Source organism: Leuciscus leuciscus, assembly GCF_965113295.1.
Source record: "Leuciscus leuciscus genome assembly, chromosome: 21".
NCBI lineage: Eukaryota > Metazoa > Chordata > Actinopteri > Cypriniformes > Leuciscidae > Leuciscus > Leuciscus leuciscus.
In genome coordinates, this window is record NC_138745.1 from 32,765,643 (window position 1) to 32,905,642 (window position 140,000).

At 39.5% G+C, this 140,000-nt stretch overlaps 3 protein-coding genes and 5 long non-coding RNA genes across 23 annotated transcripts in view; 2 read left to right on the forward strand and 6 right to left on the reverse strand.

Moving 5' to 3' along the window:
* Positions 1-31,854: 31,854 nt before the first annotated feature.
* On the reverse strand, positions 31,855-32,548 carry LOC309484698. Its single transcript, XR_014200945.1, has 3 exons — positions 32,469-32,548; positions 32,324-32,379; positions 31,855-32,227 (listed from the first exon to the last, which is right to left on the reverse strand). It is a non-coding gene; the product is annotated as an uncharacterized lncRNA (long non-coding RNA).
* Positions 32,549-36,705: 4,157 nt separating this feature from the next.
* On the reverse strand, positions 36,706-38,253 carry LOC309484793. The gene is made up of 3 exons (XR_014200971.1): positions 37,591-38,253; positions 37,204-37,259; positions 36,706-37,122 (listed from the first exon to the last, which is right to left on the reverse strand). It is a non-coding gene; the product is annotated as an uncharacterized lncRNA (long non-coding RNA).
* An 8,523-nt stretch (positions 38,254-46,776) lies between these two features.
* LOC309485913 lies at positions 46,777-48,276 on the reverse strand. The gene is made up of 3 exons (XR_014201333.1): positions 47,786-48,276; positions 47,399-47,454; positions 46,777-47,317 (listed from the first exon to the last, which is right to left on the reverse strand). It is a non-coding gene; the product is annotated as an uncharacterized lncRNA (long non-coding RNA).
* A 3,594-nt stretch (positions 48,277-51,870) lies between these two features.
* Positions 51,871-53,371, reverse strand: LOC309484705. The gene is made up of 3 exons (XR_014200951.1): positions 52,881-53,371; positions 52,494-52,549; positions 51,871-52,411 (listed from the first exon to the last, which is right to left on the reverse strand). It is a non-coding gene; the product is annotated as an uncharacterized lncRNA (long non-coding RNA).
* Positions 53,372-57,421: 4,050 nt separating this feature from the next.
* On the reverse strand, positions 57,422-58,454 carry LOC309485283. The gene is made up of 3 exons (XR_014201132.1): positions 57,976-58,454; positions 57,589-57,644; positions 57,422-57,507 (listed from the first exon to the last, which is right to left on the reverse strand). It is a non-coding gene; the product is annotated as an uncharacterized lncRNA (long non-coding RNA).
* A 5,438-nt stretch (positions 58,455-63,892) lies between these two features.
* glrx3 (glutaredoxin 3) lies at positions 63,893-80,155 on the reverse strand. Its single transcript, XM_082151979.1, has 11 exons — positions 80,048-80,155; positions 76,934-77,042; positions 74,805-74,879; positions 72,703-72,904; positions 69,417-69,589; positions 67,119-67,180; positions 66,984-67,041; positions 65,888-65,940; positions 65,711-65,750; positions 65,386-65,478; positions 63,893-64,451 (listed from the first exon to the last, which is right to left on the reverse strand). Exons 1-11 carry the CDS (start codon positions 80,110-80,112, stop codon positions 64,401-64,403), a joined length of 981 nt encoding a protein of 326 aa, XP_082008105.1. The 5' UTR covers positions 80,113-80,155; the 3' UTR covers positions 63,893-64,400.
* Positions 80,156-80,891: 736 nt separating this feature from the next.
* LOC309485500 (uncharacterized protein) lies at positions 80,892-83,763 on the forward strand. 2 transcript variants are annotated; one of them, XM_082152361.1, is made up of 4 exons: positions 80,892-81,271; positions 81,601-81,729; positions 82,497-82,559; positions 83,025-83,763. In XM_082152361.1, exons 1-4 carry the CDS (start codon positions 81,200-81,202, stop codon positions 83,052-83,054), a joined length of 294 nt encoding a protein of 97 aa, XP_082008487.1. In that variant the 5' UTR covers positions 80,892-81,199; the 3' UTR covers positions 83,055-83,763. The 2 variants fall into 2 exon arrangements, with proteins under 2 accessions (XP_082008487.1, XP_082008486.1); XM_082152360.1 differs by having other exon boundaries at positions 82,494-82,559; positions 83,025-83,761.
* Positions 83,764-99,007: 15,244 nt separating this feature from the next.
* The window catches only part of ebf3a (EBF transcription factor 3a), a 95,813-nt gene continuing 54,820 nt past the window's right edge, over positions 99,008-140,000 (forward strand). For 6 of the 15 annotated variants that reach the window (XM_082151917.1, XM_082151920.1, XM_082151913.1 and 3 more), the window contains exons 1-6: positions 99,009-101,805; positions 102,053-102,209; positions 102,534-102,597; positions 102,881-102,936; positions 105,407-105,480; positions 107,034-107,102. In XM_082151917.1, the coding sequence (XP_082008043.1) occupies positions 101,672-101,805; positions 102,053-102,209; positions 102,534-102,597; positions 102,881-102,936; positions 105,407-105,480; positions 107,034-107,102 (554 nt within the window). In that variant the 5' untranslated portion in view covers positions 99,009-101,671. Of the gene's footprint in view, positions 101,806-102,052; positions 102,210-102,533; positions 102,598-102,880; positions 102,937-105,406; positions 105,481-107,033; positions 107,103-140,000 lie in introns of all 15 variants that reach the window. The other 9 variants (XM_082151912.1, XM_082151926.1, XM_082151919.1 and 6 more) reach the window with 4 other exon arrangements.

A 140,000-nucleotide genomic window follows, 5' to 3' on the forward strand; every position in this document is an offset into this window, starting at 1 on the left:
AAGGGGACTGGGTAGCATAGGCCACTTCACCCCTGCTGGTAGATACCGTAACTACACCATCAAACAAGAAAAGAAAAGAAAAAAAACAATATAAAAAAAATACACAGAAATAAATTATAAATGAAAAGCTTGACTAAAAAAGATATGTCTAAAGAAGTTTCTTAAAATAATCCACAGAAGCAGCATTCCTAATAGATGAAAAAGCCTATTTACAACGAGGCTGACACAGAGAGAGAGCCAGCAGAGCAGAGAGAGCGACCGGGTATGGATGGAATAACCAAATCACAGATGTAATCTGGAGCCAACCCATGTATTGCTTTATAAGTTAAAATCAGAATTTTAAAATCAATACGTGATTGAACTGGAAGCCAATGCAGTTGCTGGAGCACGGGGGTAATGTGATGGCATGAAGATTTATAAGTCAAAACACGTGCGGCAGAGTTTTGTATATATTGCAACCTCTTAATCGAACTTTCTGGTAAACCCACAAAGAGAGAATAACAATAATCAAGCCTCGATGTGATGAGGGCATGGATAAGCCTCTCTGCATAAGGCCTAGAGAGAAAAGGTCTAATGCGAGCAATGTTCTGAAGATGGAAAGAAAAACAACCTTGGTTATGTTTTTAAAATGTGAATTAAATGTCAGCTGAGCATCAAAAATCACGCCCAAATTACACACCTGGCCAGAAGGGGAAATTAGGCTATTGTCTACTGAAAGTTTAAGATCATTACACTTATTGACATTACTGTAGATGGAGTGCCAATTAATAAAATGTCAGTTTTTGGAACAATTTAGGAAAATTGTTTCATTCACGCCTTGATTTCCAGCAAAGACAAAGAGGAAAAAGTGAGATCAGGCTGAGAGCTAATATAAATCTGGGTGTCATCCACATAAACAATGATAGTTCCAGGCCATACTTCTGAATAATCTGCCAAGAGGCAGCATATAAACACTAAATAAAAAAGGACCCAAAACTGATCCCTGAGGGACACCCTGACACAAAGGCACATTCTGAGATCTGTTAGTACCCAGGTAAACAAGTTGGGAGCGATCTGAGGGAGATTTAAACCAGTTCAACACAGTTCCAGACAGACCAGTCCACCTACGCAATATGTCCAATAATATGCTGTGACATATGGTATTGAATGCAGCATTAAGATATAACAAAACCAAAATGCCATAAGCCCCAGAATCAGCTATAAAAAGGAGGTCTATACTGTGTCCACTCCAGATCTAAACCCAATTCGAGAAGTTTCTAGTAGGCTATTCGTATAGAGATGAGTTTGGAGTTGGCCAGCAACCACACACTCAAGGACTTCTGCAATTTGAAATAGGTCTACAGTGTTATTGGACAGATCAGAAATATCCCTCCCAGGATTTTTTAGAACTGGCATAACTGCTGCCATTCGTAGAGCAGGAGAGATAACCCGTGTATTGAGTGAAGGATTGACAATAGCAGTGATGTGGGGTACAATAACTGGCAGACAGTTTTTCAAAATAGTAGTAGGGAGGGAATCAAGTATGCAAGTACTTGAATTCATTGACAAAACAAGTTCAGAACAGCATTGAAACTTAAAAAATCAAGTCTGATGCTGATCAAACATTGATCTATGAACTGTTAGGCCAGATTTTTTTGTATTTCCGCTCAAACTGCCTGCCTATAGGCTATAGCCTTCGTTTGGCGTAACTCAGATGTATACCAAGGAGAAAATCTCTTTAAAGAAACACGTTTTTTCAGAGGGGCAAACTCATCCAGAATAGATGTAAAAGCAGCATTATGTTGGTCGATAGAGGCCGCAACCGGTAAGTCACCAATAGTTTGACTAAGAAGGTCAAGATCAATATCACTGATTTTCCTAAAACAGATAACACGTTTTTTCACAGTCTGTTTGTACAGAGATCAAACAGATAATTAGGTTATTTTGATCACAACGTCAAGGCAATTGTATAGACAAGCTTGAAAACCATTTAACTGACTCTCTCTCTCTTACGGAGCCCTTAAAGGGGACATGGTGGTAGAAAAAAATATGAGATTGGAGGGGGAAAAAATATTTTAATGGGGACATATTACGAAATTCAGACTTTTTGGGTCCCCGTTGCATCTACCAACCCAGAAAACGTGAAAAGTGACAACCCAGTAACTTTGTTTTAAGCATGTCAAAAAATAAGCCAATCCTATTTTGCTCCCCTTCTGAGAATATAAGGATATAAGAATATAAGAATATAAGGCATTCTTATAATCCTACAGTTCAAACTACAATCCGGCCTCTAGCTCATAAATGCCAGAGGAGAACTGGCCCCCGACTGAGCCTGGGTTCTCCCAAGGTTTTTTTTTTTTCTCTCCATTAGGTCACCTGATGGAGTTTTAGGACACCATTAGGTCACTTGATGGAGTTTTTCGGTTCCTTGCCACTGTTGCCTTTGGCTTGCTCAGTTGGGGATATTTTGGGGATATTTTATTTAATTTTATCAATCAATAAATTCCTCTTGAAAAAAACTTTGTTGTATTATTTTAATTTAATACTGTGAAGCTGCTTTGATACAATCTGTATTGTGAAAAGCGCTATACAAATAAACTTGACTTGACTTGACTTGACTTGAGTAGAAAAGGGATCTTATTATAATATTAACACCCCTTAATCTGCATAGTTCCACCCATGGACCCCTCATTTGGTTTTCACAAACAACAATAGTGTAACAGGTTCTAACGCAATGGCAAAAGATTGAGCAAAGCATGCAAACTGTTCTGTCGTTGGCTGCACAGATGAGCACAGAACACTGTTTGACCAAAAAATGTCACAGCTGTCTTATAAAGACCTCAGGGAACTGTGTCAACTTGTGTAAAAGTTAAACATGACCGTGCATGCAAGTCGATGAGATGAATCAATGTAACTCCACAACAACTACATAAATGTATCTATCCACTAACCATTCAGAAACGTCCAGGTGCATCTAAATTGAACCTCTTCCTGAGTCTCTCCATAAGGCTGCACTCCACAATTAGGTGTTTCTGAGATTTTAGATGAGAGAGATTTGCGTGTTTTCTTATTGCTGGAGTATCCGAAGCTCGTGTAATGGATCGGCCATCTTCTGAACGGGGCGGGGAGCAGTAGCTCATTTACATTTAAAGGAACACACACAAAAATGGCGCGTTTTTGCTCACACCCAAAAAGGGGCAAATTTGACAAGCTATAATAAATGATTTGGGGGGTATTTTGAGCTGAAATTTCAGAGACACATTCTGGGGACACCATAGATTTATATTACATCTTGTGAAAAGGGGCATACAATGTCAACTTTAATGCTTTTTCCGTTCTCTCGCAAATGTTTTGCATTCCCCTGAGAAACACAAAATCATTGACATTTAATATTTCCTCCCATCTCATATATATATTTTTTTTTGTTATCCCCATGTCCCATGCTTTCTCTCTCACACACATACAAATAAAAAAAAAGATTAAGCAGCACAACGGTTCTAAACTGATAATAATAAGAAATGTTACTTGAGCACCAAATCGAAGATAATTTTTTATGTATCACAATATTACTGTCTTTACTGTATGTTTGATCAAATAAATTCAGCCTTGGAGACTAATAAAAATAAATAAAAATAAAATATTTAAAAAAAAAAAAACATTTGAATGGTAGCAATGCAGGGGGATATAATTTTAAGGGAAGCCAGACTCTCCATGCAGTGTCCAGACTCTCCCAACGGTGTGCATACAACTTTGTTCTGCAAAATGTCACACTGAAAAACATTTGGGCTCTGACCCATGAATCTTGATGCCCACCTGAGTATCCTTGTGTTCAGGAGGGTCCTTGTGTTCACCTAAGCAAAAAATTCTGACGTAGGTCAATATTGCTTATATAAAGCAGACATAGAGATGTAAAGACGTGTCCCCTTTTCACCTACTGATGATTGAGGTCAGTTTGAAGTGATGTAAAACACACAAGTCAAATTAATACTCACAAACACCTTCTTTAATCTTAGTGAAGCAGAGACATTTTTGATCTGGCAGTCAAAAGTTTGGAATAAGAAAATAAAATAAATTAATACTTTTATTCAACAAGGATACCTTTAATTGATCTAAAGTGACAGTTAAGACATTTATAATGTTGTAAAAGATAATTTTTTTCAAATGAATGCTGGTCTTTTGAACTTTAGCAGAAAATACTGAAATAAAATGTATCACGGCTACAAAAATATTAATCAGCTGCAAAAACTATTTTAAACAAAGATGACAATAAGAACCATTATTAATAATTAAGCACCAATAATATCTGAGCACCAAATCAGCATATTAGTATGATTTATAAAGGATCATGTGACACTGAAGACTGGAGTAATGATGCTGAAAAGTCAGCTTTGATCAAAGGATTTAATTTTTTTTTTTATAAACAGCTATTTTAAATAGAAAAAAATAAAATAAGAAGAAGAAGAAGAAGAAAAGTTTTAGAAAATACTCATCAATGTACATTATTTTATATAACATTTACATTTAGTCATTTAGCAGACGCTTTTGTCCAAAGCGACTTACAAATTGGGACTAAATTAAGCAAGTCATCGTGAAGAGGCAAAAACAACGCAAGAAGTGCTCAAAATACGAAGTTCAGGCATTATTCAGAGTAGCATAAGCCCGATAAGTGAGAATTTACAGGAATATATATATATATATATATATATATATATATATATATTTTTTTTTTTTTTTTTTTATGAGGTAAAGTGCTCACGGAAGAGAAGAGTTTTCAGCTCTTTTTTGAATGTTGTTAAGGATTCTGCATTCCGGATGAGGGTGGGGAGATCATTCCACCAGCATGGAACTGTGAATGAGAATGTTCTGGAAAGTGATTTTTTGGCTCTCTGTGATGGGACCACGAGACGTCGCTCGTTGACCGATCGAAGGCTTCTGGTCGGGATGTAGACTTGTAGGAGTGAGTGAAAGTAGGACGGAGCTGAGCCTTTGACAGATCTGTAAGCAAGCGTCAGTGCCTTGAACTTGATGCGAGCAGCGAGAGGTAGCCAGTGCAGTGAGATGAACAAAGGAGTGACGTGGGGCCTCTTGGGCTCGTTGAAGACAAGACGGGCTGCGGCGTTCTGAATCATTTGTAGAGGTTTAGTTGCACATGATGGAAGTCCGGCCAGAAGAGCAAAAATCTTTTAAACTGAACAATTACATTTTAAATGACAAAATTGTTGCACAAACCTATAGTACAACAAACGTCAAGCTGTCTCGGTTATCAGGGTGTTTTTGAAGGGTAAAAACATGTGCAATGCTCAGAGATGCTGATGACTGAAAAGGTAAAAATTAGTGTTCTTCCCATTTCTTTCCTGCTGCCAAATAGCCAATAATGTCCCTCTTAAGCACAGGTTGCCAGGACAAAAAGGCCTATTTTATCGTTCCCTTTCATGCTGGAACAATTGCAGCACAGCTTGTCATGTACCAAGTCATTCGTCCACACTTTTAAACTTTTATTAAACTTACATGAACTTTAACACGGAGGTGTACACTTCTGAAAGCTGGAGGATTCATTTTACTTGATGATTTTCTCGCAAGATCAGATTTGGATGCAGGAATGGGTGTGTGGATAGAGGGATAGAATCCCGATGCAATGTAGAGAAGAAAAGAAGAGCACAGTTCCCTCTTCGTTCCGGCTCATGGGTCAGTAACCAAGCTACTATGGAAATCTCTGTGACTATATCTGTTTATACAACTGCATAGGGCCAGATCTGCACACACACACACAAAATAATATTTGTATGGCTTTCAAAGGGACGGTGCAATTCTTGTGAGAAATGCATACTGTCTGGTAGCCAGAATACATTTTGTCTTCTTCCTGGAACTGCAAGAAAAACAAACATGAAAGGTTTTTTTTTCTTTTTTTTTTTTTAATAAAAGTTTTACCCCCATCTCTAAAACTCCATATTTACCCTTTTAAGGATTTTTTGCAGTTATGATGAAGTTCAAACATGTTCGCATGACGTGGGAGAACCAATGAGGTTCATTCTTGTGTTACGCAGCACGTTTGAGCTTCAGCAAGAACCAATGAGGTTCATTCTCGTGTTAGGCAGCACGTTTGAGCTTCCGCAAGAACCAATGAGGTTCATTCTCATGTTATGCAGCATGTTTGAGTTTCAGCAAGAACCAATGAGGTTCATTCTCATGTTATGCAGCACGTTTGAGCTTCTGCAAGAGCCAATGAGGTTCATTCTTGTGTTACGCAGCACGTTTGAGCTTCCGCAAGAACCAATGAGGTTCATTCTCATGTTACGCAGCACGTTTGAGCTTCTGTGAGAACCAATGAGGTTCATTCTTGTGTTACGCAGCACGTTTGAGCTTCAGCAAGAACCAATGAGGTTCATTCTTGTGTTACGCAGCACGTTTGAGCTTCAGCAAGAACCAATGAGGTTCATTCTTGTGTTACGCAGCACTTTTGAGCTTCAGCAAGAACCAATGAGGTTCATTCTCGTGTTACGCAGCACGTTTGAGCTTCAGGAAGAGGTTTGTTTGAGCATGTTCGGTTGAGCTTCTGTTTTATGTTCGCTGATCAATGTTTATATGTGAATAAAAGCCTAAATTCAATCTGTTCATCATATAAAGCGATCGAGTCTCTTCAGAAAATTTTGACTAAACCGCTCAGTTAATATGAATTAGTTTTACGATCTCTCCTTTATTAACCTTTTGAAGTGTCAAAGTTGTAGTTGAGTGGTTGTCAATGGAGGGACAGAAAGCTCTCAGATTTCATCAAAAAGATCTTCATTTGTGTTACGAAGATAAACAAAAGTCTTATGGGTTTGGATTCGGAATGACATGAGGGTGAGGAAATGATGACATCATTTTTATTTTTGGGTGAACTAACCCTTTAAAGTGTCCAAAGAGGAATCTCAGCATATTACAATAAATTGACCTGGACCCATTTACTTTATATATATATATAAATGTCCCTGTGTTTAAAGTCAACATGAAACACCCAAACACATTTTTGAAAACAATATTTAGCATCGTATGGCACATGCTTTTATTTTAATCCCCATGGATCAAGAGGGAATGGGAGGGCTTGAAAAGTAACAGGCCAAAAAGGAAAGTTATTTCACATAACAATTTGTTTTATTAAGAATAACATGCACTAATGAATAATTCACAATAAGATTAGGAACATGCATTAAGAAAGCAAAAACATTCCATTTTGATTTCATGTTGACTTTAAGAAGGTAATCATACCCTGAGACTCACCAGAGTAAAAAGTGTGACACCTATAAATGCATTCATGATGTCCTCTCAAGTCCTCTTTTCTCCAACTGTTCACGGTGAATCAAAATATACAAAACAAAACATGATTATAACAGTTATCCTTTAAAATCAAAGCAAATGCATCCTCTCAGCATGTGCAACCTCATATATTAATTTTCATATATTACAGGTAAGCCAGGAAAGATATTAAACAGAGACTACCATCGAGGGAAAAAAACCTGTTTAGACTTTAAAATCATGTCTGGTGCAGAGAGAGAACAAAAAAAAGAGAAAGAGAGAGACAGATGAAATAGAGAGAGAAAGCAAAAGATGCTGAAGATTCAGAAATGCTGTCTGGTCTCCAGTCTGAAAGAAACTCATCTGAAAGGCAGTGAATTGTGTGAGTTCATTTGTGCTGTATGAGTTACAGCAGGTGTCCCACAGGTTCCCATGGCCGGTTTTCCTTTCAAAGGGTCATATCACACAGATCTATATATAATAATTTATCAAGGTCTCTTCTCCAAAGGATTTTATTTAAATTTTTTTATTTAGTCGTACACCACCATTTTCTACCTTCTCTCTGACCGTTAGAATTAAACACGAGGCTTTTTGCTTAAACGCCTTCGTGACAGTCATGATACAAATGTGAAACGAGTAACATCGCTTAGTTTGAGTTTTTGCAGAATATTTATGCAGCTCGTTCAAAAGTTTGAGGACAGTAATATTTTTTAGAAACTTACACTGATCAAATTTGACACTTAAGACAGCATATGTCACAAATGATTTCTATTTCTATTTGATATTTCTATCTATATAAACCTGTTCTAAGTCATTCTACATCTGAGAGACTATTTTAGTGACCTATTGGAAATGAGAATGACAAGGTCTAAATGGAGATCCCTACATTGAATAGATGGTGTTTAGCCCACAGTTAGGACCTTTATTTACTATAAATAAAGAATACAATTGTTTAAAGCTGATGTGTGTCTTTTTTCAATGCAAAAATACTTTAATTTACAGCTGTGAGTATACTATCTGTAGGTCAATTCTCCAAGAAAGTGTAACACAGTGACTGTGTGATACTCTCAAAACATTATTCTGTTTGTTTAAGCATCTCGAACTACAATTGTTTGAGAAAAAGTCATTATTTTGCCACTAATGGTGCACACATAACTGGGTACATGTTCACAAGAGTGTTTGGTGCCTTGCAACTATATATATCTTAAATCTACTGGAGTTATACACAATCTATTAGTGGTTATTTCAGTAAAAAACAGTACCTTTAAAGTTATTCTTCAATGTTTTTCATTTCCCTGCTCATTAGTTGCTCTTTGTGTGTTAAATATCCTTCTCCGAATTACTTCAGGCACAAACTATATAGGCCTACTCTATGAAATATATACATATTATCTCTGGAGATAGACTAAGTACTTTAATGGATTTTGTGAGGGCTCTTTTCCACACATAACTGAGCAGCTAAATTAGTATGACTTATAAAACTCCCTCTCACTCCGTCTTTCACGCACACACATGCATCTGAAGTGTGACTAAAAACTGAAATAGGGAAAAACAGAAAATATATTACAAGTAAACATAAAATTATCTTGTCAAACAGGTGCTGAGAGCTTAAGGAACTTAAACTCTTGCTCACATTATGACTAATACAGACCTTCATTACCATTCAGATATACTTCCATCTGGAGTGAAGAAATAAATAAATCACACAAACAGTGAACATTCAGTCACTTTAGTTAAGGGTCCAATTCTCACTATTAACTAACTATTAACTACAACTTTTGCCTTAAAGGGATACTTCAGGATTTAGCATTAAGCCAGAGGCTAAAGACTACAGCCAGTAGAGTAGGGGCTGTCCCGCATGTTTTCAACCCGCCCACAGAAGGTGGGATCTCAATGTACACACAGTGTCAGCCGTCTTTCTTTGGAAGCTAAGCTAGCAGGCTCTTGTTCTGTGGAGAAAGCTGAGTAGTAGGGGTTACCATCCTCTTTTTCCCGGACATGTCCGGCCGTCGAGATCGTCCAAAATGTCCGGGATTCAGTTTTTGCTTTCTGCAGTCGCCATTCATTGTTTACATGCACACCTTTTGTTTCAATCTAACTGAATTCATTCCGATTGGTGAATCTGAATGTAGTGTTTACATGAACGCTAAACAAGTGATCGGTTGATGTACGTTTTTACATTGCTAAGAAAATTTGAGAGAGAGATACGAGACCGGTGCGTCTCATAGTCGCCCATCAGTAATCACGCCACCGGCCTCGCGCCGTTCTCCCACGCCCCTCAGTCTCGTCCTGCTCGCCACAGTAAACATAATGAATGAATGGCGACTGTAGAACGCAGAAGCCGAATCCTGTATATTTTGGGCGATCTCGAAATCCCGGGCAGAGCAGACTCGTCACGGAGACTCACTAATAGCCTAGCCTTGTTGTTTACTGCGCTCTCTTACCGGTAGGCGTGGCTTGGGAGTGGCCTCCTAGGGCAGCGAAGCAAGTGCATTCTGGGAGTTGTTGTATTTCATCCACATAAGCCAAAAATACATTTGCTGGCTTTTCTCAGACTAGAATGCTCCAAATTCAAAAATAATTTCACATTTCTTCTACATAAATGACCCATTTTAAATACACATTCATCTTTCCAGAGGTGAAGTATCCCTTTAATAAACTCCTAATTACTGCTTATTAAAAGTTAGTAAAGTAGTTGTTTAGGTATTGTGTAGGATTAATGGATGTAGAATATGGTCATGCAGAATAAGACATTAATATGTGCTTTATAAGTAGTAATAAACAGCCAATATTATAGTAATATGCATGCTAATAAGCAACAAGTTAATAGTGAGAATTGGATCCTAAACAAAAGTGTTACCAAAAAATGTGAACTCAAATTAATATTAGATCTTACGCCTTAGATCGGAACTTAGTGAGCTGCCTAGGTAGACTGCATTAAGGAATCATACAGAAGTTGTGCTCACAATGTGAAAACAGAAAGGGACATTATGCTATGAAGATGCCTATAAGGTAGCACTGCATATTCTGTATCATTCACAGAGAAGGTAACACCATAATGCATTGCAATGGGGATCATAATAATGAAAAATTTGATCTAAAAATGTAATTAAAATACATGTTTTACCAAATGTTTTTTTAGCTAAGCAACATGATATCAGTAAACACTTTTGAAACCAATTTCAAGTACAATCTAAGAAAAGTCGATAAAAATAGTGCACATTGTCTGTATGTCAATATGAATTTTTTTATGCCCACTTTAGACAGTCTACTAACTATGAATAACTTTTCAAAAATATATTCACCATTAATTTGCAACCACATGTCAACTAACTCTCCTTAGGGTACTAGTAGACTTTTAGGGTTAGTAGGATAAATTGATGTATTTGCAAAGTTACTTATAGTCAGTAGAATGTCTGTTGGGGAGCATCAACATAAATTGTTTTCAGATATTAAGCAGACAGTCTACTAATACTCTAATAAGAGTTAGTTGACATGTAGTTGCAAAGTTACTTATAGTTAGTAGAATGTCTAATGTGGACTAGAAATGAAGTGTTTCCGAAGGAATTTTCCGTATAGATTTTTTACCCGTATTTAAAATTATACATTGCATTGTGTTGTGTTGTATTTCAGGATTAAAGGAAATGTCGATAAACTTAATGTATAATGTTCTGACATAAAATATCAGAAGAATTTTATAGAGATTTTTTTTTTTTTTTTTTTTTTTTTTACAGTGTAGAATCTCTGGTTCGCTTCACTATTTTGTATAATGCACAAAGTTGCTGCCGATGTAAAACGTTTCAAATCTGTAACGCAAGGCCGAACAGAGCTCAAGTGTTCATTACCCCAGCTTTACATCCTCCTCAAACATTTATTTTGTCCTACCTCACAGAACACATGGCAACCAAGCATTGTCATGATATCCGGTTGATCTGACTCTTTCGATCCCATAATTAGCCTCCCAGGAGAGCAACGCTGGCAGACCAGTTGAGACAGATCACCTCAGCCCAGTCTCTTCCGGCATTATGAGGAGGTAAAACATCTCTAGTGAGGTGAGTGTGGTTGGCCAAGTTTCGTCCTCTGTAATAGTGATCTTTGTGCTCTCGGGAAAAAAGTATCTCTGAAAGAAAGATTAGCAGAATGGAACAAGAATGAGTGTTGTAGAAACAGCTCCACCAGGAGCTACACGTCTCAGTGCTTCAGAGCTTCATTTTGCCCAATGCTCTTGTAAACATTTCAGCTTCATGTTGGCTACAAATCTGTAGTGAAATGTTGTCACATCGCAATAAAACGCAGTAAATAAAAGAATAGTTTAAAATTCTGACATCATTTACTGACCTTCATTTCATTTCATTGGAGACAAAAGACTTATTTTCCAGAGTTTTCAAAGGCAAAAATTACCTAGACATTCAAAGACAACAGTTAATCAAGTCTAAAAGTGCAATTCGAAGTCAACTTTGTGTGTACGCAAAATGAAAGATTTTAGCATTGCTTTTCATATCCAAAAGCAAACATATTATAATTAAATCGTGTTTTAACAGAACATGCATTTGCATTTCTTTCAGATTCTATAGGCCTGCATGCAAAACTAGTTGTGCTTTTAAATATTAAATAAATACATTTTAATTAATAATAAATGAGAGATTTAGCATCTCTTTAAATTGTTAGTCAAGTCTCAAAATCTGGCCTCTGTAAACCGAAATTCTTGGTTTGAGCCAAGAATGTAAATGCTGAAGGATTTAAATATGCATGAAATTTTAATGAATTTACCAGAGTAAAAAATAAATAAAAAAACATCAAACATTCTCTCAAACCCCATGAGACGTTTTCTTTTTGAAGTCCAGTGTTTACTTTTCAGGCCAGGATTCACCTTTATACTGCTGTGAACAGCAAGTTCTACTTTGAGTTTAACAAAGAAACACATCGCTGCATGCAAGTCAACATGACCCTATTTACTTTATTAATGCATAATCCTGGTCTTATTATTACGAAGAAAAAAATGTTTGTCTTCATAATATTGTATTGAAATATAATGACGTTCTCCTCCTCTAAAACTGCTTTGTTTTTTGTTTCATGCCCAGCGTTTCCATCCCAAGTGTTCAAGAGAATAAAATTGCCACTTCCTAGGAAATTTGCGCAAAATATCTGCAATAAAATATCTGAAACTGGTCCACTGGTTAGTCCAGATATCCAATCACATCCACTGCTGAGGCAAAGCCACACAAGTTTTTTTGTTGCACATTGAAGGATGTATTTGGTAAATGACCTGCAAAATTTAATGAATAATTCTATTGATTTTTTCTGCCTTGAGTTCACGAAGTTTCCAATGTTTATTTTGCAACTTCTTCCGTTGACAGAAAAATCTAATATGGTGAATCATTTATTGGATAATATCATAAATTATTTGCGATATGGGTTAAGACATAAAATACAATCTAAAAACTTTTTGGCTAATCCCTTAAAGTTATGGAGTACTTTATACATATTTAAGTTTTTTTTTTTTTCTCAATTGCTTCATTTCCTGCTCTGCAAAAACCTTTTTGCTATCAATTTACATGTAGAGTGTTGGGACAAAATGCAATTAGAAGGCAAGATTACAAAACTGTTGACGTTTGGCTTTCGCAAAAGTTCCTGCATTAGTGCTGATCCGGGTGGAAAAGTACAAATAAATTTAGGATCATGGAGAAACACTTTGCTTTCGCTTGATTTTCTCTTTCAGTCACCAGATCTCCAGAGGAAGGCAAAAGAAAAACCTCAAGTGTCTAGAAAGCACTGATGTACCATATTTCCTAGTGTATTAGTCAAGCTAAATTTGGTTGGGCCTATACCTGACTTTTGAAATAGATGTGCTGTAATTTTGACTTCCTTGGTGTAGAAATGAACCAATGAACTCTTTTTTAAACATCTCTGAACAGAGAACAAACCAGTGCCTTTGTATAGAAGTTAGTTTCTGCCATGGAATATAAAATAAAAAAGGTAATTACTCATACTCTGGCCTGGTCGCCTTGCCATTACAATTTGGTCCTTGTAGAAATAAAGTCATTGTGAGATAAAAAGTAGCAATTACCATCCATCCATTGATTGGATGGATGGATGGATGGATGGATGGATGGATGGATGGATGGATGGAGTATTTGATTCAATGGTGGAAACAAGCTTCCTTTGCCTGGAAAACACACAAAAAATAAGTTTGGAATAACTTTATATGTTTTCTTGTTTAATTCACTATGGTTCGGGGTCATTTTTTTCTTTCTTTGTCTTCTTTACAGTATGTGTATTGTGTTTTTATGTGTTATAAATCAACTGTGGAGACCCAAAGACAAATTTCCAAGAGAATTCAAATTAATGAGAGTGATTTTGCCAGTCTTTCTGTCTCAGTGATTTATTTAACTGACCTATCACGTGTCTGTTCCTCGTATGGTTGTTTTGCAGGCTTCTTCATGAAGGGAATATATTCCACAAGCGAGTTCTGCAGAAACAAAAAATGAATGTTAGTCATCCTAGATAAACTATTTGTACATTTTCCATGTAAAAGTTCATGACAGAGTTTTCTTGAGTAGTTTTATATACTCACGTGTGTCACAATTCTGCCTGTAAACCCTCTGGAATGTCTTGCTTCATACAGTTCCACACTTAAATATATGTCAAGTTATCTCATCCATCTAATTATGAACATAAGTGTGAACATCAGCCCACTGCTGATCATATTCCTTTTCTTGACAATATGACATCATCGATTTAATGGCCTGTAAGAGAATAATAAGATTAAATCTAATGAACAGTGCCAAACAGCTATCCTAGTTTTCCAATTATTAAATCCCCCATTGATAACCATGTGGACAGAATCCCTATTACTGTGATGATAAGCTTAGTTGAAAACTATAATGAAAAATGTAATAAGGGAAATGGCCTTTGTACTTAAGAGCTGCAACTGAGCACTTTGACTATTAGTCTATTAGAGCACAGTCCGTTATTCATCTCGTTATACCAGCAGTTAACCAGGCTTGATCCCACTCAAGACACGCAAAGCCGTTCCTCAAAAACTACAAACACTTTTATGTCCCAAAAGTTGATTTTTATAAAAACTAACAGCTTTCTTGTTTTATCTTGGAACTTTTTTTTTTTTTAAATACCTGCATTTATTTTTGATACTTTCAGACTTTTATAATTGTATTCAGTATATGTTTTACCCCTGTCCCCGACTTAAAATTTTTAAATATGAAAATTCAATAGAAACATTTAAATTATTACATTTTAAAAGTATGATTGCCTGTGTGAACATCACTGTGTGTGTAGGAGTGTTATGCATATCTTTCCAATTAAGCTGTAATTTTGTCAAATGTGAAAATATTATTTAATTGTGTGTATTATTAAATGCCAACAAATTCAAATGTTATTTCCACACAAAATGAAGAACAAAATACATTTGAGGCAGTTCATACTGAAACACAATTTCATTTGAATAACCTGAGACATTCTATGGCTTTACAACAGTGCAAGACAAGGGACAAACTCCTCTAGTCTTCTGGAGACAGTCTATGCTGTATGAGTCAATTAGTTGTCCCTAGCATCCAAGAAAGCATTGTGCTCCCGTATCCCAATGTCAAAAGAAAAATCTATGGTTATGTCTTATCTCCATACTGCAGCACTGCTCTCATTTCCTATAAGCGAAGTGTTATTGTAAGACAGCTTAGAGTCAAAAAAGAAACCATTACTACACTGAGCCTGTTAAACTCAATAGGATTTATGATGTAATGTGCCTTTCGGTGGAAACCAATAGGATACAAATTACATGTATCCTACTGAATACAGTAGCTCTCAAAACCAAGCGGTCTTCCGACTTACACACCACTGAAGTCTTTATAAGCTCTCCTGACTGTGAAAATATCTTATTTATTCCATATTCTGAGGAAGCACTGCATGTACCATTCATTGAGAAGGCATTTTTAAAAATGTCCAAACTCTCCCCCCACAAACTTTTTGGGAAAAAAATCATAGTCATTTTTTATTTTGCCTTGTCACAGGGTGGAGGAAAAAATATAGCTGACTTCATAAAACAAAACAAGCAAACAAGTACTCAACATCCGTTGTTCAGCAAATCCAGCAAACGTCACAGTGTGATCAATATTCATGACCAAAGTCGTGCTTGGCACAGCTTGAGTGCTGACAGAAAGTAAACTTCCTGTGGTGAGAAGACAAGAGAAGAAACAACATATTTGACAAAAAAAAAAAAAAAAAACCCTGTATATTCAGATGTTGCAACATGTTTTAGGCCTAATACACTTTTCTGACCATTTTTATTTTAATTTTATGGTTATTAGCACACTGTATTGTTACTTTTAATATGTGTTAGTTGCATACATCCATTACCGATCAAAACTTTGGGGTCAGTATTTTTTTGTATATTCAATATTAAACTGATGAAAAGTGACAAAGAACTTTATAATGTTTCAAATTATTTCTATTGCAAATGCATGCTGTTCTTTTGAACTTTCTATTCTATTCAAAAAGTCCTGTATCACAGTTTCTGCAAAATATTAACCAGCACTGCTTTTATGATTGATAATAATAAGAAATGTTTCTTGAGCAACAATTCATGCATATTAGAATGATTTCTGAAGGATCATGTGACACTGAAGACTGGAGTAATGATGCTGAAAGTTCAGCTTTGCATCACAGGAATAAGTTAGCCTACATTTTAAAAGATATTAAAATAGAAAACGGTTATTTTAAATTGTAATACAATTTCTGCATATTACAGTTTTTACTCTATTTTTGATCGAATAAATGCAACCCTGGTGAACATAAGAGACTTCTTTATAAAACATTAAAAAAAAATTACAGACCCCAAACTTTTAAACAAAAGTCTACTTATTTCTATTCCAAATCAGCCATGATGTTTCATTTCTGTTAGGAATCTTCCTATAAGAAGTAGACATCAAGGCTGCTCGCTTGGTTCTAGAACATCGTGAGCGCCCAATTATTATTATCCTGAAATCTCTCACTGTAAAGTAACATTGATAACAAGCCCCTCAAATAATGCGAGCAGGAGAAGCAGCGGGGATCCTCAGAGATGCCACAGTTGCTTCTACTTGCAGCATACGCAGTAATTAAATCCTAATAATGATTTATGAATAAAAATCTAAAAAGGCTGAGGGCAGAAACAAAATAATGCAAAAACTGTCAGAGGGCACTGACAAAATTTTGTATGCAGAGCCAAAGGGACCGCTCGTGATTAGATTTCATTGTGTATAAAAAATTTTTTTTCAATTCCTTTTCAACTCCTCCTTTCTTTATAAAGCCACATTTTTATTCACTTTTCACCTGTAATTAGTAACAATATCAAAAATGGCTTTCCTCTCCAAATAATGATTCAAGCAGGGTTCACACTCTTGGATTTAGAAGCTACTGAAGTTCTCAGGGTTTCTCTGAGGTAAAGCAGAATGACATGAAGACGTAAAAGAAGCAGAGCTCAGCTCACTCTCTCAAAGCTCATGCCATGCCGTCTCAAGAATGTGCTGCTATTTCTCCTGCTTTCGATCACTCGGCTCATTTGAATGCAGATCTGTAGTCAGTTCTGAAAAGGAGACTGACAGCACCATAATTAAACATCTTTACAGTGGGTCCTGCAGGTAGCCCTGTATGTCACAATTACTTTGATTGGGAAATTTGCAAAGAATGAATCATACCCATGATATTAATTTGCATGAGCTGTCCGTGTATAGTTTTAGCACCGGATTCTCTTAAAGAGATAGTTGGAATGAAAAATTCTGTCATCATTTAAAGCCTGTCCACAACAAGGACAATAACTATAACGATAAAGTTAGATAGATAGAGTCCACACCTCAGGTTTAATGATAACTGCACAGATGAACAATATTGTTGGAATCACTTTCACAATGATTTTTTTTTTTTTTTTTTAGCTGATAAACAATAAAAACTTTGACAGCCAATCAGAATCCATCATACTTTAATGAGCTTGAGCATTTAAAGTGGCAGACAAGAAAACTGCAGCGTGGGCTCATAATAAACGAAGTTATTTGCTGTGGATGCTAATGCACTTTTGCTAGTTTAATGATGGAAAAATTATTTATATGAGTAATGGGTGTGTTTTGGGCATAACGTGCAATAAACCAATCAGAGTCTCATCTCCCAATCCCTTTAAAAGCCAGTTGCGCTGGAGCCATGGCGGATTCGCTATTTACATGACAGAATTTGCAAGCAGAAAGACTGAACGCTTCTCTAGCGAGGAAACGGATATGCTCGTGCGCGAGGTTAAAGCACGCAAACAGACCATCTAGCCGGATTCCACCATATCTTTATGTACACAATAATAATATTTGACATTGTAATCCTTTTATTTTTAATATTTGGCATGTTTGTGTGCTTCTGCGCGTCCCTGTGTGTGTAATAATCAAAGTGTACTCGTGTTGTGGACCCGCCTATAGGCACACATTACTAACACGCTCTTTAAATAACAAAAAAAATATTGGCCATTGACTTTAGACCAGGTTTTTGTGGGTCAATGGCACAGTTTATTTCAGTTGCCTCAAAATAGCAACGTGCCAACAATGCGCCTGATCACACCTCATTTTCAGACCAGCACGCCCATGGGCAAACAGATGGGCGCAAATGCATTTGCTATTTAAACACCGTGGCGCAGGACGTGAAAATCATAACTGCGACAGGCTGAAACTAGCACACAAAAAAAAACACTTTGCACTTGCATTGCACCACATTTTTCCAAATATCTTTTCTGTTTTGCAGAAGAAAGAAAGTCATACAAGTTTGGAATTATATGAGGGTGAGTAAATGATTAGTTTTCATTTTTAGGTGAACTGTCCCTTTATAAACTGAATAATTTGTGGTGAAAAATATATTATTATTTTTTTCCACATTTTTTCAATTACCAAATGTTAAAGTGGTGCAGCTGTTTAGTGAATTCACCTGAGTGTGAGCGTTCAAGAAGGGAAACCGCTGGGACATTCTACCAGAAACGTACATTATCTGTCCTTGAATTGTTACATTGAATAAAAAAGTATTTCATCCAAAAATTTCTAAAACTGGCTCATAGTTGATTTCTGTGAGTTGTTCTGTAAAGGAATATGTCATTCATTAGGTTCTCAGATATTTTTTTCTTTATTAAAAACACTTTTGAAAATTACAAATCCTGTCCATGCCCTTGTCCTCAGCCAAATTGGAGCTACAGCTTTCATAGTTTTGTTATGCTACAAACTGTTATTTAAAAAAAAAAAACTCATCAATAACAAGTTTAAGCTGTTATCATTCACATCAACTGATCAAAAACATAAAATTATATATAAATTCTACAAATAAATTCTATTTTACAACTGTCCCCATGTTTTGGTCAGTCCTGTCACGTTTACATAAAACTCTACATAAAATGTGTGAAATACACCTTTAAGGGTATCACTCAGAGGAAGTGACATCATTTGACCCAGGTGAAGCTTACATTGATTAAGGCTGAATTGTTTCATTGAATTGTATGATTTTAAGCTTGTTTTTGTATGTTTTTTTTAGGAAGACGAGCTAAAGGGTCAGGCCCTGTCACGGTTAAACATTCCAGAAAATAATGAAAATGTTTTAAATCCAAAACATGTCTAAAAAGGTGATTGAAATTCCTTGCTTGCATGTTAACAGTTTTTATGCTAGCATGCTAGCAGGCTGAGTAATGGCAGTTTACAATGGCCAACCGTCAGGCCCTGTCACATCAGGCCCTGTCACATTCCTGTGTGACACGGCCTTACAAATTAATGTTATTGTTCTTTTTTATTACATTTATTGCATATGTTATGTATTTAACGCATGCAATAGTAAAATGAAGGCCAAGGTGCTTGATTTTTATACAACTGTGGCCATGGAAGTGATTTAAACACCTAAATTCAATTATTTGGAGGGCTGTCCCAATACTTTTGGCAATATTATGTATGTCCTTGGCTGAATTTTACCATAGTCTAATATTACTTTAACATTAAAATTATAATAATAATTTAAAAAAGAAATGCCAATCAAAACTTAAATAAAGAACACAAAACATAACTTTTTCTGCATCATCAAAATCCATAAAGTCAGTCCTGTCACAGTACCGTCAGTCCTGTCACGCCATGGTCAGTCCTGTCACACAGGAAATTATGATAAAAGTGTACTATTTGAGGAAATATTAATTAATTAATCTCTTTAACTGTGTAGATGAAGGTGGGGGTATATATCCACTACTATGTTTTTATAAAAATCTCCTATGTAAAGGTAGTTATTTTACAACTATATGAGTGCCTGCGGGTATTCTGTGATTTTGTGTACTACAGTTGACCGAAAAGTTACTTATATTTCTTAAAGGAATTATAAAACCATGTTAGATACAATCAGGGACATGTGATCAATAAGAAAATGCTATCTGTATCAAAGAAATTCATTAGGAAACCATTCTAACATATACAAATTTGTCTGTGACAGGGCCTGACATTTTAGGGGTGAAATGCGTATAAAAATGTATTTTATTTAATCATAAAAACATGCTGAGATGGGATGATATGTGTTTCTCATAGTTTAACATGTCCTCCATATGTCTCAACGTTCAGATTTAAGAAAAATATATTTTTTTCCCCAAGATTTTTTAAAGTGGAAATGTACGTTTCTGGTAGAATGTCCCCGCTAATAAAGCCACGATTAATGAGTTCTGCTAATCAACACATTCAATACCAGACATATCTAGGACATCTTCTCTCTTGCACAAGAAATACTGTCTGGATAGAAAAGGCTCAGTCAGATTGATATGATTTTTCACCTGCACTCCTTCACTCCTCCTTCACAGCATTCCTAAGATCTTGACTCTGCATTCTGAACAACACGCTTCATTGAAGCATTTTTGCATCTCCATGGTCCATCGCACCCGTAGCCCTGTCGTCCACCCACCTTCCCCGCTTGGAGCACGTAAGTTCAAGGAGAAGACGTTTCAAAAAGACTTCTACAGGAAGTGCATGGGAGCAGAACATTAATTGATTTGTTTGTAGCTAAACATTCTTTCCAGGCCTAGTGTGAAATTCCCCAGCTCTCACGTTGACATCATTGTGCTCTCCATCACTCTTCTCCAGCCGGCCCCTCACGTCTCAAGGCGTACAGGAATCTCAAGTGTGGAGGGGACACGGACTCTCCTCTGGAAAGCTTTGAAGTCTCAGTAGGTATCTGCACACCAAAGATGTGTGGTGAAATCCCACTGGGAATGGGAGAGCACGATCTATGCTTATTTTCTATTCATTGACATACCGCTATACCGCCACAGCGTGCAACCTCAGGATCGTGGTGTGCACTGGAAAAACAAGATGAGGTAAAGCTCTCAGGAAATGCACTGAAAATGCCTGACTCATGCAGATGGGAAAATGCATTAAACAGCAAATATCAGCCTCAAAATTCATTGGGCCATCGATCAGGCAGAAATTACAATTCAGTTTTTATTTACTCACCGTTCCATGCTGTTCCAAACCCATATGTTTTTCTTTCTTCTGTGAAACATTAAAATGAGATTTTTAAAAAGAATATTCATGCCACTGATATCTGTACAACAGATCAAAATAATTGCATTATAAAAGACAAAATGTAAAAGTCTGGGTTGGCAAGATTTCTAATTATTTATTTTTTAAGTTTCTTATGTTCATCAAAGCTGCATTTCCTTGTTCAAAAATACAGTAAAAACAGTAATATAGCGAAATATTATTACAATTTAAAATAAGCTGTTTTCAGCAGCCATTCCTCCATATAAATGGACCAGGTCTTTGCACCATTCAGAAATGAATTGAGAATGACTTAAATTCAACTTTTGTTGAATTGAAGTTGAATTTAATTTCAACTGACATTCAAATTTGAATGTGAGGAGGCAGACATAAAATGCAAAGAAATGTATAAACTGTAATCTGGAACTATAAAAGGAACATTTTGCCAAGAAAATCTTTAAATGTTGGAATGACAGTCTTGTTTGAAAGTTTTGAAAAAGGTTTAAAACACATTTTCGAAGATTTATAGGCCTAACAGACAGATATAATGATGATAGATAGACAGAACGATAGATAGAAGGATAGAACGATAGATGGAATAACATAACTGGATGGATGGATGGATGTGTGTGTGTAATAAGCAAAGTGTACTTGCGTTGTGGACCCGCCTATAGGCACACATTACTAACACGCTCTTTAAATAACAAAAAAAATATTGGCCATTGACTTTAGACCAGGTTTTTGTGGGTCAATGGCACAGTTTATTTCAGTTGCCTCAAAATAGCAACGCGCCAACAATGCGCCTGAACACACCTCGTTTTCAGACCAGCACGCCCATGGGCAAACAGATGGGCGCAAATGCATTTGCTATTTAAACACCGTGGCGCAGAATGTGAAAATGATAACTGCGACAGGCTGAAACTAGCAAAAAAAACACTTGCGTCGCGCCTGGCGCCACATTGCGCCTGGTGTATGATAGGGCCCTGAGACATTTTTCCGAATATCTTTTCTGTTTTGCAGAAGAAAGAAAGTCATACAAGTTTGGAAAATTCATTGGGCCATCGATCAGGCAGAAATGACAATTCTGTCTTTATTTACTCACCGTTCCATGCTGTTCCAAACCCATATGTTTTTCTTTCTTCTGTGGAAAATTAAAATTAGATTTTTTAAAAAGAATATTCATGCTGCTGATATAATGATTATAGATAGACAGAACAATACATATAAGGATAGAACGATAGATGGAATAACATAACTGGATGGATGGATTGATTCATTATTTAGTAGTACTACCCTGCTGTTAATTACATACAGATTAAAACATTTAAATGTTCAAACAGAGAAATGAACACATTGAGAAACAAACACACCCCAGGCAGGGAAAGCCTTGCGCACAAGGCACCGTCTCACTGTTTTCACACCAACAGCTTCCAATATATGACTTTCACACCAGCTTATTAGAAGCACCAGAGAAGCAAAATGTTTTCAAATAATTATGTTCTCTGTTTTTATTAATAATAGTCTCACTAAGTTCATTGTATGTCTTTTTATTTACTGTTATACATCCTCCAATCTCCTGAAATCTACTCACTACACGTTCTGTCTAACTTTAGCCACGCCCATTTCATATTGTACCATATTACTCAGCTAAATTTACATCTCATTTTCACTATATCACCAAACATTAATGCAGTTATTAAGACTGATGTGTGCTACTGTCCAACTATGTTTTTATTTAAAGGGATAGTTCACCCAAAAATGAAAATTAGCCCATGATTTACTCACCCTCAAGTCATCCTAGGTGTATATGACATTGACATAGAATCAGAGTTATATTAGAAAATGTCCTGGCTCTTCCAAGCTTTATGATGGCAGTAAATGTTTCTGTTTTGAAGTCCATAAAAGTGCATCCATCCATTATAAAAGTCCTCCACACGGCTCCGGGGGTTAATAAAGGCCTTCTGAAGTGAAGCGATGCGTTTGTGTAAGACAAATGTCCATTGTTAAAACTTTATAAAGTAAAATAACTAGCTTACGGCCAAACGAACATACTTGCATACGTAAGGAGGACTTTTATCATGGATGGATGCACTTTTATGGACTTCAAAACTTATAAAGCTTGGAAGAGCCATGACATTTTTTTTTATATAACTCTGGTTGTATTCTTCTGTAAGAATGTCATATATGGATGAATTGAGGGTGAGTAAATCATGGGCTAATTTACATTTTTGGGTGAACTATTCCTTTAATGCCAAAGTTCCTTCAACAGAATCAGACTTAAACCAGGAGACCCTCTATATAAGAACATTTGATCCAAAAAAATTATTATGCTACGTTTTTCAGAGCACAGTACAATTTTACGTTTCTTATACTTATACATTATGAAGAGGAGTCACTCTTGAAAGCAAGGTACATTACTTTGCTTTTAACTCAATGATGTTGTCTGAGAGATTTCTGTAGAGTAGAAATCAAGTGGATTTATTTGCATTAGAACAGGGGAATGTAGCTTTGAAGACTGTGAGCGTCGTAAAGTTTCAAGGACTTACAAAGGACTTTCTTTCATGTTAGAAAGATTGTGAAGTCTTATTACATGAGACAAGGTCTCTTGCTTAAAGATCTTTAAAAGTTATGGAAAATACAGTCAAGACGGGCCAACATCATCAGACACAAATAATCAGAGAATATTGTTGTTTTTGTCCTACCTTTATGAACAGCAGTAAATGGGGTATGCAGCCGAGAAAAGATCAAACTTCTCCAACATGGAGTTTGCAGATGTTTGTTGGAGACATTTTTTGTGGTTGGTCATTATAAATGAAATCGGACTTTCTGTATGGACTGTAAATAAAAAAGACATGTTAATAGGTAAACATTCCTCTTCAAATAAAACAAAAAATAAACAGACAACTTAAAAAACACATATGCATGTAAATATGACAGAAACAGGCTTATCAAGGGAGGAGAAAACTATTATTTTATCTTTTGTTGTTGACTTCAAACGACCATGCATTCAATCAAACAATGTTTTGTATCAATTTCACTCTTTTACTTGGTAAATTTGACATGGACAGCTTGCTAAAAATCATGAACAAAACTTAAGGGGATAAAGATGATACCATAGATTACACGATACGCTTACCTATGTTTGCAAACTGGATGATGAAGCAAAACCAGTAGCATCTCTTGTGGAGAGTCTACAGGAAAACATGATTAGTGTCTCTACTGCTCTCTTCAGGTCAGCAGTGGTACTACTGTGACTTTGCAGCACAGTCTCTGGCGCCATACAGTGGGGAAAAAAATGAAACAGAGAGAATATTATTCAAAAGAAAATAGAGAAAACAAAGCTCTATTTTATTTGCTCTTTTTCTCCAGTGGATTTCTCCACTTCCAATTTGATTCCTGCTAAACGGTTGCTTTAACACTAGAAAAAATCCATCTCTCATCTGAAAAGCAATTCCAGCATCATCCACAGACAAAAATAAAAACAGCGAGAAGATTGAAATGTAAAGAGGAGAGTTTCCACTGGGGTTACTCTGTGTTTTGGGGGCCACTGATGAAACAAATTACAATAGACCTGGAGTTGAAAGCAGGAGGGTTTTAAATAAAACCTTGATTATCAGCATTAAACAAACAGATCTTATTGTGCATATAAAGTATAAGAAATAATGTACAATCATGGTCATTATTGCAAAATACACCCGACAGGGTCACCATGGCTTATATCATGCTGAAGAGATTTATAATTAGCAAAACTGTCAGGCTTACTGTAGGCTACATTACACCATCACATACGCAGCTACTTAGCAACATAAATAAATATGGCCTATTATACATAAAATATTGAAGTTTTTTTAAGAGCAGTTTTATTTTAAAGAGCAGTAAATAAGATGCCAAATATACAGTTTTAAACACACACACACAAAGACGTTTAAATAACTAATAACTATATATGATTAAGTTTATTTAAATTTTTTATTGCTCTGTTGTTATGTAAGATATTGGCAATGCTTCATGGTATTGTTACCGTTGATTTGAAGCAGAAGTGTATATGCAAATTAGACAAAAAGATAAAGTTAGCAAGAGCCTGTTGGTTTGTATTATTATTATTTTTTCTCTGGAGAAAATTAATGGGAGAAGTACTTCTGGAAACAAGACCGCTGAAAATATCATCTGTAACTACTCCATAGGTGATTTTCTATATTGTAAACATCATTCAACAATTTGCATTTTAATAGCTGTTTTTTTTGGGGGGGGGGGGGGGGGGGGACTTTTGTATATAATCCTCATATTTCACCAAAACCGAACAATCTCTTTTATTATAAAACATACAAGTAATATATCATCTCCTTTGAACATTGACATTAATCAAAACCATTATTTCAAGAGCAGATAAGCTTCAATTTGAGAAATGATGTTGGGTTCTGTCCACTTTTTCCCTTGAATATAATAAACCATGGACACGCATTCAGCAATTCACAGTGTGCTCACACACATACAACGCTATAGACCTCCAATGCTGTCTGTCATCTCACTAAATGATGCTACAAATTGAGGAACAAAACTCACAGTCGTTTCCTCTCACCTCAGTGCTGTGTCTAACACATGAAAGGATCTTCACGGAGTCAGGTATCATTATAGTCATGAAAAGACTGTGTGCAACATTGTCATATCTTCACTTCCTCTACAGATCAGTCACTGTTGCTGATGGGTTTGTGGAGCTCATTACATGTCTCACAACACAGATCCACATCTATAAATCATCTGACCGCATTCTAGTCACCCAACTCTACTCTGTCAAGTCCAGGGGCTGCCAGTCTCTCTGCGGTCATGAAGCTAAATACTGAATCGTATTGCTTCAAGGTAATCCAATCAAAATGAGACGGTACACCTTGAGTGGAATTTGTTGCCGTTATTTGAGATAATGAAAGGGGACCAAGCATCTCCGGCGAGGAGATAAAATGCATTTTAGTGCCTCCTTTAACAAGAAGAAAATGGAAGTATTGATCTGTTCTGCCCCTGTGATTTCTGCTGTTGAGTGTTTGAACAGTGATATTTATGCAGGTGCTCCCACTAGCTATGCAAGGCTAGAGAGAGAAAAGAACAGCATAAATGGTCCCAGCTGCAGTTTATTCTGGCCAACAACTGCCAAAGTAGAGACAGGAAAGGTCTGTCTGACCCCAAAAGGTCAATATTACCTGTTCACATTTAAATTAATTTCCTCCACTAAAGTATGCTTTCTTTATTTATTTTTTTATTAATAATAATAATCAAGCACTTGTAATATTTGCCATGTTGTTTTGTTTTTATGGATGCATGTTGGAGTCAGATCAACCAGCAGGGGCTAAATGGGTCAACCCAGCCAAACTTTGATCCTTTGGTCTGGCCTACATGAAACGTGACCAATCAGTTGTGTTTCCAAGTGCCATTAGGGAAGGGTTTACCTGAAAAAGTTGATAACACAATAACAGACTGGGGTGTTGTTTCACATCCAGCTGTAGGCTATAGAAAACAGAATAAACTAGTATGAAGACCCCCGATCAGACACCCCATACCCGCCCTGACCATCTCTCTACACAGCCATCAACACCTCCAGCCATCCCCCTCCCCTCCCCCCCTGCACTTCAGATCAGTGAGGATAATGTGCGTCAGATCTTCAGGAAACAGAAGAGAAGGAAAGCACCAGGCCCAGACGGTGTTTCACCAGCCTGTCTGAAAACCTGCGCTGACCAGCTGGCCTCTATCTTCTCACTGATCTTCAACAGATCACTGGAGCAGTGCAAAGTCCCTTCCTGCTTTAAACGCTCCACCATCATCCCAATCCCGAAGAAACCAAAGATCACAGGACTCAATGACTACAGACCTGTTGCCTTAACATCTGTGGCCATGAAGTCATTCGAAAGACTGGTGTTAGCATATCTGAAGGACATCACTGGACCCTTGCTGGACCCCCTGCAGTTTGCCTACAGAGCAAACCGGTCTGTGGATGATGTGGTCAATATGGGACTGCATTACACCCTACAACATCTGGACAAACCAGGGACCTATGCAAGGATTCTGTTCGTGGACTTTAGTTCTGCCTTCAACACCATCGTCCCATCACTGCTCCAGACCAAACTGACCCAGCTCTCTGTCCCTAGCTCCATCTGTCAATGGATCACCAGCTTTCTGACAGACAGACAACAGCTAGTCAGAATGGGCAAAATCACGTCCGACAGCCGCACCATCAGCACCGGTGCTCCACAGGGATGTGTTCTCTCACCACTGCTCTTCTCCCTGTACACAAATGACTGCACCTCTAAAGACACCTCTGTCAAGCTCCTGAAGTTTGCGGACGACACTACTGTTATCGGACTCATCCGGAACGGTGACGAGTCTGCGTACAGACAGGAGGTGGAGCAGCTGGCTCTTTGGTGCAGTTATAACAACCTGGAGCTGAACACGCTCAAAACAGTGGAGATGATCGTGGACTTCAGGAGAAACCCCCCTGCACTCCCTTCACTCACCATCATGGACAGCACTGTGACTGCAGTAGAGTCATTCAGGTTCCTGGGCACCACCATCTCTCAGGATCTGAAGTGGGACACTCACATAGACTCTATTGTGAAGAAAGCCCAACAGAGACTGTACTTCCTGCGTCAGCTGAGGAAATTCAACCTGCCACAGGAGCTGCTCGTACAGTTCTACTCAGCTGTCATCCAGTCCATCCTCTGCACTTCCATCACCGTCTGGTTCGGCTCTGCTACCAAAACCGACCTCCGTAGACTACAGCGGATAGTTCGGACTGCTGAGCGAATCACTGGCACTACCCTTCCCACACTCAAAGTACTGCACTCATCCAGAGTGAGTAAAAGGGCTCGCAAAATCACTCTGGACCCGTCACACCCAGCACACTTTCTGTTTGAACTGTTACCGTCTGGTCGACGCTACAGAGCACCGAGCACAAAAACAACCAGACACAGGAAAAGTTTCTTTCCCCAGGCCATCTACCTCATGAACACTTAAATGTTCCCCTACTGTGGAACAAACATGTGCAATACTTCCCTCAGACATTTCATTATAGCACCTTATAACTTTATATATATTTATAATTTATAATCTTTTATTTCTATTTTATTTTTATTTTTTTCTATTTTTTATTTATACTTATGTTACTTGTCACTTGTCTTGTCACTTTATATTGTATGTGTACTGGAAGCTACTGTCACCAAGACAAATTCCTCGTATGCGCAAGCATACTTGGCAATAAAGCTCTTTCTGATTCTGATTCTGATTCTGATTCTGAAGTGTCTGAACTTTTTTTTTTATCAGAATGTCTGTCCATCCAAACGTAATAAATAAATACAGATTATTTCACAAACATGACAAAAAAAAAAAAGTGCAATTTATAATCCTGTTTGTGGATATCTACAGTAGTTTACTTGCTACAGAGTGCCAGATAAAACTCATAATATCTATATTTTTTTTAAACTGGTGCAATTAACCTGACAATCAAGTGATTAGTTTAGTGAACAGATTGGCAGTCCGTGCATGCTGTCTGAAGCTGAGACTAGTGACCATATGACATTGCCTGCCAAAATAATAACAACACAACTATTATTTTAATATAATCCTAGATGATAAATACATTTAAAATACACAACAGTAAAAACTATAATGCAAAACATCTGTTTACTTAATCACAGCTGAAAAGGCTGCATGCACAAACAACAACAAACAACAAAACAATGTACTTTACATATTTTTGCACCATTTCTTAATGTACAAAGCTATACTGCGACACTTAGGCAATACACATATGCCAATAAAATGTTGTATGGGTGTGAGGGAGTAAAATAGAGCAAGAAGGAAAAAGGAAGGGGTTGGTTCTCATTTGCTGACTGACTGCCCTCTCCTGGCCTCTCTGTCAGAGGAATATTAAACCGCATTTCATCTTCTCTTGGCTTTAATGAGGCTCAATAAAGATGCTCAGAGCAAAGACAGGGCAAGGTCAGAGCCAGCTGACATGCCTGTTCTGTTCTTCAGAAAAATCCACCTGTCTCCCTGATCACCCTAAAGACTCCCTGTCCTAAATATTTGCCCTCCAAAGCCCTTAAACGTTCAGTTTTGAGACCTTTTATCATTGCCATGCATTCTAAAACAAGAGGGAAAAGACAGGATAAGGAAGTTATGCTGGTCTCAGCACTGCATGTCATCCAAACACTGGAGAAAGTTTGAATAGATTGACAATGTACATGAAACAAGAGAGAACACAGTACATGTTAAGCAGCAGAAATGGGCTGAACTCACACACACACACAAAAAAAAAAAAAAAAAAAAAAACTTTTGCTTTGAGCATTTTACAATGCCAGAATGAAACAAGTACTTAAAGAGGCACTGCTCCGGGTGTGCGTGTTCACTACTCACGGATCCTAATGTGTGTGCACTAACTTGGAACGGGATAAATAGAGGACAAATTATGAGTATGAGTTACCATACTTGGCCTTCATGTCACTTTAATAAATACCTCAAAGCAGAATGATTACTTGTGCAGCCTGATTTGACTTCAGGCAGGACATACAGCAAGATTAAGCAATGAACACATTTGGTTAGTGTACACCACTAGAAATATTAGTATGTTAGGCAACCATTACTAGTTAATTGCATTAATGCAATATGGAGTAAAAAAAAAACAAAAAAAAACTTGGTTTGTGCAAAATAGTTAATACAAATAGAAACACATTTGTAGATTAAAGACAGTGAACATTAAACCCACATGACAATACCACCATCATCTGCTTGAACAACTTTATGGAAAACACCTAATTATAGTTTCTCTTTGTTAACTTTGAAAGATGCACTTCACATTTGGGTTTTAAAAACAAAAAGCTACTGATACACAGCAAAAACTATCCATTATTTAGGCACGCTTTTAATATGTATAGAAAGAGAGACCCAGGGAATACAATGAAACATTTAGATGAGGCATGTAGCCTGATTTAAGGCTGCATGGCACCTGCAGCAGTGAGATTGGAGTTTAAAACAAGTGTAAGAGGGTTTAAAATACCACAGGAAACAACATTACCATTAATGCAATTTATTGATTCAAGATTCAAGTTACATTTATAAAAGCACACCAGATTTATGCGATTTAGCACTGACATTAGTCCAAGGTACAGATAAATATATAAGACAGTCCATTAGCCCTTGACAGATGAAAAGTCTCTCCAGGAAGGTTTCTGGCCATAGGTGGAGGAGTCTGTGGGGTGTTGAACAGAACCAAACAGACCAGGAGACATTTGTCTACAGAGAGCCTGAAGCAGCCTTAGAGGAGACCATAGAGGGTCTGAGTCCTACACCAGAGAGGCTTGAGGTCCTCCAAGAATTAGAGCTAGAACTCTGGCTACTCTGGGCCACAGAATCCACAGGAAGGCTCAGGGCTGCCATGGAGGAAGAACCACTGGAAAATTGAGGGGGAAGAGCTCTGATCACTGGTAGATTGTCTAGAAGAATCAAGGAGTGAAAAACCACGCTTGGCATATGCAGGAGACCCAGGGTTATACTGAATTGAGGCACTTTGAGACTGGCTGGACAAGCCACTATATCTGACAATTCCAGCCTGTGTGGAGAAAGATTTGCCAGGACTTGCTGCTGTGGTAAGGGTAGAGAACCTTCTGGGAGACTTAGAGCTAATCTGTGATGCCACTGTACCAGAGGCCTGAAAACCTTGAGACCACCTAGAGGTGGAAAGCTGCCATTGAGATGGCTGGCTCATGGACAAGGAAAATCCATTTGGAGCAGCCTGACTGTACACTGGCACTTTTGCATCCAAAGCAGCAGGGACATGCTGGCTAGAGGCACTTTGAGACTGGCTGAACAAACCACTATATCTGCCACTTCCATCCTGTGTGGAGAAAAGTTTGCCAGCTGCTGACGTAAGGGTAGACAACCTACTTAGAGTAGCTCTCCATCTCAAGGCTCCAAGTCTGAGATGCCACTGTACCAGAGGCCTGAAAACCTTGGGACCACATAGAGGTGGAAGGCTGCCATTGAGACAGTTGGCTCTGAGATGAGGATCCACTTGGAGCAGCTGGTTTATACGGAGGAACTTTGGAAACATAGGAAGCAGGGGCATACTGCCTAGAGGTACCTTGACGCTGAAGAGATGAGCCATCAGTAGAATCGATTCCTGTCTGCATGGGCACGTCACGACTAGATCCTGCCAGCTGAGCACCAGTTCTACTTAGGGAGCTGGATGTATATACATTGGAGAAAGATTGGCCAGGACTTGCTGCTGATGTAAGTGTAGAGAACCTTCTGGGAGACTTAGAGCCTTGAGATGGAGAGCTACTCGGTGATGCCACTGTGCCAGAGGCCTGAAAACCTTGGGACCACCTAGAGGTGGAAGGCTGCCATTGAGATGAATGGCTCAAAGATGAGGAAAATCCACTTGGAGCAGCTTGACTGTACACTGGCACTTTTGCATCCAAAGCAGCAAGGGCATACTGGCTAGAGGTACCTTGAAGCTGGAGAGAGGAGCCATCAGTAGATGCAGAGGACAGTGAAACAAACCTACTAGGATATTGAGAGGTGCTCAGCAATGCACCAGATGTCTGAAATCCTTGCAACACTGCTGCACTAGATGGCTAAAAAAAAAAAAAAAAGGTAGTCAGAGGTTGATGGCTGCCACTTCTGAGATGACTGGCTTAGAGATTGAGAGGATCCACTCAGAGTTGCTGGATAGTACTGACTCTACACTGGCACTTTTGCATCCAAAGCAGCAGGGACATACTGGCTAGAGGCACTTTGAGACTGGCTGAACAAGCCACTATATCTGCCACTTCCATCCTGTGTGGAGAAAGATTGGCCAGGACTTGCTGCTGATGTAAGGGTAGATAACCTACTGGTAGACTTGGAGCCTTGAGATGGAGAGTTACTCTGTGATGTCGCTGTACCAGATGCCTGGAAGCCTTGTGATGCCACTGTGCCAGAGGCCTGAAAACCTTGGGACCACCGTGAAGTGGAAGGCTTCAATTGAGATGGCTGGCTCATAGACAAGGAAAATCCACTTGGAGCAGCTTGACTGTACACGGGCACTTTTGCATCCAAAGAAGCAGGGGCATACTGGCTAGAGGTACCTTGAGGCTGGGAAGAAGAGCCAGAACTACTTTCCAGTGTAGACACATATTGATGGGAAGCTGCCAGCAGATTTTGAGGCAAGGCCAAGGAAGCAGAAACAGAGAAACTCAGTGCACTTTGGGTGTCAGACATAGATGCATGGCTGCTGGAAAGGCCACCTTTTACATACTGACGGGAAAGGGAAAAACGAGACCTGCTATTCAGGCTTTTCCCAGCAAGCACATTAGAGGCCACTTCTTCAAAAGGAACGCTACCAGTCACTGGAGCCTCCAACACTGAATACTGGGCTCCCCAAGGTGAGGCAGTCTTGTGGTCATGCCATTTCTGGTGAGGCAGAACATCATGAGAACTCCAACCTACAGAACGTGAGCACGGCAAATAAAGAGAAATTAGGTGACAAAAAAAAAAATATATAAAAAAAAAAACACACCTTTTATTAAAAGGATACCCACCTTTCTGTCCAAATGCATGTTTCAAGAAAATCAATAGGATCAATAGCATAGGGACCCTTGGGAGGAAAAAAAGATATATATAAAATAACTTTTGCACATTCAACATATGAACATCAGAAACACTTCAAATAAAGATTTAACTAACCTTTTCCACCCCAGGTCCATAGCAAAATAATACACTATCAGAACTACTTTAACACTAACAATTGAGTCTGTTACTCCAAAGCAAAACAGCAAAACATCTATGTATACTTTCTTCTTCTTCTTCTTCTTCTTCTTCTTCTTCTTCTTCTTCTTCTTCTTCTTCTTCTTCTTCTTCTTCTTCTTCTTCTTCTTCTTCTTCTTCTTCTTCTTCTTCTTCTTCTTCTTCTGTATTTTTTATTGGCAGTTATGTATACTTTCAAAATCAGGCATTTGTTTTTATAGGCCTATTTGTCCAATCAGCTCACATTTACAATTACATAAAATACTGTTCACCTGTGATCACTTAGTTGGATATTCAAATTTGTCAAAAAGTTATTAAATATAATCACCTGTCTCATCCTATACCAGCAATTACTTATCCCATCAGGCCTGCACCATAAAGCATATTTATGTGGCTACCTGTAAAATAAAATTAAAATGTGAAATTAATGGTATACATTGTAATGTTTTGAGTCATTAGTGCAGGAGATTGCACACACATTGCAGGTAAAATTGAGCTGATTCCCTCTGAAAAATGTCCACCTATTTCAGCTTAAAAAATCACGTCTGTACCCAAAAGTTTTATTGTGTGTTGCTTGGGGGAGAAAAAAGAAAAATAAATCAGTATTGTTCTCTTTAACATATTGCCCTTTATACTAAAACACTGAAAATCCATTAATTGGCAATCCAGCTGCATGGTCTTCTCAAACAGGACATTGAAAGTTTATTTTCACTTGAAGTAAAAATAATGTACTGGTTAGAATTATATTGAAGGTTAGAATTATATTGCAGGCTAGGGAATCACACAATGACAATGGTTTGTACAACCACAAGGCTAAGCTGCATTGTTTGTTCAGGGAATAGTTGAACTACTTTTTTTCTTTCTTTTTTTTTTTTACCTTGAATATGGTGGCTTGTCAATAATCCAATAAAAGAATAGACAGACATAAGGGTAATAAAGAGGGCAATGAATTTTCACATTCAAATGTCTTTCATGCAAGCAAGAGTGCAGCTAACAAATAAGGTAATTTAATTTACTGCTAAAAGCAGGTTATTCTTAAAAATACTGTAAACAAATTTGTATTTAAACTATTGTTTGTTTAAAAGTGCAATTGTTGTTTTAATTAATCTTAAATGCTATCATAGTAGACCGATATGCATTGAACTATGCATATGAAGAGATTTTTACAAGAAAAAGCATTTTTTTTTTCTAATTATGAAGTCTGATTTCATTTTAAACTCTTGAAATGACTGTAATACCGCTATAGTTCAACCATCAAAATGTAACCACCAGACCAAGAATTCTCAAATAATTTAAATAAGCCAAAATATTAATAAATGCAAATTTAAGAGACACATTTTGGAGACCTACTACTGTCATTACAGATGCCTTATTACCCACTGAAAAACAAATCAAATTTAAAGTATTTGTAGTAGTGCGCATTACATTTATAACAACCTTCTCAATGTTTGTACTTACTGTTGTCCATTTAAAAAAAACCTTGCTTGGTGGTTTGTGCAAAATAGCTAATACAATTAATAGATGGAAACATATTTGCAGATTAAATAAAGACGTAGCGAACATTAAACCCACATGAATCAGCCATTTCTGCAGATGGTTTTTATTTACTATTGGTTACTAATACCACCATCATCTGCTTGAACAACTTGATGGAAACACATCATTATAGTTTCTCTTTTTTGCTAACTTTGAAGACTCCCTTCACATTTGGGTAAAAAAAAAAAAAAAAAGATCCACAGTAAAAACCAGCCATTATGTAGGCACGCTTTTAAATTTGTATAGAAAAAAGACCCAGGGAACACAATGAAACATTTAGATGAGGCATGTAGCCTGATTTAAGACTGCATGGTACCTGCAGCAGTGAGATTGGGATTTAAAACCAGTGTAAGAGGGTTTAAAATACCACAGGAAACAACATTCCCATTAATGCAATTTATTGATTCAAGTTACATTTATAAAAAGCACACCAGATTTGTGCCATTTAACACTGACATTAGTCCAAGGTACAGATAAATATATAAGACAGTCCATTAGCCCTTGACAGATGAAAAGTCTCTCCAGGAAGGTTTCTGGCCATAGGTGGTGGAGTCTGTGGGGTGTTGAACAGAACCAAACAGACCAGGAGACATTTGTCTACGGATAGAGCCTGAAGCAGCCTTAGAGGAGACCATAGAGGGTCTGAGTCCTACACCAGAGAGGCTTGAGGTCCTCCAAGAATTAGAGCTAGAACTCTGGCTACTCTGGGCCACAGAATCCACAGGAAGGCTCAGGGCTGCCATGGAGGAAGAACCACTGGAAAACTGAGGGGAAGAGCTCTGATCACTGGTAGATTGTCTAGAAGAATCAAGGAGTGAAAAACCACGCTTGGCATATGCAGGAGACCCAGGGTTATATTGAACTGATCCACTTTGAGACTGGCTGGACAAGCCACTATATCTACCACTTCCATCCTGTGTGGAGAAAAGGTTGCCAGGACTTGCTGATGCAAGGGTAGACTTGGAGCCTTGAGTTGGAGAGCTACTCTGAGATGCCACTGTACCAGAGGCCTGAAAACCTTTGGACCACGTAGAGGTGGAAGGCTGCCATTGAGACGGTTGGCTCAGAGAGGAGGATCCACTTGGAGCAGCCGGTTTATACGGAGGAACTTTGGAAACCAAGGAAGCAGGGGCATACTGGCTAGAGGTACCTTGAAGCTGAAGAGATGAGCCATCAGTAGAATAGCTGCCTGTCTGCATGGGCACATCATGACTAGATCCTGCCAGCTGAGCACCAGCTCTACTTAGGGAGCTGGATGTATATACATTGGAGAAATGTTGGCCAGGACTTGCTGCTGATGTAAGTGTAGAGAACCTTCTGGGAGACTTGGAGCCTTGAGATGGAGAGCTACTCGGTGATGCCACTGTACCAGATGCCTGAAAACCTTGGGACCACCTAGAAGTGGAAGGCTGCCATTGAGATGGCTGGCCCGTGGACAAGGAAAATCCACTTGGAGCAGCCTGACTGAACACTGGCACTTCTGCATCCCAAGCAGCAGGGACATACTGGCTAGAGGCACTTTGAGACTGGCTGAACAAGCCACTATATCTGCCACTTCCATCCTGTGTGGAGAAAGATTGGCCAGGACTTGCTGCTGATGTAAGGGTAGACAACCTACTGGTAGACTTGGAGCCTTGAGATGGAGAGCTACTCGGTGATGCCACTGTACCAGATGCCTGAAAACCTTGGGACCACCTAGAAGTGGAAGGCTGCCATTGAGATGGCTGGCTCGTAGGCAAGGAAAAGCCACTTGGAGCAGCCTGACTGAACACTGGCACTTCTGCATCCCAAGCAGCAGGGACATACTGGCTAGAGGCACTTTGAGACTGGCTGAACAAGCCACTATATCTGCCACTTCCATCCTGTGTGGAGAAAGATTGGCCAGGACTTGCTGCTGATGTAAGGGTAGACAACCTACTGGTAGACTTGGAGCCTTGAGATGGAGAGCTACTCGGTGATGCCACTGTACCAGATGCCTGAAAACCTTGGGACCACCTAGAAGTGGAAGGCTGCCATTGAGATGGCTGGCTCGTAGGCAAGGAAAAGCCACTTGGAGCAGCCTGACTGAACACTGGCACTTCTGCATCCCAAGCAGCAGGGACATACTGGCTAGAGGCACTTTGAGACTGGCTGAACAGACCACTATATCTACCACTTCCATCCTGTGTGGAGAAAAGGTTGCCAGGACTTGCTGATGTAAGGGTAGACTTGGAGCCTTGAGATGGAGAGCTACTCGGTGATGCCACTGTACCAGAGGCCTGAAAACCTTGGGACCACCTAGAAGTGGAAGGCTGCCATTGAGATGGCTGGCCTGTGGACAAGGAAAATCCACTTGGAGCAGCCTGACTGTACACTTTTGCATCCAAAACAGCAGGGACATACTGGCTAGAGGCACTTTGAGACTGGCTGAACAAGCCACTATATCTGCCACTTCCATCCTGTGTGGAGAAAGATTGGCCAGGACTTGCTGCTGATGTAAGTGTAGAGAACCTTCTGGGAGACTTAGAGCCTTGAGATGGAGAGCTACTCAGTGATGCCACTGTACCAGAGGCCTGAAAACCATGGGACCACCTAGAAGTGGAAGGCTGCCATTGAGATGGCTGGTTCATAGACAAGGAAAATCCACTTGGAGCAGCTTGACTGTACACTGGCACTTTTGCATCCAAAGAAGCAGGGGCATACTGGCTAGAGGTACCTTGAGGCTGGGAAGAAGAGCCAGAACTACTTTCCAGTGTAGACACATATTGATGGGAAGCTGCCAGCAGATTTTGAGGCAAGGCCAAGGAAGCAGAAACAGAGGAACTCGGTGCACTTTGGGTGTCAGACATGGATGCATGGCTGCTGGAAAGGCCACCTTTTACATCTTGACGGGGACAGGAAAGGGAAAAACGAGACCTGCTATTCAGGCTTTTCCCAGCAAGCACATTAGAGCCCACTTCTTCAAAAGGAACACTACCAGTCACTGGAGCCTCCAACACTGAAGACTGGGCTCCCCAAGGTGAGGCAGTCTTGTGGTCATGCCATTTCTGGTGAGGCAGAACATCATGAGAACTCCAACCTACAGAACATGAGCACGGCAAATAAAGAGAAATTAGGTGACAATAAAAAAAAATACACCTTTTATTAAAAGGATACCCACCTTTCTGTCCAAATGCATGTTTCAAGAAAATCAATAGGATCAATAGCATAGGGACCCTTGGGAAGAAAAAAAGATATATATAAAATAACTTTTGCACATTCAACATATGAACATCAGAAACACTTCAAATAAAGATTTAACTAACCTTTTCCACCCCAGGTCCATAGCAACACAATACACTATCAGAACTACTTTAACACTAACAATTGAGTCTGTTACTCCAAAGCAAAACAGCAAAACATCTATGTATACTTTCAAAATCAGGCATTTGTTTTTATAGGCCTATTTGTCCAATCAGCTCACATTTACAATTACATAAAATACTGTTCACCTGTGAACACTTAGTTGGATATTCAAATTTGTCAAAAAGTTATTAAATATAATCACCTGTCTCATCCTATACATGCAATTACTTATCCCATCAGGCCTGCACCATAAAGCATATTTATGTGGCTACCTGTAAAATAAAATTAAAATGTGAAATTAATGGTATACATTGTAATGTTTTGAGTCATTAGTGCAGGAGATTGCACACACATTGCAGGTAACATGGAGCTGATTCCCTCTGAAAAATGTCCACCTATTTCAGCTTAAAAAATCACATCTGTACCCAAAAGTTTTATTGTGTGTTGCTTGGGGGAGAAAAAAGAAAAATAAATCAGTATTGTTCTCTTTAACATATTGCCCTTTATACTAAAACACTGAAAATCCATTAATTGGCAATCCAGCTGCATGGTCTTCTCAAACAGGACATTGAAAGTTTATTTTCACTTGAAGTAAAAATAATGTACAGGTTAGAATTATATTGCAGGCTAGGGAATCACACAATGACAATGGTTTGTACAACCACAAGGCTAAGCTGCATTGTTTGTTCAGGGAATAGTTGAACTACTTTTTTTCTTTCTTTTTTTTTTTTTTTCCTTGAATATGGTGGCTTGTCAATAATCCAATAAAAGAATAGACAGACATAAGGGTAATAAAGAGGGCAATGCATTTTCACATTCAAATGTCTTTCATGCAAGCAAGAGTGCAGCTAACAAATAAGGTAAATTTAATTTACTGCTAAAAGCAGGTTATTCTTAACAATACTGTAAACAAATTTGTATTTAAACTATTGTTTGTTTAAAAGTGCAATTTTTGTTTTAATTAATCTTAAATGCTATCATAGTAGACCGATATGCATTGAACTATGCATATGAAGAGATTTTTACAAGTAAAAGCTATTTTTTTTCCTAATTATGAAGTCGGATTTCATTTTAAACACTTGAAATGACTGTAATACCGCTATAGTTCAACCATCAAAATGTAACCACCAGACCAAGAATTCTCAAATAATTTAAATAAGCCAAAATATTAATAAATGCAAATTTAAGAGACCTACTACTGTCATTACAGATTCCTTATTACCCACTGAAAACAAATCAAATTTAAAGTATTTGTAGTAGTGCGCATTATATTTATAACAACCTTCACAATGTTTGTACTTACAATAGTGTTGTCTATTTAAAAAATAAAAATCCTTGCTTGGTGGTTTGTGCAAAATAGCTAATACAAATAATAGATAGCAACACATTTGCAGATTAAATAAAGACGTAGCGAACATTAAACCCACATGAATCAGCCATTTCTGCAGATGGTTTTTATTTACTATTGGTTACTAATACCACCATCATCTGCTTGAACAACTTGATGGAAACACATCATTATAGTTTCTCTTTTTTGCTAACGTTGAAGACTCCCTTCACATTTGGGTAAAAAAAAAAAAAAAGATCCACAGTAAAAACCAGCCATTATGTAGGCACGCTTTTAAATTTGTATAGAAAAAAGACCCAGGGAACACAATGAAACATTTAGATGAGGCATGTAGCCTGATTTAAGACTGCATGGTACCTGCAGCAGTGAGATTGGGATTTAGTGTAAGAGGGTTTAAAATACCACAGGAAACAACATTCCCATTAATGCAATTTATTGATTCAAGTTACATTTATAAAAAGCACACCAGATTTGTGCCATTTAGCACTGACATTAGTCCAAGGTACAGATAAATATATAAGACAGTCCATTAGCCCTTGACAGATGAAAAGTCTCTCCAGGAAGGTTTCTGGCCATAGGTGGTGGAGTCTGTGGGGTGTTGAACAGAACCAAACAGACCAGGAGACATTTGTCTACGGATAGAGCCTGAAGCAGCCTTAGAGGAGACCATAGAGGGTCTGAGTCCTACACCAGAGAGGCTTGAGGTCCTCCAAGAATTAGAGCTAGAACTCTGGCTACTCTGGGCCACAGAATCCACAGGAAGGCTCAGGGCTGCCATGGAGGAAGAACCACTGGAAAACTGAGGGGAAGAGCTCTGATCACTGGTAGATTGTCTAGAAGAATCAAGGAGTGAAAAACCACGCTTGGCATATGCAGGAGACCCAGGGTTATATTGAACTGATCCACTTTGAGACTGGCTGGACAAGCCACTATATCTACCACTTCCATCCTGTGTGGAGAAAAGGTTGCCAGGACTTGCTGATGCAAGGGTAGACTTGGAGCCTTGAGTTGGAGAGCTACTCTGAGATGCCACTGTACCAGAGGCCTGAAAACCTTTGGACCACGTAGAGGTGGAAGGCTGCCATTGAGACGGTTGGCTCAGAGAGGAGGATCCACTTGGAGCAGCCGGTTTATACGGAGGAACTTTGGAAACCAAGGAAGCAGGGGCATACTGGCTAGAGGTACCTTGAAGCTGAAGAGATGAGCCATCAGTAGAATAGCTGCCTGTCTGCATGGGCACATCATGACTAGATCCTGCCAGCTGAGCACCAGCTCTACTTAGGGAGCTGGATGTATATACATTGGAGAAATGTTGGCCAGGACTTGCTGCTGATGTAAGTGTAGAGAACCTTCTGGGAGACTTGGAGCCTTGAGATGGAGAGCTACTCGGTGATGCCACTGTACCAGATGCCTGAAAACCTTGGGACCACCTAGAAGTGGAAGGCTGCCATTGAGATGGCTGGCTCGTAGGCAAGGAAAAGCCACTTGGAGCAGCCTGACTGAACACTGGCACTTCTGCATCCCAAGCAGCAGGGACATACTGGCTAGAGGCACTTTGAGACTGGCTGAACAAGCCACTATATCTGCCACTTCCATCCTGTGTGGAGAAAGATTGGCCAGGACTTGCTGCTGATGTAAGGGTAGACAACCTACTGGTAGACTTGGAGCCTTGAGATGGAGAGCTACTCGGTGATGCCACTGTACCAGAGGCCTGAAAACCTTGGGACCACCTAGAAGTGGAAGGCTGCCATTGAGATGGCTGGCTCGTAGGCAAGGAAAAGCCACTTGGAGCAGCCTGACTGAACACTGGCACTTCTGCATCCCAAGCAGCAGGGACATACTGGCTAGAGGCACTTTGAGACTGGCTGAACAGACCACTATATCTACCACTTCCATCCTGTGTGGAGAAAAGGTTGCCAGGACTTGCTGATGTAAGGGTAGACTTGGAGCCTTGAGATGGAGAGCTACTCGGTGATGCCACTGTACCAGATGTCTGAAAACCTTGAGACCACCTAGAAGTGGAAGGCTGCCATTGAGATGGCTGGCCCGTGGACAAGGAAAATCCACTTGGAGCAGCCTGACTGTACACTTTTGCATCCAATGCAGCAGGGACATACTGGCTAGAGGCACTTTGAGACTGGCTGAACAAACCACTATATCTGCCACTTCCATCCTGTGTGGAGAAAAGTTTGCCAGGACTTGCTGCTGACGCAAGGGTAGACAGCCTACTTGTAGACTTGGAGCCTTGAGATGGAGAGCTACTCTGAGATGCCACTGTACCAGAGGCCTGAAAACCTTGGGACCACGTAGAGGTGGAAGGCTGCCATTGAGACGGTTGGCTCAGAGAGGAGGATCCACTTGGAGCAGCCGGTTTATACGGAGGAACTTTGGAACCCAAGGAAGCAGGGGTATACTGGCTAGAGGTACCTTGAAGCTGAAGAGATGAGCCATCAGTAGAATAGCTGCCTGTCTGCATGGGCACATCATGAGTAGATCCTGCCAGCTGAGCACCAGCTCTACTTAGGGAGCTGGATGTATATACATTGGAGAAAGATTGGCCAGGACTTGCTGCTGATGTAAGTGTAGAGAACCTTCTGGGAGACTTAGAGCCTTGAGATGGAGAGCTACTCGGTGATGCCACTGTACCAGAGGCCTGAAAACCTTGGGACCACCTAGAAGTGGAAGGCTGCCATTGAGATGGCTGGCCTGTGGACAAGGAAAATCCACTTGGAGCAGCCTGACTGTACACTTTTGCATCCAAAACAGCAGGGACATACTGGCTAGAGGCACTTTGAGACTGGCTGAACAAGCCACTATATCTGCCACTTCCATCCTGTGTGGAGAAAGATTGGCCAGGACTTGCTGCTGATGTAAGTGTAGAGAACCTTCTGGGAGACTTAGAGCCTTGAGATGGAGAGCTACTCAGTGATGCCACTGTACCAGAGGCCTGAAAACCTTGGGACCACCTAGAAGTGGAAGGCTGCCATTGAGATGGCTGGCTCATAGACAAGGAAAATCCACTTGGAGCAGCTTGACTGTACACTGGCACTTTTGCATCCAAAGAAGCAGGGGCATACTGGCTAGAGGTACCTTGAGGCTGGGAAGAAGAGCCAGAACTACTTTCCAGTGTAGACACATATTGATGGGAAGCTGCCAGCAGATTTTGAGGCAAGGCCAGGGAAGCTGCCAGCAGATTTTGAGGCAAGGCCAAGGAAGCAGAAACAGAGGAACTCGGTGCACTTTGGGTGTCAGACATGGATGCATGGCTGCTGGAAAGGCCACCTTTTACATCTTGACGGGGACGGGAAAGGGAAAAACGAGACCTGCTATTCTGGCTTTTCCCAGCAAGCACATTAGAGCCCACTTCTTCAAAAGGAACACTACCAGTCACTGGAGCCTCCAACACTGAAGACTGGGCTCCCCAAGGTGAGGCAGTCTTGTGGTCATGCCATTTCTAGTGAGGCAGAACATCATGAGAACTCCAACCTACAGAACATGAGCACGGCAAATAAAGAGAAATTAGGTGACAATAAAAAAAAATACACCTTTTATTAAAAGGATACCCACCTTTCTGTCCAAATGCATGTTTCAAGAAAATCAATAGGATCAATAGCATAGGGACCCTTGGGAAGAAAAAAAGATATATATAAAATAACTTTTGCACATTCAACATATGAACATCAGAAACACTTCAAATAAAGATTTAACTAACCTTTTCCACCCCAGGTCCATAGCAACACAATACACTATCAGAACTACTTTAACACTAACAATTGAGTCTGTTACTCCAAAGCAAAACAGCAAAACATCTATGTATACTTTCAAAATCAGGCATTTGTTTTTATAGGCCTATTTGTCCAATCAGCTCACATTTACAATTACATAAAATACTGTTCACCTGTGAACACTTAGTTGGATATTCAAATTTGTCAAAAAGTTATTAAATATAATCACCTGTCTCATCCTATACATGCAATTACTTATCCCATCAGGCCTGCACCATAAAGCATATTTATGTGGCTACCTGTAAAATAAAATTAAAATGTGAAATTAATGGTATACATTGTAATGTTTTGAGTCATTAGTGCAGGAGATTGCACACACATTGCAGGTAACATGGAGCTGATTCCCTCTGAAAAATGTCCACCTATTTCAGCTTAAAAAATCACATCTGTACCCAAAAGTTTTATTGTGTGTTGCTTGGGGGAAAAAAAGAAAAATAAATCAGTATTGTTCTCTTTAACATATTGCCCTTTATACTAAAACACTGAAAATCCATTAATTGGCAATCCAGCTGCATGGTCTTCTCAAACAGGACATTGAAAGTTTATTTTCACTTGAAGTAAAAATAATGTACAGGTTAGAATTATATTGCAGGCTAGGGAATCACACAATGACAATGGTTTGTACAACCACAAGGCTAAGCTGCATTGTTTGTTCAGGGAATAGTTGAACTACTTTCTTTCTTTCTTTTTTTTTTTTTTTCTTAAATATGGTGGCTTGTCAATAATCCAATAAAAGAATAGACAGACATAAGGGTAATAAAGAGGGCAATGCATTTTCACATTCAAATGTCTTTCATGCAAGCAAGAGTGCAGCTAACAAATAAGGTACATTTAATTTACTGCTAAAAGCAGGTTATTCTTAAAAATACTGTAAACAAATTTGTATTTAAACTATTGTTTGTTTAAAAGTGCAATTGTTGTTTTAATTAATCTTAAATGCTATCATAGTAGACCGATATGCATTGAACTATGCATATGAAGAGATTTTTACAAGAAAAAGCTATTTTTTTTCCTAATTATGAAGTCTGATTTCATTTTAAACACTTGAAATGACTAATACCGCTATAGTTCAACCATCAAAATGTAACCACCAGACCAAGAATTCTCAAATAATTTAAATAAGCCAAAATATTAATAAATGCAAATTTAAGAGACCTACTACTGTCATTACAGATGCCTTATTACCCACTGAAAACAAATCAAATTTAAAGTATTTGTAGTAGTGCGCATTATATTTATAACAACCTTCACAATGTTTGTACTTACAATAGTGTTGTCTATTTAAAAAATAAAAATCCTTGCTTGGTGGTTTGTGCAAAATAGCTAATACAAATAATAGATAGCAACACATTTGCAGATTAAATAAAGACGTAGCGAACATTAAACCCACATGAATCAGCCATTTCTGCAGATGGTTTTTATTTACTATTGGTTACTAATACCACCATCATCTGCTTGAACAACTTGATGGAAACACATCATTATAGTTTCTCTTTTTTGCTAACTTTGAAGACTCCCTTCACATTTGGGTAAAAAAAAAAAAAAGATCCACAGTAAAAACCAGCCATTATGTAGGCACGCTTTTAAATTTGTATAGAAAAAAGACCCAGGGAACACAATGAAACATTTAGATGAGGCATGTAGCCTGATTTAAGACTGCATGGTACCTGCAGCAGTGAGATTGGGATTTAGTGTAAGAGGGTTTAAAATACCACAGGAAACAACATTCCCATTAATGCAATTTATTGATTCAAGTTACATTTATAAAAAGCACACCAGATTTGTGCCATTTAGCACTGACATTAGTCCAAGGTACAGATAAATATATAAGACAGTCCATTAGCCCTTGACAGATGAAAAGTCTCTCCAGGAAGGTTTCTGGCCATAGGTGGTGGAGTCTGTGGGGTGTTGAACAGAACCAAACAGACCAGGAGACATTTGTCTACGGATAGAGCCTGAAGCAGCCTTAGAGGAGACCATAGAGGGTCTGAGTCCTACACCAGAGAGGCTTGAGGTCCTCCAAGAATTAGAGCTAGAACTCTGGCTACTCTGGGCCACAGAATCCACAGGAAGGCTCAGGGCTGCCATGGAGGAAGAACCACTGGAAAACTGAGGGGAAGAGCTCTGATCACTGGTAGATTGTCTAGAAGAATCAAGGAGTGAAAAACCACGCTTGGCATATGCAGGAGACCCAGGGTTATATTGAACTGATCCACTTTGAGACTGGCTGGACAAGCCACTATATCTACCACTTCCATCCTGTGTGGAGAAAAGGTTGCCAGGACTTGCTGATGCAAGGGTAGACTTGGAGCCTTGAGTTGGAGAGCTACTCTGAGATGCCACTGTACCAGAGGCCTGAAAACCTTTGGACCACGTAGAGGTGGAAGGCTGCCATTGAGACGGTTGGCTCAGAGAGGAGGATCCACTTGGAGCAGCCGGTTTATACGGAGGAACTTTGGAAACCAAGGAAGCAGGGGCATACTGGCTAGAGGTACCTTGAAGCTGAAGAGATGAGCCATCAGTAGAATAGCTGCCTGTCTGCATGGGCACATCATGACTAGATCCTGCCAGCTGAGCACCAGCTCTACTTAGGGAGCTGGATGTATATACATTGGAGAAATGTTGGCCAGGACTTGCTGCTGATGTAAGTGTAGAGAACCTTCTGGGAGACTTGGAGCCTTGAGATGGAGAGCTACTCGGTGATGCCACTGTACCAGATGCCTGAAAACCTTGGGACCACCTAGAAGTGGAAGGCTGCCATTGAGATGGCTGGCTCGTAGGCAAGGAAAAGCCACTTGGAGCAGCCTGACTGAACACTGGCACTTCTGCATCCCAAGCAGCAGGGACATACTGGCTAGAGGCACTTTGAGACTGGCTGAACAAGCCACTATATCTGCCACTTCCATCCTGTGTGGAGAAAGATTGGCCAGGACTTGCTGCTGTTGTAAGGGTAGACAACCTACTGGTAGACTTGGAGCCTTGAGATGGAGAGCTACTCGGTGATGCCACTGTACCAGAGGCCTGAAAACCTTGGGACCACCTAGAAGTGGAAGGCTGCCATTGAGATGGCTGGCTCGTAGGCAAGGAAAAGCCACTTGGAGCAGCCTGACTGAACACTGGCACTTCTGCATCCCAAGCAGCAGGGACATACTGGCTAGAGGCACTTTGAGACTGGCTGAACAGACCACTATATCTACCACTTCCATCCTGTGTGGAGAAAAGGTTGCCAGGACTTGCTGATGTAAGGGTAGACTTGGAGCCTTGAGATGGAGAGCTACTCGGTGATGCCACTGTACCAGATGTCTGAAAACCTTGAGACCACCTAGAAGTGGAAGGCTGCCATTGAGATGGCTGGCCCGTGGACAAGGAAAATCCACTTGGAGCAGCCTGACTGTACACTTTTGCATCCAATGCAGCAGGGACATACTGGCTAGAGGCACTTTGAGACTGGCTGAACAAACCACTATATCTGCCACTTCCATCCTGTGTGGAGAAAAGTTTGCCAGGACTTGCTGCTGACGCAAGGGTAGACAGCCTACTTGTAGACTTGGAGCCTTGAGATGGAGAGCTACTCTGAGATGCCACTGTACCAGAGGCCTGAAAACCTTGGGACCACGTAGAGGTGGAAGGCTGCCATTGAGACGGTTGGCTCAGAGAGGAGGATCCACTTGGAGCAGCCGGTTTATACGGAGGAACTTTGGAACCCAAGGAAGCAGGGGTATACTGGCTAGAGGTACCTTGAAGCTGAAGAGATGAGCCATCAGTAGAATAGCTGCCTGTCTGCATGGGCACATCATGAGTAGATCCTGCCAGCTGAGCACCAGCTCTACTTAGGGAGCTGGATGTATATACATTGGAGAAAGATTGGCCAGGACTTGCTGCTGATGTAAGTGTAGAGAACCTTCTGGGAGACTTAGAGCCTTGAGATGGAGAGCTACTCGGTGATGCCACTGTACCAGAGGCCTGAAAACCTTGGGACCACCTAGAAGTGGAAGGCTGCCATTGAGATGGCTGGCCTGTGGACAAGGAAAATCCACTTGGAGCAGCCTGACTGTACACTTTTGCATCCAAAACAGCAGGGACATACTGGCTAGAGGCACTTTGAGACTGGCTGAACAAGCCACTATATCTGCCACTTCCATCCTGTGTGGAGAAAGATTGGCCAGGACTTGCTGCTGATGTAAGTGTAGAGAACCTTCTGGGAGACTTAGAGCCTTGAGATGGAGAGCTACTCAGTGATGCCACTGTACCAGAGGCCTGAAAACCTTGGGACCACCTAGAAGTGGAAGGCTGCCATTGAGATGGCTGGCTCATAGACAAGGAAAATCCACTTGGAGCAGCTTGACTGTACACTGGCACTTTTGCATCCAAAGAAGCAGGGGCATACTGGCTAGAGGTACCTTGAGGCTGGGAAGAAGAGCCAGAACTACTTTCCAGTGTAGACACATATTGATGGGAAGCTGCCAGCAGATTTTGAGGCAAGGCCAGGGAAGCTGCCAGCAGATTTTGAGGCAAGGCCAAGGAAGCAGAAACAGAGGAACTCGGTGCACTTTGGGTGTCAGACATGGATGCATGGCTGCTGGAAAGGCCACCTTTTACATCTTGACGGGGACGGGAAAGGGAAAAACGAGACCTGCTATTCAGGCTTTTCCCAGCAAGCACATTAGAGCCCACTTCTTCAAAAGGAACACTACCAGTCACTGGAGCCTCCAACACTGAAGACTGGGCTCCCCAAGGTGAGGCAGTCTTGTGGTCATGCCATTTCTGGTGAGGCAGAACATCATGAGAACTCCAACCTACAGAACATGAGCACGGCAAATAAAGAGAAATTAGGTGACAATAAAAAAAAATACACCTTTTATTAAAAGGATACCCACCTTTCTGTCCAAATGCATGTTTCAAGAAAATCAATAGGATCAATAGCATAGGGACCCTTGGGAAGAAAAAAAGATATATATAAAATAACTTTTGCACATTCAACATATGAACATCAGAAACACTTCAAATAAAGATTTAACTAACCTTTTCCACCCCAGGTCCATAGCAACACAATACACTATCAGAACTACTTTAACACTAACAATTGAGTCTGTTACTCCAAAGCAAAACAGCAAAACATCTATGTATACTTTCAAAATCAGGCATTTGTTTTTATAGGCCTATTTGTCCAATCAGCTCACATTTACAATTACATAAAATACTGTTCACCTGTGAACACTTAGTTGGATATTCAAATTTGTCAAAAAGTTATTAAATATAATCACCTGTCTCATCCTATACATGCAATTACTTATCCCATCAGGCCTGCACCATAAAGCATATTTATGTGGCTACCTGTAAAATAAAATTAAAATGTGAAATTAATGGTATACATTGTAATGTTTTGAGTCATTAGTGCAGGAGATTGCACACACATTGCAGGTAACATGGAGCTGATTCCCTCTGAAAAATGTCCACCTATTTCAGCTTAAAAAATCACATCTGTACCCAAAAGTTTTATTGTGTGTTGCTTGGGGGAAAAAAAGAAAAATAAATCAGTATTGTTCTCTTTAACATATTGCCCTTTATACTAAAACACTGAAAATCCATTAATTGGCAATCCAGCTGCATGGTCTTCTCAAACAGGACATTGAAAGTTTATTTTCACTTGAAGTAAAAATAATGTACAGGTTAGAATTATATTGCAGGCTAGGGAATCACACAATGACAATGGTTTGTACAACCACAAGGCTAAGCTGCATTGTTTGTTCAGGGAATAGTTGAACTACTTTCTTTCTTTCTTTTTTTTTTTTTTCCTTAAATATGGTGGCTTGTCAATAATCCAATAAAAGAATAGACAGACATAAGGGTAATAAAGAGGGCAATGCATTTTCACATTCAAATGTCTTTCATGCAAGCAAGAGTGCAGCTAACAAATAAGGTACATTTAATTTACTGCTAAAAGCAGGTTATTCTTAAAAATACTGTAAACAAATTTGTATTTAAACTATTGTTTGTTTAAAAGTGCAATTGTTGTTTTAATTAATCTTAAATGCTATCATAGTAGACCGATATGCATTGAACTATGCATATGAAGAGATTTTTACAAGAAAAAGCTATTTTTTTTCCTAATTATGAAGTCTGATTTCATTTTAAACACTTGAAATGACTAATACCGCTATAGTTCAACCATCAAAATGTAACCACCAGACCAAGAATTCTCAAATAATTTAAATAAGCCAAAATATTAATAAATGCAAATTTAAGAGACCTACTACTGTCATTACAGATGCCTTATTACCCACTGAAAACAAATCAAATTTAAAGTATTTGTAGTAGTGCGCATTATATTTATAACAACCTTCACAATGTTTGTACTTACAATAGTGTTGTCTATTTAAAAAATAAAAATCCTTGCTTGGTGGTTTGTGCAAAATAGCTAATACAAATAATAGATAGCAACACATTTGCAGATTAAATAAAGACGTAGCGAACATTAAACCCACATGAATCAGCCATTTCTGCAGATGGTTTTTATTTACTATTGGTTACTAATACCACCATCATCTGCTTGAACAACTTGATGGAAACACATCATTATAGTTTCTCTTTTTTGCTAACTTTGAAGACTCCCTTCACATTTGGGTAAAAAAAAAAAAAAGATCCACAGTAAAAACCAGCCATTATGTAGGCACGCTTTTAAATTTGTATAGAAAAAAGACCCAGGGAACACAATGAAACATTTAGATGAGGCATGTAGCCTGATTTAAGACTGCATGGTACCTGCAGCAGTGAGATTGGGATTTAGTGTAAGAGGGTTTAAAATACCACAGGAAACAACATTCCCATTAATGCAATTTATTGATTCAAGTTACATTTATAAAAAGCACACCAGATTTGTGCCATTTAGCACTGACATTAGTCCAAGGTACAGATAAATATATAAGACAGTCCATTAGCCCTTGACAGATGAAAAGTCTCTCCAGGAAGGTTTCTGGCCATAGGTGGTGGAGTCTGTGGGGTGTTGAACAGAACCAAACAGACCAGGAGACATTTGTCTACGGATAGAGCCTGAAGCAGCCTTAGAGGAGACCATAGAGGGTCTGAGTCCTACACCAGAGAGGCTTGAGGTCCTCCAAGAATTAGAGCTAGAACTCTGGCTACTCTGGGCCACAGAATCCACAGGAAGGCTCAGGGCTGCCATGGAGGAAGAACCACTGGAAAACTGAGGGGAAGAGCTCTGATCACTGGTAGATTGTCTAGAAGAATCAAGGAGTGAAAAACCACGCTTGGCATATGCAGGAGACCCAGGGTTATATTGAACTGATCCACTTTGAGACTGGCTGGACAAGCCACTATATCTACCACTTCCATCCTGTGTGGAGAAAAGGTTGCCAGGACTTGCTGATGCAAGGGTAGACTTGGAGCCTTGAGTTGGAGAGCTACTCTGAGATGCCACTGTACCAGAGGCCTGAAAACCTTTGGACCACGTAGAGGTGGAAGGCTGCCATTGAGACGGTTGGCTCAGAGAGGAGGATCCACTTGGAGCAGCCGGTTTATACGGAGGAACTTTGGAAACCAAGGAAGCAGGGGCATACTGGCTAGAGGTACCTTGAAGCTGAAGAGATGAGCCATCAGTAGAATAGCTGCCTGTCTGCATGGGCACATCATGACTAGATCCTGCCAGCTGAGCACCAGCTCTACTTAGGGAGCTGGATGTATATACATTGGAGAAATGTTGGCCAGGACTTGCTGCTGATGTAAGTGTAGAGAACCTTCTGGGAGACTTGGAGCCTTGAGATGGAGAGCTACTCGGTGATGCCACTGTACCAGATGCCTGAAAACCTTGGGACCACCTAGAAGTGGAAGGCTGCCATTGAGATGGCTGGCTCGTAGGCAAGGAAAAGCCACTTGGAGCAGCCTGACTGAACACTGGCACTTCTGCATCCCAAGCAGCAGGGACATACTGGCTAGAGGCACTTTGAGACTGGCTGAACAAGCCACTATATCTGCCACTTCCATCCTGTGTGGAGAAAGATTGGCCAGGACTTGCTGCTGTTGTAAGGGTAGACAACCTACTGGTAGACTTGGAGCCTTGAGATGGAGAGCTACTCGGTGATGCCACTGTACCAGAGGCTGAAAACCTTGGGACCACCTAGAAGTGGAAGGCTGCCATTGAGATGGCTGGCTCGTAGGCAAGGAAAAGCCACTTGGAGCAGCCTGACTGAACACTGGCACTTCTGCATCCCAAGCAGCAGGGACATACTGGCTAGAGGCACTTTGAGACTGGCTGAACAGACCACTATATCTACCACTTCCATCCTGTGTGGAGAAAAGGTTGCCAGGACTTGCTGATGTAAGGGTAGACTTGGAGCCTTGAGATGGAGAGCTACTCGGTGATGCCACTGTACCAGATGTCTGAAAACCTTGAGACCACCTAGAAGTGGAAGGCTGCCATTGAGATGGCTGGCCCGTGGACAAGGAAAATCCACTTGGAGCAGCCTGACTGTACACTTTTGCATCCAATGCAGCAGGGACATACTGGCTAGAGGCACTTTGAGACTGGCTGAACAAACCACTATATCTGCCACTTCCATCCTGTGTGGAGAAAAGTTTGCCAGGACTTGCTGCTGACGCAAGGGTAGACAGCCTACTTGTAGACTTGGAGCCTTGAGATGGAGAGCTACTCTGAGATGCCACTGTACCAGAGGCCTGAAAACCTTGGGACCACGTAGAGGTGGAAGGCTGCCATTGAGACGGTTGGCTCAGAGAGGAGGATCCACTTGGAGCAGCCGGTTTATACGGAGGAACTTTGGAACCCAAGGAAGCAGGGGTATACTGGCTAGAGGTACCTTGAAGCTGAAGAGATGAGCCATCAGTAGAATAGCTGCCTGTCTGCATGGGCACATCATGAGTAGATCCTGCCAGCTGAGCACCAGCTCTACTTAGGGAGCTGGATGTATATACATTGGAGAAAGATTGGCCAGGACTTGCTGCTGATGTAAGTGTAGAGAACCTTCTGGGAGACTTAGAGCCTTGAGATGGAGAGCTACTCGGTGATGCCACTGTACCAGAGGCCTGAAAACCTTGGGACCACCTAGAAGTGGAAGGCTGCCATTGAGATGGCTGGCCTGTGGACAAGGAAAATCCACTTGGAGCAGCCTGACTGTACACTTTTGCATCCAAAACAGCAGGGACATACTGGCTAGAGGCACTTTGAGACTGGCTGAACAAGCCACTATATCTGCCACTTCCATCCTGTGTGGAGAAAGATTGGCCAGGACTTGCTGCTGATGTAAGTGTAGAGAACCTTCTGGGAGACTTAGAGCCTTGAGATGGAGAGCTACTCAGTGATGCCACTGTACCAGAGGCCTGAAAACCTTGGGACCACCTAGAAGTGGAAGGCTGCCATTGAGATGGCTGGCTCATAGACAAGGAAAATCCACTTGGAGCAGCTTGACTGTACACTGGCACTTTTGCATCCAAAGAAGCAGGGGCATACTGGCTAGAGGTACCTTGAGGCTGGGAAGAAGAGCCAGAACTACTTTCCAGTGTAGACACATATTGATGGGAAGCTGCCAGCAGATTTTGAGGCAAGGCCAGGGAAGCTGCCAGCAGATTTTGAGGCAAGGCCAAGGAAGCAGAAACAGAGGAACTCGGTGCACTTTGGGTGTCAGACATGGATGCATGGCTGCTGGAAAGGCCACCTTTTACATCTTGACGGGGACGGGAAAGGGAAAAACGAGACCTGCTATTCAGGCTTTTCCCAGCAAGCACATTAGAGCCCACTTCTTCAAAAGGAACACTACCAGTCACTGGAGCCTCCAACACTGAAGACTGGGCTCCCCAAGGTGAGGCAGTCTTGTGGTCATGCCATTTCTGGTGAGGCAGAACATCATGAGAACTCCAACCTACAGAACATGAGCACGGCAAATAAAGAGAAATTAGGTGACAATAAAAAAAAAATACACCTTTTATTAAAAGGATACCCACCTTTCTGTCCAAATGCATGTTTCAAGAAAATCAATAGGATCAATAGCATAGGGACCCTTGGGAAGAAAAAAAGATATATATAAAATAACTTTTGCACATTCAACATATGAACATCAGAAACACTTCAAATAAAGATTTAACTAACCTTTTCCACCCCAGGTCCATAGCAACACAATACACTATCAGAACTACTTTAACACTAACAATTGAGTCTGTTACTCCAAAGCAAAACAGCAAAACATCTATGTATACTTTCAAAATCAGGCATTTGTTTTTATAGGCCTATTTGTCCAATCAGCTCACATTTACAATTACATAAAATACTGTTCACCTGTGAACACTTAGTTGGATATTCAAATTTGTCAAAAAGTTATTAAATATAATCACCTGTCTCATCCTATACATGCAATTACTTATCCCATCAGGCCTGCACCATAAAGCATATTTATGTGGCTACCTGTAAAATAAAATTAAAATGTGAAATTAATGGTATACATTGTAATGTTTTGAGTCATTAGTGCAGGAGATTGCACACACATTGCAGGTAACATGGAGCTGATTCCCTCTGAAAAATGTCCACCTATTTCAGCTTAAAAAATCACATCTGTACCCAAAAGTTTTATTGTGTGTTGCTTGGGGGAAAAAAAGAAAAATAAATCAGTATTGTTCTCTTTAACATATTGCCCTTTATACTAAAACACTGAAAATCCATTAATTGGCAATCCAGCTGCATGGTCTTCTCAAACAGGACATTGAAAGTTTATTTTCACTTGAAGTAAAAATAATGTACAGGTTAGAATTATATTGCAGGCTAGGGAATCACACAATGACAATGGTTTGTACAACCACAAGGCTAAGCTGCATTGTTTGTTCAGGGAATAGTTGAACTACTTTCTTTCTTTCTTTTTTTTTTTTTTCCTTAAATATGGTGGCTTGTCAATAATCCAATAAAAGAATAGACAGACATAAGGGTAATAAAGAGGGCAATGCATTTTCACATTCAAATGTCTTTCATGCAAGCAAGAGTGCAGCTAACAAATAAGGTACATTTAATTTACTGCTAAAAGCAGGTTATTCTTAAAAATACTGTAAACAAATTTGTATTTAAACTATTGTTTGTTTAAAAGTGCAATTGTTGTTTTAATTAATCTTAAATGCTATCATAGTAGACCGATATGCATTGAACTATGCATATGAAGAGATTTTTACAAGAAAAAGCTATTTTTTTTCCTAATTATGAAGTCTGATTTCATTTTAAACACTTGAAATGACTAATACCGCTATAGTTCAACCATCAAAATGTAACCACCAGACCAAGAATTCTCAAATAATTTAAATAAGCCAAAATATTAATAAATGCAAATTTAAGAGACCTACTACTGTCATTACAGATGCCTTATTACCCACTGAAAACAAATCAAATTTAAAGTATTTGTAGTAGTGCGCATTATATTTATAACAACCTTCACAATGTTTGTACTTACAATAGTGTTGTCTATTTAAAAAATAAAAATCCTTGCTTGGTGGTTTGTGCAAAATAGCTAATACAAATAATAGATAGCAACACATTTGCAGATTAAATAAAGACGTAGCGAACATTAAACCCACATGAATCAGCCATTTCTGCAGATGGTTTTTATTTACTATTGGTTACTAATACCACCATCATCTGCTTGAACAACTTGATGGAAACACATCATTATAGTTTCTCTTTTTTGCTAACTTTGAAGACTCCCTTCACATTTGGGTAAAAAAAAAAAAAAGATCCACAGTAAAAACCAGCCATTATGTAGGCACGCTTTTAAATTTGTATAGAAAAAAGACCCAGGGAACACAATGAAACATTTAGATGAGGCATGTAGCCTGATTTAAGACTGCATGGTACCTGCAGCAGTGAGATTGGGATTTAGTGTAAGAGGGTTTAAAATACCACAGGAAACAACATTCCCATTAATGCAATTTATTGATTCAAGTTACATTTATAAAAAGCACACCAGATTTGTGCCATTTAGCACTGACATTAGTCCAAGGTACAGATAAATATATAAGACAGTCCATTAGCCCTTGACAGATGAAAAGTCTCTCCAGGAAGGTTTCTGGCCATAGGTGGTGGAGTCTGTGGGGTGTTGAACAGAACCAAACAGACCAGGAGACATTTGTCTACGGATAGAGCCTGAAGCAGCCTTAGAGGAGACCATAGAGGGTCTGAGTCCTACACCAGAGAGGCTTGAGGTCCTCCAAGAATTAGAGCTAGAACTCTGGCTACTCTGGGCCACAGAATCCACAGGAAGGCTCAGGGCTGCCATGGAGGAAGAACCACTGGAAAACTGAGGGGAAGAGCTCTGATCACTGGTAGATTGTCTAGAAGAATCAAGGAGTGAAAAACCACGCTTGGCATATGCAGGAGACCCAGGGTTATATTGAACTGATCCACTTTGAGACTGGCTGGACAAGCCACTATATCTACCACTTCCATCCTGTGTGGAGAAAAGGTTGCCAGGACTTGCTGATGCAAGGGTAGACTTGGAGCCTTGAGTTGGAGAGCTACTCTGAGATGCCACTGTACCAGAGGCCTGAAAACCTTTGGACCACGTAGAGGTGGAAGGCTGCCATTGAGACGGTTGGCTCAGAGAGGAGGATCCACTTGGAGCAGCCGGTTTATACGGAGGAACTTTGGAAACCAAGGAAGCAGGGGCATACTGGCTAGAGGTACCTTGAAGCTGAAGAGATGAGCCATCAGTAGAATAGCTGCCTGTCTGCATGGGCACATCATGACTAGATCCTGCCAGCTGAGCACCAGCTCTACTTAGGGAGCTGGATGTATATACATTGGAGAAATGTTGGCCAGGACTTGCTGCTGATGTAAGTGTAGAGAACCTTCTGGGAGACTTGGAGCCTTGAGATGGAGAGCTACTCGGTGATGCCACTGTACCAGATGCCTGAAAACCTTGGGACCACCTAGAAGTGGAAGGCTGCCATTGAGATGGCTGGCTCGTAGGCAAGGAAAAGCCACTTGGAGCAGCCTGACTGAACACTGGCACTTCTGCATCCCAAGCAGCAGGGACATACTGGCTAGAGGCACTTTGAGACTGGCTGAACAAGCCACTATATCTGCCACTTCCATCCTGTGTGGAGAAAGATTGGCCAGGACTTGCTGCTGTTGTAAGGGTAGACAACCTACTGGTAGACTTGGAGCCTTGAGATGGAGAGCTACTCGGTGATGCCACTGTACCAGAGGCCTGAAAACCTTGGGACCACCTAGAAGTGGAAGGCTGCCATTGAGATGGCTGGCTCGTAGGCAAGGAAAAGCCACTTGGAGCAGCCTGACTGAACACTGGCACTTCTGCATCCCAAGCAGCAGGGACATACTGGCTAGAGGCACTTTGAGACTGGCTGAACAGACCACTATATCTACCACTTCCATCCTGTGTGGAGAAAAGGTTGCCAGGACTTGCTGATGTAAGGGTAGACTTGGAGCCTTGAGATGGAGAGCTACTCGGTGATGCCACTGTACCAGATGTCTGAAAACCTTGAGACCACCTAGAAGTGGAAGGCTGCCATTGAGATGGCTGGCCCGTGGACAAGGAAAATCCACTTGGAGCAGCCTGACTGTACACTTTTGCATCCAATGCAGCAGGGACATACTGGCTAGAGGCACTTTGAGACTGGCTGAACAAACCACTATATCTGCCACTTCCATCCTGTGTGGAGAAAAGTTTGCCAGGACTTGCTGCTGACGCAAGGGTAGACAGCCTACTTGTAGACTTGGAGCCTTGAGATGGAGAGCTACTCTGAGATGCCACTGTACCAGAGGCCTGAAAACCTTGGGACCACGTAGAGGTGGAAGGCTGCCATTGAGACGGTTGGCTCAGAGAGGAGGATCCACTTGGAGCAGCCGGTTTATACGGAGGAACTTTGGAACCCAAGGAAGCAGGGGTATACTGGCTAGAGGTACCTTGAAGCTGAAGAGATGAGCCATCAGTAGAATAGCTGCCTGTCTGCATGGGCACATCATGAGTAGATCCTGCCAGCTGAGCACCAGCTCTACTTAGGGAGCTGGATGTATATACATTGGAGAAAGATTGGCCAGGACTTGCTGCTGATGTAAGTGTAGAGAACCTTCTGGGAGACTTAGAGCCTTGAGATGGAGAGCTACTCGGTGATGCCACTGTACCAGAGGCCTGAAAACCTTGGGACCACCTAGAAGTGGAAGGCTGCCATTGAGATGGCTGGCCTGTGGACAAGGAAAATCCACTTGGAGCAGCCTGACTGTACACTTTTGCATCCAAAACAGCAGGGACATACTGGCTAGAGGCACTTTGAGACTGGCTGAACAAGCCACTATATCTGCCACTTCCATCCTGTGTGGAGAAAGATTGGCCAGGACTTGCTGCTGATGTAAGTGTAGAGAACCTTCTGGGAGACTTAGAGCCTTGAGATGGAGAGCTACTCAGTGATGCCACTGTACCAGAGGCCTGAAAACCTTGGGACCACCTAGAAGTGGAAGGCTGCCATTGAGATGGCTGGCTCATAGACAAGGAAAATCCACTTGGAGCAGCTTGACTGTACACTGGCACTTTTGCATCCAAAGAAGCAGGGGCATACTGGCTAGAGGTACCTTGAGGCTGGGAAGAAGAGCCAGAACTACTTTCCAGTGTAGACACATATTGATGGGAAGCTGCCAGCAGATTTTGAGGCAAGGCCAGGGAAGCTGCCAGCAGATTTTGAGGCAAGGCCAAGGAAGCAGAAACAGAGGAACTCGGTGCACTTTGGGTGTCAGACATGGATGCATGGCTGCTGGAAAGGCCACCTTTTACATCTTGACGGGGACGGGAAAGGGAAAAACGAGACCTGCTATTCTGGCTTTTCCCAGCAAGCACATTAGAGCCCACTTCTTCAAAAGGAACACTACCAGTCACTGGAGCCTCCAACACTGAAGACTGGGCTCCCCAAGGTGAGGCAGTCTTGTGGTCATGCCATTTCTGGTGAGGCAGAACATCATGAGAACTCCAACCTACAGAACATGAGCACGGCAAATAAAGAGAAATTAGGTGACAATAAAAAAAAATACACCTTTTATTAAAAGGATACCCACCTTTCTGTCCAAATGCATGTTTCAAGAAAATCAATAGGATCAATAGCATAGGGACCCTTGGGAAGAAAAAAAGATATATATAAAATAACTTTTGCACATTCAACATATGAACATCAGAAACACTTCAAATAAAGATTTAACTAACCTTTTCCACCCCAGGTCCATAGCAACACAATACACTATCAGAACTACTTTAACACTAACAATTGAGTCTGTTACTCCAAAGCAAAACAGCAAAACATCTATGTATACTTTCAAAATCAGGCATTTGTTTTTATAGGCCTATTTGTCCAATCAGCTCACATTTACAATTACATAAAATACTGTTCACCTGTGAACACTTAGTTGGATATTCAAATTTGTCAAAAAGTTATTAAATATAATCACCTGTCTCATCCTATACATGCAATTACTTATCCCATCAGGCCTGCACCATAAAGCATATTTATGTGGCTACCTGTAAAATAAAATTAAAATGTGAAATTAATGGTATACATTGTAATGTTTTGAGTCATTAGTGCAGGAGATTGCACACACATTGCAGGTAACATGGAGCTGATTCCCTCTGAAAAATGTCCACCTATTTCAGCTTAAAAAATCACATCTGTACCCAAAAGTTTTATTGTGTGTTGCTTGGGGGAAAAAAAGAAAAATAAATCAGTATTGTTCTCTTTAACATATTGCCCTTTATACTAAAACACTGAAAATCCATTAATTGGCAATCCAGCTGCATGGTCTTCTCAAACAGGACATTGAAAGTTTATTTTCACTTGAAGTAAAAATAATGTACAGGTTAGAATTATATTGCAGGCTAGGGAATCACACAATGACAATGGTTTGTACAACCACAAGGCTAAGCTGCATTGTTTGTTCAGGGAATAGTTGAATTACTTTTTTTCTTTCTTTTTTTTTTTTTTTCCTTGAATATGGTGGCTTGTCAATAATCCAATAAAAGAATAGACAGACATAAGGGTAATAAAGAGGGCAATGCATTTTCACATTCAAATGTCTCTCATGCAAGCAAGAGTGCAGCTAACAAATAAGGTAAATTTAATTTACTGCTAAAAGCAGGTTATTCTTAACAATACTGTAAACAAATTTGTATTTAAACTATTGTTTGTTTAAAAGTGCAATTTTTGTTTTAATTAATCTTAAATGCTATCATAGTAGACCGATATGCATTGAACTATGCATATGAAGAGATTTTTACAAGAAAAAGCTATTTTTTTTCCTAATTATGAAGTCGGATTTCATTTTAAACACTTGAAATGACTGTAATACCGCTATAGTTCAACCATCAAAATGTAACCACCAGACCAAGAATTCTCAAATAATTTAAATAAGCCAAAATATTAATAAATGCAAATTTAAGAGACCTACTACTGTCATTACAGATGCCTTATTACCCACTGAAAACAAATCAAATTTAAAGTATTTGTAGTAGTGCGCATTATATTTATAACAACCTTCACAATGTTTGTACTTACAATAGTGTTGTCTATTTAAAAAATAAAAATCCTTGCTTGGTGGTTTGTGCAAAATAGCTAATACAAATAATAGAAAGCAACACATTTGCAGATTAAATAAAGACGTAGCGAACATTAAACCCACATGAATCAGCCATTTCTGCAGATGGTTTTTATTTACTATTGGTTACTAATACCACCATCATCTGCTTGAACAACTTGATGGAAACACATCATTATAGTTTCTCTTTTTTGCTAACTTTGAAGACTCCCTTCACATTTGGGTAAAAAAAAAAAAAAAAAGATCCACAGTAAAAACCAGCCATTATGTAGGCACGCTTTTAAATTTGTATAGAAAAAAGACCCAGGGAACACAATGAAACATTTAGATGAGGCATGTAGCCTGATTTAAGACTGCATGGTACCTGCAGCAGTGAGATTGGGATTTAAAACCAGTGTAAGAGGGTTTAAAATACCACAGGAAACAACATTCCCATTAATGCAATTTATTGATTCAAGTTACATTTATAAAAAGCACACCAGATTTGTGCCATTTAGCACTGACATTAGTCCAAGGTACAGATAAATATATAAGACAGTCCATTAGCCCTTGACAGATGAAAAGTCTCTCCAGGAAGGTTTCTGGCCATAGGTGGTGGAGTCTGTGGGGTGTTGAACAGAACCAAACAGACCAGGAGACATTTGTCTACGGATAGAGCCTGAAGCAGCCTTAGAGGAGACCATAGAGGGTCTGAGTCCTACACCAGAGAGGCTTGAGGTCCTCCAAGAATTAGAGCTAGAACTCTGGCTACTCTGGGCCACAGAATCCACAGGAAGGCTCAGGGCTGCCATGGAGGAAGAACCACTGGAAAACTGAGGGGAAGAGCTCTGATCACTGGTAGATTGTCTAGAAGAATCAAGGAGTGAAAAACCACGCTTGGCATATGCAGGAGACCCAGGGTTATATTGAACTGATCCACTTTGAGACTGGCTGGACAAGCCACTATATCTACCACTTCCATCCTGTGTGGAGAAAAGGTTGCCAGGACTTGCTGATGCAAGGGTAGACTTGGAGCCTTGAGTTGGAGAGCTACTCTGAGATGCCACTGTACCAGAGGCCTGAAAACCTTTGGACCACGTAGAGGTGGAAGGCTGCCATTGAGACGGTTGGCTCAGAGAGGAGGATCCACTTGGAGCAGCCGGTTTATACGGAGGAACTTTGGAAACCAAGGAAGCAGGGGCATACTGGCTAGAGGTACCTTGAAGCTGAAGAGATGAGCCATCAGTAGAATAGCTGCCTGTCTGCATGGGCACATCATGACTAGATCCTGCCAGCTGAGCACCAGCTCTACTTAGGGAGCTGGATGTATATACATTGGAGAAATGTTGGCCAGGACTTGCTGCTGATGTAAGTGTAGAGAACCTTCTGGGAGACTTGGAGCCTTGAGATGGAGAGCTACTCGGTGATGCCACTGTACCAGATGCCTGAAAACCTTGGGACCACCTAGAAGTGGAAGGCTGCCATTGAGATGGCTGGCTCGTAGGCAAGGAAAAGCCACTTGGAGCAGCCTGACTGAACACTGGCACTTCTGCATCCCAAGCAGCAGGGACATACTGGCTAGAGGCACTTTGAGACTGGCTGAACAGACCACTATATCTACCACTTCCATCCTGTGTGGAGAAAAGGTTGCCAGGACTTGCTGATGTAAGGGTAGACTTGGAGCCTTGAGATGGAGAGCTACTCGGTGATGCCACTGTACCAGATGTCTGAAAACCTTGAGACCACCTAGAAGTGGAAGGCTGCCATTGAGATGGCTGGCCTGTGGACAAGGAAAATCCACTTGGAGCAGCCTGACTGTACACTTTTGCATCCAAAACAGCAGGGACATACTGGCTAGAGGCACTTTGAGACTGGCTGAACAAGCCACTATATCTGCCACTTCCATCCTGTGTGGAGAAAGATTGGCCAGGACTTGCTGCTGATGTAAGTGTAGAGAACCTTCTGGGAGACTTAGAGCCTTGAGATGGAGAGCTACTCAGTGATGCCACTGTACCAGAGGCCTGAAAACCTTGGGACCACCTAGAAGTGGAAGGCTGCCATTGAGATGGCTGGCTCATAGACAAGGAAAATCCACTTGGAGCAGCTTGACTGTACACTGGCACTTTTGCATCCAAAGAAGCAGGGGCATACTGGCTAGAGGTACCTTGAGGCTGGGAAGAAGAGCCAGAACTACTTTCCAGTGTAGACACATATTGATGGGAAGCTGCCAGCAGATTTTGAGGCAAGGCCAGGGAAGCTGCCAGCAGATTTTGAGGCAAGGCCAAGGAAGCAGAAACAGAGGAACTCGGTGCACTTTGGGTGTCAGACATGGATGCATGGCTGCTGGAAAGGCCACCTTTTACATCTTGACGGGGACGGGAAAGGGAAAAACGAGACCTGCTATTCAGGCTTTTCCCAGCAAGCACATTAGAGCCCACTTCTTCAAAAGGAACACTACCAGTCACTGGAGCCTCCAACACTGAAGACTGGGCTCCCCAAGGTGAGGCAGTCTTGTGGTCATGCCATTTCTGGTGAGGCAGAACATCATGAGAACTCCAACCTACAGAACATGAGCACGGCAAATAAAGAGAAATTAGGTGACAATAAAAAAAAACACACCTTTTATTAAAAGGATACCCACCTTTCTGTCCAAATGCATGTTTCAAGAAAATCAATAGGATCAATAGCATAGGGACCCTTGGGAAGAAAAAAAGATATATATAAAATAACTTTTGCACATTCAACATATGAACATCAGAAACACTTCAAATAAAGATTTAACTAACCTTTTCCACCCCAGGTCCATAGCAACACAATACACTATCAGAACTACTTTAACACTAACAATTGAGTCTGTTACTCCAAAGCAAAACAGCAAAACATCTATGTATACTTTCAAAATCAGGCATTTGTTTTTATAGGCCTATTTGTCCAATCAGCTCACATTTACAATTACATAAAATACTGTTCACCTGTGAACACTTAGTTGGATATTCAAATTTGTCAAAAAGTTATTAAATATAATCACCTGTCTCATCCTATACATGCAATTACTTATCCCATCAGGCCTGCACCATAAAGCATATTTATGTGGCTACCTGTAAAATAAAATTAAAATGTGAAATTAATGGTATACATTGTAATGTTTTGAGTCATTAGTGCAGGAGATTGCACACACATTGCAGGTAACATGGAGCTGATTCCCTCTGAAAAATGTCCACCTATTTCAGCTTAAAAAATCACATCTGTACCCAAAAGTTTTATTGTGTGTTGCTTGGGGGAAAAAAAGAAAAATAAATCAGTATTGTTCTCTTTAACATATTGCCCTTTATACTAAAACACTGAAAATCCATTAATTGGCAATCCAGCTGCATGGTCTTCTCAAACAGGACATTGAAAGTTTATTTTCACTTGAAGTAAAAATAATGTACAGGTTAGAATTATATTGCAGGCTAGGGAATCACACAATGACAATGGTTTGTACAACCACAAGGCTAAGCTGCATTGTTTGTTCAGGGAATAGTTGAACTACTTTTTTTCTTTCTTTTTTTTTTTTTTCCTTGAATATGGTGGCTTGTCAATAATCCAATAAAATAATAGACAGACATAAGGGTAATAAAGAGGGCAATGCATTTTCACATTCAAATGTCTTTCATGCAAGCAAGAGTGCAGCTAACAAATAAGGTAAATTTAATTTACTGCTAAAAGCAGGTTATTCTTAAAAATACTGTAAACAAATTTGTATTTAAACTATTGTTTGTTTAAAAGTGCAATTGTTGTTTTAATTAATCTTAAATGCTATCATAGTAGACCGATATGCATTGAACTATGCATATGAAGAGATTTTTACAAGAAAAAGCAATTTTTTTCCTAATTATGAAGTGTCTGACTTCATTTTAAACACTTGAAATTACTGTAATACCGCTATAGCTCAACCATCAAAATTTAACCACCAGACCAAGGATTCTCAAATAATTTAAATAAGCCAAAATGTCAGTAATAAATGCGAATATAAAAGACACATTTTGGAGACCTACTACTGTCATTACTGATGCCTTATTACCCACTGAAAAAAACTCAACTTTGAAGTATTTGTAGTAGTGCGCATTATATTTATAATGACCTTCACAATGTGTGTACTTACAATAGTGTTGTCTGGAATGCGTTCCTGCTCTTTAAGGCAGTGTGATGAGCCTGTGCTAGTGTGTACCTGCGGTGATTATGCAGTGGTTGCCATATGTTTCAGTTCATGCATCAATGAATATTTGAGCTTGTTATTGTGGGGAGATGTGTTGAAATGTTTAAAAGGTTTCCTCAGCACAACCATCAGGTTATCAAGGGAGAGCAGCAATTACCCAGAACCACAGGTGCGTGTGTGTGTGTGTGTGTGTGTGTGTGTGTGTAAGAAAGAGGAACATAATGGCCACTCTACACTCTCGGCTCAAAGCCAGATGAGGTGTGGGTCGACTTCCCCCCCAACCAACTGACGACTGCTGATTAATATTTATGGATCTTTAAATCACAATAAGAGAGTTCTTCCTGTCCCCAAGAGCTTGGCAGTCACTCTGTCTCAAAAGCTGAAGAATCACATTAATTAAAGCAAGTGGACGTGATCGTGGTACATCCATCATTCCCATACTCATTAATGAGGTCACATATCCAGGATAAAAACTCAAATAAAGGCGGAAAAATTGGCCTAATCTAACAACCTGCAATGAAAAGCAGTTAGTTGAGCTCTTTAATTAGGGCACAGATTCACACAAGACGTTTTACATGCCAAATCATTGACTCTGAGACATTAAAGAAAAACAGGATTTATATTAATGGAAATGCACACTGCTGCATCCCAGAAAACAGCAAAGGACTAACACATAATCATTGCATTTAAATAGTATATTCCTAGCAAATTTGAAAGGAAATTCCCATACATAGAAATGTCTAGGACTTGGATCATGCCCAAAGCCATTTTTATTGAAAATGGTTGCAAGGGAAGGGACATTCTCATTCAAAAAGCATTTGATTGGGCTTAACTTGGTCACAGGAGACACAGACACGTCAATATCAGGTGCACATTTTAATCTGTCTCGACTGACCACTTGTAATCAATCACCAGAGACGGACATAAACACCAGGTGTGCTGTGCACAAGGTCTAAAATATGTCAGTGCAACCAAAACAGATTAGAACACAATTGGATTTATTGGATTTACTACAGCAAAGTTTCAAACTTGGATGGAATAAGTCTAATCCGAGTTCTCCAGTCCTGAGGTTGTGCAGGTTACAGGTGTTCTTCAGTGCTGGAATAGTTCAGTTTTCTCCTTTCAAGACAGACACCAGCTCGCCGTTCTCTTTCAGCTCCTGTTTAATGAAATAAACACATTTTCCATCCTTTTATCTGGAAGTATGATACAGTAAAAATAAAATAGAATAAATCTCAATTTGCATAGTATCCTTCCCCTTTAGCAATGGTTCTCCACTGGAGTGTCATGATCCAAAAAGTCAAATTGAGTACATTTTATGACAAAATATCCAAATACAAGTCACCAAATACTAATTATTTTACTAACTTCTTTTATGTAATGCATTTGTGCTATATTTTGTGTAACATTTATTTAAAATAAATATCACTTTGGTGGATAATGGATCTAATGCATTGAGCAACAATTGAAAAGTTGTTTTGTTTTTTCAGGTTCAGAGATGGCATTGGCTGTAGAGCTCACTGTAAGCTTTATCTGCCCTCTGCTGGAGAAAAACACCCACTGCAGCACACAGTATATCTCACTTTAATGTTATAACAGTTCTATAGAGTGGGGCAGAGATGACGTATTTTTGTAGGCCAAAACCCGGAAACGAGTTAGCATCGTCCTGAAGTTTTTGCTTGAAATAAGATCTGTGGTGAGCAACTCAAGACATTATCACGTTTTATTTTACGATATAAAATACATCCGTAATACCCTCTTGTGTTTTTTTTAAAAGCTTTTACTTGTAACAGGCGGTTGCTAACAAGTGGCAATGGGACTACAGATGTTGTCGGGGACATTAAATGTCATCAGCCGAACAGGTAAACTCATCTACTCATTAGATCCCTTTCACAGCCTCGTTGTGTTGAAATGACATCATTTCCTGTTTTTCAGGACGTATATTCTGTTAAGGGTGTTCTCGGGCCGCTTGTTTGGTGTGCTCTAGGGCTCAGAACACACCCTAGTACTACATTTACATTCATTACAAATGCAAGGCTATTTTTAGTACTTAATCCTACATTTATTTGTATTGTTGTTGTTATGCGTTTCACCTTGACTATGTCCAGTCCTCCGATTAGATCCCCTTTAACATAGAGCTGTGGGAAAGTCGGCCAGTTGGAGTAAGTCTTGAGTCCTTGTCTAACCTGTGGAGACAATCAAAAGTACATGTTTTGGCTAAAAACTCCTACAAACAAGACATTTCTACAGTAAACAAAATCATATTCTACACATAATGTTTACATTTTTGTTCAGTTCTCAGTATATAGGGAGCTCACTAGGTTTTGGAACACAGTCTTTCATGAAGTTGCTTTGGCAAGACAACATTTTCCAAGAAAATAAATAGAAATACAAACTTCAAACTGATGGAACTCTCACCTCTTCATCTTCCAATATGTCAAATGTATTATATTCAACACTGAAATGTTAATAATAAAACAAGTTACTTTAATAACATGCATTTAGGCTTTTAACAATTCATAATTGTTAGGAACATTCTCTAAAATAGCTTTGTTAAATTACACTGTATGTGTAGACTAGTGAAAAGTCTCTCACCCGGAGCTGTTCATTATTTCAAGTATCTGACGGCTGAATCCACACTTGGCAGTCTGAGTATTCACAAAGACATGAGTTAAGAGAATAAAAATGCTAGAACATTTTTCATCTCATGAAAGGCTGCAGTGAAGTGATGTCCTGCGCTTGAAAGCCAATCAGAGGAAGCAAGGTTTTAACTCCAGCAAAACACACGCAGACTACTGGAAAAGCTCAAAGCACAGAGTACATAAGACTCGACTGGCTCCTCTGGGCCCAAACCAGCACAGAACCAAACTTTCATTTAGAAACTTACAACTACAACCACCTAAAAAAGATATTCTGAAGTGCGTCTCAATAACTAGAGAGAAAGAGGAGTTAATAGAACAAGAGAGACAGAGAGAGAAGCCAGTCAGACGAGAGGAAAGAGAGATCTCATGGGGAAAGACTTTAAACTACTGCAAAGAATGTCTTTCATGTGTGTGAGTGTTAAAAGATCAATACAGTTATGAGGAGAGAGGTGAGGGGTCTTTCTCCTCCATTAAAGAAAGACAAGTAGCTCTATCAGTGCTGGAGACGCCTGACATCGATTTCCAGAACCTCTTTACCCCTACACGCCTTCTCTTACTGTACGCTAAAGGAAAAGATCACCCCAAAAACCTTCTCTTACTCACCTTTATGTCATTCCAAACCCACATCATTGGAACCCACTAACTAAAATAAAATTAAAACTGAAATAAAATTAAATAAACTAATATTTAAAAAAAACGAATAAAATGACAAAAGCACATAAAATTACTAAATTAAAATATTAAAAAGCTAAATATTAAAAAGCAAATAATACTATATGAATAAAACTAAAATAACACTGAATAGTAATAACAATAATAATACATTTTTAATATGATATTTGCTAAATAAATGTTGCATAAATGTTCAGTTCATCAAAATGTACCTTTACTTTCGGTTGACATGAAGTTGAATAAATAAGAGAATTTTCATTTTTGGGTGATCTATCCCTTAGACAACCTCTGCTTTCTCCTCACTCTTTTAAACTGTGTTTCTGGAGAGAAAAGATGTGAGAGAGAGAGAAAAAAAAGGAGTATTTAAGTTCACCCACCTCTTTATTGCCTTTCATGAAGAGCATGACGGGTGATTTATTGATTAGAGATTTCAGCCTGTCAGAAGAGAGAATGGTTAAACAAGTCCAGTCATTCAGAAGCAGGCGATTGAGCGTGCATGTATCTGTCTTTACCGGTTTTCCAGCGAGACGGTCTTGGGGAAAGTATTCTCAAGTTCACCAGACTCGACCAGCTCCTATGGAGGATATAAAATATCTTTGAATCCAAACTCCCTTTCAACTCGACACACACATCCACGCTCAAACATCTCCCTGCTGAGATATTTTACCTCTCTGTAAAGGTAAATTCACTATCTTAATGAGGAAGGGCCTCTAGGACTCCTGAGAGAAGAGACGATGGATGCCGGCTAATCTAGCCCTCCTCCCTCAGCAGGGGCGCTCTGCTTGCTTTAAGCAGAATGAGCTCACTGGGAATGTAAGCAACATACAGCTACTAACAGTTAGCCGAGAACACACACGCCGTCAAAAGTCCTGCAAACACTTACCATAATATACACACGGGATTAAACGCACAACATCAAGTGATGAAGAAACTGGTGTTGGGAAAAAATCACGAAAATATCTAAGGGTGTGTTCACACTTGGAGTGTTTGGTCCGATTAAAACAAACTCTGGTGTGATTGGTCTGTTAGTCCGGTTCATTTGAATAAGTGTGAACGCTGCCAACTGAATCCTGATGCGCACCAAACAAGCGGACTGAGACTTCAAAAGATGGGTCTCGATACACTTCCAAACGAACTCTGGTGCGGTTCGACTGAAATATGAACGTAACACGGATCAAAGACATGTAAACGAACTAAAAACAGGACATGATGTCACAAGATGCAACCCTGCTAAAGCATACCTGTTTTTTCTCGTCATAGTCACAATGTTGCCTGTTACAGTTCGGTACAGGCATCAGAACCGCAGATCTTCGTTTTTATGTGACGGAGGGATTCCTGCCACTGTTTTATAAGCTCTTTATGAGTTCTGGTGGTCTAGTGGGTTAAACCACTAAACTGGTAAACTGGTAAATCGAAGGTTTCTGGTTCGATCCCAGCAGTCACCACCAGTGTGTCCTTGAGCAAGACACTTTACTCCACGTTGCTCCAGGGGGATTGTCCCTGTAATAAGTGCACTGTAAGTCGCTTTGGATAAAAGCGTCTGCCAAATGCATAAATGTAAATGTAAATGTTCTCAGCTGGTCAAAATACCATCATATGTCGGCTACACACATACAACGAGCACATTTAGCCCAGAACTCAGCATTGTTTGGGGTGTCCAGTAAGTTCTCTTGTGAAATATACTTAATAAAGGCCGACCAATCAGGTTGTGAACATATACAGTACCAGTCAAAAGTTTGGAAACATTACTATTTTTAATGTTTTTGAAAGAAGTCTCTTATGCTCATCAAGCCTGCAGTTAAAAAACAAACAAACAAACAAAAAAACAGTAATATTATGAAATATTATTACAATTTAAAATAATGGTTCTCTTTTTTAATATATTTTAAAATGTAATTTATTTTTGTGATGCAAAGCTGAATTTTCATCAGCAAGTACTCCAGTCTTTGGTGTCTTATGATCCTTCAGAAATGAGTCTAATATGATGATTTGATACTCAGTTATTATCAATGATGGAAACAGTTGTGCTGTTTAATATATTTTTTTGGAATACTTTTTTCAGGATTCATTGATGAGTAAAACGTTAACAGCATTTATTCATTAAAACAGCATTTATTCAAAATAAAAACATTTCTAACAATATAAATCGTTACCATCACCTTTTATCAATTTAACGCATCCTTGTTGAATTAAAGTACTAATTTCTTAAAAAAAATAAAAAATTATTGTTCCCAAACTTTTGAACGGTAGTGTATATTATTGTTACAAAAGATTTCTATTCTAAATAAATACAGTTCTTTTAAACTTTTTATTCATCAAATAATCCTGAAAAAAGTATCTCAGGTTATAAAAAAAAATATTAAGCAGCACAACTGTTTCCAACATTGATCATAAATCAGCATATTAGACTGAAGACACCAAAGACTGGAGTACTTGCTGATGAAAATTCAGCTTTGCATCACAAAAATAAATTACATTTTAAAGTATATTAAAAAAGAGAACCATTATTTAAAATTTTAACATAATATTACTGTTTTTTTTTTTTTGTTTTTTTTTTAACTGCAGGCTTGATGAGCATAAGAGACTTCTTTCAAAAACATTAAAAATAGTAACGTTTCCAAACTTTTGACTGGTACTGTACCTATGCCTTTGAATTCTGTGTTAAAATGCCAATGTGAACGCTAAGCGGACCAAGACACAAACCAAGCAAATCGGACAACAAATGTGAACACACCCTAAAAACTCTATGCTCTTATTTTCATTGAACGCAATAATATTGTTATTGGTATTTGACTGTTATCATATCGCACCTTCATGATGTCCAGTCCTCCGATGAGATCTCCCTTGACGTAGACTTGTGGATAAGTGGGCCAGTTGGAGAAGACCTTGAGTCCCTGTCTGACCTCTTCGTCCGAGAGGATGTCAAAACTGCTGTACTGTACATTGTGGTCCTTCAAAATCTGAATAATCTGACGACTAAAGCCTGCAAAAAAAAAATAAAAAAAATAAAGACAACAAAAGGTAAAATAAAATATTATTACAGCAGTTCATCCCGTTTAGTTTGTGTGATTTTTACAAGCTTTGAAGAAACTAAAAATGATTTAATGAAAGCAAAAAGTAAATAAACCTATTCGTATTATATTTGACATAAGTTGTCATATGTCACTGCAAATTAAAAAAATTTAAAAAATTTACATAAAACAACATTTCATTAAAAGCACTATTTTAAAGTTTTGAAGACACTTGTTTGCTTTTATAAAAAACTATACATTTATAAAGTAAATACATTTAATCATTTAAATATTTAATATGATCGTGTTAATTTAGTATCAAGGTACTATTATAGTTTTTATAAAAATTTTGACTGTTTATTTTTATATTTTTTATATTAATTTTAATTTGTTCAAGTTTTAGATTTATTATTGCTTTTTTTATAAATTGTATTCGTTTTTTTAAATGTCTATATAGTTTTTATTAAGTTTTATTTCATTGTTAGTTATTTTAGCACATCAAGTTAAACTAAATGAAAAAGAGAAATGTTTCCTTGCCAACTAGCTGAAATAAAAATGTATTATTATTATTAATTTTAAGTTTTTTTATTTCAGTCAACGTTTATTTCAAATAACAATTATTTTATTATTTTAGTTTTAGTCTTAACTATAATTGTAATACATTTAACTATAATGACAACAAAAAACGGTCATCTGTTCTTGAAAATGTAAAAAAAAGTGAGTCACAGTGAGTAAAATTTTAAGTGAAATCATATTAACTCATTTTTAGATACTACGCAATATTGGGCAACACGACTGAAAGCTGGAACTCGCAGAATAAAATTTGATGATTTCTGAATTTTAAATAGAAGTTCTGTTCTTATGAGATGACTACAAGCTGAAAATGAGAGAAGATAAAAGAGAGAGAGCGAGAGAGAGAGCGAGAGAGAGAGAGAGAGAGAGAGAGCAATATTAGATGGGAGGAGACAAAGAGAACAAGACGCAAGAGAAACGGCACACAGGGAGGAGGAGTGAGCGAGAGAAAGAAAGAGAGAGATAGATGTGCAAGGTGATGTGTAGAGTCTGTGTAGCCCCTGCAGTAAAACACCCATTTTCATCTTGTGTGGCTCATGAGGGAATTCATTATAAAACAGCTTCAGGCGTCTCACTTGTGCTTATGCATTTGCTGGTATATTAGCTCGACTCTATCAGAGCGGGCAAACAGGCGGGCAGCTGCTTTCTCTGGCTCCGGGCGAACTCCACCAGACATGCTGCATTGATTGCCGAGTCCTTTACCCCTCTCTGCCTGCACCTACAGGGGACGAAGACCGCTCGCTTTGGCCCACTCTGCTCCAGGAGAGGGGCGATGTTACAGCCTCGTTCCTCTTTTGAAGGACAGCCCACTCAGAGCGAGAAAGGCTAAGAGATCTGAATTGCTATACGGACCTTTAACCTTTTAATTTGACATGCATAACTGCTTTAAAGTTAGCGTTAGCCGAACACTTGTTCATTTGGCTCGACGCTCGTATTGGAACGAAAGAGCGCGTTTACGTTTAGAACCCAATGCACGCCACCGACAGGCATGGCTTGCTCTCTGTGCATTATTTCTTGATTTGGATATCAGCCAAGCGAATGAGAACATCAATAAGTTCCAACATTATAATATCTCCGAGCCGGGCCGACCCACTGACACCTAGCATGGCTTCAAATAACATCAACGGCGCCAAGCAACAGGTTTCGGGCTCAGAGACTAAGCAGCCTAAACTCCGAGGATCTTCTATTAATAAAGCAGAGCTGGAGGAGCTGGCAGCCGTTGAAAGCCCAACATCACGTTTGAGATTAGAGTTCAATATGGTTTTTATTTTGATCTCAGGATGGCAAACGCCAGCCTTCCCCCAGACCTTCCTCTTTACACAGCCAAAACGTCAAACGCTAAACTGCGCCTCAGTCCATGACGAAATATGCTCTTTGAACTATCAAAAGTATTTTGTTTTGAATGGGTGAAATTAATATGAGGATATTTTCCAATGCTGAACCACACATCTTTGACATGAGGAGGAAGTGTTAGTAGGAGGGAAAAAGCAAGCCAGAAAATCAGCAAATCAAACAGAAATCAGCAAGATCAAACTGACAGCCTGAAGTTAAACACAAACTAAAGACTAACATACTATTAAGTTATTAAGCTATCACTGTGAAGATTTAACTTGGATGTAAAAAAAGCAGAACAAGTTCCTTATTTGGAGTGACTGCTTATCGGCCAATTGTTGATTAACCAAAGTGGTTGTTCACTCTTTTGCCAGCTTCAAAATCCACCAGCATCCTTGTCAACAGATTGTTAAAAAAATTATTTGTTAGTTAATGGAAAGCTAATAATTGAATCGTGAAAATGTCAAATTAAAATCTGCTGTAGCTCAAACAGGTCATGGGTTCGATTCCCAGGGAATGCATGAACTGATAAGGCGTGCACTTTGAATGCAATGCAAGTTGCTTTGGATAAAACACATTAATGTAATATTTGAGAAATATTTTATTTGTTTAACTGCATGTTTGTTCATTTGAATGAACTTTAACGAGAAAGACGTTCCTTTTTTTAAAGGAGGAATGTCTCGAGATCAGATAAGTTATCTTCTCGGCCCGCTCGTGGGTACAGCTGTGCTCACCTGTAGTGAACGCAGTGATGGACAGCTGTCTTTCCTTATTCGACTGGTCAATGACGATGGTTCGGTGTTTGGATTTTATGTGATTTCTCATTGTGGTTGTGATATTATAGTAACTCAATATAGTTTCGCTCGACAATGTTTGCACACGTTATCATGGATTCACTGCATTTACGACCAGCAAAGCAAAATATTACAGATTGAATAATTCGTGCACATCCCTCTTTTTAATCAGTGAAAACTTTAGGCCAAACCGAGCCAGATTGGACACCAGTCTCAGCACTCTTTTAGTAGAAAAGGGGTAGCTGGGATATAGTGGCGCAACCAGACACATGTCCTTTGCACTCAAAACAAGTCTGTCCCGTTCACTCCACCCACCAGCGGTTGGTCTAACTAACCCCCTGACCCCGTGTTAATTTATGCGAGTGTGTGTTTGCGGGTGTGTTTACCACAGCGAGGCTCCTGGGGCGATCCCTTCATGAAGAGCATGCAGGGTGCGGCGTTGATCAGCCTCTTCAGTCTCTCGTTGAGATCCTCTTTAGGGACGTCCCCCACCCCTGCAGCCCCGCCCCCACTGGACCCCAGCCGCTGCACCTTATTGGTCAGCTCAGGGGCATGCGCACCATCCAACCTGTCAATCTTCTCACCGCCCTGAGGGGTGACGGTAAACAAATAAATAAATAAATAAAAAACACTCAAGAGTGAGTAGTGATAGATTGAGAGGGAGAAAAAAAAAAAACAGCATTAATTTTTTAGGATGCTTGCCAGTTTGTTTAGATTGTTTGCAGGGAGAGAGAGAGAGAGAGAGAGAGAGAGAGAGAGAGAGAGAGAGAGAAAACAGGCCGCAGGCTCTCCTGGTTCTTTGACATGTTACGCCAAGAGAGGGAAAGTCTTGCCAAGCCGTGTGTTTGTTTAACCTCCGATTATTTATCAGTTGCTTGATTCTAACACGAGGAGATTTTGCAGCTCACATTACTTGATCGTTAAACTCAACCTTCCCAACAGACTCCGTTTTTCTAACCTCGTCTCCCTCTGCTAAATAAACACAAATAACTATCGCAGCACACCTAACATAAATGAAAGCTGTGTGTACAGAAAAACCTAGATGAAATCTGGCACAAATCAGCGTGCTTTAAGAAACATAAAGAACACAGTGTATTAGTGGACTTCATGCTGTACAGAAATGAAATAAATTCTGAAATTAAGACTCCACTTACTTTCTTAATAAATTTAGATGGTTTTATTTATTCATGCATGGTTCATCAAGTGCACTTTATTGTAAAGAAAACAAATGGACCACTTGCACTAATCTTTTTGAAATAGTACAACTAAAGCCTGGTTCACACGGCAGGATAATTAGGCCGATTTTAGCCCCGATTCACCCCTTCCGACAATCTTAAGGATGCTACGATTATCGTAAAATAATCTTTCACGGCAGATATTCCTGCCGTGTGTGGTGTGTTAAGGCTGCTCTCGTCTGCTCGGAAGGACGTCGGGACCGCTCCGATCTCAAATCGGGGATATCCAACATGTTGGATTTATTTGGCCCGATTTCTTCTCGTGTGTGGTGTCCCCCGAGCACGCAGCCTGTGGACTGTGGAGTGTAGCCAATCAGAAAGCGAGGTGACGAGGCGGCGAGGAAACACCGGGAAATATAATCAAAACAGCCGGCGGCATGGCGCACCAGAAAGTCCGGTGGACGTCAGAGATCATCGCCTTTTCTTTTGATAACGTTTTTTTTTCGGTTAAAAACAAACTATTGCCACTGCATCCTCTTCGTCCGCCATGATTGTTTACTCTGAAGTCACGTTTGATCTCGAGGTATTTCGCGCGATTTCCCGTCTGATCTGGGAATGCTCGGGAGTCAAATCGGTTCGTGTGTGATATGTTGATTTTGCCGTGTGGCTGCGCACCACACACTGTACGACCAAAACTGTTAGACCCGTGATTTTTTATCCCCGTGTGTGGGGTCTCTCAGGTTTGGAAAATCGGCCGACAATTTTAAAATCGTCCCGTGTGAACCAGGCTTAATTTGTTTCCCGTTGTGTATCTTTTCATTGTGCTGTAGTCACCTAGTTGGCTAAACGCCACCTAAAATGATTAATGAAAAATCTGGGCATTTTCAGAGACAGGAGAAGAGATATTCTGAGACACAACTGTTTGTTTGTTTATCTTATATATATATATGAAGAGTTCAGATGCAAAAGCCTCTAAATGCCATCTGAAATTTTCTTATAGAATGATCATTTTTATCAAGCTTGTGTATTTAAGTTCAGTAATTTCACTTAAATGACAATTAATAGGTAATCTTCATTGCCATTTAAGTGAAATTATTGAATTTAAATATAGGAGCTTGATAAAAATGATCATTCTATAAGCAAATTTCAGATGGCATTTAGAGGCTTTTGCATCTGAACTCTTCATATATATATATATATATATAGTATGTAGAAAGTATGTTTCTCATTTGTGGCTGAATTAACCTCCTACTCATATAATCATAATTTTAGGTCAATATGAGCCCAGTAGACGTCAAATGTGTGAGTTTTACCTTGAAGAAGAGGAAGGTGGGAACTGAAGTGATCTCATACTTCTCAGAAACCTCCGGGACTGCCTCTGCCTCCAGCTAAAGAGAGAGAGAGAAAACTACTGTACTAATGATTCTTTATAATTCACATTAATAAAACATCCCACACATCAACATGTCAAATATAACACACATACTGAAAGTTTACAAGAAAAAATTGAATTGAGAACTAAAACTATCTAAACTCAACTGCTTCTGCTCTTACATGTAGTGATGACAGCCGAGTAAACATTTGGACACAGTTTATGTTGATTTTACGTTTCTGATGATCTTAAAAACATAATGATCTAAAAGCTTATGGTTAAATGGTTGAAATTAGTTTTGTAGAAACATAAATTGTGCCTACGCATTAATTTCTTAAAAGAACAAAAACATTAAGCAAAGACAAATAATCATATTCCACGCTTATTTTAAGGAATCCAACATAATTTATATAGAGTTGTTGCTTGAAGAACTCTTCTGCTCTGTGTGATGAAAGGCAGTATTAACCCTTGACAGAAGGTAAAAATTCTCTCTGCTGGTTTAAGAGCCATGAGGAAGGTAAAGTCATTCACAGCCTGAGGCAGTTCAATGCACTCCACTGGGAAGCGGAGCAGAGGGAGGACAGAGCACACAGGAAAATTTGCAAGAATAATGGCCATTTTCAAACAGGTATCTCAAACACTCCCTGCCATCTGTGGTTGGTCACACAAACAGAGAGTTCTAACCCAAAACTCAGCCATTGGTTGAGCCATTACTGATGGGCTGGTTCAGATGCTCAAACAAAAAGAGCAACATTTTGAACACTTTAAAAAAAATCAAAAATTCAATCTAAGAACTGCGTACACAGTTTTTTCACTGGAGACTGAGATTGGAGAAAGCATTTAATTTAATAAATACATATAAAAAGAATGAAATTCTAAATAATCAGAAACAAAATATTTCTGAAAAAAGAGATTGAATAAAAAGTAATCATGAGACGGTAGCTGTGAGCATCTTATCTTCCGTATTGTGACGCACATACGAGTGAAACGGCTTCTAGGATGAGAAAAACGTAGGTTGGGACTTGATTTTGTCCATCATGAATTTACTGGATCATTATCGTTTGCTAATTGCTGCAATCTCATTTTAATTAAATATTACAAGTGCACATGAATAAAAAAAAAAAATGTGTGCACGGATAAATCCTTTATAATAAACAGCGATATTCCCAAAAAAAAAAAAAAATTGATTTCAAGGTGACTTAAAGATCCAATGGAAATACTTTATATCTAATTATTATAATTTATGCGAGAACTAAGTCATAGGTGTACCCATTTAAAAAAATAGACCTTGAATGTTATTATATGAGCATTTTTGGTTTGAAATTAAAATAAAAATGTTACATTACAATAGGCTCTATGCAAGATCGCTTCCGCGGTTTGTCTCAGCCGCCCAGTTACATCCGGTGCTGCATCGGAAGCCGTTTTTGCATTAGGTGGAGATAATGGCAAATTACACTCGCTGTTTACAAGAACTTGCAGCGGTTAATGTGAATGATGTTAACAATATTGTGAGGCAGTCATATCGCGCGAAATTGTCTCCGTTTCTGAGAAAATGAATTTTATTAAAGTTTTGCCGCTATACACTTCGCTATAGAACGCTCTATATGGAAGTAAAGACGCTGGCTGAGATCCTACCGGAAATACGTTAGCAGCGTTCGTGCATAGAGCCTATTTCATTCAAAGCAGACATCAATTTAGAGGTCCAACATTTGCCTTTCTGCAAACTGGCCAAATACCAAGCAAAAAAAGAATAACTTTGCAATGAGAAACAAAATGCATTATAGCAATATGGCATATTCAGAACATGGTTCTGTTGCTTACAGCAGCCAGACATGTACATTTCTGGCAGCTATTGGTGTGAGTTTGAGGCTGTTGGACTCTTTGGGAAATTTGTCTGCAAACAAGCTTTCTTTTGAACAAATTCCACTAAAGATACAAATACTACACTTCAACATAGCCGTATAACAATAGTTTGCACAAATTAATCATGACATTTATTGGTGAAAAAATATTGCCAGACAATAGCAGCTATTGTACTACATTGTTGTAAGAGTCAATGGTCCCCTTTACCTTCACAAACATGGTGTGTTTGTGCTCTTTGGCTAATTCTGCCATCACATCGTTCATCTGTGAACACTGCGGAGCCCATGGCGCGTGGAAATGAACAACGGTGAGGGACCTGAAAGGTAGAAACGAAAATGAGCTTTCATGAAACCTGGATCACAGACTTTGAGATCTACATTTAGGAAGGATTGTCTCAGGGAAATACACTTTTAAAGCAAATCCATGTAGAATTGATTTACTAGTTTCATTTAAATGTGCATTTTATACTGTAATGTGGAGAAAATATTATAATTTTTTTTACATGACAGTGAAGACAAGAAGCTAAAAAAATACCACAGTAGTAATGACCAATCAAATACAACATGAATACTGATTTCTTATTTGTCTTTTAGCTAACATTTTAAATGTCCTTTAGAAACATATTTGGTTTTAAAGGTACAATATGTAAGAATTTTGTATCAAAATATCCAAAAACCACTTGCACAGTGTTATATTTTTCTTTCAATTGTGTGCTTACATTATCCTAAATGTTTCCAAGAATTAGTAAATTCAGAGAAATTCACAATTTTAAATAGTGCCCGTCCCTTGTAACTTGTCGCCTGTCAATGACGTAATATCCGCGTTATCCCTGGTTTCCGCTTGTACTGCCATAGTAACCATGGCGACAGACGTGGACAACTGCGTTACGTCTAGCGGCACGCTCACGCTGTTGTTGTTTCGTTCAAACATTATGGACCATGGCAAGCAGACTTTGGGACAAAAGGAGAAATAAAATGAGGATCAATATCGGTGTGGCGTTTTCGAGATGCCGAGAGCTAGCGTCCGCGACTAACTTCGACTTGACAGAGACGCCGCTCTTGCATGTACTTTAAAACGAATCAATGTTATATAGCTCAACATGATGAAACGTTAGAATATGATCAGTATGTTATTCTAATGTTGATCTAGCTTACTGCTAGTCTCATACAGCCAACAAACTAACACATAGAATAACATTATAACTTTCAACACACTCAAACGCAGTTTAGTGTGATAGTTTAGACCAAGTGAAACAGCGCTGCGTTACCTCACAAGATTCATTCGTCAAATAAACTGACCTGTGTGAGTAGTAATTCAGCACTTGCGGGTAGTTCGGTAGAATTAAACGTCCTTATTCCTTTATATCCGCGGGACTCGCGCGTGGCGCTGATATCTATCTCTTATTAGCACTCGCGACCTGCTTCATACCACAGTCATGTTAAAAAACATCATTGTATTCACTCATCCATAAACATTATTAGATCCATCGGCATGATGACATGTTCCATGATTCCGCTTATCACTGCGTCATCAAGAGGTTAGTGACCCCTAGCGGCGAAAAATATATATATTGTAGCTTTAAAGCTACACTGTGTAAGATTTTCTAGCGCTGAAATTGTATATGACTACCAACTGAATATTACTTTCTAGCCCCTCCCATTCCGAGGGCGCTTTAACTCCTACGGTGGCCGTATTATTCCAGTCGTGAGTAATCTCCCCCTCACATTCGTCACGGTGCCACTGAGTGTAAAAGCGTGAAAGGCGAAGCTTGAATTTCCAGGTATGTCCTTCTTTGGCTAATGTATTTTCAAGATGGAGGCGCAACATGGCTGCCGCCATTCGAGCAAGGGGATAATCCAGCACCCGGAATGCGTACCTTCCCTGGGCGCCGCCATTGGTTAGCAAGCCATCACCTGCTGTTAGCATACCATTGACTCCCATTCATTTTGGCATCACTTTGACAGCGAATAACTTTACATCTGAGGCGTTTAAAGACTCTATTTGTCCATTGTTTATTTCTAAGGAAGCACGACAATGTATAAAAGGCTCCATTACCAAGTTGTATCTTACGTTATGGCCCCGTAGAAGCAGTTTTTGTAAAAATAGGCTAACGATTGCGTCATAACCACGCGACTCTCTGTCGCACAGTAGAGAAATTACCGTATAGACAGGAGGAGAAGCTTGCAGGCAATCGGGGGGACGTGGAGGCAAAATGACAAAATAATTAATCAGAATTCTTAGCAAAAGTTGCTCCTGCTCCTAGCTCATGGACACCTCCTACTCACACTCTCCGTCTCTGCACGTTTCAGAAGGGAATGATTCAGATTTCTCTTGGCACAGCTACTAGAAGACAGACAGGTTGCTCACGTCACATCTACGTCGTCAAGCTCAGTTTGAGTACGCTCAGTAATCAGGAAGTGAGTCCTTCTAATTGACTTCATATTTCTCCGTTGAAGTCTATGGGGTCGCTGTGTCCATTTATTTTACTGTCTCGCTCGTATGTATTCTGAATGGCAGATTCTACGCTTACGAGAATACTTGATTAGTTGGTGGAAGTAATTACACATGAATGAGCACATATGATTTTTAAAGAACAAAGTGTTTTTTTTTGCTAAGAATCAACTTAAAAAAAGTGCTTAGTTTGCACAATGGTGGTAGTTGTAAACACTTGCAAGGTTTGAACCTCCTCCATTAATGAAAACAGCAATTATTATTATTATTATTATTATTATTATTGAGTCATATTCGCTGAAAATATGTCAAATACCCATTTAAAAATTAGTTTTGGCATACAAGTTTGGAATGACAGGACCTGACATTGACAACAAAGTACAAAATAATTAATTCTAAATTATTTGAATTAGTATGTCAAATACTGTCAAACAATATATGTCAAACAAAATATGTCAAACTCGGACTAATAATATTATCCATACTACCACCACTTCTACTAATAGTAATAATAATAATAATACTGCTAGACTGACTGTAAACGAACAGCATGAATTTCTCAAAGCTCCCAAAAACCAGGAAGAAAATTATAAAGGACAGCTGACACAATATATTGCTATATTAAAGCAATTAGTCGATGATCCTAATCTATCTAACGTTAGATCAGAAAAATCCATTCATATGGATTTACTGCTACATGATATGTTTTTGTGTTTATCTGAACAGGCCATCGGTTATTTATTTCTGTTCGTTCAAAAAGGCCTCTATAACCGTTATATGCCCGTGTATATGTGTTAAATTAGCTAAAGAGCAGTGCGAATAGGATTATATTTAACGAGAGACTTGACAAATTGTAAATACTTCACTTACTTGCTGTTATTTTTTAATAATTCCTCAAACTGCTTCAGTGATGTCGCGTCCGTGAGGTTCGCCATGCTGCCAGACGTTATTAAGCGATCACCGAACTCTCAATCGGGACACTCACTGTAGTGATGCAAGACTTTACTAAACGATAAACGATACCCCTAACATCGAACACATACTGTACCACACACACAGATATATGATAAATATTGAGTTAAATATAAGATATTAGTTTAACATATCAATGTTTTTGTTATATGTAACATATTAAGTTTTAAGTCACTTTTCTTACACTTTCTTTCAGAGGTGAAATTGCAGTATGTGGAAATAACCTGATAATAACTTGAATCAGTACTGCATCTGATCTTTCACTTGAATATTTTTATTAATACTTACAATAATCACACAAAGTTACACATATTACCACACAAAGATATCTTATTATTTAGAATACTTGAAATATATCACATGAATCATGAACTACTTCTATGAAAATGTTGTGTCATTTTGTAACTTGAAAGTTTACTTTAACTTTTATTTAAATCAAGAATGAACAATGTTTACATACGTACATTGGGAAATCCTAAGTATGATCAAAGTGAAATGCAAAAAGATAAGCAGCATAATTAAGAATGACCCTAGGTTAACAAATGTAAGTGTGAAAAGTCCAAGGGTGAGAATAAACTATAAAAGTGTTTATTTTGAGAGAACTATTCCTTTAAATTACATTGGCCGACTCATTCGCGCTCAATACTCTCTCGTCGAATAATAATGCTCTGTTTGACGTAGTCCCGCCTCTGTTTACCCGTACTGTTCATTGATTGGTTGGCCACACTGTATGTCACTCATCTTGAACGATACAGGAACTATAATTCGGAATAAAAGCAGGACGCGAAGAGTCACACTAGGGAACTACAGCATTGTTTTTATTTTCGAAACCGGTATTTTTAGAATTTCTGTTTGTATTTATTATATATTTTATAATACTAGTGCAAGAGCCTCGATGTGCGATGGATAAAAGTACCCGGCTTTGGCTGGTGAATACAATGGGATTTTGATTTTGCAAATTGATTCATATGGGAGTTCTGAGCGGATTCTATTAATTCAGCAAGTGTTTTGAACTAAAACTCTGCGAGCTTAAGTACTGTAAAATAAACAATGGATTGCATAAGTCCCATGCAGAATAAGAGAAGACATGGTGGAGAGTTTGAACAGTTGCACAAACAGGCGGTAAATTTACTTATTTACTAAATATTTTACTAAATATTTACTAACCCCAAATTCATGCTTTAAACGTTAAATATGCCTGTAACAGTTATGCCTGCTTTGGATATCATTTGTTTGACCTTCTGTCCCATTTGCACAGACTGTTGCCCTTTACAAAAAGAGTTATTATTAGTACATATCTATAAATGCCCAGCTGATCATCACTGAAAATAGCAGTTATGATTTATAGAAACAGTGGGCACCATGGCACGACAGCTGCTTTTGCTCTCATTGCCATCTTGTTACATAATTAAGCTGAATATAGTTTTAATGCATCTCTCTGGATTTCACAGAAAAGGCCGTGTAATGGACTAGGAGGCAGTGGGGATGTTGAATATGGTGTGGTGGTGGTGGACACTCCAATGGACACATGGGACGCCCCAAATCACAGCCCTCAAAATGGACACAACGTCCCCGGCATGGTATATGTTCTCACACGTGCCTGTTCTCTGCCAAGTCGAAATTCCTATTGGAATTTATACCGTAATTTGGAAGCAACTCTGACGGGTCCTAATGGGATTATTATTATTTATTTTTTTCTTATAGGATTCCAAATGCACATAAAATAACAACTAGGCATTTTTGACACATAGTTCCCAATGGGGTAAAATGCCTGTTATATTTATTTCTCAAGGAATTTAAAGAAACGTATATAGCCCGTTATTCCAATTCAAAATACAAGCAATATCCAGTTTGGTTAAAAAAATTAATAAATAATAATAATAATAATAATAAACGTCCTTCTTTCCTTTAGGATTAGTTCCAAATTGTGAAGTTTTTTAAATTTTTTTATGCACTAGGGCGGTCTCTCTCTCTCTCTCTCTCTCTCTCTCTCTCTCTCTCTCCCCCTCTTGTTTACAGTGTTGTGATGAACATGTATATTGCTCTTATCTAATGTTCTTGTGTTTATGGAGCATGTGGAATGCAGGGGTTAAAGGTCAGAGTCTATTTAGTGGTCTGTTTTATGGCACTGTAGAGACACATAGCGAATATTTCTTTTTTTTTTTTTTTTTACTCAAGAGCTAAAGTTTATCGTAAAGTGATGTTTTACATTTAAAGTAACATTGTTTTGTACCAGTATCCTTAACAAAAACATATTGTTTTGTCTTATTAATCTTATGTTCATTAATGGTGCAATCTATTTGCAAATCTTTATCTCAATCTCTAATGTGCTTGGGCTTGTCAGCAGGTGTTACCCGCCCCGGGACGTGGTGCAGGACAGTATTGCCCCAGATGTATGGCGGGTGAACCTGTGAGTAATATTTGAAATTGTTCTGTGTGGGTTGCAAATAATATTTCCCTCTTCTTTTATGTCATCTAAGGGTTTGACAAGGGAAAGAATGTGTGGATAACATGCCACTTTTTTTAATAATATGACACATTCATCAATTTCTTGTGCAGTTTTTTTCATGCGCACACTCAGTCTACCTACAGCACTTTCACCGGACGGCGTTGATACAAGCAATATGATTGCCGTTGGAAATTTTGTACTTCCTGCAAATCAATATTTATTCATGACAAGAGAGAAATGCACATTTTGAACGGTTTTCCCCCAGGCCAGAGTACCTACCAGCTGATCTAACCACTACGACACGGGAACAGTCAGCATATATGAATATCAATTTGCTTAGGGTTAATGAACATTATACATACAATGCATTGGGTGTTGAGTGAAGCTGACCTGTGTCACATCAATGTTGCTCTCTGTCTCTGGCAGGGCCATATAAACCACATCGTGAGGTATTGATCAGCATTGCCGATGACTCCTGGAGAAAATGAATTGACTGAATAAACGGGGAAGGGAAAAGCGCTGCAGAGAAGCAGTCTGCGGTTTATCCGGACCGTGTGGGGTTTCCCCGCGTTGCTTTGTGCCTTTCATGCATTTTCCAAATCACCTCACCTAGTACTGTTTTATCTACAGTAGTACCTTTTTTTTTTTTACCAATGAGGTTTAAAATACCAAGAACATGCACTCCAGTGACAGAATGATGGTTTAGATTACACTGCAGTGAAGTGTGTCGACATCTTTGCACTGTACATTTCCCAGTTTTGCTTGGTCTCGATTTTCAAGAAGGAATTACTGCTGTCGTCAGTGAAACTATTGCATAAATATTTTTTAGACGTATTTTTCTAAAAATCGAAATAATGAAATAATTCTCGTGATTAAATACGTTTTAATTCAAGTGTAGATTTGTTTTCTTTAACTATATTCATGGTTTAACATTTCAGATGAATTTTATTTGGTTGTTAAATGTTAAAAAAAAATTACTGTATGTCAGCTTCATTTGAAATGAAGGATATTTTTGTAAATATATTGTCTTATCAATATATTTGTTTTATCTCAATAGATTTTCCTTTTTTTGTTTTGTTTCCTTTATTGTATAAAACATTTCAGTGTATTCAGTGATGTATTATTTTACATCTTTCTCCTCCTTTTTAACATAATACAGAATATTTTGCATTAAAGTCTAATTTGGTTAAATGTTTTGTATGTTCTTTGTATCAATTCTCTCTCTCTCTCTCTCTTTTTCTCTCTCTCTCTCTCTCTCTCTCTCTCTCTCTCTCTCTCTCTCTCTCTCTCTCTCTCTCTCTATATATATGTTTGCTGTTCTCCAAAGTGAGCACAAGATGGCAGTGTCCCATTCCGTTTCTCTTCCAGAGAAACTGGGACCAGTTACTAGTGCTTAAAATCCAGCTTTTCAATACTAGATACCACCATACATGTTTTTGTGTTTTATCCATTAGAAATATTCTTGGCGTGTTTTTTAAATCTTTTTATTATTCAATTTCAGAATATATACAGTTTTATTAGTCCTGTTTGCATGCATACACTGTATACACACTGCTTGGCCAAAACATTGTTTTTTTTTAAATAAGTCGCTGTTTGGATTTAAATTGGCAAATACTATATGATTGGATCATTATTGCAGTGATTATTATGTTTCTAGCATGTTATACAGTGTGTGTGGCAACAGTTCTTCTAACCCTAATTGATGGAGTGTGTATAGCTTTTCATTTCTTAAACGACTATGTAGGAAGTCACATCATGGCCATATTCCAGGATGACAAAGTCAAGATTCATCAGGCTCAAACTGTGAAATAATGGTTGGGAGGAGCATGAAGAATCATTTTCACACATGAGTTGTCCAGACCTTTAATTCATTGAAAGTTTTTGGGATGTTCTGGAGGAGACTTTACAGAGTTCTGGACTCTTGCATCGTCATTACAAGATCTTGACCAAAAATTGAGGCACCTCTTGATCAATTAGGGTTAGAAAAACTGTCCCCAAACATATAACATGCTAAATCACAGAAATAATAATCCAGTAATAGACTCCTAAGTATTTGCCTATGTAAATCCAAACAACAACTTTTTAATTGTATTTATTTTGGCCGGTCAGTGTTTAATGTACTTTGAATTAAGTTTTATATTCAAAGTAATGACTCAGATTAATAAGAAGAACACCTGCACCACATATTGATGCTTTTTCCATGAGGAGCAAAGTCCTGTATTAGCTATTCCCCTCAGACGGCAAGTTTTAATACTCATTTTGACATGAGCGACTCTTCCCGCAGATATGACTTCCTCATGCTGCGGCCCAGCTCATAAAACAAGCTTCTCCTACAAGAGACTTATAAGAGTGGCCGTGTATTCATAAGTCATAGTTTCTGCTCCTGTAAGTTATAAAGGAATTACCTCAGCTCAGGAGGAGCCGTGGGGATGGGTCGAAGTTTGTGCTAAGTCAACCAAGATGGATTTAAGTATATTACCAACTCAATCTTCCTCACCCTCCCTCAGTGTTAGCTTTTGTCGGTGGAGAAATGAGAGGCAGCGTTCAGACAAAGCTTGACCTCTAGGGGCCAGCTCTCAGAGCCTAGATTTTCAATAATGTAGGACAATAAAGCTTAGTCCTATAACCAACTGCAATATGCTACAAGTGTAAAGAGCTTAGCTGCTAATAAAGGAGGCCGACGAGGAGTGAGAGAAAAACAACAACTCATCTTCCGAACTCATATTTGGAGATCAAGTGCGGCCCATAAGAGCATTTCATAAGGACAGTAATGAGATGCTGCAGAGGAAGACGAGGAGATCAGACCGGTAAAGCCTGACAACTGCTATCTGACACAGTGGATATGAATGTGGGATCTTCTTCTAGTCCCTGCGACACTCGTGACAGGTGCACATATATGTTTGTTTAGATGTTGGTGCTCTCGTCCTCATAGATGAATTATTATTTTCCTCTCCAGCCCCAGCCGGTGACCTGCCGCTGCGTGGACCTGCTCCTGGTTTCCCGTAAGTGGCCCAGGTTGCCTGTGTGTTCTCCTCAGGGAGACAAAGGGCTATTATGGGTTTATTGTACAGATCAGCGGGGTCAGGGTACGCCGTGTGCGCATGCAGGGGAAATTTCTGGTTCTCGTTCGTTGTCAGCAGGGAGGAGGAAAACCAATCGAGCGTTCCAACGTGCTGACTAGTTGCTTTCTTGATTATGCGTATTAATGATGAAACTAACATTGGCTATGTTCGCAATGGAATATGCTCTTAAAAATAGTTTCAAAAGGGGATTTTCAAAGCGATGCTTATAGAAGAAAAATTCAAGAACCTTTCAGTTTTAAAACGGTGAAAAACATTTTAAATATCTGAAGAATCTGAAGGTTCCTTGGATGTTAAAGGTTCTTCATGAAACATAGATGCCAATAAAAATCTAATTTTTTTTTTAAGAGTGTACTAGCTTGCTGAGTAGGAATTACACTCCCACTACCCACAATTTTTATTTTTTTAAATAATGCAAAAAAGTGCATGTGAGTGGTGGCAACTTATAAAAAAGAGATGTTAAACATAATTGCACTACTTCAGATTCATCCATTGCACTGGAAATGGAAGGCAACTTTAAGCACACTGCATTGTGGGATAAAGTAAAACCATATAAAACCTGTTAAAACCATAGGCTGAATTCGAAGCATACTATCCTACTATATAGTAGGCGAAAAACAGTATGTGACAAAAGAAGTATGTCCAAAGTCACAGTACTCATAAAAGAGTAAGCAGAAAGTACCCGGTGCATATGGACACTTTATTATCCCATGAGCCCACAGGAGAGGATTTGACGCTGGTATAGGTCACATGATGACAAATACAGTACGATTGCATTCACACACATTCATATTTAGAACATACATTTATAAGCAGTCACAAAATAATTTCTTATGCAAAATAAGTATCTACTCAAGAAAGTATGCGATTTCAGACACAGTCATTGTATGCTATTGTTGTCACATGACTTCATCATGTTGCATGTAAATGCCATTCAGTTACCATTAACAAATTGATACATTTTGAATGTAATTTTGTGTAAAATAAAATAAAAAATATAAAAAATTGGCAATCTGACCAAATAATGATTAAAAAGAGATGCTAAAATCACGGCATGCCTTTCATTTATATATATTTTAGCATATTATTTTCTCCTCCCTTTTACAAAATAAGTCTATTATTGTACCTTCCTAGTTGGATTTCATTAATTCTCTCAACAACTTTTTTTGGGCTGCATCACTGGTTGAGAACCACTGATTTATGCATACTGAAAATGAGCATTCAGTGTAGAAATAGTTTGTATTGCTTTTCCGAACGTAGCCATTGTCTGGTCATTAAAGCTGTTGTAAGCAGACCCTTCTTTAGACTTGAGAATCTCTTAAAACAGGAAACTTTTGCTCGTTGAGAGATCTCAGTTAAAGAGTCTAAAGGCCGAAACCCAGCAGTGACAGAATTTCCATCTTTCCTCTGCCTCTTCCTGAAGTTTAGGCCCGTCTCTTTCATGGCTGTGTTCTTTTCTGGATCTCATATACTCTTACACCATTTCCACCTACTTTGTTTATGAGGCTTTGATCCACAATATTCTAGGCTAAGTTACACCCATGCTCTGCAAGGTGAACCTGTCGGCATTGTTCCCAATGGGAACCTAATACTCGTGGAGTCTTTCCTCTCTCCTCTCAAAAAACTGCTCTCTTTAGTAACAGAATTCTCCAAAGATGCTGAACAAAAGGTCATGCACAAAGACACAATTTTATGCTCCTTTAATGAGTCAAATTTGCTACCTCTGCACTCACTTAAAGATACTTTGCTTGATAACGGCGCATTATCAAAACCCTCGTCAATAAAGGGCGTAACTCTGAATGCGGTTAAAGGGAGCGAAAAGTGTAAATGCACCATGCGGGTGACCTGTGTATATGTGACCATTTTGCACCGATGAGATATCTACATCTTTCGGCCTAATCTTTTGATGTTTCCTGTTTATGAATGGACTGAAAGCTGCACATTGTGGGAAAGAATAAAGAGCCGTGGAGGTGTCTGCATTATATCTGTTAAAGGGAGTCTCGGAGTCATGAATGTGGGGCACTGATTCATTGTGTCCTCACGGTTGCCTCATTCAGACTTTCATGGAAGCCTTTTGTCCTAAATCTTAAGATCCATCCATTTAAAATCACGTCCGACAATGCTCTCATAGATGCTTAATATGCATTCATGGACTGGTGGCTTGGCTTCTGTTAAATTGTTTTCATAAATGGATGATTTGGAAGGGATTCGCTGGATTGTTTATTTATTTATTTCATTTTTATAGAATCAATATCCTATTGCAGAGAGATATTGTAATGTGTAACCTTTACCCAATATGTTTTATTCATCTTCAGAGGACAACGTGGGATGCAGAGGCCTGAAATGTAATAATCAAACCACACAAATTAGTTTGACTACAAACAATATACCATTGTGGTGAAACCTCTTAAAATTAAATACCAAGGATTATTGCCTAAAAATAACAAAAAATATCACCAGGTTTTCCTTTGTTCTGCATTAGGAACCCTTCATGGGTTGAACATAATCATATAATGGTGTCTAGGACACCTTTATCAAATATTAATGTCTCATAGTATGATGTCAAGGTCGGTGGATGATAAAAAACAGGTAGAGACATGAAGGATTATTGTGGATCGTACAAAAACACATTTCAGGTCATATTCTAGCTTTTTTTTTTTATAAAAAAGCGTAATATAAATAATAATTTGCATAAAAAATGAAGCCTTTGTGATATTATTTTATGATAATTAAGCACAATACATTCTGATTACTGTAATGCAATGACTTTTGTGTTGCAATCAGCACAAAAAAAACAGTTTACAATTTTAAAATTATTAAGCGTTTTTGGCATTACAGTAATGGAAATGAGAGTTTTTACAATACAATGACTGAATGGGGGGTGCCTAATTTCATTAAAAATAATAATAATAATATAGCCTATATGAAATATGGTCCAGACATACACTGTCTTTATAACCATGCATGTGACTTTATATAGATATCATATTCAGCATTATGCGTGTATATTTATTTTCTTTGTTGACAGGCTTAGGTGACAGGTTTCAAAACAATTCCAGCATATTTGTATTGGTTTTATTGAATCATCTATCGTGTGTGATGATGATATGTCACAAACCATGTGCAAATTTGTAGCTTGTGCTTTGAAAGCAACACACATCAAGTCATGTAAAAACGCTCTTTTATTTCCGAAAGCCACATCTCTTATCATCGCAGGCTCTCCTGGGAACGGAGACCTCGGTGAGACCTCTTTCCCTTCAGTGAAAAAAACAAAAGCACAACTGATGCTGGTGTATTTTAAGGTTTTTTACTTAGCCTCGATCACCTCTGTGGCTCTTAGTGAGCCTTGACAGTGCTCGAAGCTCTCCAGGCGCTCAAAGCATTCCCCACAGACCCACACAACATACATGATGCCATGAAAGCATGTAGAGTAGCGCTGCCGTGTCGACCTGTCAGTCAGGAGTCAGACGCTGCTAACAGTTGAAATGCTGGAAGTGTTCGAGCACACACACACACACACACACACACACACACACACACACACACACACACATAAAAACAGGCCTCTCTCTCGCTCTGTTTCACGCCAGGCTGCGTGTCAGAAGAGACAGAAGTGAACAAAAGGAAGCTAAGCCCACGTGTGACATGCAGAAAGGGAGCAAAAGCTGCTAATGCTCGCGTTTTATCTCCTCACACCCTCGTTATAAAGAATATAAAGCATAATATAGATTAATAATGCATGTCGAGTTCACAGTCGTGTTTGTATCTACGCAGCAGTCGTGGTAAATACGTCGGAAGATGTTTACAGAGGAAGCTACGCACCTGGCTTTAAAGGTTAAATCAAATCCGAGTCAAAGAGGGGCGAACGTGCAGCCTGTCCCCTGAGGAAGAGCAGAAAGGTAAAGAGAATTAAGACGCATGCTGTTCTGCTGGGAAGGAAACTTTGCGGTTCCTGGCAATGACAGGCCTGTTGATTCACACTCGCGCAGATTCAATTCACATCTTTCTACTTGCCACCTCCAGCAGCCAAATGGGATAAACATGCTGCTGGCTGTTTGCTGATTATCTTGAAATATCATTTTGAGGCAGTGTAAAATGCTGAAAAACACCTGCAAGTGATAGCGTTTGGCTTCCTCCAAAATATCTGCTGCGTTGACAGTTTTTTTTTTTTAAGTAGGCCTAATGATTTTTGTCTGACATAAAAAACATTTACAGGGCAAAACAAGGAGACAGAAAGTCAGATGGCCAAGGGGATGTGTGAATATTGGCCTACTTAAAGCTTGTGGTTTTAGCATGTTACATTTTTTAATCATGATTATACTTTTTATACACTTTTTGCTACCAAAATGCTATGAGATTTTAATTAGAAAGGAAACTGTTTATTATAAATTATTCCTGTTGGTTCTTTTTTCTCTATTTTATTATTTATTTCAAACAAAAAAATGTTTTCTTGGGAATATTGTTTCGAGTGGTAGTCCGAGTGTCAATGGCTGACATATATGCTACTTCCCTATACTATATAGTGCATATGATGGACACTTAACTATCCCATAAGGCCTTGGGAGAGGATTTATGAATGGCAATGAAGCATCCATGCTGGTAGGTCACATGATAATGACAACGTGGCGAATGTAGTATGTATGTATAACATTCATACTACCCATTCATACCATTAAAACACTTTTTTATTTTTTTTATTTTTTTGTGGCCGTGAAATAATTATTAATTCAAAATAAGTACCTTCTCAAAAGAGTAGGCTATGTGATTTCGGACGCAGCCAATGTCACTTGTCATCCTAAACATCTTTTGTAAAATCCCTTGAAATTGCAGACACTCCCTAATGACATCATCATCCTGGAAGTGACATCAATTTGGAGGGAAAACAGCAGTACAGACATTAGTGAGTAAAAGCGATGGATTCATTCAATTCTGTTGCATTTCATTCTCTCTAGAACATTTCATCATGTTTGATGAAAGTACAGAAATTGGTTTGGGTGCTAAAAGGTAAAAGGTGGTTATATCAAGTTCAAGTTGACACACATGTAAACTGATGATGATATATTTCATCTTATAAACAGATTATAAACAGACAAAACTGCTCAAATCATTTAACATTTGCCACCTTCAGCAAAACCTCCATTGAGGTTAATAAATAATTATGTATGTGTGTGTGTGTGTGTGTGTGTGTGTGTGTATATATATATATATTCTCAATGGTGTTTTTGCTGAAGGTGGCAAATGTTAAATGATCTGAGCAGTTTAGTTTGTTTATAATCTGATTTGGTCTGTGAAAAGACTTTAAAATGAAGCACATTCTGAGAACAGAAGTCATTTACTGCACATATTTCACACTCAAAACCATTTCACAATGAGTTATGAATTTATTTTCTGCTCCAAACAGGAAATAACAAGTACACATGAGTGCATCATTTTTATTTATTGCATATTTAGCTCATGCTACAGCTCAATGAACAAAATCATCATAAACAATAAACACGGTTCTTTGCGCGGTCTCTGTGATCAAAGCTTTGGCAGTCTAATCTAACCAATTAATCCATTTATCAGCGGCGCACTAACAAACATGCCCTCCACGTGCTGTTTCCAACACACACTCTTCCTCGCAGAGCTGCTCAGAAACTAGGGCGTCGTGTTCACCACAATCTCTGCGTTGTTCATTCCCTTAGATTTTTTAAATGAGTGGAAATGAGTCGAGCATTTCAGTGCCTACAATCTTTTCAAACTTTAGCACATACTTAGACACACACACACATTAAAAATTGAAAACAATACATGTGAAATTGGGGGTAAAAGGTTTTTGAACACAGATGTTGGATTTCACTGTTTAATTCAAAGCTCTGTGAATTTTTTTCACAGTTGTTTTCACCTCTGTGGTCCCGGTACACAGTGCCAAAATCACAGCACTTATTTTAAGCATTTACGTGTGTGTGTGTGTGTGTGTTGTTGTTGTTTTTCACGGCTGCATCTTCATCTTTCTGTCTGTTAATAATGTAGAGTTCACACATCAGAATGATCTTCACATTCTCCATCTGAGCTGATGGTTTCCTTTCTTACTTTCTTTGCTTTTTTTCTTTCTCTTTGTGAAATCTGCAGGAAATTCTCAGCTCTTAGATTCTCTGACAGCATCTGTGAAAACCTACGACTTTACAACAAGGCAAACATCCAGTGTAAAACCTACAATCTGAAAACCACTAGATGGTTGAGCCATTTTCTTGTATTCCACGATGAACTGATCAACTGTAAAGGACACATCCTTTAATAAACTGAGCTGAATGGGGTCCAAAACTCTGAGAGCACATTGAAAATATGTTTTTACAATTTTAATAAACATTATGACGCAACATTTAAAAAAAAAAAAAAGCTATTTAAAATGCGTCACTATCTCTAGGTCGCTAATCAAATGTAAGCAAATTTGTGACATTGATCATTCTTAGAATTTGATTTTTCTTACAAAATTCTTTAGCTTTTATGGTGCTGTGATTAAAGCAAACGGATGACATTAAATACTTAGACATTCTGAAATTCATGACATTCTCATTCTGGTCACTAAACTTTGTACTGGAAAATTCAAACATTTGGACCCCACTTTATATTTTGCAGTTTGGAGTGTCACTATTCCACTGAAGTTCCTCTAAGATATGTGAGAGTAATAACAACCCAAAAGCAGTCGTCTGGCAATTTCGAGGAATCCACATCTGATGTTTTGTGCTGCACTTAAAAATGCATAAAAAGCTGCTTTTAGGAAATAAATAATTCCACCAGCTGTTTTCATCTCCATCTTTTGAGGAATATCATTGAAGAGGCTGTTTGTTTGCCTCCTCTGTGTGATTAAAGGTTCAGTTATGCACGTGGGCGGCGTCGAGCATCTTTAGAATGAAACTGTGTGAATCTGTTCAGGGCAGAGATACAGTAGAAAGAAACCACAGAAGACGTGGTGTAAAACACACACACACACACACACACACACACACACACACACACACACACACACACACACACACACACACACACACACACACACACACACACACACACACACACACACACACACACACACACACACACACACACACACACACACACACACACACACACACACACACACACACACACACACACACACACACACACACACACACACACACACACACACACACACACACACACACACACAGATGTTGTGTTCATGTTTTATGGGGACTTTCCATAGACATAATGATTTTTATACTGTACAAACTGTATATTATATCCCCTTACACTAACACTACCCCTAAACCTACCCATCACACAAAACTCTCTGCATTATTACATTTTCAAAAAACATCTCTTATTATGATTTATAAGCTGTTTTCGTTATGGAGCCCAAAAAAATTCCACACAAGGACAAGGCTTTTGGTTATTGCCATCTTTGTGGGGACATTTTGTCTCCACAATGTTGGGGTTTTCAAAGACACACGTGCACACACACGGTTTCCATGTTTTATGGGGACATTCTATGCACATAGAGAAAATTATTTTTAAACTGTACAAACTATATTCTATCCCCTAAACCTGCCCATCACAAAACTCCATGCATTTTTACTTTAAAATAAAAAACAACAACAACAACAATTATGATTTATAAGATGTTTTCTTCATGGGGACCAAAAAATTTCACCACAACGTAGGTTCACACGTTCACACGCACACACACACACACACTTAGACTGCCTTCCCATATCTACAGCCGTGGGACTTGTCATTACTGTAGTCTGTTTCGTTCACCATCCAGTGTGTTTTCTCAGTTTAAACTTGCATTTATTCATTTGTGAAATTAAAAGTAGCCCTTTTGGCTGTGAAATTATATTTTTCAGTGCTATAGTATTGAAACAATTCAAGCTTGATATGCAATTGACATATATGACATCAGGAAGACGAAAAAGAATTAACTACCAGACACTATCAATATTAAGGTTACTCGATTAAACATTTATGGGCTAATAATGCACCTGGATACAATCTGACCTGCCATTATGTGGATGTAAGACACGTCTCTAAGTGAGTGTGCGCCTCCACTCTTACGCCAGTGCCACTGGGAATTTAAACTGCAACGTAACACAGCAATAAGGGGCTGTGTGAACTTTGACCTGTTGACCCTCCCTATTAGAGCTGGCAGCTGGGGAATTTCATTTTGATACAGCAAGGCAGTCACTAACAGTCCCGCTTCGTGCTACGAGTTGTCATTTCTCACATTTTCAATTTCTTTCCTCCGTAGTTTTCATTTCATAGCGTTGACCTTTTTGACTCTGTCATGTGGAGTGTTTGGGTGATGTGCTCTCAGGAAATAGCAGGAAGTTCCGAATGATAAATTGTGGACTACATTTACTAGTCTCGTTGCGTCATGGTTTGCCTCCTACACACGTGAGCATAGCATGCAATTGAGTGAGATTTTGCTTCGTTTGGCAGCTTAATCTAAAATGTAACATGTTGGTTTGGTGTTTCCTAAAGAAACATCTGTAATCCTGTAGCTTTAACCATCAACACCCACCTCTCCATAGTGCAGTTCTTGACTTAACATCATTTTAAAATGTAATGTGACTTGTCCCTGAATCATTCTCCATGCAAAGGTGAAATATATATATATATATATATATATATATATATATATATATATATACTGTATAGATGTGTGTGTGTGTGTGTGTGTGTGTGTGTGTGTGTGTTTGTGTTACATTTTACCTTAGTAGGGAAGCCCTTCCTAAATAGTTTAATACATAGATATAAATTGTTTAATTAATTAGATAAATGAAAAAAGATGAAAAGGTAAAAGGCAAATTACCTTAATTGAAAAATGAATAGTTATAATGCCTATAAACACAATGTCATGTTACCATTTATGGCAGAAATATGTATTGTGATTTCATTATTGAAATTAACTTGAATAATATATATATATATATATATATATATATATATATATATATATATTATATATTTAATTACATGTTTAGACAACTTATTTTAGAGAAAATAAAAATGTGGATGTCATTTTTCCAAATGCCATTGTTGGTGTATTAGGGAAGCCCTTTCTAAATAGTTAATAAATATATGTTTTTTTTTTATTAAAAAAGTAAAAGGCAAATGATCAAAATGGAAAAAGGAATGGTCATAATGACTATAAACAATTACACATGCAGCATATTCTGTTGTTTAAATATTCTATTCTATTCTATTCTATTCTATTCTATTCTATTCTATTCTATTCTATTCTCCAGCAGATGCAGCCTCTGACCTCTGGCTCAGACTGCAGGGTGTTTGTTTTTACCCTTCAGGCCTGTAGGTGGGGCAATGGCACCACATAATGGTCCTTTCCGTGCCGGGAAAGCCCGGGATCGTCTCACCTACAGGGGCAGAAGTGACCGAGCGCCTATAGAAAGGCCTGGATAGACAGACCGGTGGCTCTTCCTCTCGGTTACCAGATGTTCAAGCTCCCAACGAGCGTCTGATTTGTGAAAATAACTGGGAGAAAGTAGGTCAATCACGTCTCATGAAGGACTTGCTGCTGGTGACAAACTCATTGCAGGGTGAGCTGTTTAATACCGAGAGTGTTGAAATAATCTCTATCGCTGTCTCTGTGTGTGTGGAGGGCCCCGAGCGCAGGTGCAGCTGACGGCCCCGCGCCGTTAATTACTCCGGTAAACTTTGTAATCACGAGAGTTTACGGGATCTGCAGAAATGAGGTGGAGCTGACCCGCTCCGTCTCTTTTCAGAGCCCATTTCCACTGGATATTTTACATGTTAATTGTGTAGAATGGCTCTCCGCTCTTTTCTTTCTATAGGTGCTGCCTGGAGCTGTGCCTCGGGCTCTCTCTCTCTCTCTCTCTCTCTCTCTCTCTCTCTCTCTCTCTCTCTCTCTCTCTCTCTCTCTCTCTCTCTCTCTCTCTCTCCCTCTTCATTTCAGCAGCAGAATGAAAATGCTAATTATTATATGGCAACCTCGACATAACCAGCCCATTTCACATGTTCTGCTGTTTTCATCTAAAATCAGCTGTGAATCACGATCTTTGTTACACTGACACACAAAGAACGCACTTTAGGTTGATAGTGGTTATTATTATTACGGTTGTTATTTAATAAGTAGGCTAACAATAGCCTACATTTTATCCATTTAAAATGTATATAACTGATATTATTATTATTTTAACTTTTGATACTAATAATTTTTTATTATTATTATTGTGTTTGTTGTTTCATATTTTTATTTTATTTTATTGTAACAATAGCAATAATAAAACAACGCTATAATTATAATGCAAATAGTTTTTTTATATTAATTTAAATATTACAAGACAAGTTGGTCTCGTGTAGTGTTTTTGAAATGTCAGTTTCGAAACAAAATCGTAATGAATCGAATAAGGATAGGATGCATGAAAGAAGTAGGCTATACTTATAATTAAAAAATAAAAAATAAATGTTGAACATAGGCTATAGGAATGGTGACCTGTTTAATGTCTTCCGGCATGCATATAAGGTTTGAAGTCGTTTCCAGAGAAGTGAAGTTTGTAATTGTCACTGGAGTTGTATTGGGACATCTGCTCGACTGTATCAAAGCCGACACGAGAGTCCCAGCGGCTGAGCAAAAATCTGAGTTAATTAGCGCGATACATGTTTAATTAAAGCCAATTACAATATCTAAAATTACCTAATCGAAACCTGTTTTCACAGTGAAGGTGCCCTCAGCACGATCTGCTTCACACACAAATAACACATGCATTTTGCAGCACTTGCACTTTGTGCTTCTGTACAATATGATCCTGCTGCATATGGAGATTTTTCTTTTTTTTCTTCTTCAAATAAAAGCATCAGCAGGTATTGGAAACGACAGCGTGTCTTCAATACTTTTATTGGCGTTTTTGTATCTGTTCTATAGGCTACATCATCTTATAGGCTATTTATTAATTAAATGCGTGCATTTACGTAAATGTAATTTATTTTGCATGACATTTTTTCATTTTAATCGGCGAAATAAGGGTTATAAATTGTTCCTTATACATTTAATAATTATATCAGACTTTTGTTTAGTCCTTCCAATCTTGATGTTTGCAATGCACGTGATACATTCTGGCACTCTTTAAAAGAAAATCAGAAACTGATTGGCTCATGTTTGATCGATATTAGGCTATTGATTCGAGCTCTTCTTCCCCGTTTAATTGTGCTGTGATCTCAAACGCTGTTCCACATATGCGTCGAAAGGAGGCGCTCTTTATCAAATTTCTCGTGAAGATTAAACGCTGCTCCGCCAAAAGCTCCTGCAGTTTCCTCCGGAAAATAAATTCATTTATTTTCACGTTTTATTCATTTAGGCGGATGCTCAAAAATCATTCTTTATAAAGAGAGAGAATGAGATTGAGATATTGTTAATGATATTTTAGACGAGGTAATTGATTAAGCATATTGTTTGGCTATGTTTCTACTATTATTTTATTATTTATTCATGTATTTTATTATTTATGTATTTTTATTAGTTAATGCTATTTGCTTTGTCTATTTATTTCAACCCGCTACAAATCCACAATGGAAAAGGGTACACTCAAATATATATGAACTTATAGCTGTTTCATTATAAAAAAAAAAACATTAAAAAATAGCCAACATGATTTTATGCAATATCTGCGCTTTTTAAGCACAACTTTATATAATGGCGCAAGAAACAATAATAAACTGTTAACTGAAATGATGACTTGACACTAATAGCAATGCACATAATTCATCAAGATTTTATTTGCCCTCATTTTTCCCTTTTCTGATCATTAACGAAGTAATTAGTTGTCATGATTAAGGCGAAGGGAAAATATGCAACAGTTTAAAAATGCAAAGACGAATGATTGATTCTCCCTGTTTGTCATGCACTGACGTTTACGCTGCTTTGATTTCCATCTCTCTCTCTCCCTCTCTCTCTCTTTCTCTCTCTCTCTCTCACATTCCCTTTTAGATAAACCCATTACAAAAATAATATAGCCTAGCCTATATATAATTTTTTTCTTTTCTTTTTTTTTTCCGAGTCTTAGCATAAGAGGACTTGGTTTTAAAAGCATGCAAATGTGAAATGTTAATTCTCGTTTGCTTCCACTCTAGAGCCCGAAAATAGCCTCTATAACATATTGTGATGAACTGGGAAGTCTGGAGCTGGCAGATGCGCTTTAAACCCAGAAACTTGTGCTCTTGGATTGATAGTCCGAAGGTAAATCATCTTTCAGCAGCTCTGCATTAATTATGATGAGCTGGTTCACGCCTTTCACTACATGGCGTGCTCTCTGAGTGGTCAGTTGTCCGATTTCACGCACAAGCTTTAACCCAGAATCTCAGCACTGCTAATTTAATTTCTTGTATCAATGCCATTACCAGCCCGAACGCACATGTCAACGCTTTTCTGTGATGTTGGAGACAGACAGGCCCTCTCCAAGCAATTTGACTGTAGCCATGCCTCTTCTCTAGCTTCTCTGGAGTTTTGCAGGTGTCATTCTGCTCCAGACCTTTAAGATTAAAAATGGGCTTTTGGAAGATCTGGCCGTGCGCAAAGATGCAAATAGGAAAGTCGTGGTGCGCTGGTATGATGCGTGGAGGGGACATCTGGGCACTGGCCATCTGACTGACTTTGCCTTGACATCTGGGAAAGCCACTGGTGTGTGGCACGCGAATCGGTTGATGTCGCTATTTAAATGCAAATTTGTTGGGGATCATTGGAGCCTCACCCCGTAAATTCACACAAAAGGAACACTTCACACACAATAAGGAGGAGGGTCGTTTCTTCGGGAGGTCTTGGCAACGCCGAACAAATCTTATTCAAACCCACACACACCTTCTGCATGACTAACTTTTCCTTTGTCCCGCGCGCTCGGTTAGTACATCTCCCCAAATAAGATCTAACATGGGCAGACAGAATAGAGCTCAATCCGCAGCGTTCAGTTTTTAAGAAAAATAAAGCTTTTTGTCATAGTAGAATATTTAAGGTTCTTTTAGACAGATTGTTTTCTAAAACAATTAAAATTAAATAAAAAAAAGAACCCATAAACCAAAACATGGAACTGATGAACCTATAATGTAACCTCAAGTTGTATTATCGTCAACAATGAAATATAATATTAAAGGTCTAAATATTTAATAGGCCTACACAAATCAATTATTTTTTATTTCATTAGCCTATTATTATTATTATTATGCTTGCAATCATAATTTTTGTGTGTGTGTGTTGACAAACTCTTTTTTTCCCACGGAGTATTTTGAATGTTATTTTAAATGCGCTTTTAATCTGGCACATTTATTTATTTTTTCTAATTATTATTTTTTTTTTTTTGCATAACAAAAACTGACATCTGACACTTGCGAAATGCAAAACGCAATTAAATCGGTTTCAGAATAAACACACCGGATTTTTGGTGTCATAAAATTTGTCGCGCACTTAATTTCCGAACGTCGAGGAGTGAAAGTGAAAGTTGGTGAATTAAAGAGCGCATTTTGCACGCTTTGGCTCCGGGCTCCAGATGAGCCTCAGAAATGAGCCGAGATGGATTCAGGCGAGCAGCTGATTCTCCAGTCTCCGGCCAGATGGCTTCTGAACACAGATTTGCATTCATTTTCGCCTAATATCTTCCAAAATAGAGGGGCAGCTGCATTTGTTGTCAAATAAGGTTTAAAACTCCCTTTTAGGACGGGATCGTTACCTACGCGATGGGATTGTTGAACTTCTCTAGTCAACAGTATCAGATTTAAAGGGATTTAGACTAAAACCCTAATTTGGTAATCAGATTGAAATCGCTTTGGTGTGTAATCTGTATTAGAGATACTGTAGATTAGGCCTAGAATTAGCAAACCTGCAATATTTATTATGGTAAGTTATATAGATAGAATAGGGTTTGGAAAAATAATACAAATAATAAAAAAAAAGGATTTAAAAAATCCCATAAATTAAAAGATATCACATGCCAAATAGGTCTACGGATACTTTAGATGTATTTATTAGCACACACGTAATTATCATTTTTGATAACAATAATTATAAAAACACTTAACGTGAAACAAAAAACAACTGTTTCGTAATTAAGATAAACGTGTAATAATGATACAAAATAATAATAATAATCATTTGCTGCCTAGAGTGCCACTTAACATTAAAGTTCACAGAGGCATTCAGCGTATGCATGGATCAAAGTCATTGCGAATTAAAGACAAAAAGCATATCAATCTTAAATTGTCGTAAAATATAATTTTATTACTTACGTATTTAATTAGACGACGATGCAATGTGATGGATTTTGAGTCGAGGCAAGAGCAACAGCTTTGATAATTCACTTATCTTTGGCAATAGTCATTAACCCCCAACACTAGCAGAATAGATTGCTGTGTAAAACACATCTCTCTTCTCCTCTCTCCGTCCATCCATCCATCCATCCCTCCCTCCAGCGCACAGGGTCCCCAGATAACCAACATCGGACTTCCATTTTCGCCCATTAATTCAAATATTAACATACATGCACTGTCTGCCAATATCACGAGCACCTTACGAAACGAAGGAAAAAATGACCCTTATTGTTCTGATAAATTATTATATTTTTATTACAAAAGACATCCTACTTCTTGCGCATAGAAGGAGAGGGTGGACGCAATGTTTCCCCCGAGTCCTTTCACAGTTTCAGATGTAATTCTGCAATAATTTACAAAATTAAGCGCGTACGCACTAGGACTAGGAGTTTGACATCGCCTCGTTTCGCTCCACGCACGCAAACTGTGTGTGTTAGATTCAAGCAGTCAATGTTCCCATAATTTAAGACGCGCATTACGCCATTATGCAGATGCCCAGGGTGTTTATTATAAGGAGCATCTAGTCTTAAAATGCCAGTACACATTCCTGACTTCAGAGTAATCAAAGGAGAAACTAGTGAATCGATTTAGTCAATTACGCGCCCGGGACGTTTGGCACTGTCATTGTGATGATGATGATGGCCCAGTAAGAATTTTATTCTGGGAACCGGCTAACAGTTACAGCGGATGGGTGGTCAGTGCTCTTTTTTTTTTCTCCCCCCTTTTGCACTCTATAAACTTGCATGGCAGTTTCTCAGAATATATAGTTCCTGCGCGCCGAGCTTTATTCGCGGGCTTTCGTTATCATTCATTTTTGTTCCTCTCTGATGATTACTTGACATGATGTTCACTGGAAAAGCAGTAGCAGCAGCAGCAGCGACTCTAGTCTTGTGTGTACTCACGGTCCAAGCTTAAAGCCCAGCGACAGGAAGCTTCAATCCTCTCCATGTATGGGCAAAGCCACGCCTCCGTGCGCGTCATCCTCTGACAGCGTGGATCCCGTGGGTCTGGAGTTTTTGGCTCCCGGGAAAGGTTCCAGTCCTGGGGGATAGAGGGTTGAGTTTTGTATGCTTCCATCCATTCTGCAAAGACGCGCTAAAGGCCCCTCATCATCCTCTCCCGTGTCCGGGAACACCTCCACGGTGATCATTTACGCGTTTATTTGTCTTTTGGAGCCAGAAGTGGTGGATTCAGCAGTGTCCCGAAGCCTTTTTTGATGCTGTTGTTATAGAATGCCACCAAGCTAAGAGCATCATCACCATCATCATCATCCTCATCAACAGCAACAACAACCACAGAAAGTTGCGTGAAATGTTTAACTGAATTAAAACAACTCTAATATCCCTGATATTTGCGCGAGTTGTTTCGCTTCTTCCACGGGAGGATCTTCATCTATCCAAACAAGCTGCTGGAGAGGCTTGAGAATCTTTACGCACTGAATCGTTCATGTGGTGCCAACGCAGGACGGACTGAAGAAGGAGTCGGGACTGCTTTTTTCTTCTTCTTCTTCTCTTTTCGACAAATCCCAAACAAACTCTTACTGCTATCCGAAGGGGCTTCTTGGAGAAACGACGCGCCCTCGCTCACACTCTCATTTCATCTCTTTGGCTGGAAGTGGGTTGCACGCGAACTGTTTTAATGTTTGGGATTCAGGAAAATATACCGAGAGGGGGGACCACTATGAAAGAGGAACCGCTGGGCAGTGGCATGAATTCGGTCCGATCGTGGATGCACACGGCTGGGGTGGTGGATGCGAACACGGCCGCCCAGAGGTACGTTTGCCAAATCATCCGATTTTTAATGCATTTCTCAGATCGACCCCTAAATCCCCAATATGCCATGTATCAATTACACTCTCCCCATGCACCTCTTCGCCGCTTTCCCCTGTTCATTACATCATATTACAGTTTAAGTGACAAATCAAGAATTCTCCGATGTTTTCATTCTATCTACATCTATCCAGATCTCAAGTGTACGCCTGTTGTTTTAACCCACACTGGTGTCTTGTTTTCCCCGCAGTGGAGTTGGTCTGGCACGGGCGCATTATGAGAAACAACCGCCATCCAACCTCAGAAAATCCAATTTTTTCCACTTCGTCCTGGCGCTTTATGACAGACAGGGACAGCCAGTGGAGATCGAAAGGACAGCTTTTGTGGACTTTGTGGAAAAGGATAAAGTAAGCGCCACTCTGGAATACAGCTCTGAATTTTCACCTTAAAACTTCCACATCTCTAGATCTTTGGAAACACGTGCGCCATAAAACACTTTTGATGGATATCACAGAGATAACAAAACAAAACAAAAATAGATATGCATTATACACATTATTGCCAGGAATTATTCTACTAAAATAGCAAACTTGAAATAGAGTTGCTGGATAAAAAGCTTAAATATGTACATGCATACAGACAAAAATGCATGCATTTCATAAATATATCAAAATAAAATTCTCAGCAGCCCAATAATGCCAATCTGACCCCAAACAAATGCTTATTTTCAGGAACCTAACAGTGAAAAAACTAACAATGGGATACATTACAAACTACAACTATTGTACAGCAACGGTAAGTGTAAATTTCTCTATTCAGCAGGGATAGATTTACAAGTGTTTTATTCGCTCAATGGAGCCGTATTGACTTACATTCAGTTTACTAAAATGTAGTTCAGTTTATTCCACAAATGTAATTCTAGTAGATGGCAAACCTTCGATGATGTTTTTTTTTATTATTATTAGTGAATTTCAAGAATACTTTCATTTTTTCTTTTTCTTTTTTTCCGAGGGAACGTTGTATAGTTTTTTACACCAGACTTTTTCCACATTGAAAAACAAAAAATAATTTCCCACAGGCGTCAGAACAGAACAGGATCTTTATGTTCGGTTAATCGATTCCATGACAAAACAGGTAAGAACTTTTCTTTTCTCTTGCGTGTATCTGTGTATTTATATTTATAATCTGTGTGTGTGTGTGTGTGTGTGTGTGTGTAAGTTTCTCTTGCACGTGCTTTACATTAGGCTACATTGTTCATGTTTCTAGAAGTAAATACAGGATAAGCAAATACATCTTCTTTATATGTATTATTTATTGGAGATGCAGTGCAATTTATTGATATTGCTGCTTTAACTTGCTATATTTACTTGTACTAGGGTACCATGGACCCTAATGTAAAGCCGTGGCTCATTTTGGGTTGCTCTGATTAATGGGGGGAGGTTATTTGGCGGATTTAATTTAATATGAATCACATTACCACGTTTTTCTTCTCTTGTAACTGCTTGATAATTCATTGCGAATTAATGAAATAGTGTGGGGCACAAAAAATGTGTTTACATTTAAATATATATATATTTTAAATTACACATTTAAAATAAAAACATATATATATATTCTGAGGATAAAGACACAAATAACCTAAACTGTTAATGATTTCTTTATAATTTACGCGGATTAGTATTTTATAAGCCACATTATAGTCTCACCCTCGCATATAAAGCATAATAGTCAAAACCCATATTTGTGTATTGCGCTCAGTTAGGTTGTTTTTATTCAATCTTATTTTTTTTTGTATTAATCTGAGACAATATATAGCTCATATGCGTGTACTTTTATAATGCATACATTATTTTAATAATTTTACATCACAGCATATGAAATAAAATAAATATTTAAAATGCACTTTTTTATTTGGCAGTGCAATATTTATAAATTGGCATTCAGTTACTAAATGTTCGTGTGTCATTTATATCGCTCGTGAAAACGCACTTTTGTAGTGATGTAATCAGATCTGGTTAAAGGCATAAAAATAAAGCTCCAGGCGTGAGACAGACACTTGAGTTCATATTGTGCTCTGATGTTCTCTGAAATCACTCTCAGCTCATTCCCATTGTCCATTTCAGCCTCTCATAGTAAAGAACAGGGCGGATCTTTAGCTTGATTTTGAGGCTCTTGTTATCTGTAGTTTATCCATCGTTTGGCATCACAGGACAGAAAATATGAAGGTTTTATCTGAGGCGCCTCTGAATGGAGCTGAACATGATCAAAGAGTCAATGGCGCTGAACAGACACTTTATGGTTTTCCGTATATTTTCAGTGAGAGGCAGGCGTGGAAAAATAAGGACACGTCAAATAATGTCTGATAAATTCAACCCAGTGCTCATTTTGTTATTTGCAATTTCTAGACGATTTGTTAGAAATGACCTAATAAAATTCATTAATAAAATTAATGACATCAAAATTAGAAACCAACGCTTGATTTAGCATGCAGTTGGCAAATTAAAATTCAAAAGTGACCTAATTGCGACTATACTTTATTATAAGTTCTCATATTTTTTAATGCAATTTATTTTCGCACCGTGCTTATTTACGCACATTAAGCTTGCATTTAAAAAAAATATATATATTTTTTTTACTCTAATACAGCAGGGCTTGGATTTTCATACATGTATATGTACCAACAGTACTGTTTGTGTATTTATATATTATTTAATATATATCTTTTTATTATTATTACAATGATGTACTGTGCAAGAGCGCACTCCAAAGCGCCCCACGGATCCCACGGAAGGACGCGTTGGAGTGCGCTCTTGCACAGTACATCATAACGGGAGCAGGGCAAACAGGGAGGGAGGGAGGGAGAGAGAGAAAGGGAGAGTGAGACAGAACGCGCAAAAAGCACCAAGGCCCGTACGCACCTACAGCTCCAAACGCCATCTGTTAAAGCCAATGCTCAAAAATTACTCAAGCGTACCCCCCGACACCGCTTTTTATCTAAAGAAAAATCATTGTTAGCGGCTCAAAATAAACAACAGATTGCCCATTAGCACTCTACCCCTAAATATCTGCAGATTATAACCGCGTTGATGTGTACGGTTATGGGTATTATTTACCGCGGCCATCTGCGTCGGAGAAGCGACAACTATGTGATTTCTATTATCATTCCCCAAATAAATAGCGCAAAGATCTAAACAGAAGCATATGCGACTCTTCATTTCTAAAGTGATATGCATGTGGTATAATTTGTCATCGCAATGACCGGCCAAGTGTTGATATTCATTTCAAACATCATATTTATTTATGCAAATTAATAACACAAAGGTTATCTCTATCTAGAATGTGGGCATGTGTGTTGGTTTAAAGATAAAACATTGTTTAACAATGTATGTGGGCTAAATGGATTTTATTTACGCACCTTCTCATGTCAATTTTTAATTGATGAACCTGAACTTTGTACCATAAACCACATTTTATTTTATTAGGTCCAATTTCATTAGATTTTTTTTTTATGGAGAAATTAAGTTTTATATTTAATATTTTGACTGTTATATTTTACCATGTGTGCAATCCTCTTGAAGATATTCACTGTTACTTTTATTTCAAGGCTATTATTTATGAAGGACAAGACAAAAACCCAGAAATGTGCCGAGTTCTTCTCACACACGAAATTATGTGCAGGTAAGAAAATATTTTCAGATAATTATAAACTATTACATTCGACTGCATAATTGTATTTTATCAGCCATAATGTCTTGTCATGTTTTCATAAATGCGTAACGCACACGATGTAGGCCTATCCAGGCCTCCGAGCATCAGCCTTACAGAAAATCAATGAATCCCTGAATAGATCTGCCTGGATACGCTGAAAAGAATCCAAATGTTCAGAATTGTCAGGCGGCTTATTCATAATGATTTACGGTTCGCTTTGCGTCCTGCTCTGCGAGTTTCAGAAGTTCTACTTCAAAAGCGCAAATTTGACTGAATCATTTGGTGACATCGGATTTACGAATGATCTCACTGGACTTTTAATACTATAGAGGATAAAATGAAATTCACACACACACACTCAAACACACACACACGCACGCACACACACACACACACACACACACACACACATGCAGACGCGTGTGTGCGTACTCGGGCCTTTTGGAAAGTGGCTTTTCATCCTCAGCAATTTGACCGTGCGCCACTTTGTCTGTTCTGATTTTTACGCGCGCGCCACAGACGGTTCATTTAAAAGTAAAAAGGACATTAAATAAAATAAAATAACTGCACTAGAAGAAAACCCAACACGTATGGAAGCAAGCACTCAATTCCCCACCAAATCGGAAAAGAATCAGAAGCTTGCTCAGAGGTCACGCCACATCCTTCTGCGCTCAATATAATAACGCTTCAAACTTTTAAGAGTTTACGGAGCCGTATTTACCGATAAAGAAAGTTCCTCGCATCGCACTCTGTTGCGTGCGTCAAACCGCACAGATGCGTTTCCGAGTCCCAAGCAGAGGTCCATAGACATACTTTAATCACTTTAGCTGTCAGCTTTAAGGAGCTTTACATGTTTTCCATACCATATGGTGTTAATTTAGCTCACTTAGACATGTAACCATTATACAAGTGGGCTTCTTTAAATTCAAGAGGCATAACATTTTTTTTTTTTTTATCTCAGTAATTTCAACATTAATTAAAGAAAGCATAATGGAAGCATCTTCAGGGCCTCAAAATGGAGGCATTGGCACATTGTAGGAGACTGATGGAGGCTTTTTGAGCTGGTAATTAATAAGTGCCCCACAGAAATCCTGGTTGAAGGTGGCATCTTGCATCCTCTCCAGACACAACAGCTTGACAATTAGAGGTAAACAAAAGCTGGGGCTGAGAGAGAGCTTTCCCCCCCTCCCAGCCTCCTGGCACCCCCTCTCCTCCTCTCAGCACTAAGACAAACACCAAAAACATGCTGTTTTCCCTCCTTCAGCCACAGCGCCGGGCTCCGTGTTTACCCGCCGCCCGCATCTGCGAGAACCGCAGCCACCAACACCATCAGGCTCTGCCAGAACCTACGCCAAACACCTCGCGGTTAGCTAGAAAAGAGGACGAGAGAGCGTGTCAGATGAATAAATCTAAACACACGGTGCTCGAAGACCAAAGACACATGCAAGCTGTTAGCTGATTCTCTCATATCTCATCTCATGTCTTGTCTTCTCTCTCTCTCTCCCTGTGTTCTTCTCTACAAGTCGGTGTTGTGACAAAAAAAGCTGTGGAAACAGGAACGAAACGCCCTCAGATCCCGTGATCATCGACAGGTAAGACTCTATCTGCTTCTGTGAGTGTAGGGCGCTGCGGCCCAGCGTCCCGGCCTGGGTTTGCCCTGTGTTGTTGTGCAGGTGTGTTGATGTGGAAACCCGAGGGTGTCTTTGGGGACCGTGTAATTGCTGGTGAGTTGTCAGGGAAGCACTTTCCTCGAGACTTGCGATCTAGAGAGCGTTTGGTTTTAAACTCACAACTCTTTCATCCTAATTTGTTAACAGCAGATCTGCTTATGTTCTCTGTAAACAGTGCACTGCCTCTCGCTGGCTTTGTGGCACGACTGCGTTCCGCAACAGAGCAGGAGCGTTGCGTCTGCGAGCGTGCATGTTTGAGGCAAAAAGGTGTCTTTACGTTGCGCTGTGTAGTGCTGCCGGTGGGAAATGAGTAATGTTTCTGGGCTGGCTGTTGGCGGTTGCATGTTGATCACATTAGGGAAAGCGTGTTCAAACACACCGGCTCCCGCCGAGTGGGTAATTGACGTTCTTTCTTTTTTTTTTGCAGCTTATGTTTCTCTTTGTGAGTCTGGCTGAAGGTTACACTTACTCGGCGAGACTTACACTTCTTCCTTTTTGTCCAATTATCCCTGTAGTGGCAGCACGTACGTGGATTACGGCAGGGCAGTTCTTGGACTCGCAGTTGAAACGGTAAATGTGACAGGGAGCGCTGGCTCCTCGAGTCCGGGCCTCTTGGAGATTAGTGAGCTAGAACAAGCCTACCTTGCTCTATAAAGCCAGGAGTCTCTCTGTTTCCATCTGCTGTAAAGAGCCATGAATAAGCATCAAGTGCTGCCAGCAGCAAGAGTCTCTCTCTCTCTTGTTTTCTTGCCGTAGCTGTTGCAAAGTTATCCCACGATCACAAACTTGTCTGTCCACTGAGTGAGAAATTAGATTGGAGGGTGAGATGATGGGTAAAGCCGTGAACGAAATATGCGCCACCAGTGGATAGCAATGCTAATGTTTGACTTGCTGAAATAGCTGTTTGCTTAGCAGGGAATGTTTGGTATCTGACAGAGGGAACATCTTTCTTATTAGTAATCAAATAGCAGTGACCAGTTGCCGCTGTCAGTCAGCATGCATGAAGCGTGTGAAGCGTCGGAAAAAAGGACTCATGCCCTGTGCGTTGAAGCTATGGCCGTGCTTGCGTGTTTGGAGGTCTGAGCATTTCCCGCTCTCACGTCATGTGGTCGTGAAGTGGAAACCCTGCTATACTACACAATAATGTGAGTGAATCGAATAATGTGACTGAACGCTAACCATAGCTCTAACTACATGTAGTTAATTAATATCACTCAGTACTTATTTGAGTAAGTACAATGTAAGTACAATGTAAAAATCATACTTTTTGATTTCAAATTAATCTTAAGCATATTTATTTATTGCATTCTGGGATTTCCCTTTCCATGAATAAGCAATGCTGCTTTACAATTTGCCCAAAATATGTTATCTTAGAAGGTAGCATAAATGCTAAAGCATGATGACGTGCGCCTGTGATGCCCTAAAATGTTACCAATGTAGGCAGCCCACTAGATTTTTGAACAGAGCCTCTATTTAACCTTTTTTTTTTTGGAGGGGAATATGAGTTCCTTACATTTTCTTCTGTAAACACTCTCAAAGAGTGTGAATCAATCTCGGTAACCTTTGTTATCTCTGCATTAAATGATTAGCTTGTTCAAACAGACGTGCTGAAGAGCTCTGACAGTGTGCGAACAGTAATTAGTTACAGGACAGACATTCATACACTCACTGTAACTCAACCGCAAGAGAAAGAAAAGCTGGAAGGGGGAGGGAGGAAAAAAAAAGAGGAGTCCCGGTGTGGTGGAGGAGGATTTGTTTTGGTTTTCTGAACAGAAGATAAAACACATATCACTTCCTTTTAGTGGATCCTGAAAGGAGTCTCAGGCAGTCAGAGTCGATTCTCTCAACTGTGGCTTATACAATGTATTTACCTTTAAAGAAAAACATGAACATTTTACAACAGGGTTTCACTGATATTTACCGCATTGACTCTTCCCATAAATTGCTCGGCTTTGTGTCGTGGCTAAATAGAGGTGGATGGATCGGATGTCTTGGCGCTTTGTGCTTCAATCTGGCGAACAATATGTGTAACACTAGTAAAAGAGGAAAAGGAGAACAGTGCAAAGAAGCTCTGATACTGGGCAAAAAGGAGGGATATTGTGGTAGGTTGAAACGGTGGATAAAAAAGCTCACATTTTGATTGTGAGGCGTCTGAAAGACTCGAGAGGATCATTTTCATAGAGGGCCGATCCGTTCTGTCAGATCACAAAAGCAGATGTACTTCATTAGCCGACTGCATTGTCTGCATATCACAACTGTGAACAGATGATTTTATCCAACGCTCGGAGAACAAGGCGGCCGGGAGAGCCCGGAACGCACGGAAACACGAACCTCAGATGACTGAAGCGTTCGTGCAGGTGGGGTGTATGATATACAGCTAATTTGTAATCACAGAACCAATCCTGTGGGGTAATGTCTTGTTAGGTCCGTCTTTTTTCTTGTCTCTGTGGAAAAAGGGGAATGTTACAGTACACGAGGGAGCTTAATGCGTAGCTAAGATATGTGCATGCTCAGTCACCGTTTATAAACAAGAGTTTGCGTGCACAGGAAGTAGATCCAAAGTGCAATTGTGTGAGCGGACAAGAAAGGGTCGGTTGCATTACAATCAATACATTTAACTGGGTTGGACTGAGGATAGATAGAGGGAGAGAATGTTCTGCTAAACATGGCTATGGTGACCAGAAGATCTGGTGATCCATTATCAATAACGTTTTCAGCCACATTCTCCCAGATGGCACATGGGCCAGGCATACTGCTCGTTGGCACGGGCTCGGACAATAACTGGCACCCGCTCGCTTCTGGCATTTTCAATGGAGTTTAGGAGACTTATCATTCCAAATGTGTCCTATTTTCCTGTAGTCAAGCCAGACATCTGTTTATACTATTTCTCTTGGACTTTAGTGCAGCTTTAGGTTCTTCACGAGGAGAAGAAGAAGAAGAATTTTTTTTTTTTGAGAAAAACTTGGTTGTATTTCACAGCTGTTACAAAATTTCAACCTCGATGGATCTTTAAATATTTCACAACCCGACCCTGCTTCGCCATAGATTATTCATCTGAATTTTTGAAAGATAGATTGAGCATCAGAAATGAGGAGTTCTACAGCTAGATCTTGAACTCTTGTAGGTGATGTCTTGAACACACGTCAAGAGCGAGGCGTTGGATCATTTACCGCCCCCGTATCAGTCCGAGAACTAATAATACCTCTCCGACTCAAGAGCGATGAGGGTTTTCCTAGCCAACCGATCTCCCTTTCACTTCCTGTCAGAAAGGTCAAGACATGCTGACCTCTGACAGACAACCCCCTCCCTCAACTGAATAATTCATGAGATTGACTTTTTTTGTCAGACAGTTGTGTAGCAGGACTGTTTATGTAGCTCATTTCGCTGAGGCTTTTGCACCTGTTCAGGCCGCATGATATTTGGGTCCCGATGCTGATTTAGCTAAACACTCATTAATTTTTTTCATACCGAAGGACCTTTCCAGAAGGGATTACGCTTGGTTATTAGCTAGGTCTTCCTTGAGCCATATGCTGGGGAAAAAAAAAATGTGTACGTACTCGACTTTTTTAATCTTGAAAAACCAACACAGATAGTTCCTCAGTTTTTTTGCCCTTTTGTTTGTATCTTCTCTGACCAGGCTACTTAAAAAGACCTCCTCCCTCTCATCCACACACAGGCCTTCTCTCGGAGCTGAGCAAATGCCAGCATTTAGAAGGTCAGAGCTTTTGTTGGAAAAGCGCTATGTAAATTAGCACCAGCAAAAGGGACATTAAACAAAATTCAATTCATTGTCTCCCTTAATGTCATTTACATTTTTGGCTCGGGCCCGTCCTGTCGAGGAGAATTTTGGAGATGATTTTAATTACATATCAGCGCTGGAACAGAGGGCTGTCTGGAGCGAGACGCATTTGGATCACCTGTAAAGAGAGGTTTATTTACCAATGCACTTGAATGGCAGGTTTTCACAGGCGCTTGCGTGATGTAATTAAGCCCGTGTTAAGTGTTAATTCCTCGGCCTGTCTTTTTCCTTCACAGAAAGGCCTGTTTCACACACACCACAGAGTTTAACCTTTAGTCCTTGTCTTTTAGATTTGAGTCCTTCTGCATTCTCCTAAACATAGACAAAAATCACTTTTAGCAGATTTATTGCACCAATCTGAGCCATTATGGATTTTTTTTTGCAAAAATCACACCTTTCTGGGCACAACCGCAGTACCCTTAAATAGCATCTTTGTACCTTATTTACTGCTAAAGTAGTACCTTAAGGGTACTACTTTAAAGTACTAATATGCACCTTTAGACAAGATATGACATTGTCTTTTAAGGGCACTGTCCCAGCGACAACCTGTTGTACCCCTAAAAGTACAATTTGTACACATTTTTCTGACAGTGTCCAAATTGTTGTCCTCTCAAATGCTTTCTAGACTGAGAATGTCCCTCCCTCTAACATTGTGTGACTCTGACTTGCATTAGCAAACAACAAACCATGCTGTGATATAAACTAAAGGCTATTTAAATAAAAGGATGATCCCTATGATATGTCCCACCCAAACACCCATCCCACCCATTATTTAATAGGAAATAAACCTGCGCAGGATGTGCAAAACAGGCCTAAAACCTGAGTGGTAGAGGACACTTGAACTGCTGCTTTTGCCTCCAGCCACGAGAGGAATATTTGTATTTATTTATATCTTACCTTGTCCAGGTGACATTCAACGGACCGTGTGTGTGTTTGAATGTTTTATTCGAAAAGTCCTTGTATCTACTGTACAATAGAGCCACGGCAGTCTTGGAGGATGTGCATGCACGCATATGTGTGTTTATGTTCACAGAGACACACGTGTGAGAGGAGGAGAGCGCCGGAGCTCCATTAGACCTGATTAATGAGGTTGCAGACAGCAGATATATCTCTGGCCAGGTAACAGCCTCACTGCTCCAGGTACACAGGTGTGCACAGCAACTCCTTATTTATGAGACAGTCAGCAAACCCTCTGCTAACATCAGAGAGAGAGAGAGAGAGAGAGAGAGAGAAAGAGAGAGAGAGATTGTGTTTTTTCCTTCAATGGGCCAAAGTGAAAGCAGAGTGTAGATCTCCACTACGAGAAGAAAATAACTCAGAATAGTGTTCCTTCTGTCACACAGGACTATACTAAGATGTTTGCAAGTGTATTGCTTTGGTGTAGGTTGTGTAAAAGGTTTCTTGCACAGGTTTTTAGTGAATAATTGCTGGTTACATTCTGTCTTTTTTGCTCTTTCCTATTGTAATATATGTGTGTTGGGCATTAGTCAAAGGTGCAGTGTCATTTCTTCACCACTAGAGGCAGCAAAGTGAATTGAAAAAATAATGACTGTTTTCAAACAAGTTTTAGAGACTCCCCCTGTCGGCCATGAGTGGGAAAAAACAGATAGCTCCATCCCAAGATCATGTTATTGGCTCACCCAATGTTGTTATATCTGGCCTAGTCGGAAAAACCGACTCCAATTAAATTTGGAGCTGCTAAAGTGGCAAGTCTGCCTTTTATTATGTGCAATAAATTAAATGTAATACTTTCTTCCATTTCAATATTAATCCATGTTGCATTGATAAATTGAGGATTTTCTTTTTTTAAAAATGGTAAGAAAAAAGGCAAGTGTTTTCTAGTATGCAAATTATTTATCATTAGCATACTTAAGGTTCTCCTTATGCTGGCGTGTTTGAAATGTAGACCAAAAATCTTTTGTAATTATTTGTTAATTGCTCTTTTGTCTCTCTTCGACATAATGATATACAAAAATGCCTTTGCGTGCAGCGTGGATGACACTGTCACCTTGAAACTCTTCAGAACCGACTACGCTTCTAAACTCCTCTGTTATGAACTAGTGACTTCCGTCTCACTAGAGGGATCAAGAGAGAGAGAGAGAGAGAGAGTGAGAACAGCTGGCTCTTTCTAACGGTGAATAACTGACAGTTGTCTGTAAGAGGTTTTAATGAAGATTGCCACCTTTTATGCGAGGAACTGAAGGGATGCCAGATCTACAGGAGGGGAGAAGCAGAGAGCTTAACCTGCCCTTGGCAGCTAGCACTCAGCTCACACTCACACAGAAAATGAGAAACAGCCTCTGCGGTCAAAAAGCCAAACCTTAGCGCTGCCACACATTGCTCGCACGTAGAAGTGGGTCAAGGCCTAGCAGATGTCCGACAGCACACAACTCCAGAGCAGGCTTCTCCACAACAATGTCCTCCAAGGAGAGAGATAAACACTTTCGTATCTGAAAAATAATCGTTGTACGCTTCCAAACAATGTTTGCAGCCTGATTACAATAGGAAAATAAGTAAAGCAAACCACATTCGCATTTTCAAACATTTGACAGATGCTTTTATCCAAAGTGACTTTTACATTTTATAAACCCCTCTAGTGAAAAATAGTGAGGAAAAACATTCTGAAGTGCTGCAAAGACCCATTTAGGAACCTTGTTTTTTGTTAAAAGTTATGACAGATTTTTTCTCTCTTCCACCACCTGAGAGATATCATCTTGTCTCTGTAATTTAACCAATCAAAAACGCTCTCTGCCTATTACATCATTTTGCACATTCAGGTTTGATGACATCAGGTGGCTAAGTAAGAAAAAAGGGCAAATTGTTTTGAGCAGCTTTTTCTTTTTTCTTTTCTTCTAGAGACTAGAGCAGGGACAGTAATGGTCTTGATTTAGCCGCTACATGCTAATAGTACTTGGCAATGGCAGTGTGTGCGTTTCCTTTTTTTTTTTTTTGGTGCCATGTGGGTCTGTGTGTGAGAAGGGAAGGGGGAAATGGCTCTAGCATGTGTAGACAGGAGGGAACCCTGCACTGTGTTGTTGTAAGACGTGTTGCAAAGGCCCGGAAGACGTCGGCTCCGAGGAGTCTATAGTGAGAGACAAAATCCATGCACACACTTAAGGGTGAGAAAGCTGAATCGAGGCAGAAGTAGAAGAGAAATGTGAAAATGATAGTTTTACTACAACAACCAGTGTCATTGTGTGTGTGCGTGTGTCTGGTGGAGATATTGAGAGTCTAATCAGGACTCCGTGGAGGGGACATATGTGCTTTAAAAAGCCCCTTTTATTTGATTGAGCGCACAAAGCAACGACACTCCCCTTTTGTTGGGCTATATGAAAACCCCCGCTGAGTGTGTCAACACGCGCACACACATGCATATGCACGCATGGATTCACATGCAACAAATATTCACGTGCATAAAGCACGATTATCGACAGACACGTAAAAATGTGATTCCACACATGCATGCAGACGCACACAAAAACTCACCCCGGGCAGTTGGAGAGGGTGTGCGGTCACACAATAGCTCGGCGCGGGTGCACGTTCCTTTTGAATAACAACCGGGAAAATTGAATCAGTCGTGGTTTAGGAAGGACTGAATGGAATGCATGTCCGAAGTTCATGACGCTTCCCTCTGTGAATGCGGCCAACGTGTCCCATTTCCACAGCACAACCTGTTTTGCTCAAACTTCACACCGTGAAAGAATTCAAAACAGATCTGCTTTATGTGCACGTAGCTGACAATGCTTTAAATTGAATGTTTATTTTTATTTTGACTATACTTCTGCAGTTGTTTCTAGTTCTCGAGCGCTGCGGTGCCGCAGAATGTTTTCGTGCTAAATTAAATTGACGTGTTTGGTTTCCTTTCGGCCACATTGTCTATTTTACATGTGCGTGTTTATGGAGCGTCCTGTTTAATTCTGTCAACACAATGTCAGTGTGTGTGTGCGTGCGTGTTTTAGGCTGTAAAAGCATGATAAGTTGCTTTTGGTTTGTGGTGGATGTTGGCTTGATCCGTACAGTTCTCTTTTCATATTTGCGAATACACACCCACAACATTTGTTTGCCATTAGGAGCAGTTTGTAAATCAGATCAGGGTGTTGAGTACTCGCCGTTTCCCTTGGAAGAAATATCCGTTCCTTGTCCCTCCGATCTCTTCTTTTCAAAGAACACAAAGCTCCCATGTCTTTTCTTTTTTAAACCACCCCCTCCCAGCTACCCACCCAACCTCCATTCCCATTTTTCCGAATGTGGCAATCTGTCGTGTGACACCGCTGAGATTAGGTTAGGAAACAGTGTGAGGATTGTATTGGACATGGTGCTGGTCGCGCCAATTTGAGGTCGCAGGACAGCGATCTGGACATTGGGCACACGCCATCAGCATCTCTCCGCGAGAGGCACTGGTCCTTGGCCGTCGCCCGTCCCATGGGCCCCCGGGAGGGGCCATCGGCTCCCAAACCTTCAAAAAAACTGCAGCAAATAACTATCATTTATTAAAGCTGACAAGTTATCTCTAAATATAGGCCCCTCTGTCAAAAGATTATCAGCCAATGGCCCGTTCTGCTGAAAACGTAATCGTGTTTTTCGAATCTCACATGAACATTCGAGGGTAGATTGCGCTCGCTTGCACTGTAGGGGATGTAGTACGAATATCTCTGCTTGCACTTGTGTTTTACTGCCCTTTGTGATGTTAGATATGATGTTGAATTACATTTTAGGTTACCAGATGAGAAATAGTCAAGTCAAGAAGTCAGCAGCGAGAAGTGTATTTGAGAGGTTAGGCCGCGTTTCACCCACTGGCTCAAGGCTATTTATCATTATAAGTGAGTCTCTGCTTAAGTTTCCCAAACCCTCATTATAATCATTCCCAGCAATTATAGCGTCCAGAACTCCGTCTGCCATCCAGCACACATCATCAGCCGTTTACTCTGCTCAAAGCTGCCACTAATTTACATTGTTTTAAATATGGGGTGCGATGCTGATTGATTGTTGTTGCCGTGAGTCAACTTGATAGAATACCATTAGCCACGCTAAATATTTGTATAACTCTTAAATTGTTTGCATGCACAAAACGAGGCCGTTTAGCTGCACGATCGTATGTTTTAATGCTAGATAAATCAAACTTTGAGATAAATCTTAGTCTCTGTCTTATTGCTGACAAATGCCGCAAGCATTTTTAATTTGCATGTTCATTAGAATGTCATTATGTAGACTTGCTCTCAGTCCATTCCTTTAGACGGTACTGTAGTCTGCAGCTTAATGCCTATTTTGCTAGTAAAAGATTAGTAAAACCATTGTATTCTGTGAAGTGCTTTACCATGGTATGCATGCAACATCAGACCTCGTTCTCAGTGTAAAACACTTGTGTTTCCAAGGCTAGTCGCTGCATAATTATCCTCTTGTGAAGAATGCACAATGACGCCAGGATGATGAATCGATGGCAGATTGGACGTGTGGTTTAACTGTCATGTCCCTTAGATAAGGGGCTGCTCGGGGATTGCTCATTCTCACTGCTAGCCTGCTAGCTTGCCAGTTTATTAGTGCAAATCCCAAATGTTTAGTAAACTCATTAGGCCCTATCTAATGCTAATTTATCATCATAGATGGACCACGAGAGGAGCGGGACACCGGGGCGGTCGGGCCAGGGCTTTGACCGCTAGCTGATCAATCAGTGCTATAGGGGCTAGCATGTTTCATTAGATCCGCTAGCCTCGGATGAGTTTTATGGATTTCGCTCCTGAAAGTGGGATTTCGGAGGGCTTAGCAAAAGTGTGGTGGCTGACAACACTTATCTACAGGAATACATGACGGGCCTTTCGTCAGAGAGCTTTCTATTTCAATGGCCGCAGATAGATAAGGCAGCTTTTTGAAGACGGAGAGCAACATTTAGGATGAGAAAAAGAGTATTATGGATTCTGTTATACACCTCAAAGAGTAGTAGAAAAAGGCAGCTGAAGTGCTGGTTAAGTTTTTCCTTCAGTCTATAATAACTGCTGCCCTCTTTGTAGCACAAGATCTCTGATCTGTGTGAATCAGGAGGACTAATTCAGAAATGATGTGATCCTTATGATCTTCTGGTCGGGAAGCGTTCTGAACTTAAGAACTTCATCGATCTGTCCAGTCTCTCTGAATCAATCATTTAAGAAGAGACAAAAAAGGAGGCGTTATTGCAGGTTCCCACTCCGTCAGAGCTGAGAAATAGGATTTTCTTGTCTCTCTCTTTTTTTTTGCCTGCTAGTCTTTAGCGACAGCTTGTATCTCTTTCTCGTACAAATGAAACGGAATAATAAATAAATAAAAAAACGTAGGTGGTGAATAAACCTTCCCAGACTGTGATAATAAAATATGACTGGCGTTTCCTAGTGCTGGGAAAGGAGTGTTGTAATTCACCTGACTTATGTTCTCCTGTCTGATTTAGCTTCAGATTAAAACCCACTGCTTGGCCAACCAATTGAAATCAGATCCAGTCACAGCTTGCCTGTATTGATCCCTATTTAACATCAAGGCTGGGAATGGATTGGTATTGATTAACTATAAAACCGCTGGCTGGCTTGTCCAGAAACCTGCTCAATATGCTGAATGAAAAAGTATCGTACCTCTACCCTTCAATGCATGAGAAAAGGAACAGTAGCACATGTGCTTGGCCTAGGAGTTGGCAGGCATGCGGCAGACATGGCAGTCCATTCCCTTTTACCGTTTCCTTGCATGCTGTGTATGTTATGTGATGCAATATGTGACTGTTATATGACATTTTTGCTCTGAAATTTAACCCAAAATGGTCCTAAATATAGTAGGGCTGGCCCAAAACATGTTTTGAAAGAGAAATGTCAAGGGTTAATCGCTTTTCTATTACACTCACTCTTTCTCTACCATTAAAAAGCAGTAAAGGCCCTAAAATATAAAAGTTGACCACAGACTTGATTTTTGGGCCTCTTGTCTGGGTGTGTGCAAAGCTCAGCACAAAACCACATGACTACATAGGTATTGTATGTCATGAAAAATTGTGTATAATAATAATAATAATATAATTTCCAGATATTACTCAGTGATGAGTAATAGACACCTGTGTTCAGTCACAGACGTGTATACAGTGACTCAATCGTCAGAACTCGTCCACCCTGATTTGGGACCAGCTCATCCTGGCTGGATCTCCTTTCTCCCCAAATCTCCGTGTCGAGAGCCAGAGGAGGCTGTGCATCTGTAAGAAATTACTTTCAATCTCCCACATCCAGGAGTTTACACTTCTGTAATGACAGAGGAAACCACTGGCCTCAGTAGGGTGCAGATTTTAAGGGATGTCTTTAAAAATGCCATTCTTCTGCCAGACCTACAGGATTACTAAGTGGAACGACCCCAAAACACACACTGGCTCTGCGTCCACCTCGCATACTGATGCAAGAACATCGCGTACTGTATATTGGCTAGATTTTAGTTTATACTTGCATTGGCTTGTTCAAACTCCACTTTGTTATGGGGAAATTCATAGTGATCAATTTGTTTTTCAGAACAAAATATCGTTCTTGGCACAATGTGCACTGAATACTGGCTGTAAATAATGTGGTGTTGTGCGATGATTTTTTCTAGCCAAGTTCGTTATTAGCATTTTCCAATGATCTTCGACCCCAAAACATTTTGAATGCAACACAAAACATGTTTTGAAAGAGACAAGTCTTAGGTTATTACTGTTTATCTATCTATTACTGCCTATCACAAAACATGCCAAAACTGATATAGTGCATTTGCAGTTTAAATATTTAAATGTAAATACAAATGTAGAATAAGAATGAAATTTCTGTAGGTAAGAAATAATTTATGTTATTTTGTTCATTTGATATTTTCTTAATTATTTCTATTATTATATACCATTATTTGTTTACATTTATTTACATTTTATATATGAACATTTAAGTATATAAATTGCAAACTTACTGTAACAGGACTGAAGCAATGTATCCCTGTATTAGGCTTTAAGTTAGCGACGATAAATATCCGACACTCTTACAAGGAATGAGACAGCCACACACACACAATCTGGAGTCTATTTGTCTCTGATAGGGCAAATCCAATTTGATTCCTTAAGTGTTGATTAAAGTGGTGGGCTGAAACAGGCTGTCCCTCATTGAGTGTTTGTTGATTATTTACCTTCCAGCTGGACATAATGAAGAGCAGCCAATCAGAGCGTTGCTCTGCCCTCCAGCGTCGGGTCTCTTGTTTGGTCTACTGTATTGGTTTGCTTTCTTAGCCAGCAGCTAAACCAAACTAATCACTACTTGGGTGGGTAGAACTGAAGGACAAATGACACTTGGTTTGTGTTTGAATCCTCCAGGCGTAAACTTCCATGTCCAAAGAGTGAGACCAGGGGGAGAAAAGTGAAAGAAAATCGTTCTCAGCGAGGGTGGGTGGCAAAAGCACTTTAGATATTCACATGTGTGTAATGTGAGAGTGTCACAGAGCCTTTAGCTCTTTTGTGAGGGGTTTAGATGGAGATCACAGAGTAAAGACGAGGATGCTTGTGCTGAGAAGCAAGAATTAGCTCATTCACTTCTGGTACCTTGTATATATCGTTTACGTTACAAAAAAAGAATCAGTTGCACTCAAAAGTTTTAGCTGCCAAAAATGACAAGTATTGACTGAGTAAGTCTGGAACTTTATATCTGTTTGGGCTTCACTGGATCTTCCTGTTTTCGAGTAATATCTCAAAGCGCGCCTTAAGATGCTGATAGAATGGATAGACATTCGGTAATCAGAGCCAGCTGCGATGGATGCCTCTGTCTCTCCTTCTCCATCTGCCCAACTCCATGGGCAGAGTACGCTTTTGAAATGTGTGCCGTGCCAGAAAAAACAACAATGTAAACAGATTTAGCCAGTTTTATCCACACATCACCACAAAAGCACAGTCAGGTATGATATGTTCCATTCATATTCATACATAATTCCTATGATATACACCAGAAAATAAAATCCCTTTGTATCACCAAATTTGAGCCAAATCGAATTTCTAGATTGCTACTACAAGTTTTCCAATTGGAAGACCTAACTCAGATGTCATACTTTTCCAGTTTTAAGATGATAAAATTGTTGATTTAAAATAAAATGGTAAATGGACACCGCATAATTAGGCTCACAATGTACAAACATTTTTGGTTTCTTGCTTTTTAATACCATAATGATTCCAACAGGCGATTTGAAACTGTAATGCTAGTGATAGCGACGAGAATGTCACGAATCTGTGTGTGTTGACAAGAGGTTGCTAAGCAGAAACAGGGGGAAGAGGAGAGAGAGGAAGTCCTGTGCAAGTTTTCCCGTGAGCCGAGGCTTTAATTGGCCTGTGGGAGGTAGCGAGAGAGAGGGAAAGAGGGAAAGGCAGCAAAAGAAAGACTTGGACATTATCTCCTCAAAGTGTCTGGCCTCGTGGGTCACCGCCTTAACTTCCTTCTGTTAAAGTGGCCAACCCTGACAACCTGACACAATCCAGACAGCTCCTCAACGCACACACACACACACACTCACGTCTCTCAACAGGTTAGCTTTACGACCCCTCTAACTAGGCTTAATGGCAGACCACTTCACCCTCTCTCCCGTTGAGCCCAACGCTTTAATTGCTCAGAAAACAAGTCAGGCTCTCATAGTTCTTCCGATCCTGCCGTCACCAGGCCGGCGTCCATTCGTTTGACGGAAGGACAATGAACACATTGACTTGCACTTTTTACACCTCACGGTCTCTCCTGGGATTGATAATGACGCTTAGCTAAAACAACCGCGGCCCCAGTCCAAATTTTGTGGTCTCGCCATTAACCTCGGGCAGTCCGGAACGGTTTATTAGCTTCATGCGGCAGCGACGGTGAGGGAAACCGAGTCTATATTCGTTTTCCTGCATGTTAGCAATTCCCCGATTTTCAAGCACACATCTTGGAAGAGTTTTCCAAGTGACGCGTGTTTGTACAGGGGTTTCACCGGCGAGCTGCGGTATTGCATCAGTTACACGTGTCGATGTGGTAATTAAACCGTACACACAGTCAGACGGTGTGCTCTCACACACACACACACACTCTCTCTCTCTCGCTCACAGCCGGCGCTGTTGTTAAATATCATCTCTTTAAACATACAGAAAATAATAATGTTAGGCCAAGACTGGGTAATTTGTTTCACGAAGGAAGTTATTAGCTCGATATCCAAACCCTGAATAAGGTCACACGTCACATCCATTTAAAGGTGAGCGTGTAAGCGTGTTAACCTGTTGGGGGCAACACAGTTTTTTCACATTTTCTCTCTCGGAGACAGCAAATTAGTATGAGGCACCTCGTGGCGGCTACGCTGACTGAAATGATTGTAACAAAGGCTCATTTTGAAGAGGTCAGGCTCCCCCTGCAATGATTTGTTGTTCATGAATCTACTTTGTGCCAATTTGTGTGTGCATGTGCAATCAGATGCGACTCGGGGGCGAGTTCCATCATCTTCACTTTGCTCGCTCGTACCGGGAGTGTGTGTTTGCTTGCATGCGTGTGTGTGTGTGTGTGTGTGTGTGTGTGTGTGTTCCTCCACAATTTGACCACCGCGCCTCAGTCGGATTCCCGTCGAATGAGATTTTAATCACCTTCTGCTATCTCGACAACAACCGGGCCGCCAGTCCAGCTCAAGCTTCCTATATTTATGATAATTTTTGTTGTTTTTTTTCATTCTGTCTCTTTCTCTCTCTCCCCCTCTCTCTCTCTTTTCTTTTATTGAAATCACTGTTGACTGAAGGATGTAATCCTGATTAGCGGTGGCTGTGTGTCCATTGAAGGGTGAAAGGCATCAGAACCATGTTGGTTCACAGGCACCGACTGAAATTGAAAAGGGGAGATGGTCTGAAATGCTTCATGGATTCGTCACTCCAGATAGACACCCGGATATCAACCCCGCCAAACCAATTCCTGCTCTGTTATTAGAGGACACAAGCACTACCTCGAATTAAGCAGTGTACACGGCGCGAGTATGTACTTATGTAGCAAACACAATCATATAGGTTTGAACAGCGTATGGAATTAAGGGGAATTTTTTCAGTCAGTTTACACAAGCGATCAACCAATTTATCGTCCAAACTGATTAATCGGACGATATTTGACATTTTAAGATTAAATGTGACTGTTTGCGGCTGGTAGTGTTTGTGTTCAGTTCACTGGCCATGTATAATAAACTGCTTTCAATAAGTTTTCAAAAGTTCGTAAGTAATGGTTACATGTTTTGTGCTAATATAATCAGCTTGAGCGTATTAGCAATTGAAGCTGTATTTGACCAATATGTGGCCATTTTGGAATTGTGGCGTTTGGCCGATAAATGATGTCAATTCTGACAATGGTTTTTTTATCAATGCTGATGGATACACAGTTTTTATTGATAAATTATATAAATGATCATATTTCTATTTAAAAATACAAATATTTAAATAATGTGATTTGAAATTTTATTGTGCAAGAATTAGTAATTTGATTAAATTTGGTCATTTTCAGATGATCATGTTAGCTGCTATTGATTAATCAATTAATAGTTGTGATTCTCAGATTTTTACACATTTCCAAAGTGCATTTTTTTTATTATAAAAATTCAGTTTTCAGGAGTTTTGAAAAATTGAGGAAAATTTGGCCGTTTTGAGATTATCATTTCAGCTGATAATGATAAATCAATTAATAGTCACTATTTTCCGATTCTAAAACATTTCCAAAGTATAAAAACATTTTCTGTTTTCGGGAGTTAAAAAAATTGTGACTATTGAAGTGTTTGTGATTCCAGTGAGCTAGCATACGTAATTGGACAAAATTTGGCCGTTTTGACATTATCATTTTAGCTGATGATTAATATAGTAATAACTGCGACTTTCCAAAAGTCAAAAAACATTTCCTTTTTTCAGAAATGTGAAAAAAAATCATGAATATTAAAGATTTTAGTGTGCTATCATTCGTAACTAGACAAAATGGCTAATGGCTAATATTCATAAGACTGCAATGCTCTTTTCATACTCAAATCAGCCTGAAAGTACCTCATCATTTTTTGTTGTTTTAATTGAAATCATACACAGTCTGTTTATAAAATAAGTGGGTTTTTGTGTGTGTGTGTGTGTGTGTGTGTGCTTTTCATACGTACATTTTGGAAGTGTATCAGCCTTCGATCTCCATTGACATCAGCATTGATTAATGATTAAACCATTGTGTTCAAGCACACGTTTCGGGCACTAAAAATATAAAAGAAAGGAAGCCAAAACAAATGTGATGTTGTTTCAGGATGTGCAGTGTTGAAGCCCCAGTGTTTGACTGGAGAAAAACGAGATGGCCACAGGCTGACGGAGGGCTGATGTCTAAGCAGAGAGCAGACAGGCAGCTCGCGGGGGTGACGGGGCGGGAGAGAGGGGTCGAGGTTTAGTCCTCCACCAGCGCTGAGAGAAAGTGAAAGGGGAAGAGAGGGGGAGGGCAGGGCAATCTATCATTAGTGACCGAATCAGACAGGGTAGCGGCCTGTGAGAAGCTTAAGAGATTCTCTCTTCCCAACACACACACACATTTTGGGGGTGAAGAGGAGGAGGGAAACAAGAGTACGAGGAGCACACAAACTCAAGGCTCAAAACCCGATCAAAAGGGCCACTGCCATCTCTATATTGTAACGTCACTGATTTAACCAAAAGAGTGTGAGGGGAATTAATCTGCTTATGTGCCCTGAAAAATACATTTCGTAAGAGGATTCAGAAACCTAGGTTTGGTTCCCTTACAGCAAACATTAGTTCATACATAAATCACCGGCTGAATGTATCCCATAATTCTGGTGGTATAAATTGAGAGAGGAAGGAGGAGTTACAGCTCGTCATATTTGTTTTGCTTGAACAGGCCTGCTACATCCGTATTGATCCCATCGCTAATGATGCATGTTATTAAACATGATTGCTCATAGAAAATACGGTGACATTTGTCTTTGTTGCGCTCAAGAACGTTTGCCAGCGAGCTGACGTCCCTATTAAAGATCCGTATAAACAATCTCCGGCATGCAAATTAAAAAGCGACGGCTTACACGCAACACACACACACACACTCGCATGCACGCACACCTTCTGCATTCAAATTAAATTACTTTATTCTAATATCACGTCTTGACTGACACCTGCAACACTCATAAATGTTAATGACTGCGTTTTGTTGTCTTTATATTGCTTTTTTTTCACCTGCTTGTTAGCAGGAGGAGTCAGCGCTTTTCAGATCCCGTCCTAACAAGTTCCTTCTAATCAGCCTCAGAATCTCACATGTCAGAGAAACGAAAGATTGTACGCCAAAATAAACCTTAAGACAACTGTTCTGCCTTTTGGAATCGAGCGCACAAAGACGTGCATATCTTACAACGATCTCTAAGATGCACGTTACTTTGCCGTGTCAATTTATGAATCAACGCTCTCGCGGTTTTATCATTATTTACCAGGACGGGCCTGTATTTGTAGTCAAGGGAAGTAAACTTCTTCAGAAGAGAGTATCAGATGCCACTCCGAGCAGAATAAAATGCAAGACGCATTGAATTCTTTCCTTTGGGGCTCGAGGGAATCCGAAAAAGAAAGCACAACAACTCAACCCTGCTCCAGTGCATCCGTGAAAAAGAACGAGAAGTTTTTGGAAAATCGGCAACGTATTCAAATATTGATATTCGTGCTTGTCAGGAAAAGGGGCCTTGAAATTTCCACCGTGCTCTTGTTGTCAGAAAAAGTGTCAGATAATTCATAAATGCAGTTCAGAGTCCGCAGGGAGGAACATGGTTGCGTGGATGCAAAAAAAAGAACAGAAAACAGCCCTGTTTTTTTCCCATCATGTCTGGCAAATGTTCAGTTTGGCCTTGTTGCATTTTCCCCATGTCTCTGCCATTGTCTTTCTCTTGCGGTTTGCGGGCATGTTAAAGTGTTTTTGGGTTGGATGTGACTATTTGTTGTTTCTGATTTCTAGTTTCCCCCTCTCAGCTTTCCGTTTGAAGGGCCAATGAGAGCGCAGCTGTTTTATTAGCCTGAGACATCAGCACCACTTATACATGTGGCCTGCATTAGTAACCCGTAGACTCTTTCTCACACACACACATACACACACACACACGCTATAAAGAGCTGTGAGTGACAGTTGTAATGACGTGACTGTCTCTAGTGTAGTGGCAGTCATAAGAGGCGTTTAAATATGCTTAGAGCCTCATCAAACTTGACTTCAGTCCTGTATGCCAGCAGCACAAAATGCCAGAGAAATAAATCAACACATTTCCGATGAAACGCACCTCACATTTGGCGCCGGCACGCATATTTCTGAGGAAATGTGTGTGCAAATATTTGCAACTTGAGAATGTATATAATTTATCTGTTTATAGTTGCTTCATTTGATCCCTTCTGCAATTAGAATCCAAACGGATGCTGTTTTGTACCATTTAAAGTCATTTGTTGACACTTTTAACGTGGAAATCAGCACAAATTATATCTCATTAATGTTTTGATTGATTCTCCCAGACATAAATGAGATTAAATGTGGATAAAATGGAATCTATGAATTGAATTGGAAAAATGGCCTGTAGTCTCGCAGGTTTCAGAAGGTTTCAAACTGTGCTCACATTATCTCAGAAATCAAAAAGTCAGATATTTTAAATGAACTCAAATGTTCTCACCAAATTCTACAAAGAGACCAAACAGCAGAAAAGCATGATGAATGATATCATTATCTTGTCAGTGTCTCAGTTGTTTCTCCTAGACATTAGTGATATTTTGATTACTTCTCCTGAGAAAAAAAAAAGGTCAGTTATCTCACAAATGTCAGATGTCTCAAACTGTCTGATAAAAAAAAGATTGCACTCAAAATATCAGATATCTCACTATGAAATCAAACATTTCTCATCAGATTCCTCTAAAACCAAATGATTTGTGCTATGCTAATCACATTTGCATAGTTAGTTTATTTCTTCAAAGTCATAGGAGAAACGTCTGAGACAAAGTTGCCTAAATGAACCATAATTCAAAACTCCACTGAGCTACAAAAGAGCAACCTGTAAGCAATAGCATTTTTTTTTTTTTGTCTGGTAAAGCCAGAAATGTTTGTCTTTTCTTCCGTAATCTCATGCTAGACGCGTGGGAGAGCTTTGCGAAACATTTGGGCCCGCACCCTTTGCTCAATTATTTTATCAAAAGTGGTGTATTCGGGCCTGGTGCCGGCTGCTCGGCGGAGCTGTTGAGAGTCGGACAAGTCCCTTTATCAGAGCCGTACGAGGAACTTCCTCTCGCTATCGCTCTGACAGCAATATTCGCCCATGATGAATTGGACAGTCAGACGACAGTGAAACTCTGAAACAGAAGAGATATAAAGACCTATGTCTTGTCGCCATATGATCTCATAGTTCAAGGCTGTTGACAAGACGCTTTTTTGGCACAGCTTGCGGAGGCCATCTGGGAAGTGCTGCTCGAAAGCGGCAGAAAGTATTTCGAAGCCGTAGTTAAATAACGCTAGAGCGTATGGCACCGCTGTGGGGAGAAGTAGGACAGTAGATTGCGCTCCCTCTTTCTGGAAGGAAAACAAAAAAATATATATCACAGGAGACCAAAGATGGATGTGAGAAGAGGAATATGAGATTCTCCTATGAGAAATATGATTAATATATTTAAAATAAATTAACGATGAGTGATCGGCTAATTTATCATCTGGGGGAGGTGAAATACACCAGGGTTTTGACACAGCACGCGTGGGTGTGTGGGATTGCGTTATGTATGTGCATTCCTGGTTTTTAATGTTGTTGTTTTTGGAAGACTAACAATAATATAGTGTCCATTTTCTGGTTGTGGCCATCTCAGGACTAATAGAGAGAGAGAGAGAAAGAGAGAGAGAATGCCTTGGAAACACGATTAGAGAGTCTGCCAGCATGTGCTACCCAACATGCTTCCTCTCTCTCTCTCTCTCTGTTGGTTGGCGAGTGGACACTCGTAGCGGCTGACATCTTTGGCTCGTTAGAGCCTGCAGGAGTTGACGTTTTCCACGCCTGCCTTCAGCCGCCTTCCTCTCCTCTCCTCCGCTCGACACTGTCTGCTACACGTCCAGCAGAATCTGTCATCAGCTCTCGGCCGTCCGGCCTGGCCACTCACGCCCTGACAGAGAGAGAGAGAGAGAGAGAGAGAGAGAGAGAGAGAGAGAGAGAGAGAGAGGAAGGTGAACGTCTCGCCATTACCTTTGTGAAGTGTATTGATTTCTTGTAAAAATAATGATATTGACAGGCTTTCCAGAAATAATTGTTTCCAGAACAAAGAGGTCATTGCGGAGATTGAGGGAGAGCTTGAGTGGAGTGGTTGAGTTTTCTTTGGGAGTATATATATATATATATATATATATATGAAGACTTCAGATGCAAAAGCCTCTAAGTGCCATCTGAAATTTCCTTCTAAAATTAGCATTTTTTATCAAGCTCGTATATTTAAGTTCAGTAATTTCACTTTAATGACAATTAATAGGTCATTTTCATTGCCATTAAAGAGAAATAACTGAACATAAACATGCAAGCTTGATAAAAATGATCATTCTAGAAGAAAATTTCAGATGGCACTTAGAGGCTTTTGCATCTGAAGTCTTCATAGGTGGGAGTCAAGTTATATCTATAGGGGAAATTAAATTATGAATTATATGTATATATGTATATATATATATTATATATATATATATAATAATTAATAATTTCCCCCCTATAGATATAACTTGACTCCCACCTTTTTTCACAGCCAATTAGTTTTTGCATTTTAAGTCCAATCACTTAGAAAGGTAACAGCTCTCCTCGGGATGTATTCCCAAAGTTTAACACTAGGGTTAGAGGTTTGTTCAAATCACTAACCCCAAGCATGAGCGAGCACCGCAAATAAATACATCCAGAGCTGTCTATACGCACTACAATGACCTAATCTAACTGACAAGAGCACATAGCTGTGCCGCCACTTCCTTTGCACTCCTCTGCTGTGTACCTTGACAGTCGTCAGAGAGAGAGAGAGAGAGAGAAATAGAGCCTTTATTGTGTAATGCAGGCTTTGACATGGCACTTTCCAAACAGATTTTCTCGCTGTCTTCATTCATTCGCTGCATGGCTGGTACAAAGGGAAATACGCTGTTTACATCCAGGCAGGGAACACCTGTAATCATTTGTGAGGTTAAGAAGATACATCTACATTCCCGTAGAGGTCTTGAAAGCGTCTCGTCTCGTCTCTCAGGTGTTGTGACGCGGACGGGGTCTCAGCTGAAGCCTCTAGAGGTGTCTGGGAGTGGCGTTCTCCACAGAAAGCTTCAGTTCCCCTGTTGTTAGTGTTTTGTCACATGCTAGCGTGTCTAGCTCACACACAGAGTTGTTGAACAAACAGCCGTTCGCCGGTCAATAGTGTTTCAGGCGGCTAATTGCGCCTGTGAAATGAACTGCCCCTCTTCTTCCAAGACAATCGCTTTTGAAGCTCTGCAAGACCCTGCACACCACTGTGAGGGATTTTCTGCTTGTTTCATCTCTCCATCCATGCGCCCTCCTCTTTTCTTTTTACCTTTAGGATGCAAAATACACAGTGCTGTCTAAAGAAACATCTCCCACATTCTATAGACATCCAGGACATTTTTTATTTTGGTGTCTTCTGTTAACTATTTTGTTCCCATAGAAACATAAATGTATTTATTTTGTTAGTTTTATGTCTTATTTCACCATATTTTCACCAATCTTATATCTCACCATATTTACCTCTCATCTTTCTTGTTTTTTCTCAATTATTTGTTTGTTTGTTTATTTTTTATAATAAAAAAAACAAAAACTTTATTCATGAATTTATTGTATTCATTTTTATCTTTATTATTTTTTTTAAAGCAATTTTAATCTCATATCTTGGATTTTTTATTTTGCTAGATGTTTTGATTGTTTATTTTTTATACATTTATATATTTGCATTGTTAAAATGATAATTTAGAAGAAAAATCATTGTTTACTTTATAAATTAATTGTATTGATTTGTATACTTGAGGACATCCATGACATCAGATGTAGATTTTTTACATTTGAACAACTATTTATTTATTTCTGAAAATATATATCATAATATTTTCAGATTTCCCCCCCCAGTTTGTTTATTTCTTTCTCTCTTTTAAAAAAAAAATAGTTTGAGGAGGACTATGCATAACACTATGGCACTAAATGATCATTATATTCATGTACCATCACTGTCTGATACCACCACTACTTTTATTAGTAATGCTAGTTCTGCTAGTGTACAGATGTGCTTCATCAATAGTCCTGGTACCACAGGTTTTGATGTGCGTGTAGGGAGAGTGACTACATGACTGGTGGTACAGATTAATTAAACGCTGTATTGGTGTCCCAGATTAACATATCAGGCAGAGGGCCGCACTATTGTCCATGTGACTGAAGCCGATGCGTCTGTCTAATGAACTGCAGGCCAAAACTATCAATTAACCTGACAAAAGGGCCCTCACCGGCAGGGACAGACCACTTAACGACAACCTCTCCGCTGTAGTCGCCATTACCCTGTCACTCACACACGAACGCACGCTCTCTCTCGCCTCAAATTGGGTCCTCCGTCTCGTACACTCCGACGCAGAGATTTGTGTTAACTGTAATCCAATAAAGCCGGGGAGCTCTGTGGAGTAGCGTCCCTCCGAGAGTCCATCCGCGGGGCCCGAAGCCGTACCTAATGGCCATTTAGGGCCAAAGTAGCTGTGAAGTGTTAAATATTTACATGTAAAAAGCCAATAGTAATTGCAGGCTATGTCTGAGGTTGTCTTGGGACGAAAAAAGGCCATTTGTACCCAAATATCTCCAATAAGAGCACAGCTTAGTGTTTACGGTTTATTTAGCGTTCGACTTTACCCGTGAGCGTGCATGCACGCTGTCAAGTTTTGCTTATATATAGGATAAATCTATATTTGGCTTTTTTTTTTGTTCTCTCTCTTTTTTTTGAATGATTGTTGGGTCTAGAGGCGGCTAATGTGGTGTTGACTCCATGTGGCCTGTCTATTAGGGGTGACAGGACTGCCCTGGCAAATAATAAAGAAATATTTATGCTTCTCTTAGCGATGCTAACAAGGTAACATATCAAGCCGGTGCACTGCGGGGTCTCCCTCTAAGCTTCAATAAAGTCTTGTAGACTCCACACACACACACACACACACATAAACCCTGCTTCCCTGTGTGTGTGTCCCTTTCCGCTCTGTCCCCTTCTTTTTGTTTGCGAAATGAGATTGGTCATAAATCCAGGCCATCTCATATATATTTGAACGCTGGTATTTGCTTCTGCCAGGAAAGTGCACTTTACATGTGGTAACACGCGATTACCTGGGCGTCTTATTGCAAAGGAAGAGAAAAATCAATATCAATTTATAATTCACTATTGTTGCCTATATCTGGTTTTATGGCACTCTTGCCTGCCTCATTAATGTTTCAGAGTGATTGACTGGAACCCAAAGATTTTTAACGTGTTTCTTTTTTATTTATTTTCCCTTAATAATTCAATAAACCATAACTGGTTCCATTCTCGAAGCACCTAACATGAAAAAAAGAAAAGAAAGAATGGACCTATGGACCTCGTATTATGAAATTTAGTCCATGAATTATTAAGGGAAAGTTTACCCAATATTGGGAAAATGTTGTCATCATTTACTCACAGTCATGTTGGTTTAAACCTACCGGATGGCTTGATGGATGGATAGATAGACAGATTTTATTTTCATTGCATGGAAAAAATGGCTTACATATTCTTCAAAACATCTCCTTTAGTTTTTTTTTATGAAATAAAGGAAAGGAAAAGGTTGAGTTAACAACATAACAGAAATTTCATTTTTGGGTGACCTATCCCTTGAAGTTGTCTTTTGCATTTCAAAATTGAGGATTTGGCTATCAAATGGACGTTTCTGTCACCTTCCCGAATCTGATTTCCGTGCGTCATATCGCGTCCAATCAGAGGACAAAGGCGACTCTGGGTTCCTGGAGTGACCCGCCACAGACCCTTCTGACGGCTGCTTAAGTTGTTCCTTTTAGTCCGGTGACTGACAGATGGAAAATTACGCTTTCAAATTCATTCCAGTCATTCTGCTCTGTTCTTCTACATGTCAAAGCCCCCACGGGCCGGAGACAGTGAGAAGGGAGTGAAAAAAAAGAAAAGAAAGAAACACTGTGAGAAAGAGTTGGGCTAACACATTAGCTTAGCTTGCAGAAGGGAAGACAATCGTGTGTTTGAGAACTCTGAAGGAAAATCAATCATGTCGTAAGTGAGCGTATGAGTAAATTTGAACCCTGACAACTTTCATCATCTCGCCGCCGAGCGTTCGGCGGGCTGCAGTTTTCTCTCTCTTGCTCTTTCCCGCTGAGCGCTTCTGTGCTCTTCTCCGGAAGAGAAAATGAGCGCCTTTTCTCTCTCCTTTTTTTCCCCGTCTCTCCTCACAGCTGTCTATTAAGAGGAGGAAGAGCTGAAGTCTTTTCTTTTTCTTTCTGTCTTTTTTACTTTACTGCCTCCTGTCTAGTCCGTCCTTTTTTGAAGCACATCTGTCAAAGGGCCGGGCGAGTGATTTAGCCCCATTCCGTGTCTCTCTTCTCGCATCCGTTTAGACACCATCATATATGTTACCACCCATCATAACAGGGACTTATTTGCGGCTGCAATAAATTTAACACTAGGAAAATTGAATTGGAAGCAAATTCGTCTTTGAGCCCCTGATATCATTCTTAAGTGCGTTTTATTAAGTCTTAAACTCACAAGTCGTCCGCGATCGATTCCGTCTGAGAGACCAGGCCCGATGTCTAATTTTGTTTACTTTATTGAAGAGCGGAACGACAGCTTCGACCTTCGTATGTGAAGCAAAACATCGGGCCATTGCTGTTTTCGTCAATGTGAGAGAAAGGCCAGAGAAGGTTGGTATTTTAAAAATACTAGAAGTTAAGGATGGCCTTTCTGTGCACAAGATGGAAACCTGCTTTGGTGATTGATTCAGAGCGGTGTGAGATAATTCTTCAGCAAGTGTGAAGTGACCCGGTTAGATGGTAATATGGGCTAATGTGACTGCTCTGTTTCTTAATGTGAGCTTTAGCTGACAAGCACCGGCGGCAGGGAGGGAGAAAAGAGATTTAAGTCTGTTCTCTCTTCTTTAACAAGAAAATTAGTGTGCAAAGGAGATCTGTCATGATAAAGAACAGTGCGGTGGCCTCCCCCCAACCCTACACCTTCTCTCTGTACTCTACGACTCCCAGCGGGACGCATCCTTAAGTGTTATAAGGATAAATTTATTGTCCTGGCCACATTATTTAGCGATTTGATTTGTGCCAGGGATTTGCATTAATTCTGAGCCGGAAAGAATGATGATTCATGGAGGGGAAGAGGAATTTGCAGGAAAGGAATTGCGATTTGGAGAGTTAAGATTGAGTGAAGTCTTTCTTTTTTTGGAAGGAAGTTTTATGATTTGTCTTCAAAGGATTGTAGATTGTGATTTCCAGGCCTTGGACGTCATGGAAATTTCTAAAGTGAATATGCTAAATATTTAAAGTTATTCACAGCTCTAAGATATTACATTAACTTGAAATGTCTGGAAAAGTCAAGGAAAATATGAAAATTCTAATTGAATTACCATATTCATATATCATGGTACTTAAATGATACTAAGGCACACAATATCGCACACAATAGGCACACAATTTTGGTGTTTTCCACCATTTTTCCATTGCCGTTCAGTTGTAGAGGCAGAGGGACACGTGTGTGTTGTTTTGTCTTGGCTAGTCGTGACCTTTCTGATCTCAGGGTGCCGCTTCGTGACCTCTTCGCACACACACACAACCACACTGCAGGGAAGGATGAGATCAACACTAAAGCAAGCAAACATCTCTGGCTGAGAAAACATGAGCCGCCACACACGCACACACAACAGGAAGTGTTTCTGATGGAGCACAGGAAGTGAAGGGTGCCCGCACACACACCACTGAAAAGTTTGCAGCGTTCGTCCGACGTGATAATCCTCAATTGGGAGCTCGGATAAAGCTCATGTTCAGGCCAAATTCAGGAAAAATCTGGTTGAAATTCACTTCCCAGATGACTGTGGAAGCTTTATGTCCCACTGCGCTCTTGACTTGGGTTACACGTTTGGCCGAGAACGACGTTTCCTGATCTTCCTCTTTCTCCTGAATGTGTTTGTCTTTAAGCTTCACGGCGTGTGAAGATGACACTTCCTTTCAGATATAATTGTGTCTTTTTTTAGCCAACCGACTCCTGAAATAAATCGCTTCCGGGGCTATGGGGGAAAAAAACAGATTCTTGGCAAACAAGAAGCATATTTTGCATTTATTATGGAAAATCATTTTTACAGGTAGGAGGTGAGACAATTTGGGAATTTCCGTTCGCTGGGAAGTAGGATCGAGAGCGTAAAACTGCTGCATTTTAAGCAGATTCCTGCTCTTTCCATCTGGCCCCACTGGCTGGAGAACCTGATCCGAGCTGTCAATCAACAGGCCCCAGCTGTGAGGTGCAGCCCCCGCCTGGAAACCCTCCCCAACTCATTAAAACAGCTTCCCTAACGCTCCCCTCCTCTCTCAGCTCGGCGCTCCCTCTTTCCCGTTCCGTTCTCTCCTCTCCTGTCCTCTCCCACACTGCACAGTGGGGTTTTCATATCAGGGGTCTGTGACAGGATCATTTCAGCGATTTGTGGGATTCATCTGCAGTTAAAAGTACAGCCTAAGGCTAGTCTAATTGGTAGGAAGGCTAATTCCCTCCCGTCCTCCTGTCAGTCTGTATTTTATTTACTGAGCCTTGCCAAAACCTATTTACACAATAATGAGAGAAGATTGCTGTGATGCCTGCAACACAAAGACTCGCTCAGCATGGAATCCAGAACGAACAATTAAAAGCAAATCTGAAATCACGCTAGCAACCCGCCTGCCACGCAACACAGGTACATGGACGGGTTCGCATCTATCCTGCCGCTATACCTCTAAATTGTGTTGCTCAAAAGTTGCTCAGGAGTTCTCAGTTCTGTTGTCTCGGATGTTTCTCCTAAAAGTCCTTGAGATTTAAACTGGGATAGCAGCTCAAATCACTTGGTATTGGGGGATTTGATGAGAAATGTTGGCGTTTATATTGAGTTCTCTGAGTTTTCATTGCAGACTTGGGAATCTTGGGCAAATTTGAGAACAGTTTGAGATATTCTTGAGATCGATCATTTGATTTCCCTTGGAAAGTTTCTTTGTAATGGACACCTCTAACTTTTCATAGCTTAATTGAGTTCCCAGCTCAAATCATTGGGGATTTGATGAGAAATGTTTGAGTTCGAATTGAGATTTCTTAATTTGGATTTCAGACAAAATCTGAGCACAGTTTGAGACATTGTTGAGAACTTTTGAGATCACATTTGTAAATATTTTCATTCTATAGATGTCTCTCCCTTTATATCCAAATATGAATTGTTTTGCTCTTTTATGGCTCAAGAGTCTCAAATAAATTCTCGGCTATATTTTAAGGTGTCTCTTCTAAAATTCCTTAGAAATAATAATACATGAATGAAACATAATTTAGCTGACTTATAAGTAATAATACATCTTAGATCATTTCTATAAGAAATAATGAGAAATGTTGTTCATATTGAGATCTGTGAGTTTTGATTGCAGACTGGTGTTTTTGAGCAAGGTGTAAGAAACTCTAGAGGAAACAAATACAGTTTTTTTTCCCCACAGTCTCCATTTGCTCTCCTTGTAATTTCATTGCTATCTAGGAGAAACAACTGAGATTTCATTTGTGCAACTTTTCCATCTATATCCCTCTCAGTTTCTTTCTGTTGTGTTATCAGACAAAGACTAGGCCTGACCGTGCACAGGTCACCCGTCAGGTGAGAAGTGTTTAGCATTGTCGTTTCTCCGTGCGAGCGAGCCTGAGTTTTTTTTTACGGCTTTTTAGAAGCAAAAGACTTGTCAGATTTAGACTGGATCGATGGAAGATGATTTAGGGGTGTTGGGAGGAAACAGGTTGTATTTTTCAAACTCAAATTAAAACCAGTCATGTGAATCTTTATCTCTCTCTGCCTTCACTCTCCCTCTGAAGTCATTTCTCTGTTATTTGTGGTGTTTGGTTTTTATCCTTGACACTTTCACAGAGTGACTGCTCACTTAGAACGAGGAAATCATTCAGAAGAGCCATATTTCTCCCCCCTCTCTCCCGAACGCTCCTGCAACAGAGAGCGCTCCATACCTCCGGGAAGTCTCCGGAGAGCGCCTTCTTTATGATGATACTCTCAAGGTGAATATTGGCATTTATTTAGCCCGAGTTGGATATGAAAGAGATGTTTAGTAGCACCAACCCTGGCAGAAAGTGTGCAGTCAGCACTCATCGCTTCCCGTATAATTCTATTTCATTTCCCTTTTCTCAAAGTCACTGTGCATCCCTTTCTCCCCTCCAACCCTGTTCAAATTAATTTAACACTCCTCTTGAGGAATTCTGATCAAATTAAAGTTTTTCTTTGCGGAGATGACAATAGCGCTGCGTCTAAGTTTCACACTGAAATGACGAGCTCCTATATTTAGAGTCTCATAAGGGCTTTGCAGTGGAGAGAGTCTCTTTCTTTCTGCAAGCAAATTAATTGAGGAAATGACAGACTTGGCTGAGGCATCAATCAAAAAGTAGCAACACGACAAACTTTGGCAGCGATTAGAGATGAGAGGTTTTTTTTCCTCTCTTTTTTTTAACCAGCTAACAGCTCCAAGCCCCCGATCCAATTTCCTTCAAACAACAGTTTAAAAAGTCTTTCATATGACGGGAAGCAGAGGAAACAAATCATTGAGTGTAAACTACAACAATGATCACTTGAAGTGGAGGTTTAGACCCAAGTGGATGCTTTCATTTGTCTAAAACATACAGTGGGGTAAAACAAATGTTTTACATTATTTTCAAAAAAAAATTTCTTATTTGATTTCTTTGTTTTATTTAAAAAAATAAATAAAAAAATATTTGTATATATATTTATTTATTTAAAGTTTTAAGATTTTGAAAAGTTTTCTTACAAAAAAAATGGAATTGTGTTAAATTTAATTTACATTTTTGCTAATGGTGTCTGATTTTTGGATCCCATTGTACATTGAAGGAAAGCTCCTGGAAGCAAGGAGAAGGAATTGAGGCGACTTGGGAAGGCGAGATTCATGGTCTCTGACACCGGACTGATAAGGGCTGTTAGTGTGGGTCGTTTTGTTCCGACACAGACAAAGATGGAAAGCACACAATGACACTCGATAAAGAACATCCCGTATTGAAAAGTCCCACACAAATGCCCTAAGTTTCACGTTGAGTCCATATATGAGATCTGGACCGCTGAACAAATCTAGAGTCGTAAAATTGCAACCTAGCACACTTAGTCCATTGTAGATCAGTACATATAAAAGTCTGGAAACCCAGAATGGACCATTGAGTCTCTGTGAATGAGTGTCCATGCTGGAAAGCGAGAGGGAGTGTTAGTGTGTGTGTGTGAGAGGCTGAGAGAGCTGTCACTTTGAGGAATGAGAGACTGTGGCAGTAGGGAGCAGCCTGGCAGATGTGCAAAAGGAACACGAAGCATATTGATCAATTAAGTATGCAAATTCCTCCTGCTGACTAAAGAGAGAAATAAATAAAGTACAATAAGAATTAAGCCCTGCTGTAATGACTCTCTCATGTAAATAAAAAAAGGAACAACCATCCACCTAAAAAAAAAAAAATATATTGTTTGTATGCATGCTGTAAGATCTAAGTGCATGACTCTACCTTATGTCAGTCAAAAGGAAAAGTTATATAATTCTAATTTCATGCAGAAATAAGAGAGAGATTCCAGCCGCACAAAACCCACCCACACTATAACGCGCAACTGTTGTTTTCCTTCAGTGATCAAACAACGGCAGCATAACATGAGACACACACAGGGAAAAAAACTGAGAAAGTCTGAGATTTCAAATTCAAAGTGGCGTTAAACCAACAGCTTGAGAATGTTATTGGTGTATCTATCGTAAACTTTGCATTTCTAGCTAAAAAACTGCAATAACTTGCTTTTATTTGCACTCTTTATGTTTTCTCTGGGTTGTAGATCTTGTATGGTGGTCTTCTGTTGTGTTCTCTGTGAGATCGCCCCCTCCTCTTTGGTGGTGAAAGGCTCCTCATTATAAGTTGGTCTAATGAAATTATCGTCTTGTTCTGCTCTTCTCTATGCTGTTGTCAGGACTTTGAAACACGATAGTTTAATTATGGACACCGTGTGTGTGTGTGCGTGCGTGCGTGTGTGTGTGTGTGCGTGCTCTCTTCAGCATGCGGGTGCACGAGAGAGCTCTGGACCTCTGGACGTCGCCCAAGCCTGCGAGAGCTGCCCTTTCCTAGAGATATGTTAAACCTGCCATTCATATGAAAATTGACTACAGCCATCGGCCTGCTCTTTTGTTCCTCTCTCACTCCATCCATCTACCTCCATTTCTTGAATTAGGTCCAAGTTTAGCACGTAGGATCACGCCGATGCCAGAGTCATTCGATTTTCCTGCTTTATCCCGAATCCCCCTGCTCTGTGAGGCCGGAAAGCTTCCCCGGCTTTTTTTTTTTTCTTATCCCGGCCTCTTCCGAAACAACAGAGTGAAGTCCTATCTGTGTCCGCACATGCATATCGCCGGCAGGCCGCAAACCGCCCCGCTCACAATAAGAGAAGCATCACAAGAGGTCATTTCATATAAAACAGGAGAAAATATTCGGTCTTTGACATTTGGACCGTGTTTTTTTTATATTTCTGCATGGGCAGATAGCATCAAAAGTCTCCTCCTCAATAATAAATATCAGAATGTCAGCTGTCAGTCACTGCCTTTAAGGAAAACAAGACAGAAAGGGAAAGAAAAAAAAACGGGGGGAAAAAATGAAGAACAGACAAAAGCTATCCCACCGTTGCGACAAGCAAGTGTTTATCCCATGAAAGAAGGATGGAAATGAAGCTAGGGTGCGCGAGGGGCTTTAGAAGCGAGGAACAGGGGAATAATCTCTCACTTTCCCCCTCTTTCTACATTTTGTGAGTGTAGATGTTCCCCTCTAAATTCCCAGAGGGTCTGATCTGGAAAACAGGAAGCTCTCCATGAGTTCTTCCCCCCTCAAGGAACCTCATGTGTTTAGAAAAGCTCTCTCTCTCTCTCTCTCTCTCTCTCTCTCTCTCTCTCTCTCTCTCTCTCTCTCTCTCTCTCTCTCTCTCTCTCTCTGAGATTAAAACAGCAATACCTCAGAAAGCGACAGGAAATTTCCTACTTTAAGACAATTTAATCACATAATTAAAATTTTTCATTTGTCCCTTTTACCAAAATAATGTGTAAATGTTAATAACTTTTATGCCGACACTAGATGACCTCAAACTATTTTATAAATTATTTTAAAAATAAAAATAAAAGCGATAAGGCAGTCACTGTGCTATAACTGCGTTTTGTACTTTAACCATGACTAAAGTCAAAATGTAGCACATCATGCTAATTTAATGCTTAATTGTTTGTATTTTCCTTCTTTTCCCTGAATTTTGCCTGCTAATCGTGAACACCAGGGCGAAATCTGTGATTTCTTTGTGCGTTTTCTGCCACCCTAGCTGAATCTAGATCAATTTCGGCAAACGAATCTGGCCGACGAGTGCGGTTGGCAATTAGGCATCTTTGCTTCTGCTTGCTGCTTGATTAAGCTGATTGATGAACAGGCCATATGTGGTAGTGTCACAACTTGGCTTGACATCTCTCCGTCTATCCTCCGTACCATCTTCCCGACACGTAGAGGACCGTCCGTGAGGAAAACCAGATCTGAAGAGATTGAGAACTGGATGACAACTTTGATCAGTTGTTTTTTCGAGTCCAATACCAAAAAGACCAATCGCAGGCACAGCACTCATTCATCCAATCCGTTTAAAGCGCACATGACGTCACTGTAATATCCAGCCATGCTGTTTAGCAGTTTAAAAGTGGTTTCCTTTACATTTTTCAATGTTTCAATGCCAAACAAGACCTGTGTGATAGCACGCATGCATTTGACAGGATATGTGTGTGAAAGCACGTGTTCACGTCCCTGTTTCAATGCTAACGTGTGTTTGCGTGCTTGTTAAAGACCTGGCACGCTGCGTGTGTTTGCTGCGAGACGTGTGTGTGCGTGTGTTTTCTCCACAGGCTGTGGGGTGTGTGATTGCTGTTATGCTGTCAGGTTGGGTGCTGTTGCTTGGCTTGACTGCGAGGCTCTTTTAATGTTCACTGGAGTAGAATAAGTAACTGCTCGCAGCGGCAGCTGAGCTCAGTCCCTGTTATGGGTGACGCCGCCACCTGACATCCACCAGTCTGCTGTACAGGGAGCCTTTTGGCAACAATACACACATGCATGTATGCACGTGCACACAAGTGCATGCACAAGCATGGTGGTTCTCAACTGGTTTTGCTTAAGGATCTGGATTTTACAGCGTAGTACCAAAATTACTTCTAGTATATTAAAAATGTAGTTAAAATTAAATTTTGAAATGTAGTAATATGTGACCCTGGACCACAAAACCAGTCACAAGTCGCACAGGTATATTTGTGGCAAAAGCCAACAATACATTGTATAGGTCAAAGTTTTAGATTTTCTTTTATGCCAAAAATCAATAGGATATTAAGTAAAGATCATGTTCCATGAAGATATTTTGCAAATCTCCTACCGTAAATATATATATATATATATATATATATATAAATCTTGTGAGTGGATGCAGCAAAACCACGAACATAAATGGAAACTTTAAAGGCGATTTTCTCAATGTTTCGATTTTTTTTGCACCCTCAGATTCCAGATTTTCAAATAGTTGTATCTCTTCCATATATTGTCCTATCCTAACAAACCATACATCAATGGAACTCTTATTTATTCAGCTTTCAAATGATGTATACATCTCAATTTAAAAAAAAATACCCTTGTGACTGGTTTTGTGGTTCATGGTCACATATTACGATTGATCCTTCTGTTTATAATTTATATTTTTAAATCATTTTCATAATCCATCTGTCTCTATTTA

Bases quoted from the DNA above. Each gene is read 5' to 3' on its own strand.
- glrx3 (XM_082151979.1), bottom strand. From the start codon at position 80,112: ATGGCGAACCTCACGGACGCGACATCACTGAAGCAGTTTGAGGAATTA. The intron at 74,880-76,933 runs GTAAAGGGGACC...CTCTCTCTTTAG, and splicing joins AACACACCATGTTTGTGAAG to CTGGAGGCAGAGGCAGTCCC. The intron at 65,751-65,887 runs GTGAGAGACTTT...TTAACATTTCAG, and splicing joins GAAATAATGAACAGCTCCGG to TGTTGAATATAATACATTTG.
- LOC309485500 (XM_082152360.1), top strand. From the start codon at position 81,200: ATGGATTGCATAAGTCCCATGCAGAATAAGAGAAGACATGGTGGAGAG. The intron at 81,730-82,493 runs GTATATGTTCTC...TGGGCTTGTCAG, and splicing joins GACACAACGTCCCCGGCATG to CAGGTGTTACCCGCCCCGGG. The intron at 82,560-83,024 runs GTGAGTAATATT...TGTCTCTGGCAG, and splicing joins GATGTATGGCGGGTGAACCT to GGCCATATAAACCACATCGT.